The sequence below is a fragment of the Alosa pseudoharengus genome, unplaced genomic scaffold, assembly GCF_046254945.1.
Source record: "Alosa pseudoharengus isolate Yale_2024_CS ecotype anadromous, Long Island Sound unplaced genomic scaffold, YU_APseudo_1.1 YU_APseudo_1.1_scf_17, whole genome shotgun sequence".
Taxonomy (NCBI): Eukaryota; Metazoa; Chordata; class Actinopteri; order Clupeiformes; family Clupeidae; genus Alosa; species Alosa pseudoharengus.
The window spans coordinates 36,944,850-37,086,538 of NW_027468640.1; the positions used below are offsets into that span (position 1 = coordinate 36,944,850).

Genomic DNA, 141,689 nt, shown 5'->3' on the forward strand with positions numbered 1-141,689 from the left:
CTGCATGTGGACTCGTCACTTAGAGACTGCGTACCATAGTCTCCATCCTCTGCAGCCCATCTTATTCACTACCCCCCCTTCTCTCTCTCTTATAGCGTTCTCTATCTCTCTCTCCCCTTCTCTCTTTCTTGTAGCGTTCTCTATCTATCTCCCCTTCTCTCTCAGGCGTTCGCTCTCTCTCTCTCTCCTCCCTCCCTCCCGAGCATCCCATTCTGGGTCAGGCCGCGTGCTGTAATCCTCAGACTATGAGAGTGTATCACCACTGCTGCTGCTGCTGTTGTTGTTGCTACTCCTGCCCCTGCTACTCAGTGAGGTCAAACATGACGACCACCACACACACACACACACACACACACACACACACGTCAGAGCCCTGTGATTAGGCCTCAGGTCAGGCGTGTGTGATGTCGCTCCACCTGACACTCTTAAGGCCGAGGGGAGATGCCACGGACACAGAGAGTGCTAGTGGACGTCCCGCCCTCACTTTTTTACTTTCATCCTCACTTTTTACCGCATCCCTCTCTCTTTCTCTCACCCTCTGTTCATCTCCCCCTCCTTTCCTGTTTCACCATCACTCTCTTCATCTCTTCATCTCTGCAGCAATCTCCCCAGTTTGCCTCACTCTTCCTTCTCCTTTTCTCTCTCCTTTACTCTCTGTACAGACATTCCCTCTCCCCTTGTCTTTGGCCTGTCTCTCTATCCCTCTCTCTCTCTCTCTCTCTATCCCCCCCCTCTCTCTCTATCCCTCTCTCTCTCGCTCTCTCTCTTCTGGCCTATGTGTGTGTTAAAAATAGATGGCACAGCAGCAGAGACCAGGGAGAGGAGGAAGGAAGGAGGAAGGGGCGGGGCCACATCGAAAGAATGGGAGGAGGAAGAAGAGGAGTGAGAAGATACCAGTCGACCAAGGGACATGATGAATAATTCATTGTGGCACACACACACACACACACACACACACACACACACACACACACACACACGACAAACAAACACAGACACACACACAGACGACAAACAAACAAAGCTTGAACTTCAGAACCAGACCAAAAAAAATTACATTTGTAATGTAACCTTCCAGCTTTTCTGTTGTCTATTCCTTACATAGAGTTCAATATAAAAACACCCACACACACAAAACAACAAGCGCACACACACACCTTGAGAGAGTCCACCAGGTCCTCGACCAGGAAGAGCCGGCTCATCTGTTTAAGGGCGCGGTTGACGTAAGTCAGGCACTGGTCCACATGCTTACGGAAGGTCTCAGGGGGAACACTGACGTCCTTCTCCATGAAGGCTCTGTCATGTGTACACACACACAAACACACACACACACACACAATACACAACATATGTGTGTTATACCAAAGAAGCAATACACAACATATGTGTTATATACCACTGAAGCAATGATGGCCTGCATAACGCTGCTAACATGACATGCTTAGGAAACTCCCTGTGGTAAAGATGACCTCCTTCCGGTGGTCTGCTCACGAACCACACAAACTACATTACCCACACTGCCCCTGGCCACATCACATTCCAGTCTCCCACTGGGATGATGACATGACATTGAGATGGGATGGCTAGACCTCTCAATCAGGATATTGATTTCTCTTTTACATTGACACAGAAAAAGGGGTGACCCACATAGGAGTGGGGGTGTCTTCTGCACCCGTGGTCTTTCTGTTGTCTAGACTATTCTACCATTGCATAGAGCCCAAGAACTAGTAGAAAAAGGAATAATGAAATAAACACAATCACATTATTTGATATATTTTGGATAGGAATACATCAAAGGTGCAATAAGTAAAGAAATAAACAACACAGCCCGGGATGCATGAAGGACTGATATGCAGTTCAGGGGATGAACATCGCTAGCTCTCTTTCCCATAATTGCCAGTGCAAATATACACATGACACTCACTCAGTCTCATACAAAAGGTTCCCTGTTCCATTTCAGCATCTCCCTTTCCTTCTAAGGACATGAAGGTGAAAGGTGAAAGGTGAAAGGTGAGGGGGAAGTGTTCTGCCCTGCTGCTCCTTAACTAGAGACTCATGCTTATGATACAGTTACATCTTATGCTCCAACTGCATGAGGTTGCATATTACTAGGTCACAGCTGCAATATCACATTACAATTGTGTGTGTGTGTGTGTGTGTGTGTGTGTGTGTGTGTGTGTGTGTGTGTGTGTTCGTTCCTCACTTGAAGGGGTGTCCATCGCCGGACTTCTGCACAGCCTGCACGACGGACTTGTAGATGCGGAAGCTGATGGTGACGCAGAGCAGGGCGAGCAGGATGTAGGAGACCACGCTGACGATGCTGAACGCCGCCAGCGAGAGCAGCAGCAGCATGGACACGCCGAACACCACGCCCGACTTCTTGGGGTCGCGCCAGTACACCAGGTCTTTCACTGCACAGGTACAGGGCAGGACAATGGAGGTGTGTGTGTGTGTGTGTGTGTGTGTGTGTGTGTGTGTGTGTGTGTGTGTGTTTGGAGTAATGTAATGTATGTGAGGGAGAGAGATGTGTGTGTATGCGGGTTTGTGTGAAGTGTGAGAGTGAGTGTGTGTGTGTGTGTGTGTGTATGATTGTGTGGATCAGGAGCATTTTTACATGTGATTGTGTGTTTACACATCAGGAACATGGGTCACGATATGTGGAACAACGTGCGTGTTGTTTGTGTATTTGGTTGAGTGCAAATGTGTGTATATGTATGTCCCACGGAGTGGTGGAGGAGGAGGAGAGAAGAGAAGAGTGGAAATGAGAGAGGGAAGAGTGGAGTAAGAGGAGGAGGGGAGAGAAAGAGAAATACTTTTAATAACCACAGTAACACTGACAAAAACCGGCTTGCCATTTCTTCACTTGTCCATACATGGCCTCTCCAAAGGTGGGTAGTTATTTACCCTCTGGCTATTTCAGTCCCAACATTCAAGACTTTTATGGACCATGTGTGTGCGTGTAAGTGTGCATGAGTGCAAGTGTGTGTGTGTGTGTGTGTGTGTGTATGCATGCCTGCCTGCATGTGTGGCCATGGTCACACATGCAGAAATGATGGTTTCTGTGTACCGTGCTGGATATGTTGTTATATAACACCCTAAGAGCCTGCTACTAAATGGCTTCTGCTGCTGCATGAGAGGAGCCTTTGAAAGAGGGAAAGAGAACGTAGAGAGTAGAGAGAATGAGCGTGTGTGTGTGTGTGTGAGTGAGAGAGAGAGAAAGTGAGTCAGTGTGTGTGTGTGTGTGTGTGTGAGTGTGAGTGTGAGAGAGAGAGAGAAGGCTCCAGGACGAGATGTATACTGCTCTGCACAAGGTTGTGCCCTGAGGGGAGACTGGGGTCCCGTGACTACATAAGTGGGTGTGCTTGTCCACGCTGTGCTGCATTTAAGAGCCTGGCGATGGGGGTCGTGTGTGTGTGTGTGTGTGTAGGCTTACTCTAAAAGGAATGGATAGACCAAGTTATCATATAGCTTATTTAGCATTCTGGTTTGCATGTCATGTGCTGCACTGCTCAACTTTTTTTCAGAGTGCAATGCTAGAGATTTGGAGCAAACTGGGTAAAAGCCCCTGGAGGAAATGCAAACACGGCATGCTCTCTCTCTCTCTCTCTCTCACACACACACACACACACACACCTTTGAATAAAAACACACTCCGCCTGAAATCACAGAGGCATGATTATGCACACACGTGTACCCACACGACTCACACATACACACTAACAAACATACTAAGGCATAAACAGGCCAACAGCTGGCTTAACCCCCTCCAGCGTTAGGGTTTAGTTCTGCCAGGGTGGGAGGTGCCAGGCATCCATCCCAATGGATTACTCCATCCCACCATGACTCACTATACATCACAAGTACGATACATACCACAGCCCGAGCTTAGACTGCACTAGCTGACCTGAGATCAGTGTGTACGGACTGGGCACTGTGTGAGCATCCCCCCACGTGCTCCCCCCCCCCCAGTTCAGTACCGTCAAAACAAGGATGACGTCAACATACGCTGGCGCTAGTTTTGCTCTCTCATTTGTTTGTTTGTTAGAACTAGCATGAGAATAGTCATGAAGTTACATCAGGTTAGATCAGCACGTTGCTGTGGGAGATGAGGAGTGGGGGGTGGGGCGTGTATGTAAAAGGTTGAGACACGACTTCTTAAGATTGTCTTTATGGTCATATTTTGCATTTTTTTTTTAAATACTGTTGGGTTAGGGATGTTGTCATGCCATAATGTAATCTGCATTAATTAACTATAAAACAGATAATGTGCGCACGCAGTGTGTGTGTGTGTGTGTGTGTGTGTGTGTGGTGGGTGGGTGGAGGGGCACTTTATAATCTCCACATATGTCTTACAGCAGAAGGTGTTTTAGCTTTGGAGTGGGGGAAGGGGAGCATGGTAGGGGTCTGTTGTTTTGATAGAATTTTATATATATATATATATATATATATATATATATATATATATATATATATATATATATATATATATATATATATATATATATATATATATATATATATATATATATATAACTGCCTTTACTTCATCGCTGGAAAAAAGGGAACTATAGCTAAATACTTAATAGGTTCCCAAAATCCAGTTTGATGTTGAACATTGTTTGTCAAATTTAACAGTGTTGGCCTGTGTCAAGGTTTAGATAGGACTCATTCTCATGGTTTCAGTTTTGCGTTTGTTTTTCTTTGCTACCCTAAATAGGTTCTCTGAACAAGGAATGGCTATGAGCAAAAATACATATTTTACAAGGCCATTCAGAGTGCAGCCCATTGGAGTACCGTAAACAGAAAAAAAAACGGTGACTGTTCTGTGGGGAAAACACAGAAAAAAAATTGTTTACAAAGGAATGGTCGTGACATAACTCCATGGCCATTGTGGCTGAGCGAGTGCTTGAAAGCGCTCAGAAAGCACACCATTGTTTCCAGCGTCTGGATTCAGATGTGGGGTGGCGAGTGTCCCGGTGGAGCGGAGCGAAGAGTAGAGAGAGAGCATGCATGGGGCTTCCTCACCCACCACTGCAGGGGTCTGAGTCCCTCCCAGCATGCTTTGCTGGTAGCCAGAGGGAGGCAGCCTCGGCTGACAGCCCTCGTTCATTATTGCTCCCCTCCCTGCCTCCTCCCCCCTCCCTCTCTCTCTCCCTCTCTCTCTCTCTCTTGCGTCTACCAGCCCCAAATCCAACAGCGGGTCCCTGTGGCTGCCGAGCCGCAGTGGCCTCTTTTCAGCGCTGCCACTGCACAGCTCTTAAAGGTACAGGCCAGTGTGTGTGTGTGCTTTCATGCATGAGTGTGTTTGTGTGGGAGTGTATTAAAGTCTGAATGAGATTTTGTATTTCATGTATGCATATGCATTTGTGTATACAAAAACAGAGCGAGAGAGAGAGCAAGAGCGAGCGTGTGTGAGTGAGTGAATGTGTGTGTGTGACCTCATTGCATCGCAGAATAACCTGGCAGATTTACTTGCTAATAGCTAAACCCAAACCAAGTCCAAGACTGCAGCTTGGATTATGATGCCAAAAATAAACATTTGGCCATATTCGATTTAAGCATTCTCATGATCTCTCGTGCCTCACAATAAAGGTAAACACAGACTAAACACACACACACACACACACACACACAGTGGATAGACATATATCTTCTCCGACAAATGGCCCAACATGGACTAATCTTAAAAGGCAGAAGATTTCCCTTGAATACCTCTAAGCTGAGGGTGCCCAATTCTCGATGCATTCCCATCAAATCAGACTTCACTTGCAACGCTAATCACAGGGAAGGAGAGTGACGTCCTTCTGATTGGGGGCTGGCATGGCAGTGCAAACAGCTCTGGTGGAAACAAGCGCCAACTGAGCAAGCCACACCCTTGAGAGCAAACCTTTTTTTCCCCCCTTCATGAAGCACTGATTGTGTAACACTTCAGCAGATTTGGAGCATTCAGAGTCAGCATACTGGCTAACATTTCAACAAAGACATTTTAAAAGCCTTGCCAAAGATGTACACAAAATCACTTGAAGGAATCCAATAAGATTCTGGCCTTTTGTTAGTAGCAGAATGTGAGCAAGAAAACAAACAAACGAGTAACTCATCAGGACTTCTACATATTAAAAGTATACTATTGAAATCAGTGCATCACATGCACACTGATAAGACTTCTATCACGAAACATTCCTGAAATAACACATTCAGACTGGGAATCCAGTTAAACATTGTCATTCACTGCCTAACCTCAAGTCTACACTTTCCCCTAGTTTCTGGTTACCGGGGAAACAACCTTTAAATTCAGAGCATGCCCAGTACGAGAGAAGCATGTAGTGTATGCAGGCGTTTTGATGCATGTGTCAGACACAAGGCCTGTACTGTCTGCATACTGCTTCACTCGTAACAGGGTTTGGGTTTCATGTTTGCTCTGCAAGGGTTCAGGATGAGGTGTGGACTGTGGCTCACTTCAAATGCTTCACCATGAGCTGGGAGATGGGTGTGCTGTGCTGTGCCATATCCTTTGGTTGGTGTTAAAATGTGATCAGTAAAATGGAGCCAAGAATAGACTATTTAGGGCGATTTGTTACACTTAGTGCCTGTTAAAATAGAAAATGGGGTGCCATTGTTATTTTTGGAGAAAAGGCATTGTGGGCCTTTAAAACTGAGTGAACTGATGCAAGCTGGGGGAAAAAAACATACTAGTCTAACTGCCTGCAGTGTAGATCGTCACACATTATAAGGAAAAGGATATCTCTGCAATCAAACCATATCCCTCTGTTTCTCAATCAAACCATATCCCTCTTCTGCAATACACAGACAGCAAAATGTGAAATGTCATGTTTCCACTGAAAAAAAGAGAAACCTCTTTAGCCTGGCACAGATGTGTGCTTTAAATGTGAGGTGGCGGTGGAAAGTGGCACCAAGGCAGAAATCTAACACTGGGATGGACTGTGCCCACTGACTTCCAGGCTGTGCAAGAGGACACCATGGGACCATGTTTAGACCCCCTTCCCCCAATCTATGCCTGTTGGTGTCTGCAAACATTTAAGGACACAAGGTAGGATAGGGTCATACAGTGGAGATGAGCGCACAGCATTTCAGGCTCAACTTGGCTACCTATGTTTAGAGTAAAGCCTGCCTACTTCTGCATAATGCAGAGTTCTGAACTATATTTAATCAACTGAACTTTTTAATGGCATTAAGTCAATAAGTTATAAGTAACTGTTCATTAATATTATTATCTAAAAAATACAATATATGACACTGAAACAAATAAGCTAATTAATCATTCAGGTGTCAAGTGTTGGCAAGTCTCTCTCACACATGCGATTTGTGTTATTGTTAGTGTTGCCATCAAACTGGGAACACAGCCCAGGTGGGGAAAGGGTTTGGGAGGGTGAGGTGCACTGCTTGGCTTTCCTTGCGTGGGAGGTTAGCAGGCTGAGAGCCCAGAGGGAAGGAGCGTTACCTGACAGGTGGGTTAGTATTGCTGCCAACACATGCTCAGCGAGGTGGTACGCCTCTGCCACCCAGACATCGATCGCCTCTACCTCTTTGGACAATGGGGTCTCCGACGCATGCCGACTGGCTGGGGAGTCGAAAGTGGGACTCGAGATGACATCGGCATGTGGTTGTGGCTGAGGAGATTTCTTCTCCTGCTCTGAGGTCTTGGACTTGGGTGAGGTCTTGTTGTCTTCTTCGTCTTCCTGACTGCTCCCGAGCTCTTTCAGAGCACGGATGGTGTTATTCTCCTGTTCCAGGTCCATTACTGCAGCTGGAGAGGAAGTGGAGACGGCCTCTGCCTTTGTTGTGTGACTGAGGAGCAGCGGCTCTGGCTCCTCGTCCTCCCGAGACTTCAAGCACTCCCTCATGAATTCCACAAAACTGTCTGTTGCCAAGGAGACAGAGCAGTCGGGCTCGATACTCTCGGGATCACTTGTGTTCTCAGTCGGTGCGACTGGTTCAGCAGTCATGTCCTTTGAGTCTTGGTTTGGTTCAAGGTCCATGCCAGGGAATGAATCTGGCTGGTCACTGTAGTATGAAAAGTCATCTTGAGGATATTCCTGCATGGATGGCTGTTCCTCAACCGGATGGGAGGTGTAGTTATCATCAGCCATCAGAGGGAGGTCACCAGAGTTGGTCACTGTTTTGCTGTCATCATTTCCAACATTGGATATGTTTTGAGAAACCAGTGTCTCAATGTAATTGTCTGAGGAGAAATCTGAAGGTGAAGGCTCTGGAACAGTGTCAAAGTTCAGCTGTCGGTCATCAGAGGACTCATCCAAGCCAGGCAAAGAGTCATCTCCAAAGTGATCTTCATAGGATTGATCGATGAGTGAGCCAGCGTTCAGATCTGGAAGAACATTCGATTTTGAAAGGGTATCTGATGCATAATCATCCTCTGAGATCAATTCAGACTTTGGTTTTTCTTTCTGAGAGAGATCCTGAGCAACAAAGTTATTCAAATGGGAATCAATTACAGGCTCTGTATCCTCTGACAGGTTACCTCTGTGATCTGTAATGTTGACAGACTTCTCTTCTTTTCCCTCAGTAGCAGACTTGATGGCTGACTCTGACAGAGATTCGTTTGGACTGTCTGGCCTCTCAAAGACCACAGCCTTATCATGTGACTCCTCTTTGCTAAGGCCTCTTGAATTTGGAGTGGTCTGCACCACAGTGTCAACATCTCCACTATCTTTGCTGCTGGGGTGCTTGGGAGTTGACTCAACAGATTCTGTTGTGGAAACCTGAGAAGATTCATTAGGCAGTTTGTGGTCTTCAGCTGAGGGTGTGTCTGAGGGTACAGCTTTCTTCTCATCTGAGGTGGGCTCTTGTTCTTTCGTTGGTTCTCTAACTGGGTCTCGCATGACCCTGTAGCGTTCATCCTCTTCCTCTTCTGGCTCATATTCTTCCTCACTTACTACCTGCTCCTCAGTCTCAATAACATTGATAATGGGGACCTGCATGGGCTGCTTCTCCAGTTTGGCTGGCTGCGACTCTTTTTCTACAGAAGGAGCACTATCTTTGCTGCTGGGGTGCTTGGGAGTTGACTCAACAGATTCTGTTGTGGAAACTTTGATGGAAGCACAGGCATCCTCAATCACTGTGTCATCTGACTCGCCAGAACTGTCAATCTCATGGGTCTCAGATGGCTCAGCATCACCCTTCAATGTTGTTTTCGGAACCTTGGCCTGTGGGGGAGATGCAGGTGGGGACGGTGGCGGGGATAGGGGGGGAGAGGGGGACCCAAACCCTGCGGGAGGAGGGGCGGTGGCAGGGGGTGCTGAAATATCAGATTCCTTTGCTGTAGATTGACCAGGAGGACCTTTAGATGCATTATTCTCCTGCTTGTCCCACATGTATGCAGTTGGTAGAAAGTTCAAATCGAATTCAGATTCTTCCTCCATGCTCTCTTGCTTCTCTGGATTGTAATCGTCTTTAAGGTCAGGAGGCTCAATGGGAGTGTCCATAAATGCATCAGGAACTCCAGCAAAAGCCTCAGGAACTCCTGCTGCCAAAATGGCCTCCTCCTTATTCCCTTTTGAAGCACCATCAGTCTCCATAACAGGGACATCTTTTCCATCATCAAGATCTGGATCTTCAGTACCGAAGTTAGGCGCCGGGGGTAGGTGAGCCCGCATCCAGTCTGCGGTGTCCTCGTAGTCAGTTCCTTGCACAGTCTCTCCCAAAACCTCAAAAGGTGATTCTGGGGATTCCTTCTCCTGTGAAGTGGTCTTCTTTTGGAAAGCTGCTGGGGGCGGGGCTTCTGAGGGCGACTTCTCGTAGTGGCGTTCCCTGAAGTGAGGAAAGCCTCCCTCGTTCCTGCTTTCTGGTTCATTCTTCTTCGCGGCAAGAGCCTCCAGTGCCTTGATCCTCTCAGACACGGGGGACATTTTTATCGGCGAGTCCTCTTGTGGAGACGCGAGGTTGGAGTCGGAGGACTCCTTCTTCTCTGGGCCTTTGTGAGAACGGTCAGTGGTTTCATTGCCATAGGAGACCGGTGTAAAGGAGCCCGGCTGAAAGCGAAGTGATGTGGCCACGCCTTCTGAGGGTTTCTCAGAGCCTACCACCACTCTTTTGTCTGCATCCATCATGCGGGTGAAGTGAGCAGGAGAAGAAAAAGGAGGGGTGGGGGGCATATAAAAATCAAAACACTCTAGACTCATGCGGATATGCTAAAGCGAGGGGTCCCAACTAGTTTCCTTTCTTACCTTCATTGGGCTCCATCATTTCAACTAATCTGATGAAGTTTTTGTTAATAATTCATACATTAAACGCAATATTGAGCATCTAAATAGTTTTACCTTCAAGGACCCCAAACTTTAGCAATCGGTCGTCATATACTTGTGTGTTAATACTCACATTCCCAGAAAATAGCAGCGTCTTATTCTTTGCAGCTCAAGCAGTCATGCATTGCATTGCATCTCAAATGGAGTTGTGTATGTGGCATCATCTGCATGCTGCGTTCACACTCATAAGTTGTTGCCATTGATGGGTCAATAGGACAACAGACAAAATCCATTGATATGGTAGTAATGAGGTTGCGGCTAAACAAACAAACAAACTGTGCTGATTAACATACTGTGGTGGCAAAAAACATTTTGTTCTCGCGTTGGTCTAAAAAGCAGTGTGCTCCGTTGCCCTGGTCTTCCCAAGGCAATCAGGGCTACGTGGCTCCAGGGCAATCAAAATAGGAAGCAGACGTTGCTGCATTTCCTGTGATGATGTTCAATAGTTTGAGGAATGAGAGGTATGTGCTCTTATTTCCTGCTCAGAAAAAAACTACTGCTATATCTAATCAGATCTTTTAGAAATTACAAGACACAAAAGAAAGGACTTTGTCAACCTTCATCAGCACAACCAAAAGCCAACCACCAATCACAACCCAATAGTGGAGTAACAGGCCAGACTGCCTCCCTTTGCACAGGGGACAGAGGACTCATCATACAACTTCAAGTGACACAATTGGGACATTGTAATAACAAGCCTGCGGACAGTTAGGGAGAGGAGGAGTGCAAGGGTCACAAGGGATAAATGCACTGTGGTTTAACTACCAGTGACCTTTAATGAGTGGCGATATGCCCTACTATGGCAGTTTGTCTTCTAACTGCCTGTGCCAAAACTGCATTGCATAACTTCCCTGAAGGCCCATTTAACATGTGTCTTCCTATATTATTCTCCAAAACACTGATTCTGACCACAGTAGCTGAATATTTCAGCAGTGAAGTTTGAGCACATCCCTCTGGCATCAATGCATCAACAATGGTCACAAGAATGACTATGACTATTCATAAATTCTCAGACCCTTGGGCTTGTTATGTAATTGTTATAGTTGTTTTCATTTTTATTTATTTAACTAATTTCATGCTATATTCTAAGGCCCTGAATCTGGAGTAAGTCAAAATAAAAATAATATAATAAAAACCCAAAGACATAGATTTCAATAGGGGCTTCCAAAAATAAATATCAGACAGAGCAACTGGCACAGTCACCGCTAAGACAACACAGATAAGCAACCTACTTGGCGCAAACAGCACCACACCAGTGCAACGAAAGTCACAGTGGGCTATATCCCACTGTTACCCCCTCCAAGAACAACCCCCATCACACAGCTGAGGTGACCTTATGAAGAGAGACGGCAGGATCCCCTTCACATGATACACCACAGGGTACCCTGGGCTCACGCCACAAGATGTCCCAAGCAACTGTGCTGACTGACCACCTGACTGCCAACTGCCAAAAAGGTCCTCCCTGTCAGTTCCACTTGTCTGTGTTAACAGACTCTGATTGATCATTGGTAGATAGTTAGTGGCCTAACAGTCCACTTTTTTAATCATCCAGGGGATTAAAGGCTTAACAGATAAAATAGAAGTTTATTTCAGCAGTTCAATGGCAACTGAGCTTTAAGAAACATATTCAATGCCATGCCCAGAGGGGAACAGTGTGTGTCTGTGTGTGGAAATAAATATTTGCTCATGCCTGGTGCCAAGTGTTAACTGATGAGGTTAATCTGACCCTGTAACCCAAACCCCAGGGTGGCACAGGAACGCAAAGCACATCAAATGAGCTGCCCTCTCTCAACCGACTTTGCGATTCAACAAATCAGTAACCATGTCTGCCTTACGTTGGCTGCCCTGGAACTTATTCTCCATTGTTCACACTGGAAGCCACTAGTGGGAATCCACATGTGTGGTGTGGGGATTTTTTGGCTCGATGCTTGAAAACAAATTCCGAAAACAGCTTCCCAGAGCAACAGCTACCATGTCTCTTGGGAATATGAACTGGATGAGACACAGCCAAAAGGCTTTGAATTAACAAACCACTGATGGCTGAGAAATGTTTCCAGCAGTCACAAATAACACTGACACTCACAGTGATCGACAGTCTGCAATAGTAACAGAAATAATTACTCTCAAATTAATCTGAACTCTCCATTGAGTCAAAGCCCAGAGAAAAACAGGATGATAACAATTAAAAGGCTCGCATCAATTTACCCATCAGGCTTTAATAGGCCACTGTATCTAGGCCAAAGTCTCTTCCTCCCCCTAAGATTAACAGGGTGTCACAGGGTGTGTGCCTTCCAACAGGACTCAATAAATCAATAGCTAAACGAGGCTGCCAATCTTCAGTCTGCTGACACTGGAGCCTCTATTCAACATTACGGTAAAATCGAGGGGCAGGTTCCCACAATTGCTCCTGTTACAGGAACATCACATCAATAGCTCAAATGGCAATCTAGAAAGACAAAATGTGCAAGTACTGTGTATGCTAATCTTGCGGCAAGATATTATTGAAACCGGGAAGGCATATGCATTGGGTGCAGCTTTGTGACATCCAATTAAAAGTGCAAACTTGACATCCATGACCTCATAGCCTGACCTTCATACTACTTGCCCTGTATACTTCATTTCCTAAATTCCTACTTCTTCCTGTTACTGCTCACGGAGTGGATAGCACTTGAAATTAGTGGCAAGAATCTTGCCTCCGGCTTTTGGAAAATAAGTTTTCCCTAACAATCAGGATAATGATGTCTAATTCGATGTTGTGGATTTCAACAAAACAGATAAAGAAACTCATAGATAAAAATCTGTACATACATATACAACGCAAACATACATAAAGAAAACATACGGAATGAAAACATAACCAAACGAACAAATGTAAAAAACAAGATCCTATTATCCGGCTTTTAACATGCAAGATGTCTTAACAAGCCAAAAGCAGAGTGGAGAGAGTGAAGCCATAGCTATGGGATGTTTCCCAGAGCTGGTGATCTCACAGCCAATCCCTCCCCAGTGTCGCTCTACCTGTGCTACCAGAGGGGTGGGGAGTAGGCCGAAGCACAGAGTCGTGGTGAGAGAGAGGAGGAGGAGGAGGAGAGGAAGAAGAGCGAGAGAAGGAAGGAGGAGGAAGGGGGGGAGGGGCATCAAGGACAGAGCTCCGGAGGGACATCAACCGGGATCCATTTTTAGGATTGTGCTCTCGCACAAAGTGAACTTGAACTTCTCTGCTTTCTTAAAATAAGGTGGCAATCTAGGGATTATCCTGGGCCTACAAGAAACATTGACCTAAATAATGCACACAGCTGGTAAAGACTGAAATGGATCAAACTGTTGTCATCTTTGGGGACCTTCTGCCTTTTGTGCCTTTAATTGGGCAGTCGTGAGTGTGAACTGAGGGGCCACTGAGGTTCAGATAGAGGTCAACACAGCACAGGTCAGATCAGGAAATGGAAGCATCAAGAGATAAATAATAGAAAAGCTACTGCAACGTTATTACATTCTTATCCACCATTAGGAAATGAGATCCTCTACCACTTAGGCGTTCTGGTAAGCAATAAAGCTTTGTAACTGGGTGTGTGGTAAAGTCTCTGTTCAGTAAATGGCCGTGCTAGAGACAAATAAGAGCTCTGACGAGCCAGATTTTTCCATTAGAGTTCAACATTGCAGAGTTGCTGGTTCATATGGAGAAAAGACTTACCATAATGGTTTCAAGATGTTAGTCCAAAACTGGCACACATTAAAACCATAATTTTCAAGAAATGTTCACAGTGCCTTTGAATTCTTTACTAATCATGCACCATGGGTATTTTAGGGGCATGGAAATCGGGAGGGGGCGGAGAATGAATCAGCATGACGTCCAGTTGGAATCAAGATGCTCTGAATGATTTGGGGGGCGCAGGGTGTGCAGAGCAGGAGTGTGTGTGTATAGGGTGGGTGGGGGTCAAAAATGGCAACCGTCAGTTGCTGGTGAGTACAGAAGGGGCGGCTTGCTTGGTTACATGAAGCATGGCATCACAGGGTCAAAATAAGGGGGAACAGATGGGATCCCACTACAAGGCCCTAGGGGTTATGGTAGCGTGGGGGGGGGGGGGGGGGCTGGGGCTGTCGAGTCAGTGGTCGGGTAGAAAACACAAGGTTGGACACGGCGTCTGTCTTTCACAGCCTGACACGAACCCTCTTTTTTGCACTGGAGCGGAATAGGAGAGGGGCACTCAAGAGAGGGATGGAGAGCATTACAGCAGCAGCCCAGCGAGCGAGAGGAGAGAGAGACAGAGAGCGGGAGAGGAGGGAGAGAGGTGAAGGGATAAGGGAGCAAGGGAGAGAGAGAGAGATAGAGAGAGTTTGTTTTGGTTTATAAAGCAGGCGAGCAGCGTAAGAGAACCATACACTTGCCTTGAGGAGACTGAATGAGAGAAACAGGCGAAGAGGAAAGAAAGGAATCTGAAAAATTAAAAAAGGACAGGAAATGAGCATCCTGAAATTGCAGGAAGGAGGAACCCCCCTCCCCATCCACCCCACTCCAACCCAAATCCATCTTATACTTTATAATGGAGACATTAAGGCTTCCTGTATAGCCGATGTAATATTAAAGTAATTGATACAAGGAAATAAAAGTGGATTAACATAAAAAAAACACAAGCAGATCCATAAAAAGTACCATTTTATCCATGCATATACCCCTATTAGGCTTATTTAATACATCTATAATTCACCTCAATATATACACATAAATAAATAAAGTAGCTCTTAACACTGACCCTTAACATGCAGGACCTTTTCCACCCCATGTGGGTCATTCACAGGAGATATGTGAATTCTCTGACAGCATTACTCTTTCCTAAATAGGCCATTGTGAGACTTTCATTTACAGACAATTCTCAAATACTTTCTCCCTTATTTTCCAAAGTCTTACTCTGCGCATAGCGCCCACACTGCTCTCCCTTGACATGGATTATGTAACCTATTTAGAGAAGACATTTTCTGCCACACTTCAGAATCACATGTGATGTTCTGCGACACAATGTGGGCCTTTGTAGGACTAGGCCTGCCCAAGAGCCAGGAATCTTTATCAAACTGGAGCACGTACCACAAAAATTTTGATTTATCATCATACCACCGCCTTGCACTTGAGATGTGTCTGGGTTTAGCAGGCAAAAGGGCAAAGGCCCAAGTCTTAATAGCAGTGAAAAAACAGGTTTTTCGAGTGCAGCTGCCATTGGGGTTTTGAAAGAAAGTCAAACTGGGCAGGTCACGGAGTGCATGTTTGGGAGTGATTCACAGGATTCCAGACTTACCTGCAGGATTCGGGTTCCACTCGGTACACACCCTGCGGAATTCCTGTGCCACTTACACACCACTGGCCCAGCACGATTCTGTGTGATTTGGAGCCACACACACCCTGCGCCACACCCCTCTGAATAAGCTGACTCTGATCACACACACATTCCAGAGGGGGTGTGTGGATAGTGGGAGCGTGTGAATCTCTTACTCAAAGGACAGATTGATCTGATCAGGAGCATGCTGATGATCCAGAAAGGGAAAGAACAGCATCATGCAGAAATGCAAAATGCCTGACTGGGGATGACTAAGATAAAAACTGATAAAAAAAAACATAAGCCAATGAAAAAATACATTATTAAAATACCTTTGCTTCAAAGTTTTTAATTAGTTCCACTGACAGAAGAGTGGCTTGTCCTTACCCCATTACATTAGCAGCAAGGCAGCATAATGCAGTTGTAGCCTATAGATAGATGTGTCTTTCTGGGGCAGAGGTTGAACGTGGCTCTGCAGATCGTGTTACAGACACCACGGGTCAGCGGCACCATTTCAGGCCACGCGTGTGAGGCTCTACGCTGCACCTATGGGATAGCCCATGCTAGTTTGAGTCCAGGCAACACTAAACCATGGAAGAGGGGTGATGATGGGGCGGGGTGCTTTGGTATCCTTGCCACGCCAGTCACTTCAGTCTCATCCCATGGAAGAGTCGACTCATGATACCCAAAACCTCCCCGAGGGTGACACTGCTGCATCAGCCTCAAACAGTGACCTTAGCAAAAGCATGCTAGCCACCACCACAGAGGACAACGGAGAGAGCCTGAACAATTGAGGGACGTGGAGGACAAGAAGAAAGAGAGAGGGGGAGAGGGAGAGAGAGAAGCAGGGGGAAACCAGAAATGGCCATCATTCTTTGCGAACAATTTTGACAGGAGAACCGAAATCGATATCATTCTACTGCTCTTACCAGAGGGAACCAGATTGATATCAAGAGGGGAGAGAAGTTAATTTTCCATGCACTCAAATGTACTGTCCAAGGTCACTGGCTCACAGAGAACTAGGCTAGCATTTTTAGTGCGCGTGTTAACCACCACCTGTTTTTTCCCCCTCGCCTCCTACACTACAGCCTTACAGTACATCACCAGTCAGTCTTTTCCTGACCTTGAAAATTAAAAACAGGTGCATAACCAGATCAAATGTCCATGTCCTATGAAAATGGACCCAGTGGAAATGAGGGGATGTGAGGTTTTGAAAACAAGGGGGATACAGAGATATTATCAACAAATTAAACTTTTCATAATGACTGAAAAGCATAGTTTAACTGTACAGCTAGCGCTTGTGGTGAAAGGGCATGGATCTGACACAGGTACGGTGTTAAACACAAGCACCTGGACAGAATCATGATCTTTTGAAGTTGTGGTGCTCTGACATGTTTTCCAACACACCATCTTGATTGACACATGAGGGCCCTGAATGAGATAACAATTAGCATCAATTTAGCTTACTTAATCACCAAGGAATGTTCCGGAAACTGCTTGGCCTAGATAAGACTAAAGCAGCTCCTGTGTACGGGCCAAGGTTTTGCAAGGGAAAAAATAATAGAATGTGAGAAATGTATGCATAATTAAAGAGTCATTGATTTAACAAAGGGTTCAACACAAATGTAGTTGTTACTACACAACCACATGTGCGCCATCTGGTATAAAAGGGTTGCCTTGTCCACAGATGGCGCACAGGAAACAAATAGTGCATCCCTAACCTGGCTGATACACATTTTCATAAATACACAGGGATGCACTGATACCGATACTGGCGTCAGATATTGGGCCGATAGTGTGCTCATATCCTTTTACTCACAAAAATTCTCTGATCCCATGTAATTGCACCGTTTCCCCTAAAGCATAGCCTCTACCACGATGCTTTCAAGTCTTGCACTGCTGACTTCAAAACCAGCCAAATGTGTGGGTCTGTGTTAAATCTACACAGCCTAATTCCCTCACACAAATGATTGTCCATTGGATCTGTAGATCACCTTACCTATGCAAATGGCACAGGCCCACACTTTGTTGAGTGCAGCACACTGCACTGGTGTGTGTGTGTTGGTGTGGCTCAGCACTTTACTGTGCTAGTTGGGGGAAAGCAAACAAACACTGTGGACTCTGGAAATCTAAATAGTCATACTCTTTTGGAAAAAAATGCCACTGGTGCATCCTTAAATACAAACCACGCCCTCACCTGAGGACTTATAAACTCTACGGTCTTACAATGACTTAGCAAAGGACTAGAAAAGGGAGAGGTCTTGGTACCAGGACCTTGGTTTACAAATCAGTTGGCACATGCAACCACTTCGAATGTCAACCACACATGACATCAGCATTCTTGGGTGTATAATCAGCACCCATAAGCTCACTGTGGGTATACGCAGACAATGGACAAACAGACTGGGTGGGTCTTCCCAGTGGGAACGCTGCAACTGTCTAGGTGTACTAACAGACAAAGGGACCTCACCACATTATAAATTATTCATGAGGAGGGAAAAGGTTATTTAATAACAGTTGAAATCAAAACAAAATGCATTTCATTTTTCAGAGAGAAATGAGATAAAGAGTTCTTCTTAGGCCTATATTATTTCATTAGCGCCTCCACTTCAGGTGAGGCTTTGGCTCAAAGTATTTATTTGCATGGAGTATGGGACTTCCAACCGGGTTGTTGTCAAAATAGGACTATTTGTTGGGTATAAACCATAGGCTGTATAAAATAAACAGACGGTAAAAACAGACGGCCGACAAAATAAAAGAGGAAGGGTGGGATGCCTCTTGCTAAATAGGACTGATTTAATTTTCCATTTCACCTCATAACAGTACAGGGCACCACACAATATTTACAGAATACGCCCCTCCCTATCCCACGATGAATAGGCAGTTTAAAGATGGCTGCAATATGGGCAACACCGTACTCCTCTTTGTTTTCCAGGCAATAAAACCTGCAAGAGAGATCAGCGAGCACAGTAATTGCATAATCTCCCACTGTTGTTACACCATGTGCGCAGAACGGTGGGAGATTATTTTTCACTTCAGATGTAGGCCTACTCATTCGACGCAAGGAGCGATCGCCACTGTTCAATTTATGTTTCGCACATAGAAATCAGACAACGCGCCTTTAAGAGGTCCTCCCTGTTAACAGTTTCCCAGTTACCAATGTCTGCACTGCAGATTGCCCTCTCCGCAACATGTGGGCAAGCTATTTTATCAGGCCCCAATGAGGTAACAAAAAGATGTCATGGCCCAATTGCTTGTTTTTTTTTATATATAACAAAGCCAAACCGTTCTCAGACGCAACTCTAACAATGCCAGAAATAGCCTACTAGGGCGAGATCAGTATAGATCATTCGCGAAGGACTGTGCGTAATTACGAGATATTCTACCAATAATAGTCAGTTTTTAAATTTACTCCGCCAAGCTCGCATCGCTAAATGAAACGAATGTGCTGGAAGAGACGCAAATGTCGCAGTCCCAATTAGGGTGTCTTTTCTCACAATATTCAGCTGCTGTTGCCCACATTACCAGCGATTTCTAAGACATGCGTGGAGACTAGCAGGTGCGAGCATTCAAAGTGCTCAAAATATGCTGCGTTACCATCCTACATAGAACTCATTTGTATACAGACAACCCTTTGAACAAGACGCAAAACAGGCTAATCTTACTAGTACAGTTGCTAATTTTAAGTTCGACATAACCTGTTTTAGCCCAGGTTAGACACTTGCGTTTCCGTTTGATGAAAGCTATCATCTTACCGGCGAACTTCGAGTCTTTCACGGAGTTCTGTCCGTCGGCGAGTCCCTGTGACGATGATATTTGAGAGGACTGGGTCATTGGATCTGCCATTTTTTCGTATTATCTGCAAAACACTGTCTTACAGTAGTTGGTAACAACGTTGATTCTTGGTTGATGATATCGTCTTCTAAAATAGCTTGACTTTCCTCGTATTTCCCCAAGAGCGGGACGCAGCGTCACCCAGCTCGAGCACCCACACGCACGTATGACTATTGAATCGGTGGTGTGGAAGCGAAGGCGGATACACAGACAAGACACGGTGGAAAAAAAAACTCCCAACATGCAGGGGTTGCTGGGCTAACTTAAAGGGATACACCTCTCGTTTTTCTTTGTGTCGATCGCCGCACAGCCACCTCCCAGCGAAACAAAACCGCCTGCTGACCATTTTTGACATATTCATTGGTTACATTGATGCCTGTTCTAAACATCCTATGGCAACATTGTTGAGTAAGCCCAGGATTTGTTATTAAATTACACTAGGTACAGGCCTATATAATAGGCTAGTCAACCTCTTCAAGTTCAGGCCGAAAATATTACGATTTTAGGCTAGCCTACTTTAAGAATATTTAGGCCTATAGTGAAATAACATATTTAAGAAAATCAGGAAATAGACTTGAACGACAGAGGTTTGAAAGGGTATCCTGTCTTGGTTATCTTTAACAAATGATCAACTTCAAAAAATAGTGCTTAGTGCCGTTTGCCGCATTTAACGCTACACTCATGTCTAAAATTACATAATCACTTTTGTTGTTATTCTGTGTCTCTTGCGAAGACAGTAGCTTAGCTATATCGACGCCTTTTATCTGCCTACGAGAGGCATTATGCAATCATTTGTAATTCATGAGCAGCACGTTGGCACCACCTTGTGCCGCATTGTCCAGTTGCAACACATAGTGCGGATTGCATTCGGCCTGCAATGTCTTGTCAAACATCATGAGCTATTACTATTAACTAGTTCGTTAATAAAATAGTGACATCTTCTGTGTAACACTGTGGAATGGTGTCAGTGTCCTGTGCCAGTTTTGATACACTTTTGGTTTCATGCCAAAGGATCTAAATGCAGTGGTGCAAATCTGACTGACCTGCATAAATCTGGTCCACCTGTTTCAAACAAGAATAAAATAGAGTGATTGTAACTGTTTTACAGCTCCATGGGCTGTGACAGTTGTTTGAATGTAAGCTAGTTTTGTTTATGGCAGTGCTACACATTTTCCTTTAGGGATCATTGTGTTGTATTACTAAAGTGAAACATGAATGCAATGAATGTATGATTTCTGGTGAGCATTGACAATATTATGTAATATGACATAGCCTACCATATCACAATGGATGAAATCATTGCCAAAAATAGTAAATTAAAATGTTATACACCCCTTAATTCATATACCAATTAAAAAAGACAGAAGTGTCACCATAGAGACCATCGGCTCTGCTACTTTTAGTTATTTCTGTGATTGCTATTCTGCTCTGTGGATCAGCACACAGTCTAGAGTCTATGTATTTTCATACATAGTGTAGCGTTTTACCAAGAGCCAGAGTTTCATTAACTGGTTTATTGAACAAGCACACAATGCAGCATGTAACACACAGCGGCCCGTGTCAGGCCCAGAACGCAAAGAGGCAGAACTTCCTCGAACCGTAGCCTATATTCCTCGGGGGGTCCCGCCCCCCCTCTCGCCAGGCTGCCAACCATGAGCGTGCCCGGGGTTACGCAAAGCACGGTCGCTACATTAGTATAGGCCTAAACATTTCTTCAGGTAACATGAAGAAATATTAGGTTACTTGTACAAGTTTTACAATGTATGCTTAGTTAATGATTGATGGGCAGGTTTGAAAGACTGAAGGCTTTGTCATGACACTCTACACATTCCTTGTAAATAAATGATGCTGGTCTGTCCAAACCCACATCCCCAATTATTTCCCACAATATGCTGGCCCACATTCCCACAAACAAACCTTCAGAGACAAGTCTGGCTTGCTTGCTGGACAGCTTGCAGTAAATGGCTAGTAAACTAATTCTAGGTTGCCCTCTAGCCTGGAAGCCAGTCAATTTTTACCCCACCACAAATTTTGAATATTTGAGAATTTGATTCTGGCTATGCCAGGCAACCTCACATCTGGTAATTTTAGGTGTTTTCAGTGTGACATCTGTAACAGGAATTGTAAAGCATTTTTAGCACACAGGCTTATATGTTGCTGAAGCACAAAGTAGTGAAGTCAAAGATATACACTATATTAAGCCACCATAAACCGCAGATCACCAATTTGGCTTAACCAATATCTGATCATAAAACCTTTTTTTCTTTAGTTAACTTCAGCCAAATTGATTCGTTTGGTTCAAGCTACACTTGCCACCCCTTAACCTGAGGACGTCTGTATGTTGTGGGGAAATCCCAATGCTCATATCATATGATCACTCACCAGGAGCCTCCACTGTTCACATAGTAAAGTTGTTCGTGTAAGGACGGGCGCTCGCCGCTTCACGAGCAACATCATGGAATATTCTGCACTCAACACCAACTCTACCGACGCAGTTCCGAGAAAATTTGACATTAAAAGTAATTCCGTAATTTACGCATTTACTGTAGGCTATAATGTGATTTTTGTTGTTGATGTTTACTGTTCCTGTTAGCTTGTTGACGTCAGAGCTACTGTCTGCCTTATTACTCTTAAAATTAATTGCTGGTAGCCTATGTGAACTGACTTAGTAATATATGAAGAGTAGGCCTGTAGTAGCCTAGCCTTCACCTATTCCACTTTCCAAGAAAATGTTCTATTTCATGGATCACCAGTTCCGTGGGGAAAAGGCAAAGTGAAAACGAAAGTAATCCTGCAACACAGTAGCCTAGTAGTCTATGGATGTTTTGCTAATTCGTGATTTGTTACTTGACCTAGGCCTAAACCAGGAAGAATTGATCACAGACATCAGCCTTTTACGTAAGTACCCTATTTGATTTGATATTTTACATCGGTATAAGGCTAGCCTATGTCTAGCTCCCACCCGAAAAGGCAGAAGGAATCCTCTTTTGGTTTTGTTTCACAATGAAAACTATAAGGAATAATCCAACTTTGAAGGGAAGCAAATTTATTCTGAGAAGGAGAAAAATCCTCATAAAAACATTTTAAACAAAAACACACATGCCACAATTATCGGAACCCAAGTATTTCATTCTTTGTAAAGCCTCTCATTGAAGAGCTCTTAGTCTTCTATAATATCTCATAAATTTGGGCTTGGGGAGCATTCCATTTTACAGAATTTCTCTGGATTGTCCAGATATATATTTTTTTCTATAGTGCATTTTCTAGCACAATGGCCACTTTAAGTGCTTCAGACAAATCTATGAGCATTGGGCAGTGGTGATTTTCCTGGCGTGAAAAGATTCCTTGGTCCTCCCTTGTGAATCTCCTCTTAAATGCTGAATGTGATATAACTGGAACTTTTGTTTGGAACTTGCAGTTGTCTCTTTTCAATGAATGAAAGCCTCTGGGATGTTTCTCAACCCTCTTATTTCTATAATGATTTTAAGGCATTGAAATGACATTTCATGAAAGCCCATTGACGTTTACCATGACAAACGAAATAAATCTCATTGCACTGCAGCTCGGTTGCCATGTGGTCACCATATACCTCCTAATTACCTGATTGCGTGGATCCGGTCCCAGCTTGAACACGTGAGGGTGAAATTAAGTCTGATTACTTAGTGGATTAATTCCAAACTATTCATTTCAACTCACCACCGATAGATATTTAAATTGAATTCCCTTATTGTCACTGCTCACTGTAATTCCTTATATCTTACTGGTTTGTCCATCTTTTTAGAAACATACTGTATTCACCTGTCCAAGGTTTCTCCAACCAAAGCAGCGGCTCTGTGGTGCCAGCTTCTCCTATCAGACGGTGTGTGAGCTGGTTCAGCTGAAGCCAAAGACACAACAGTATTTTGAAGAGACCATTTCAGAGCTCACTGCCTTGACATTGTGTGACTGCAAAAAAGTAAGTCACATACTTTTGGTCACTGCTGGCCATGTAGCCTGCAAGTCAATGTAACATTATGAATCAAGTTTGAATAATTTCCTGACACTTTCAATACAATTTTGTGGTGTGTGTGTGTGAGTGTGTGTGTGTGTGTGTGTGTTTTCTCATTAATGTCATTTTCTCTCTGGTCTGTCTTAAAGTGTCCAGGTTGCCATTCTTACGTGGAGAGAGCCGAGCCCAATAACCTGTGTGTACAGTGTTCCATCTGCACCTCTAACAAGCTTCGCATCTACCAGTTTTGCTGGCTCTGCCAGAGGGAGTGGAGAGGACCCTATGCCAATGCCAAGCACTGTGCCAATGAGGGCTGTGGGCAGAGCAAGGTATGATGGTGACTGTAGGCATTTGTTCTCTCCTGTGTTGACGTTATTTCCCCAGGTTGCAGTTCTGTAGTCTGTAGCTGTGTCCCATTCCAGGGGCAGGATGGTTCTAGCACTAGATTTGCAGACCAGTTGCGTCACAGTTGTGGAGCTAGGCCTGTCCCATTTCCAAAACTTTTTGAAATTTGTCAGTGAAGGATCCAAATTCTGGACAGGATGCATATATTGTAATATAATTATGATATAATATAATAATGCAATACATTCTTCAATGCATTTTCAGGTTTCTCAAGGAAATTCAACTTCATCTCTTAAATGGTGCCACCATGATTTCAAGACCAGGACACTCCAGTCAGAAAAGGATGATGTAAGCATTTACATTTAATGCAATCAAAATGATTTGTTAATATGATAAGAACTGTTTTAAAAGACCACAAGCACCGCAGTTTGCACCGTTTTTTTACCGTACACCTCTCCTCCAGATTTACATGTCTATGGACAAGTCTGATAGCCGAACACGCTTGGCTCTACTCATCAACAATGTGGAGTTTGAGCAAGAAAGTGACAGAGCAGGAGCTGAGGTTGATGAGAAGAACATGAGGATCCTACTTGAAAACTTGGGATACACCGTGTTTGTACTCAGGAATCTGACTTCTCAGGTATAACAGTCTGTAGCCTCTCTGACTTATCTGTGGACACAGGAACAGGCAGTTAATCAGATTGGTTGAACCTGGCAGGGAGATGAGCCATAACATCCTCTCACTCTGGGATAAACCCATACAGCATTATTTTTTTCACATAAATAAAATTGATCAAAATGTGGCACCTATTCTCTCAGCAAAATCTTGTCTTACAGCTCAGGTTATATAGTATCTGTGAATGTTTTCTAATGATATCTGATTGGACCTTCTGATAACATGTCAAATGGTTATTATCAGACAAAATAAGATCAAAACATGTACCATGAGAGCACTTATATTGCCAAATGAAAACCTTTAGTGATGTGTTCTTATGCTTCCAGGGCATGGAGGCTGCTATGGCAGACTTCTCTCAGAGGGGGGAACACCTCCAGTCAGACAGTTGTTTTGTGGTGATCATGTCCCATGGAACTCAGGAGGGGATCTGTGGTGTTTCCTATGGTGACGATCAGGAGGACATCTTACCTGTGGACTCCATTTTCCACCATCTTAACACTCCAAGCTGCCCCGCGCTGCGCGATAAACCCAAAGTAATTCTCATCCAGGCTTGTAGAGGAGGTAATTCTACTTACATGTGTGTTTACTTACATGTGTACATTCCTGCATGTCTCAGGGACATGTCTGTCTGGATGAAAGATTGACACCCTCAGTGAACTTGAGCAGAATACTTGCTTTTGACCATAATAAAGATCTGTCTGTTTATCGATCAACCTATCTATCTATCTATATATCTATCTATCTATCTATCTATCTCTATATCTATCTATCTATCTCTATCTATCTATCTATCTATCTATCTATCTATCTATCTATCTATCTATCTCTATCTTTCTATCTATCTATCTGAAATTCTGTGCTGACTGATGCAATTGTCCAGGGGAAAAAGGAGATGTGTGGGTTGCGGACAGTGCCCCCATCTCTAGGCGCAAAAAGGAGCACCGTGAGAAAGACTTCATCTGCTTGAGATCCTGCACTCCAGGTAGTAGCCTGACATGTATCACATAATTTGCACCTTCAAGACACGTGACACATTCCTAATACATCATATAAGAAACATACTGTGTGTTTATGAAAGAGCATCAAAATTATTGCATCTAGTGTGACATATACAGTATTTGTCACTGAGCAGTTTCTTATTAATACCATGTTGAAATCCTGTTGGAATATTTTTGTTTGCATTAACATTGAGCATGATTTCGTTCTTTCTCCACAGACACTGTGTCATACAGAAATACTAAGACAGGTTCAGTATTCATCCAGACCGTCGTGCAAACACTTAATGAACATGCCCATGAGGACCACATCGAAGAGCTTTTCAGGAAGGCAAGTACTGGTAAAACAATGACCAGCCTCCAATCCCCATCCACTATAGTTATATTAAATTAACTGCTTGTGTGCCGTTTTTCTCAGGTATTGAAGACATTTAAGAACAGCTACCCTGACCAGATGCCATGCAAGGATCGGACTACTCTCTCAAGAAAGTTTTATCTCTTTCCAGGACTGTGAATGGAATTCTCAAAAGGATGCACAGCCATTTGGCATGGCACTGGACAGGTCATGATATTGTATCTATAACACAGGTATTTTTTTTATTTAAGTAGTTGTTACAGCTCACTAATACCATCATGCTGGCTGAAAGAAACAGCACATTCAACGTGGAGTCTGCTTCTGACTGTTGGAGTGTATTCTAATCTTGCACAATTACAGACATCCTGTGAACATTTTATTCCCTAAGCTGTCGTATTACAATAATGTTGTAAACTGTACTGTATTTTGCATAATCTATGCAGATCAAGTTCATTAAAATGTTCAGGTCTTATGTTACGTCCTTAGCTGTTTTTGTGTTCCTGCTGCTTTTCTGTGTATTTTTTACACTCCAGCAGGGGGCTTAATTGCTGGACCAGCCCTATATAAGGTGCTGGTTGACGTCACTCCAGAGGCCCACTCGTTTTTTGGTTTCTCGCTGAACGCTACCGCTGCTACGCCACACTTCATGTTCGGCTCTCTGCTCTCGCCCACACTCAGGGGCGGTTCTAGGGGCGGTGCCACAGGGGGCCGGGCCCCATCTGAAATCTCATTGGCCCCAGACTGCCCCTGTACCGTCAATCATCAATAAGTGTCAAACTTGTTGAGAACGACGATCAGAGATGCAAACGACTGGTGGCAGTAATGCACCTATGAAGCTTGAAAGCTAAAGCAAACAATGAACTGTAAAAGAAACAATACATTTGGCCAGAGCCCGTCTCCGTCTACCTTATTAGACATTCTCTGATTTGGCTAACCAGAAATGTCTCTGCTAATGTGAAGAAACGATACATTTGGCTCACGGAAGTATCAGCTAACGTGAAGAACCGATACATTTGGCTAACGAAAGTATCAGCTAGCATTCTAACGTGAAGAACCGATGGCAGCGTTTCATCCTCCACAGAAGTTTCTTGGTGAGTCACAAATCTCTATGTTGGTTATCATCATTATGTGAAAGGGACGTTTATTTGTTGCTGTCACAATATGTTAAGTTTGTCAATCAAATTACGAAGCAGCAGCAAGCAAGCTTGCAGTGAACTGTTAACTGACTTTGTCAGTGAACTGTTAACATTAAATTAACGTTAGTTGAGTTGAGGTTTGATTGTTTGTTAGCATGCTGATAGATTTCATGTATGGAAAGGTAATGTATGAAGTGTTTGAAATGGTGTTATATGAAATGCAGAGAAATGGACATCCTGTTTGTTTGGGGTCCGAAATGAATAATATTACATGCGCTAGTGCGCCTTACCAAATGTAAATAACGTTCGATTTTTTTTTTCCTTGAGGAAAAAGTTTGGCAGCTGCTAACATGAACATGAGAATACATGCCTAATAGCTAACGCTACGTTTTTGTAGTTAATGTGAGCTATCATTGCAAAGTTATTAACCACTATTCTGAGTTTATTTGATTCATGGGCTTCGCATGAATTCTGTCTCAAAGTGTTAGGACAAGGAGAGTTTAATTGAGATAAATTGGTTAAATGTTCTACTCACATAAGCTTTATATGATTTAAAATAATAATAACTGGTTTTACAGTTGCCAGACGACATGCTGAATACAAGCATGGATTTTGTGAAACACGAATTTTGTTTTTCACCTACAGACTGGGATGGCACAGGAGCTGGTGACTTCAACCCACAGTCTTCAGAACCACCAGTCACCAAGCATAGCTGCTCCTAATGGTATGATGCTATTTCTTATTGCCACTACAGTGAGCATATTTTGTCATTCATTTAAGAAACGCCAGGTTGACAGTGGGTTATGAAATTTAATAACAATTAAGTTATTCAAACTTGTTTCATTTTCTTCTCTCCAGACATTTCCCATTCTAGAGCAGATGGTTCTTTGCAATCTCTCCTAAACTGGTATTCCGCAAGATGCAGCACGGAAATAGGAAGAGGCCACTCAATGACTTCTGATACAAAGACTTCAAATGGTAGGAATATTCCATCTTTAGTGTTTTGCTACCCCTTCCGTAATTTTCGCTTTCAAATGACCCATCGTCAGTCTTCAAATCAGAATCAGGCTTTTCTAACTGGAAGCAAGACGGTGGCTTCAAAGACCATTCCAAATAAGACCATTTGTAAAAATAGTTGTTGAAAAAATTGTGTAAATATGATGTAGTTGTTGCTCACATGCTGTGTGTGTGTGTGTGTGTTTGTTTTAATGTACGCAAACTGGCAGTGAAAGTGGTTTCTCTTATCAACAAAAGGGGAAACAGTTAAAGTAAAACTTGTTTAATTGAACGAAAAATGTGTGTATGATGATGTATGATTTCTGTTTAAAATATATTACATTACATTTAGCAGACACTTCTTGACCAAAGTGACTTACATAGGTCAGCTATATTACAAGGGATCACATTGTCCCCGGAGAAACTTGGGGTTAAGTGCCTTGCTCAAGGGCACAACGGGGGAAGCCGGGAATTGAACCAACAACTTTCAGGCTACTGCACGCTAGCCCAGCTCCTTAACCACTACACTACCACCGCCCCAAAATAGCAATGTATTTCCACTGAAGTGTCTATTATATTTTAGTTTTATATTGTGTTTTCAATGCACATTATAAATAAATGGGAAAATTGTTAAGAATTGTATTGGCTTTTTTGTTTTTTAGCATTTAGCATTCAAGTATTTGAACAAGGTAAGACTGGTGACATGTATGCACCTTACTGCTGTGGTGTAGTCTAGTTAGCTGTAGTGGGTATACTGTGATGAACCCCAAATATTAATACCAATCCTTGTCTGTTTTAAGTGGGTATACTGAGATGGTGATGCTTTTTAAGTGGGTATACCAGAGACTTTCTAATGAGGAGACAGCACTCAAAAAATCCTCAATAGAAATGCATGGGGCTAGTTTGTAACGCCGTTGTCTACACATATCACACCCCTTCCTCGGCAAAACGTCAACATGTGAATACATTGAGCCAATCATGTGGTGTGATGTGAATACATTGAGCCAATCATATGGTGTGTTGTGAAGACATCGTGCCAATCATGTGTTGTGAACTCGCCGCTGGAGCAAGATTGGTGTCGTGAAGCCTTGCGCATGCACATTTTTGCCGAATAGGATGCCCGATGAGTGACCAAAAAGCGTTGCAATATGGCCGTCGAGTGGAGGGACGTGCCTAAAAGGACTTTGGGTATACCGCGTATAGTCCTGCATATCACGTAGACAACGTGCCTCTGCCTTACTGAACAAGGTATTTTCTGTGTATGGATGTTGACCGGTTCTTGGCCCCTCAGTGTATGATGTGGCCCCTTTATGGCCCCTGTCTCAGAAAAATCCTAGAACCGCCACTGCCCACACTACGTCCAGGTCTCCAGTCCCTCTCAGAGTGGGAGTCTGGGAGAGAGGCCTGGAAATTGAGCAGCTTCGTTTTTGGCCTTCTGGCTTCGTGTTCGCGGCCTTCTGGCCTTCACTTGCTATTTTGTTTTGAATATTAATTTTTGCCTTTATATATGTTCTAGTTTAATTATAATAAATTATTGATTATTTTCACATTTATCCACCATTGTCTGCTGTGTTTTGCCCTTGCTTTATTTAGTTTTGTTATAGTTCCCTGACCCTAGCAGGGGACATAACACTTACAAAATGTTACAAAAAGTGTATTTTATTGGGGGATTTTCTATAAAAATATATCATGGTGGGCAGCCGTGGCCTACTGTTTAGCACTTCGGACTTGTAACCGGAGGGTTGCCGAACCCCGACCAGTAGGCACGGCTGAAGTGCCCTTGAGCAAGACACCTAACCCCTCACTGCTCCCCAAGCGCCGCTGTTGTTGCAGGCAGCTCACTGCGCCGGGATTAGTGTGTGGTGTGTGCTTCTCCTCACTGTGTGTACACTGTGTGCTGAGTGTGTTTCACTAATTCATAAATGCAGAGACCAAATTTCCCTCACGGGATCAAAAGAGTATATATACTTACTTATACTTACTCATCATAAGGCAATGCACATACATGATGCACTGAAAATGATTGTCACAGAGAGTCTGTGTGCTAAAAAAAAAGTTTAATAATATCTTTATATTTCTGTGCAGAGGACACACTGCCCTTGTTCCTGAAATAGTCACTTTTGAATGGTTGGATATGTACTGATAACTCCTCTTTAGCCACATTGTTGGAAACCCTGTCTTGAGTATTTGTATTCTAAAGAGCAGATTCACTCTACGGCCTGTATGCTTTTCTGCTGTGTGATGCTCAGTGCTACTAAGTCCCATTATCCAGTGGTTCTTAAATTAGGGGTCGGGACCCCCAGGGGTTCGGCAAAAATATTGGAGGGGTCGGGAAATGATTTGCATTAAATAGATTTTTCTAAAGGTTTATAAAAGGTTTTTAGTCAAAGGCTGCCATTGACATTCACCATCTATATTAATGATATTGTCTCTTCCTTAAATGGTTGTCAAGTCCACCTTTATGCTGATGACACTATTTTGTATTGTATTGCTGACTCTGTTCAACTTGCCATTGATAATCTTCAGCTTTCATTTAATGTTCTTCAAGAAGCTCTCATTAAAGGAATTATCGGGAGTAAAATGCACTTTAGATCAATTTACGGATGATTGGGAGTACATACGTTGAGTTGACATCAAAATCATGTCATTCGGATGTGTTTTGAGAAAGTTCGATTTTACCGTTTTTAGTCAAAACTCGTTAGCCTGGAAGTGAACAGGGCAAGTCATTTCGCCGCTACAAAACGCTATTTTTATACCTCTTCTACAGTTCCAAACAACATTACACTTACGTGGTAGTGAGTAGAGGGTCCCTAAAGCCAAACCGAAGTATCCCGAGGTCTTTATGTGGTCGGATAAAAGCTGGCGTCTTTAGGGGAAAGTCCGTAGGAGTCGATTGCCGAGTGTGGAGTAACACGCTCTGGAAATTCACAATTTCGTCGCGGTTTTTTTTTTTTTAAAAACATAGTCCAGTATTTCTTTCGAAATTGAAATGAAGTTGTATGGACTGGACTATGTTTTTTTTTTTTTTTAAACGGCGACGAAATTGTGAATTTCCAGAGCGTGTTACTCCACACTCGGCAATCGACTCCTACGGACTTTCCCCTAAAGACGCCAGCTTTGGAAGTGAACTTAAATCCTGAACTTTGGGTAAACTTCCACTAAAATGTCAACTGCCACTTTTGATTCTCGCCTCTGTAGGGACGAGCCATGGATGAATGTGCTATGTCTGATGTCTATGTCTATGTCTTTGGCTTCTTATCTCTGTTTGGTGTTGTCTTGTCTGCTGTACTGTAGAGCACACTGCAGCACATTCCTAACAACTTCTGTTGTATGGCAAATAAAGTATTGAATCTTGAATCTTGAATTGCTGCTGATAATGGATATGTATCAATACTGATCCTCCTGGACCTCAGCGCTGCCTTTGACACCATAGACCATGACATACTACTTCATAGGCTTGAACATTCCATAGGCATCAAAGACTCAGCACTTGCTTGGTTTAGACCATACCTTTTTAACCGTTAATAATTTGTACAGGTCCGTAATGAACCATCTACCCAGACTATGGTGAAATATTGAGTGTCTCAAGGCTTATTGAATCCCTGTTATTTTCCCATTATATGCTTCTCCTAGGTTCTGAAATTTGGAAACATGGCATTCATTTCCATTGTTATGCAGATGATACACAATTATACCTTTCCATAAAGCCCGATGTATGTTACATGTTACATGTATAAGAGATATAAAAACATGGAGAGAATATAGATATATAAAAACTTCCTGGTTTTGAACTCCGATGGTTTTAGGTCCTAAAAAGATTAGGCATATCCTATCCTCATCACAGGCTACATATAGTGATCTTCCACTGACCTCATCCACAAGTGCTAAAAATCTAGCAGTTATAATTGACCAGGACCTATAAATAAATAATCACCAAAACTTCATTTTACCACTTAAGGAACATTTCAAAGATAAGAAAGTCCTTATCCTTACCAGACACTGAAAAATGAATCCACAGTTTTGTCACTTCAAGGATAGACTATTGCAATGCTCTATACACTGACTGCAATAATACCTGTCTAAGGAACTTACAGCTTATACAAAATGCAGCTGGTCGCACACTTACTAGGACCAAAAATATGAACACATTTCCCCCATCCTAGCATCTTTACTCTGGCTACCTGTTAAAAGTATCATTGACTTAAAAATATTACTTCTAACATACAAAGCCATAAATGGCTGGGCACCTATATTAAAGATCTTTTAGTACCATATTACCCACTTAGACTGCTACGATCACAGAATACTGGACTTCTTGTAATCCCAACAGTAGAGGCAGAGCTTTCTGCTACAGCGCACCCCTCCTCTGGAATTAACTCTCTCCATCAATTTGATTAGCAGACACCCTCCCTATTTTCGAGTCTTAAAACATACATCTTTAGTGCCTCCCATAGTTAGGTATGGTGTAGTGTGGAACTTCACCCACCTCAGGGCTTTTATTGGAATGGACCACCTCTGCTGTGTCCTCATGTGACTGGCGCCCTAGTCATGCGTGTCATGGTGGCAACTGACCATACCTGCGCTGGTGCTGACCTTCACCATGCCTTAGGTATGCTGCCATAGCAAAGCGCTGTCATGGACTTTTCATGTGTCACGCCGTACAACTCTGCTTCTTTCTCTCTCTCAACTCCCCCTCCGTTCAACTCCCTCTTCTCTCCTTCTCTCTCTCTCAACTCTCCCTCTCTTGCCTTTTGTCTCTATAGTATAACACTATATAATACCATTGATATACTTATTATGACCGCCGCCAAAGTCCTTTTAGGCAAGTCCCTCCACTCGGCGGCCATATACCAACGTTTTATGGGCACTCATCGGGCACAGTCTTTGGGTCGAACTGCGCGTGCGCAAGGCTTCACGACACCAATCTTGCTCCAGCGGCGAGATCACAACACATGATTGGCACGATGTCTTCACAACACATCATATGATTGGCTCAATGTATTCACATCACACCACATGATTGGCTCAACGTATTCACATGTCGATGTTTTGCCGAGGAAGGGGTGGGATATGTGTAGACAACGGCCATATTGGCGTGACAAACTAGCCCCATGCATTTCTATGGAGTATTTTTTGAGTGCTGTGTCTCCACATTAGAAAGTCTCTGCCGCCGCTAGCGAAGCTAGTGAAGCGGTCATATAGGGATTGTCAAAGTTTTTTTTTTTTTTCCCCGTCATCTACTTCCTGAAATTTTGGTCAACGATACCCGGGGCACCGAAACACCGGGGCACATGAAATTTGGTGGGTATGTAGCCTTACTAGACTTTTACGGAAAAGTTTCGTTTGGTCCCCGGGGGCCACTCCCCCTCCGCGCTGGGCCCCCCGAAACCCAAAAAATGCAGTTTTTCCTAAATAACTACCTGAACCGTGGCACCGAGGATGAAGAAATTTTTATGGTATGTTGGTCTCAAGGGCCCACATCAACCTAGTCCATAATCACTCATTTGTGATTTGCACCCCCCGGTAAAAAATGAAAATGCAATGTCATTCTGCTTTAATCGCCCCTCTCTTCAGTAAAGACGTTCAGAACTGCAGCAAATTTTATGTGTATGATTAACCTGACATTCTCTGGGGGTATGCCAAGTTTCGTAGAATTTCATCCATGGGGGGGTCTTAAAAATTAAGTTATGTGTACATTTAGTGACTGTACACTCATTGGCCTGTAGATGGTGGTGCACACATATACACACGCACACACACACACAGGCACGTATACCATCAGTATCGGCAATTAGAACGGCCGATACAAAATTACAAAATCAGTAGGATTAAAGGAAAACCAAATATTCATCATAATAATAACTAGATGTACCGCATAGCGGTACAAAATATGACCGCCGCTCAGTCCTGTACATCCGTTCCGCGAAAATAAATCACACTTCAATTTGTCTCCATATTTTACTCCATCACCCACTCTTGAAACTTTTGTGTATGCTTGTTTGGCATGCCTGAGTGTGTGTGTGTGCGGCTGCACAGAAAGTAGCCTACTGGTGCTGAAAAGGTGAATAGATTGTAGAATAGCCAAAGAAGATGTAGCATTGTTATAAAACCTTTAAAATCTCTAAACAATCACAAGTAGGGCAGTTCATCACAGTTCATCCATTGCAACTGGATTGATGAAAGGTCACTTACACCTGTAGGCTACATTGCATTTGGGAAAAGCAAAAGGTATCAGCATAATGTTATTTATTTATTTATGTATTTATTTATTTATTTATTTATTTGTTTGTTTGTCTATTTATGAACAAAAACATCTCTGTCAGTTCCATGCCGTTTTCAACAGCTATCAAAAACAAAGGTCATTTTTGGATGGATGGATTTTTTGTGAATGTTTCTTCTTCTACATAAGATTTTAGTCATCTTTAGTTCATGTAATACTTTATTGTCAATGCACAAATTAAGTAACAGTAGTCTGAAACGTTATTGTTAATGCACAAATTAAGTAACAGTAGTCTGAAACTAAATGCTGTTTTACATCTAACCAGTGGTGCAAATAACTGACATGTCCAAATGGGCCTTGATGAAATGCGTCGCTAGACTGTTCATACACATTTTAACGGGCCAAAGTTGAAGAGCTGTTGTCCGTTATTGTTCGTGCAAATATAGGCTGATTCATGTTCCCTTGCATTGTGTAACTGAGGTTCATGGCTAGTCTGGCTTTCACCAGACCAAGCTCAATCTTTTAAGAAATCAAAAAATAAATAGCGGGCAGATCATGCTGGGTTTACCCAGCCTAGTCCATAGACACCCGATATTGTTTAATTTTCCGGTTGAGATATCCACGGTCTGGCTATTCTAAATGCAAAAATGAATCAGGGAGTTATGACAAAACTGTAGCCTAACTAACAAACTAGATCCTAATAGAAAGCTGTTAGCTTCCCTAAGCTACAGGTAGGCTTATAAGGTAGGCCTATTTACAACATAAATTATCAATAGGCTATGCTGGCGACACAAATAAAATCTCCTTTGGAAACCAATGGCTTACGCCTTACAGTATCAAGCAGACTTAAACTGCCATATCGTGGCGAAAAGTTGTAATAAAATTCACGCAGCTCCATGAGTTAAGGAAAGAGCGAATGAAGCCACTTCAAAATGGGACCTACTACACAGTAGCTTAGGTGTGTTGCTAAAGCAGCCATAATGAAATGAAGGTGTCATTGTTTGGATACTTCACACACACGTGCTTTTTAATTTCACAGACTACAACTACCAAGCTGGAATCAACCCTGCACGCACTTAAAACAAAATAAACAGGCGTCTCAGTCTCACGCATGTATAGGCAAAACTGTATCAGACCGGTGTAACGTTGGTAAATCTTCCATTGCACAGAATGATTTTTGTAGCACGTGCAACAAATGACAGTTGAAAAATACAATTACAGTGCTGCTATCAATTTGCTTGGTATAACCGCATTTATAGTTTTCTACAAATGCAATCAATCAAATTGGCCTCCATCACTCAACCAACGCTAACGGTAACATTACCTAGGTCCTTATTGATATTATAAGATTAACGTACCTTCAGTAAAAACCAAGCATGTCCGATAAACATCCTCAGATTTATTTCGGCTTCAAGAAGAAATGGGAATTACATTTCATGTGAACATCATCCTATCCTTATTAGACGTTCTCTGCGGTAAACTACAGTCCTTTTAGGAAGCGTCCATTGTTTTTCCAACCCACTTTTAACTTCCAACAAAATTACGTCTCACTGCAACGATGCGCCATCTAGTGGACAAACGACTACTTATCGCCAATACTGGAAATGCAGCCATGATGATGATGATGAATATTTATTTTGGCTTTTTTTTAATCCTACTGAATTTGTAATTATGTATTGGCCGTTCTAATACCGATAGTATGTGGGTGCCTGTGTGTGTGTGCATGTGTATATGTGTGCACCGCCATCTACAGGCCAATGAGTGTACAGTCACTAAATGTATACATAACCTAATTTTTTTTAGACCCCCCCATGGATGAAATTTTTGGATGGATGGATTTTTTGTGAATGTTTCTTCTTCTATATAAGATTTTAGTCATTTTTAGTTCATGTAATACTTTATTGTCAATGCACAAATTAAGTAACAGTAGTCTGAAACGTTATTGTTAATGCACAAATTAAGTAACAGTAGTCTGAAACGAAATGCTGTTTTACATCTAACCAGTGGTGCAAATAACTGACATGTCCAATTGGGCCTTGATGAAATGCGTCGCTAGACTGTTCATACACATTTTAACGGGCCAAAGTTGAAGAGCTGTTGTCCGTTATTGTTCGTGCAAATATAGGCTGATTCATGTTCCCTTGCATTGTGTAACTGAGGTCCATGGCTAGTCTGGCTTTCACCAGACCAAGCTCAATCTTTTAAAGGGACACCAGGCAAGCCTGATGTTTTTTCTCTACGAAACTCCCCCTCGCTCGGACTGAAGCTCTTTTCCTTTTCTTTGCATCTTCCGTCATGCTTCTTCGCCGGCTCTGCCATTGTACACACGTTTGCAACAATCGCTAGCGTTTCGTTAGCCTCCCTCTGTGCTGTGGATGCAGGATGGAAACTGAAACTGCTTCGGTCGCCGGGTACGATACACTGAACTTGCAAGCGGGATATTCTTCCTACAGGCAGTAGGGGCGGGCGAGAGAGTCTTCATTCGCCCTGTAATGAGTCATTTAACCATATACCGACTTACGAAGATGAGTAATTAACACGAAAACGTTGCCTGGTTTCCCTTTAAGAAATCAAAAAATAAATAGCGGGCAGATCATGCTGGGTTTACCCAGCCTAGTCCATAGGCACCCGATATTGTTTAATTTTCCAATTGAGATATCCACACTCTGGCTATTCTAAATGCAAAAATGCATCAGGGAGTTATGACAAAACTGTAGCCTAACTAACAAACTAGATCCTAATAGAAAGCTGTTAGCTTCCCTAAGCTACATGTAGGCTTATAAGGTAGGCCTATTTACAACATAAATTGTCAATAGGCTATGCTGGCGACACAAATAAAATCTCCTTTGGAAACCAATGGCTTACGCCTTACAGTATCAAGCGGACTTAAACTACCATATCGTGGCGAAAAGTTGTAATAAAATTCACGCAGCTCCATGAGTTAAGGAAAGCGCGAATGAAGCTAATTCTAAATGGGACCCACTACACAGTAGCTTAGGTGTGTTGCTAAAGCAGCCATAATGAAATGAAAAGTCATTGTTTGGATACTTCACACACACATGCTTTTTAATTTCACAGACTACAACTACCAAGCTGGAATCAACCCTGCACGCACTTAAAACAAAATAAACAGGCGTCTCAGTCTCACGCATGTATAGGCAAAACTGTATCAGACCAGTGTAACGTTGGTAAATCTTCCATTGCACAGAATGATTTTTGTAGCACGTGCAACAAATGACAGTCGAAAAATACAATTACAGTGCTGCTATCAATTTGCTTGGTATAACCGCATTTATAGTTTTCTACAAATGCAATCAATCAAATTGGCCTCCATCACTTAACCAACGCTAACGGTAACATTACCTAGGTCCTTATTGATATTATAAGATTAACGTACCTGCAGTAAAAACCAAGCATGTCCGATAAACATCCTCAGATTTATTTCGGCTTCAAGAAGAAATGGGAATTACATTTCATGTGAACATCATCCTATCCTTATTAGACGTTCTCTGCGGTAAACTACAGTCCTTTTAGGAAGCGTCCATTGTTTTTCCAACCCACTTTTAACTTCCAACAAAATTACGTCTCACTGCAACGATGCGCCATCTAGTGGACAAACGACTACTTATCGCCAATACTGGAAATGCAGCCATGATGATGATGATGAATATTTATTTTGGCTTTCTTTTAATCCTACTGAATTTGTAATTATGTATCGGCCGTTCTAATACCGATAGTATGTGGGTGCCTGTGTGTGTGTGCATGTGTATATGTGTGCACTGCCATCTACAGGCCAATGAGTGTACAGTCACTAAATGTACACATAACCTATTTTTTTTTAGACCCCCCCCCATGGATGAAATACCCCCAGAGAATGCCAGGGCAATCATACACATAAAATTTGGTGCAGTTCTGAACATCTTAAGCAGAATGATATTGCATTTTCATTTTTTACCGGGGGGGGGTGCAAATCACAAATGAGTGATTATGGGCCAGGTTGATGTGGGCCCTTGAGACCAACATACCATAAAAGATTCTTCATCCTCGGTGCCATGGTTCAGGTAGTTATTTAGGAAAAACTGCATTTTTTGGGTTTCGGGGGGCCCAGTGCGGAGGGGGAGTGGCCCCCGGGGACCAAACGAAACTTTTCCGTAAAAGTCTAGTAGGGCTACATACCCACCAAATTTCATGTGCCCCGGTGTTTCGGTGCCCCGGGTATCGTTGACCAAAATTTCAGGAAGTAGATGACGGGGAAAAAAAAACAAAAAAAAAAACTTTGACAATCCCTATATGACTGCCGCTAGCGAAGCTGCATTTCCAGTATTGGCGTCACGTAGTCGTTTGTCCACTAGATGGCACATCGTTGCAGTGAGACGTAATTTTGTTGGAAGTTAATCTAAAGTGGGTTGGAAAGACACTACGCTTCCTACAAGGACAAGACTGTACAGTAGTTTGCCGCAGAGAACGTCTAAGGATAGGATGATTTCTGCATGACATGTAATTCCCATTTCCTCTTGAAGCCGAAATAAATCTGAGAATGTTTATCGGACATGCTTGTTTTTTACTGCAGGTAGGCTACGTTAATCCTATCAATAGCAGAACGTAGGTAAAATAATGTTACCGTTAGCATGGTTGAGTGATGGAGGCCAATTTAATTATTGATGTATTTGTAGAAAACCATAAATGCGTTGAGCTACTGTACAGTGGGTTGGGTTCCATAAGTGTCCACTTCATTCGCCGTTTCCGTGATTCACACAGCTACGTGAAATGTATTACTGATATGCAAAACTATTAACTTTTCGCCAAGAGATGGCAGCTTGATACTGTAAGGTGTAAGCCATTGGTTCCAAATGAGATTTTATTTGGGTCGCCAGCATATAGCCTAGTGACAAGTGTTGTGTAATAGGCCTAGCATAGGGCCTACCTTATATAGCTTATAGTTTGTTAACAGTCACGGTTTTGTCATAACTCCCTCTATGCATTTTTGCATTTAGAATAGCTCTGAAACCGGGGGGCGAACATGTCGCAGGGGGGGCGCCAGTGCGTGGATATCTCAATCGCAAAATTAAACAATATTTCTATCGGGCGCCTACCATGGACTAGGCTGGGTGAAAATCAAAAGATTGCGTCAAAAGATTGATTGCATGGACCTCATAGTTGCAAAATGCAAGGGAACATGAATCAGCATATTATTTGCACAAACAATAACGGACAGTAGCTCTTCAACTTTGCCCGTTAAAATGTGTATGAACAGTCTCGCAACGCATTTCATGAAGGCCCTTTTGGACATGTCAGTTATTTGCACCACTGGGTAAAACGGCATTTTGTTTTAGACCTACTGGTATTTAATTTGTGCATTGACAATAAAGCTGAATATCATTTGAACTAGATGACTAAACTTATGCATATGTAGAAGAAGAAACATTCACAAAAATCCATGACATGACCTCTCTTCTTGATAGCTGTTGAAAACTGCATGGAACTGACAGGGATTGTTTTGTTTAATAATAAATAAATAAATACATTATACTGCTACCTTCTGCTTTTCCCAAATACAATGTAGCCTACAGGTGTACCTTTCATCAGTCCAGTTGCAATGGATGGACTGTGATGAACTGCCCTACTTGTGATTGTTTAGAGATTTTAAAGGTTTTATAACAATGCTACAAATTTTTTGGCCCAGAAACAAATCTATTCACCTTTGCAGCGCCAGTAGGCTACTTTGTGTGCGGAATGTGTGCAAACACACATTCCAAACAAGCATACACAAAAGTTTCAAGAGTGGGGGATGGAGTAGAAGATGGAGACAAATTCATTAATATGATTTATTTTCGCGGAATGGATGACAGGACTGAGCGGCGGTCATATTTTGTACCGCTATGCGGTACATCTAGTTAATACTAACCATCATGACTTATAATAATATATATTATTTATCTCTCTTTCTTCCCTCACTTGTGAGATAAACTATTACCAGCCATCAGCCATCCTATGACTGCCCTATGTGATGACCCTGTGCCCCTTCAGGCCTTCTCCTGTCAGTGCACGGGCAGGGCTGGGCCTGGTTGGGCTAATACCCTCATTGATTACACCTATGGTTAGGGTGGGGCTTATCTTTCTGATTAGGCATTTTTCTTACTTCTTGCAGGCACTCACTTTGATTCTCTCACACTTGCACTTTGCTCTCTCCCCTCATTTCTAACTCTACCTCTTTCTCTTTCTTTGTCTTTAGGCCCACTTCACTAGCTTCTTTTCATCCATACATCCATACACTCATACACGCACGCCACCACTCCCATTCATTTCCCCCTAGACATTTTGCTATTGGCAACCTTGTGCTTTACTTTAATAAATTAATATATTTGGTTTGAACCTTGTTGTCCGTGTCCCTCTTTATGTTTCGGTCTGGAAACGAGCTGGCCGTAACACCTACCATTGCCTATTGCAGTCCCCTTGTCTGGATTTCTGGCCCGTGCAGCCTAGCTACATATGACAATTCCTATTCCCTATGGACAATGCCCTGTAACTGACCCTAGGCAGATGGGTCAGGCTCTTGAGTCTTGTATCCACTCGAGGTTTCTTCCTATATGTATCTCCAATTCTAGGGACTTTTTCCTCGTCCCTGTTACTCATGGGCACTTTCTGAATGTTTAACACTCTGTTAAGTGCCATGAGACATGAGTAATGTTTTGGCGCTCTATAAGTGACATTAAATTGAAGTTGAAACACACTTGCACACTTTGCAACTTGTTGTTGTTGTCCTGTTGTCCTGAACACTTCTGAACACACTTCTGCTGCTCTTACATAACTTGCACCACTATGCCACTTGCATACTTAGGTCAAACAAAACTACCTCAGCCATTTATTGGCCTGACTTTTGCACTATTATATTGACTGTCTACTGTATGCACAATTGCACAATTTCAACCAAATTTTGCTGCTCTTATTTCTTCATTGTATGTGCCTTCTTATTTTTACTTTTTACATTGTTTACTTGAATGTTATGTTTGTCTGTGGACCTAATTGGTAAAATACGTCTTGTCTCCACCGTGGGATAGTAGGAAACGCAATTTCGATCTCTTTGTATGTCTTGACATGTAAAGAAATTGACAATAAAGCAGACTTTGACTTTGACTTTGAAATTGAAATTGAAATTATTCACTGCACCACATTATACTGATTGCTTACACTTTTATTTTCCAAATCCAACTCCACTCCCTTTTGTTAAGTTCTATTCATTTATTAAAAATCTAATATATGTATTGCTACTCCGTGTGTGGTCTTTCCGTACTCTTACTTTGCTGAAAAAAACAGCTATAAACCAGCTTATGCTGGAAGCTGGTTTTAGATGGTCTTTGCTGGCTTAGTTGGTTGGTTGTCACAGGGATGCTGTTGGTAAAATATTACATACCAAAGTGAAACATGAAATCCATGAGAATCATACAGGGTATAAGTACAGCAAAGCATAGATAGTTATACAGTAACAGTGGCAAAGTCAGGAATCATCCAGGCTACCTTAATCAATAACACAAATGGCTGTTGACACAAAACAGACAACAACAAGTGATATCAACACTGCCGCCTTACATTATCCATGTTCAGAAGAACAGCACAGATGTTATACAGGGTCGTGACGCAGACGTAGAATCATACTCGAAGCTGGTGTCACACTCCACCTCAGTCCCATTGATGAGAATGGGGCTGTGTATGCTAACGCATACTTGGTGTGAGAGCTAGGGACTGAATCTTGAGGATGTACATACAATATTATGTTGACTTGTGACCACTATGGGGGTGCTAGTGTTATGGAAATGAGCTCATATCTCAGCAAATCTTTAACGTATCAAAACTAAACTAGGTATGAGAGGTTATGTGGTGTAAGGGAGGGGGTTTATCAGTGTGAGTGTGGGTGTGTGTGTGTGTGTGGGGGGGGGGGGGGTTGGGGTAAGTGTGATGAGAGGGGTAGCAGGTAATAGGGTGTGTGCAAGTGCAAATGCCAAAAGGAAGGAAGAGTATGAAAGTTCACCATCCTGATGGTGGAGAGATGTGTATGCGTCTAATGTAACAAAACTGAGTTGCCATGACAGCTCCTGCTCAACGGCTCGGCCCTCAAATATAGCTGCAGAGCGAAATGGACAAAATTGAAGAGCTGTGAAGCTTTTGGAAAGTTTTCACCTTGGTCTGTTGGTGGCGCTACAGTGCACATGATAAAGTCTTGTAAATTGATTACCTTTTGCCTTAATCCACTGATCAAGTTTGAGCTTGATAGATCAAAGCATTGCAGAGCTATTTGCATTGATGCTGTTAAAACATTGATGGATTTTGACCAGTTGGAGGTTTTGGGGGTTGTAACTTGGTGAAATTGGTCAGTGGCCTGAGTAGAATAAGTGTGCAAAGTTTGAGCATTTTACTATGTACATTTGTATGTGCTGCCATGGACTCCCATGGCACTACAAAGAAGCATAATAACAAATCCTACTAGCCCTATAGGGTCCCTACGCAGCTTCAATGCTTGGCCCCCAATAAGACAAGGTAGAAACACTAATGGCCCCAAAAATGACAGAAATGTGGCAAATGACTTTTAAGTGATAGGGACCAAATGTAGTGCTGAAAATGTATAATCAGAAAAGTAGGCCAAAATAAATGTCCCATGACAAATGCATTATGGGAAGTCTAGACCAAATCTATTGCTGAAAATCTTCAATTTCCCAAATACAATTTATTTTCAATTTTTCACAATAGAATTTCACATGGGGGGTGTCATTGGACAGAGGAGAGAGTGTAGTTTCAGAATGTGTTGAAACATCCGATGCAAAATGCATTATGGGATGTGTGTTGTTGTTCTAGTGCTGAAATTCTGCAATTTCACAAATACATACTATAAATTCAAAGGGGCTAAATAGGCCATTTTCCACGATAGAATTTCACAAGTGGGGTGTTATTGGAAAGAGGAGAGAGTGTAGTTTCAGAATGTGTTGAAACATCGGATGCAAAATTCTTTCTGAGATGTGTGTCGCAGTTCTAGTGCTGAAATTCTGCAATTTCACAAATACATACTATAAATTCAAAGGGCAAAAAAGGCCACATTTTCACGATATAATTTCACAAGTGGGGTATCATTGGAAAGAGGAGAGAGTGTCGTTTCAGAATGTGTTGAAAAATCCGATGCAAAATGACATATAGGCTGTAGGGAATACATTTACTGTAGAAAAAATTCAAAATCTGCCACCAACTACATAACCCCAGTAAATTTAATTACCAAATTATTTAATATAACACAAAAGACAACATTTATCAAAACATTCGGCAATGGAGTCAACAGAAAAATGATACAGGCTTTTAAACGTCTGTGAACAATGCCTGTTCATCTGCAACAGGCACATGGCTGTGTTATCGCGGATTTGCGGTCAATCCTGCCCCTTGTGGTAGAAAATTGCAATATTTAAGGTGGAATTGAAAATTAACTCCCCCGCTATCTGAATCTAGTGCTAACTTCAGCTTCGTCAAATGAAAAGGGGGGGGGGGGGGTGCCATTTGTTGCCTTGGTGTTTTATAGCAAAGCCACAATGTGTAGGCTATAGGATTCATAAAAGTATAAATATATTTCGTTTTTGATGATCCCTTACAATACAATCTTAGCCAAGCTGACGCGTAGCCTATTTTCATCTGGTAGCCTAGAGGAAACATCTTAATTTTGTTAAAATGAATCAAACTGAATGAGCCAGTGAATGGGCTTAATTCATGACTCCTGACCACAGGTGTCATGAATTAAGCCCATTCGCTGGCTCATTCAGTTTGATTTACTCTGCCTGAAGAAGGTCTGCTGACTGAAAGCTTGCAGATGGTGAAGATGGACTGCCGGAGAACAGGCAGGAACGGAGATACAATATTACAATATATTAACGATTAAAATATATTAACGATTACAATGTATTAACGATTACAATGTACAGTATATTTGCACAGACTGGAGTGTGCAGATTTGTCTTATATTTTAATCCTGGACTTTCACTTTACTACCAGTGAAATCAGACAGTTTTTTAAATCAATTTAATTGCATATCCATGACGATCAACTTGATCTACTCATTCTTTATTGATTGAATAAGATGCAAGATTTATTTCATTTTAATTTTCATGTGTTATACTAGTATATTGAATTGCAAACTGCCCCCCCAAAAAACTCACTAAAGAATTGTATGTTTGTCACACTTAAAATGTTTCAGATCAAAAAAATGTAAATATTAGTCAGACAAGTAAACACAAAATGCAGTTTTTAAATGAAGGTTGCTATTATTAAGGGAAAACAAAACCCAAACCTACATTGCCCTGTGTGAAAAAGTGATTGCCCCCTAAACCCAATAACTGTTTGGGCCACCCTTAGCAGCAAAAACTGCAATCAAGTGTTTGCAATAACTTGCAATGAGTCTTTTACAGCGCTGTGGAGGAATTTTGGCCCACTCATCTTTGCAGAATTGTTGTAATTCAGCCACATTGGTAGCCTGGAAAATCCAGACCCTGATAATCTAGAAAGATTAAGGGTCTGGCAAAGAGCAATGTAATGGCCCAACTCGAGGGGCGGCAACAAGCATGCATTTAAAAATCTCACTGCACGCAATTGGATAACACTAGACCATGCTTACTCTGAATGATTTCGGACTTCGACGCAATCGGATAACACTACGACCAATGTGTACTGTCCTCCAACGTTGCAGCGCTGTCTTCATCAGTTTAGCTGGTTCCTCGGAATGCAAGGGGGAAAACTAACGTGTGCAAATATATCAAAAGGCTAAAGTCCTACATTGGCTATGTTGTAGCCTATCCCCAGAATATCAGCAGCAAACTCAGTCTCTGTCTCGCAAAACAGTCTCCAAATAAAACGCACATCGGCCTGTTGCCTAGCCTATTCTGTGTGCCAATATAGCCTATCGTCCAAAATGCTTGATTGCATTGCATTCTCCACATTTTTAGCTAAATTTTCATGTACCACATCAGCATTTTTGTTCAGTGAATCTTTTGTAAATTGCTTTACAATTACCGTCGGGCCTATAGGCATATTGCCAGGCTTGCCTCAGCTTCGGTCACGTCCTTTTACAATTTTATCATTGTAATAAAAAACGCAATTTGGCACATAATTTCAACATGCTGCTGGCCTACTAATTAATGCCTATTGTATTGCATCATTGCTCTTTGCCAGAGTGTCTCGCAGAGACAATTCCATTGTGCTCTCGCGAGAACTCTGGATTTCCAGGGTACCACATTGGAGGGTTTGAACATGAACTGCCTTTTCCACAGCACCTCAGTAGGATTCAGGTCAGGACTTTGACTAGGCCTTTGACTTCTCCTTCATGGTTCCATTATCACAGCAAGTGTTCTAGGTCCTGAAGCAGCAAAACAGCCCCAGAGCTTCACACTACCACCACCATATTTTACTGTTTGTATGATGTTCTTTTTCTGAAATGCGGTGTTACTTTTACGTCAGATGTAATGGGACACACACCTTCCAAAAAGTTCAACTTTTGTCTCGTCAGTCCACAGTGTTTTTTCCCAAAAGTCTTGGGAATCATCAAGATGTTTTCTGGCAAAAATGAGACGAGCCCTAATGTTCTTTTTGCTCAGCAGTGGTTTTCGTCTTGGATCTCTGCCATGCAGGCCATTTTTGCCCAGACTCTTTCTTATGGAGTCATGCACACTGACCTTAAAGGAACACGCCACCCAAAATCAGTAGTAATATATGTTCTTACCTTAACTTTCACGAGTTGAGTCATACCTCTACCGCGTCGGTATGTGAACTCAAACGCTCTGGCGCGCGGCGCGAATGTGTTAGCATGTTGCTATGCTAGCGGGCTCTGCCGTAGCCGGGTATTTACCAGAATTGGGGCCTATTTCTGTCCACAGGGTGTAATTCTATTAAAAACACATTAAATCTAATGTTTAGCATCACTAATTAGTATAAATAAAAACAAGCCTAGAGTTTTTAATGGTTGCTCCTACTCATGATTTAGACACATTTTATTGGTGTTTTATGGTACAATATCAGTGTTTTGGTGTTGTCCGCAACCAGAGTTTTCACATAGCCATATCTCAAACATTATTTATCAAAAATTCATTAAAAAAATCATGCATATAAATTAAATGTTATCTGAACTAATGAACTGCATGCACACATTATGCATATATATGCATTTTCTGCTTTATTTTGCTTAATGTTTACCTGTCATTTAGCCGTCATTACCAGCACACTCTACATAAAGGCACTTTGCTACTGTTTTTTCATCAAAAAAATATTTGGTAACCATGGTCACCTATTATCACAGTGGAATACATGGGTGTCAAGCAGAAAGATTGATGCCTTGATGTCCAGAAACATAAGAAAATCTACTCTTTATCCCTCGTTTTGGGCATGTACACTTATTATGTGTCATTACCATACGCATTGTATTTCTGTATTTTTGAATATTCCTGAAATTTTAAAATGACTTTAATAGTTTAAATGATGTACATTACATGTAGAAAGCTAGCTACACTTGCATGGTGATCATTTTTGCTTCTCAGGGTAGTTTTTCGGTATAAATGTCATCACCAACACAGTCATTACCAGCACATTATAGCTTGAAATGTAGTGGTAATGACGACTGTGTTGGTGATGACATTTTTGCAGATACATTTAAAGTACTCTTTTTAAAAGAAATTTAAAAAAAATTCCACAAAGTCAGTTCAACTTGGGTTTCTAAATTATAAACATTTAATTGCAATAGATTACGATCAGTGATTTGTCATCACTGCAACAAATGTCATTACCAGAACTGCAATGTCATCAACATCACCATGCATATTTTTGCCAATAGATTATGTATAAATTACAATAAATTACATTAATTAGATATTTTTGACAATGTTGGACAGTCTAAATTGCTACTGGATGAAAACAGATATGATATATGGCATATATTTTAAATAAATGAAATTCCAAGCCAGGGTCGAGTGAAAAAATAAAAAAAATAAGATACTTAAACGACTATAATTCATGTTGTAAGTAAAATTCAACAATTCTAATAAGTTCAAGATAAAATAGACTTCATGTGAAACCATAATTGATCATTGATTGATCATTGATTGACCATTTTAACTTTAAAATGTACATATTAGGTGATGTGATGGTAATGACATTTACCTGAAAAATCACAAGGTTACGCTATTGTAAAGCAATTTACAAAAGATTCACGGAACAAAAATGCTGATGTGGTACATGAAAATTTAGCTAAAAATGTGGAGAATGCAATGCAATCAAGCATTTTGGATAAGGCTATATTGGCACACAGAATAGGCTAGGCAACAGGCCGATGTGCGTTTTGGAGACTGTTTTGCGAGACAGAGACTGAGTTTGCTGCTGATATTCTGGGGATAGGCTACAACATAGCCAATGTAGGACTTTAGCCTTTTAATATATTTGCTGCATTGGATCAGTCTTTCTAGAAAGAACAGGCAAGAGCTTTCTAGCCTCACGTCAGCAGCTCCGCATCCCATATACATTAAAACACAGCGGATGGCGGGCAGGTGCGGTTTTGAAAATTGGTCAAAAAACTTTGCTGATGGATGGATTAAGTTTTGTTATGCAGTTATGGTTGAAATAATAGCCCATCAGCGCATCTCTAGTGTGTGTGCCTCTCTCTCGCTCAGAGGGGAGGGGGAGGCTGAGGGGTCGATCAAGCATGGATTCTAAACTCTGTGGTGGATAGGATCTACAATTAGGTGTTAATTAATATTAGGCTACTACCTAGGTCGAAGTACTCCCAAGTGCTATTGCGCCAGACAGGGGCGAAGGCAGAGGGGTGGCTCCGGGTGGCACAGACCACCCTTGAGATTATATTGGCCACCCCAGGTGCCACCCCAAAATTCTAGTCTACGATTGGCCATTAACATGGTCTAAGGCTGGACCTTTTTTGATGCACTTGCAGTGCGCTAGTTTGAAGCGTCAGATGTCAGAAATGTAAGTGGCAAACATGTTGGCCTCTATAGGCTACATTATTGTTTTTAGCATATGAGTTTACAGTAGGCCTACAGGCTACTGCTTGTGCTTGTGTGATAGGTAAATAGATATCTATTTACCTATCACATCTGCCAGTGCCTATTTATCTAATCACACACCCAAGTTGCATTTGTTTAATCATGTCATGTAGGCTAATTTTTCTACCTGCCTATTTTACCTAGCCTACCCAGCCGACATTTGCTAGGTCATTAAGTGTTAACTGTAGGCTAGGCCTACTTTTGTAAAAGCGTTTAATGTCAATAATGTCCTAATGTAATGTTAAGACAACTTTTTATTCACGGGTCATTCCATGAAAAACGTACAAATCTCCCCACTCGACCGTCACAGATTTGGCTGAAAAATATTTGTTCTTAACATATCAAAAAAATGTGATGGTGTTCTGTCTCATTTTCTCAAAATTATTTTTTGAAAATGTTGTATTTTTGTACACGCCCAGCATTCAATGGCCTATGGAAGCATTACAGTTCCAGAAATCTCACATGTATGTCTTAAGGTAAAAGAAAATCCCATTTAGATAGATAGATAGATAGATACTTTATTGCTACACAACCATGTTGTGTTTTTGCTACAGAGGGATTTAACTCAATACAGGGAAGAAGAAAAGTAAGAAATACTTGTAGTTTTCAGGAGTCTTACTGCTGAAGGGCAGAAGCTATTTTTCAAAACGTGTAGTTTCAGTTCTTATGGACCTGTAGCATCTTCCAGTTTTTTCCATTTGAAAGTAGATTATTGAAAGAGAACTAGAGAGAGTCTCTCATCGTCGAATCATGGACAAAAAGGTCAATGTTGATTGCAAGAAGATGCAACATCAGGAGCACCAAAAGCGATAAAATCCAGCTGATCCAACTCTGAAATGTGTGATAAGGAGAGATGATAAGTATCATACATTTCACCCCATTATATCTTCCAACGTGTTATGTTAAAGCATGTGTCATTATAAAGCAACCACTATGTTAAAGAAGCCCTATGCAGGTCTGGTTATTCCTTCGCTGTTTCTGGGTTTTCGCCTGATTTGGGCTCGCATTTTTCACGACATAGCTCCCTCTGCAGCTTCGGTAGCAAGTGACTGCTACGCTAAACCCCCACTAGCTAGCGAGCTAGCCATCAATAAACCAAGCTAAACACATAGGGCTCACAATAAAACGGTCGAGCAAACACATTGTTCAAGAGACTATCAAATCACATTACAAAAACGAAGTTCACCCAAGGGTAGGCTACTTACAATTTCAACAGCAAAAAAGCCAAGTCGGAGTCCGTTTTGCAGTCTTCTTAGAAACTACAATCTGACTACATTTTTGAGTATTTCCGCCGAGTTACATCCGGATGTGTTCGGACCGTGACCGACCGCGACCAGAAAGTTGCATATTCGGTTTTTCCGCGGAGAAGCACTAGGGGGAGACGAAGCACCCACTAAACGACCCAAAAAGTGTTGTAGAACCATCACAACGACTCTCAACCTGCATAATTAAGGTCATTTTTGCTAAAATTGTTGCATAGGGCCTCTTTAAAATGACCATTGTTATTTTTTTTATTTGTTTATTTATTTGATAGGGGCAATGCTCATTAATCAACAGACAAGTTACTTGCTGTAAACAAGCCAGAGTTAGTTACAAGTGTTTCAAATGTGTGGTGTTTTTTACACATAACACAACTTTCAACACAGTAGGCCTATGTGGGCCTCTTTAAAGATATCTTACCATTTATTTCATCTGAAAGTATTATCAAAATGCAGGAAATTGAACATTTGTTATTTATTATGAAACTTTTGAGCAGCACAAGAAACCAAAGGAAGAAACAGCCTAAGCCTACATTGCCATGCCAACCCTATATGAAAACAATTTCTATTTTGTATGTAAACTATACCTTAATTGTATTGTTTGTTTAAAGTAATTTTCCCTTTTGTGTGATTTTCAGCTCTGGAAGATGACCCGGACCCCTTGAGGGCAGATGTCTTGTGGTCATGCAGTTACACCAGGTGCTGCAGCCTGGACCGGGTATGGCTGGAACACTGGCCCTTATTCAGTTTAATCAGCACCAGCTACTTGATTATGGAAGATTCAAACTGAGAGTTCATGACCTGGGGTTATTCCTCTGTCCAATTCTTCATAAAACTATTCCTTCCCGGGGTCAGTACAAGTTCACCGGCCCTGCCTTGAAGGACAGCACACTGGAGAAGTGTGGAGCTGACTGCCCTACAAGGAACTCTGTTGGCTCACCATCTTGACAGTAGAGGAGCAGAGCTATTTTGAGGAGACCATGGCCATAGTGGTTGCGGCTGTGAGTACAAATCAGTAAGGACAGCTTTTTGTTTCACTCATCTATCAGCTGTCTATAAATGTGGTTTAAAAGTTTTACAGACTGTGTTATGTTGGATATTTATAACAAATGCTTTTTTCTGTATGCACCATACTGTACATACATAATGTATGTGTCCTGGGTGCCATTCCTACAAGGAAAGAGTGGGCGTAACCAATCAAGCTGTGCACTGCATCACCTGCCCTGCTTGGAGCAAGGAACATTTCCACTTCTGTTGGTAGTGTCTGAGGAGGTGGAAGGGGGCAGTATCTCACATTGACCGCTATAGCAACTTGCACTGCGCTGACATGCTGCTTGTATAGAATGACACACGCTGCTTGTATAGAATGACACAACAGTGTTGTGGGAAAGAGCTTTTTGATGCTCTGACAAATGGCGTTATAGTTGGGTTGACTCTTTAATCAGATTAGTTGGATTGAGTCATTAGCCAGTTCTAGGATGTGTCCGCATGGTTTGTGACAGCTGTTTAAGTCAGTTTTTAAAGGTTCCTCATAATTTTGAATGTTACATTGACCAAACTTATTTCTAAAATGTAATTATATTAAAGTTCTGAACTTTGTATATTAGTGTACTAGTATAATTACATAATACATTAAATAACAGTAAAGTATTAAGTGTTATATCAAGACAGTGATATTTTTACATTTTATCTTTTTTTCTTTATGGTTAAATAAGCCACAGTTACTGTTATTACTTACTATGTGAGAAACGGTCATTGTTTCCCTTATCAGCAAGCAGACGGGATTGTTTCCAAAAACTCATATTTAGTTATAAAGGACATACACAACATATACATTTCTGAAACTGACCATTTTTACTATTTCATAAAAAACATTCACTCATTTTGAATGATTTGAATGCCAGCAACACGTCTCATAAACAGTTGGGATTGGGGCAACAAAAGACTGAAAAAGTTGTCTAATGGTAAAGTAAACACAAGGAGGAACCTTTCACAACTAATTACAATAACTGCCATTATGGTTGAGTGTCATACAGCGCCCAGCCAGCCATTTGCCAGCACTAACATCTGGGCTGACCTCTGATTTACTTTTATTTGCACTGTAGCCTACTTTAAGCAAAGCACAAGACATGCTCAGCGTAACAGCAGTTACAACAGTTTCAGAATAAAGATGCCTGTACAACGTATGTATAGCATGACTTTGACAGAAATGTTTTTGAACACAGTATATAGTATTTTTTAAGAAGTCTCATCACTACACTTCAGTGCCTTCATGTTTTGTGTTCTTGACTGGATGTTGCATTTCTGAGGCAGATGTGTCCAAAGAGACTGTACCAACAGTTCGGCTTACCTTCAACAGATTATGTTGGTACGGTCCAGACCTCTGGGATCTCCTCTTCCGAGGAGCCTTTCCAATAGAGGTATGCTTAGATACCTCCATCTTTGTTGGCACGACAAGATGAGGTGAATGGTGTGAAATGTCAATTTGCTGTGTCAAAACAATATCAGGTATGTAGGTGTGTTTTTCGGTAGCTGTGTTGTTCTTAATTTTCTCAGGCATCTGATGAAAGAGGAGAAAGGAATATATCTTTCAGGTTAGTCTTAGTCTAGTCCTCAGTTGATTTAACTGTTGCTTAAGTGGTGATAATATATTTGCAAAGAGGTTACACCATGGAGGAAGTGTCAGTCAAAAAGATGAAATCAGTGCTTGCTATTATCCAAACATACTTAACATGTAATGCTTATTGTTATTTTTGTTGCTTTGGATGAAAGCATCTGCTAAGTAAACATAAACAAAATGTTCCATTAATAATAAGCTAGTGTACATTTTGTCTCATCTCTTCTGCTGTTGTGATCTCAAGGGATTCCACAGTACTGCTCTCCATGTTATTTTCTTCTTGCTGAGGTGATGAAGGTGACAATTCTCCTGAAAACACAAATCTCTTTCTGTAAATAGTATAGTTTTACTGCACAGTACAGTGGCAATAAGTACAGTAGATGATTCAGCACATTTCCTTCTATTTCATCCATTGAATCGATGTTTGACCTATAAAGAGAGTGTTTGACTATACTCACTTTTCCTGTACACAATCATGTATGCAGTCCTTGACCTGCAAAAATTGAAATGGCAACTTCACAAACAATGAATAAACAGTTTACTGCCTAAAGCGTATTTCTCTGTACAATTTGAATACCTTTCTAAGAAGTCTGTGTCTGTGAACTGTTGAAAAAACAACATCAACAGTTTTTGCTTTAATGTCAAAGATGCCATTCACCGTATTATAAATCAGCATATCATCAAAAGGAGTTTGAAGCTATTAGTTGTTATTTCAAAGTAGAAGAATTACATGGTCTTATGCATGTCCCTTATGGTCACACTCCTTGACAATGACATTATATCCTGCACTCCTACAACTATCAGTAAAGTGATGCAAACCTTTGCCACGTGAGAGTCATCAAAGGAATACCAGTTATTATTCTCAGGAGACTTAATGTTGGCCCAGTAGTGTCCACTTCCATACACACCACTGTGGTTGATGACGCCATACAGGTCATACGTGCAACTCTAAGTTGAATATAATAAGCACAACAAGGTTGTGATTTCATAGATAGAATTGTAGGAAAATGTATAATACAAACTGCAACAGTTCAATTCCCATATATCCGCATGCTCTTCAAGAACAGGATAAATTGTATACTTTCAAAATAAAAAAACATAAATGTTATGCATTTAAAATCTATGGTATCGGACATGCAATCAGTCACATTATCACCTCAAAGTAGTCCAGAGTAGGGGGGATGTCCACAGGGCAGCAGTTCTTCTGATATCCCATTGTCATGTAGTCAAAGTAAAAGCGCTTGAGGTGCAGATTCAGTATGGTGGGATACTTCTGAACACTGAAACTCTGTAGGAAGAAAGGCATTCATCACTGAGCCTGAACTAACAACTAATACAAATCCTTACTGCATTAATAAGGAAAATATATAATATATAAATCATTGACTGATTTCAAAGCTATCGTTATTTGGACATTACGTAAGGGATAACGGCCGCCGAGGTGTCCTGTTATACGGAATTAATGGACGAGGGCGAGGGGCAAAAACTCCCCGACGTGCATCGGAGGGGAGTTGCCTCCGCCCAAGTTACCATTCATAAGCATTGATATGGAACGGTGTCCTGTTATTCAGAATTAAAGGCCACCCGCCAGCCAATCAGAAAAGAGTATTTCTTCTCTCCGGGTGATAAAGTGTTATAATCACTGTGAGGATGCTGGATAACCTTGGGTAGTTCATTTGTCAGTGGAGAATGTTGACCTTTTTCAGGCAATCAAATGTACACTCACAATTTCAGTGTCTGTTTTCTCATCACAGACATCACAGTACATCCAGTTGTCCTCATCAAACGTTGTGGTTTTAAAGAAGGCTTGAAGACCATCAACCTACAATAGTCATGTCTGGTCAATGATGTGCCAATGTGCTGACAACTCAAAATAAAAAACATGTTTATTTTTCCTGATATTAGGCCTAGTCATTCAATCTTTGAGAAGCGAATGAAAAGTTGAGTGAGAGTTACTCTTACCACATTGAAAACGTCATTATGTTCAGCATCAATGGAGAGTGGAAGTGAAAAGAATTTGTTATCTTCATGACATGCGTCATGATCTCTCTTCAGGCACCTCAGTGTTTTTTGCAATCTTCCCTCATAGACCTGAATGCATTCACGAGAAAAAGAAATCATTAAAAAGACATACATACAGTATAAACACAGGATAACAGTAGATATTTATATGTAAAAATAGTTGTGGGTTAGTACCTGGGAGACATCCTGTGACACCTCACTCAAGATTTTCTCAAACCACTCCACTGCATCTTGCTGTTCAAAAACTAACATTAAAACAGAGTTGTCTGAACGAACAGAGATCCCTATGTGTCAATAACAAAGTAAGGAGTGTTTGAATTTCACTCACCGTTTTCAATGGAGAGACTTCTGGTTATGTTGACAGGAGACATGCTATCACTTTTAAGATCTTTAAATAGTTGTTGTAGATGGTAAAATACATTTTCATTTGGAGTGATCTGTGAACTAATAATGATAAGACTATCATGTAAACAATAGTGACTACAATATTGTGTGCAGTGCAGCCATACAGGAATTGGATTATTCTTTTTACCTTTCTACTGCCTGTCGGAACTCTTTGGTCATAAAAAGAACCTGTAAAGCTGAGTTCAGATAGCAGGTTGCTCCTTGATTTCTCAAGCCATTGTACACAACTGTTAACCGAGATAAGAATTTTTTGTGGCAAGATGTAAAGTAAAATTGAGATGGTACAAATAATTAGAAAATTAGATTACAGCGTATAATATGCATTACTGTTGAACTGTTATCAATTTTCATCTTGTGCATGAAATTACCTTCCTGTGCATTGTCTTTGGGTTTCCCGCTGTTTTTTGAATGAAGGTAAAGGTATAAATTTTCACCCTTAGTAGTAATTTCTTCTTCTGCAGAACTGAAAGACAGTTTCAGGTTCTCAGGCAGTTGCCCTGTATGTGCACAAAGATTGGCTGATCACACTTTCTTTATACAAGAGACATGCACAATTCTAGCACACAATTCCAAAAAGAAAGAAAGGTATTACTGTAGTCCAGGAACCAGAGGCCTATTTTGGGCCGATCGGTGCCAACTCAGGGCAGCAAACTTTATTTTTATTTTATGATAGCTATTGTGTCTATAACACAAAAAGGCATGATAGACATCTGGGACTCACAATTCAAGCTTAGTAGAACACTCAATATATACTGGTAGTGTATGACATAAATATGCCTAAAATGTACGATGTAAAAATGTAAAATGTACAAAAATGTATGCACAAGGAGAGTGGGGCATGTCAAAACCCATGTTAGTTCACATCTTGAGAGTATACCTTCAGAAAATGTATGGTTTAGGTGGTTAAATCAGTTTTTATTAAATGGCACAGCGCAAAAGGTATTAGCCACACACCCGATTTAGCCTACCTACTGTATACCCAATGCATTATGTATGGACAGAAAAGTCAGAAGGAGGGTAGGAAACGTCAAAACCTCTATATGCTTTAGGTGGTTGAATCAATTTTCCCTAAATGGTACAGCCCAAAAAGGCATCAGCCATATACTCTATGTAGGTATTGGTAAATGAAAGTATAAGCTTTCAGAAAATATGTGGTTTATATGGTTGAATCAGTCCCTTCATGGTGCTGACCAAAATGCAGTGTACACTTATTTCAGCTAAATTCATAAAATCCCATTCATTTCAATGGGAAATTTACTCAAGAGACTATAGAAATCTTCAGCTGTGAGTTTGGAAAGTCCATCACACATTTTTGTCATGGGGGCATAGACAAACAAAATAAAACAGGTTTGGATTGGTGCCCTCTCTGCTGGCTCATGGATTATGCTATGTGCTCATGGTAATGTATAAGTAGTTTCCAAATGTACCAAGGATGGAAATATTCCATATAAAACTGTACAATTGTTTAGTCAGATGATGTGACTATATCTGGTAGCACAATAGGCTACACTCCTGTTCAGGCAGCATGCAGCTGCCTAATTTATCCAGTAGATGGCGATACTTCACTTTAGAATCACTAAATGACAGAACTATTTCATTACGGCCTGGGCAATGAGCATGTGTCAATTACAAAGAATATTTTGCTCATATTGCTTTTTCTTCACAAATATAATGGTAAAGACATTTAATTGTGACTTAGTTTTCGATTAAATTATTGAAACTCACAGTTCTGGACATGTAAACACTGGACATCTGAAATTCAAAGAGAGAAAAAATAGGGGAAAACACAGCAAACACTAATGAAATTCAAATAATATAGGCTTAGGCTATCCACAAAACCTTAATACCATGAAAGGAAAGTATACAGGCTATTTCCTCCAGGTCACTCACCTTCTTTGTCCTTTGACCGAGACTGCAATTCTGCCGAGGCTTTCATATCCATTTTAACATTCTTTGCTAGCGTTAAAATATGATAACCTATGCCTTTAGGCTAGCAGATAACATTTAGGCCTATGGCTTTGATCAAAAGAAAGATACTATATGCTAACCTATCTGTTTTCCCTCTGCATCGTGTGAACACAATCCTGATTTAATTGCTGTTGCATATATGAGGCTATGAAAGTAGCCTATTGCCACAAGCGAAGATACTTTAAAACGCGATATTTCGGTTCCTGCTCGCTGCAGCCAAAGGTAGCCTATGGCAAAACACAAGCAAAATACAAAGCTTTAAGTAAAACTGAAACCCACCTGCTACTTGCCAGTTAACGCCCACGGTCCTGCGAGTCCAACCCCTCCAACACACACACACACACTTCCCCACCCCCTTGTTGAAAGAGCGACAATCAACTTTCGTGTCAGCAGCTGTACGTTTTCAAACTCTCCTTTCTCATTCGACCACAGTTTCTGACCAGTAGCCTAGGCTATTTGTCAAATCTCAGGTTTGATATAACTCTTTTGATAGGCCTAAGCCTATATTGTTGATATTTGTACTCATAATTCTAATGCCTTATTGCAGTCAGATTGACTCATTACATGCATTATGTTACGAGCATCAGCAGACATTCTGTATGTTACTGCACAACACTCTGCTGAGCTCATACCTGCACTCATGCTGAGATGCATTCCAGTTTAAGTGTCAGTTTCAGGCCTAATGGCCTCAGGGCAATAGCCTATGATGACTTGTGGTCAAGTTGGCCTAGGATTATCTTTTGGCCTAAGAAAAATCTTAAACTTTCCTTAAAGGTCAATTTAATGAAGCACTAATCCCTGAAGCGGCAGATGTCTCCTCCATCTCTCCTTAAGTTACCTGTTTTGCTTGCGGGCTTCAGTGAATTGTCAGTGCCATTGACATTTTACACTTCAACTTGTGAATGTAGTGAAAGAAAACAATAACAATAACAAACAATAGAATATAAAAACAAACAAAATACAAGTTTTTGAAATCATTTATATACAAGAACATTACAATAAGTAATTGCGATAAATATACAGTTGACATCTGACTCTCTGGTGTAGTGTGCACATACAAGTTAGACATTCATCACAAAACATCCAGATGAGAAGCAGCTTCCATTTCTGGACATTTTTAAATCCACAAAGGTTAAAATAGCCCAGTCTGCCAAAGACACATACAAGAAGTATTTTACAATATTACATGACACACAGTAGCATAGGCTACTACATTTGTGACTTCATAGTAAGTCCATATGTGTCCATCCTCCATGCAAGCGTAGTACAAGCATGAGTGTGGATTTATCCTTTATTCCATGATCAGACAGTTTGTCATTGTCCTCCAACTGCTTGGACGCATACAGAACCCGAAGCTCAGAAGGATCTAGGTTGTCAAGAATCATTTGAGTGAAAAGGGTTGCATTTATCACTATGACATGCATAGTAATTAATGTAATATATATTCATTTGGTGACTAAGAAACACATACAGTAACTAAAAAACAGTGCTTAATGGCCATTACCTATGTTTCCTGGCAGCTTCTCAATAAGTTTCTTCTTGAATACAAGAATAGTTGTGTTGTTGAAGTCTTCTTCTGTAGTTGCAACATCAACAGTTTTCTTTTCCCCTTGTATTCCGACAACTGTTAACTGGTATATTTTGCCCATGTTGCTGACAAACAAGGAGAATCAACCGATAGCAAGTGTTCTGCTGAGATGTGAAGATTAATGCTTTCACTTTCTTTTACTGAAGTTCCAGGCAAAGGTTGATCAACACATGAAAAGGGGCGTGCCATTTATTGCCATGGTGTTTTCTAGCAAAACCAGGATTCATAAAAGTATAAATATATTTTGTTTTTGATCCCTTACAATACAATCTCTTAGCCAAGCTGATGAGTACCATTTTCATTTGGTAGAGAAAACATCTTAGTTTTGTTCAAATGAATCACAAAGACAGTTACTGTTTGTTTTTTATCCATTGCATGAAGATGTGGACACTTATCCATTTATTCCTTATTGATTGAATAAGATGCAAGAGATTCATTTCATTTTAATTGTCATGTTTTATAGTATATTGGTGGAACAAATAACTGGGATTTTCAGTTTCAATTATTAATGCTGCTCAGGGAGTTATGAAATGGAAAGAATGAACACCAACATTCTCTTAACAACAGCAACAAAGCTTTTACACTTTGAAATCATGTATTGCATGGATAGGGTCGTAATGCGAAGGATTAATTATGTTCACAATGCTATCCTGCAAATATACCAATACATTATTTTAGGATAAAATGGAGGACTTTCAATGGCATCCTCCACATTTTGCAATATGCTTATATCTAATAACTACCTGTAACTATAATCATGTTTATCTGAATTTGAGATATGAGAAAGTTGATAACAAAAATCCCCCTGCAATAAAGCAATTTCCCAGAAATCAATCTGTGTTTTGTCAGCAGAGAAATGAAAGTGAAAGAGGTTGTCAGAAAATACACTGAGTCATCTGTGTTCTGGTATTGCATTTGAGAGCTGAGCAGATCGACAACAGTATCACAAGATGTCAACAACACAACAACAAGAAGAGCAGGAAAAAAGATATGATCCATCAGACACCACATTAAGATTTGTGACAAGACCAGATGATATCAGTAAGTCAATGATTCAGTTCTTATGGTTACTGTTTTTTAAGTAGAACTCTAATGTAAAAAAGGAGGCAGCAAGTGTTGTGTAAGTGGTGAGTGTTGTATTCCTCGCCTGGCAGCTCTGGATGATGACCCTGACTCCTTGAGGGCTGAGATGTCCTGTGGCCATGCAGTCACACCGCAGTCTCTCACGGCCTGGTGCCGCAGCCTACTGGACCAGGTACTGCTTTTTCAGGTCACACAAGTTTATTAAGGGTTTTAATGCAAGTGTGTATGTATTATTAACCTGAAACTGTGAACATATCTGCATCTTAAAGCAACACCGTGGAAGAATAGATATCTGTACCCCTTGGCCTCAATATTCAATGCTATTTAGTGCTAAGACGATACCCAATTTGTCAAAACAAAAAACAAATACTAAAATGGTGATTGTGATTGAGTAACATACATAGTGCACTATAAAGCATTTCTGATGTGCACTGGTAATGTTAAAGACTTCATTTCCACTATTGTAAGTCGGTGTAGCAAAAAAAAGAGTTTAAAGCTGTCATTTTTAAGTGAAACAATAGTGCATTGTGCTGCTTTAACCATTGTACTTATTGAGCACAGGCTATGTAATATGAGTATAATAACAGTACATGCCGTTGGTCACTAGTCAATCGGACTAATATTGTGTAGTCCACCCTGTTACATGTATTACAGAGAAATGTGCACAAGTAGGGCCTAGTCTTTATAAGTCTTTTTAATAAGGTTTTTATCCCATGCAGGGGCAATATAAATTCACTTGTCCTGCACTGGAGGAAGGCACAGTAGAGAAGTGTGGGGAGGAATGGTCCTACACAGAGATTCGCAAGCTGGCTGTGCTGACAGCAGAAGAGCAGGCTCACTTTGAGGAGACCATGGCTATGCTGGCTGCTGCTGAGTACTGTGAATACAAAACAGTAAGTGCCACCTACATGCTGACCGTACAGAGCAGGACTTGAAAAGCTATAGCCTACATGCTTTATTACATGCCATTGCATATTAATGTTTGTTTTAGCACATGCCCACATAATCAATTACACCTAATTATAAAATTCTTAATGTGCTGTTAAGTGTGAAATTGACCTCCCGTGGCTCTGGATTAAACTTTGGAATGTTTACCTGTTTACTAGTGTCCTGGCTGTCAGTCATTTGTGGAAAGGCAAGACCTGACCAACCTGTCTGTGCACTGCAAAATCTGCACCACGAAGACTGGACAAGCCTTCCAGTTCTGCTGGCAGTGTCTGCGGAGGTGGCGGGGACGTGCGCCTACCGCTGACAAGTGTGACAACGAGGGGTGCGTCAACCCAGATGTGGAGAGGCTGGCCAAGTGTAACCTGCTGACTCTCAGAGAAGTACAAAATGTGCGAGTCCCATCCATGCGTGCCTGTCCCACATGTGGCAACATCGTGGAGCACAATGGAACAGGGTGTAAAAACATCATATGCAATCGGTGTCAGATTGAGTTTTGCTTTTCCTGCTTGAAACTCACCCCTGATTGTCTGACCACCAGCAGTTACTTCCTGCTCTGTGATGGTGGTGTGGCTGACCGCCAGACCAGTATCCCATCATGGGTCAAGTAGCTGTTAGGAGGCATGTAGTGGAAAGTGCGTGCAGCTGTTGCCAGCCAATTTGAATCTCAGTCTGAATGAAATACACTGCCTTCATCTACTTCATCCACTATTTATGTGTATACTGTTTTATCAATGTTTTATGTGTGTAAAATGTAGCCTAGGTGCTGACACACTCAAACTATCTCTCTCTCTCTCACACACACACACAATCACTCACTCACTCACTCAAACACACAGATGACGACATGACTTGTCCTAATATCTGTCTGTATAATAGCCAATAAACATGAAGTGTTAAATTAGTCTGATTCATGGTATTCAAAATAACATCATTATCACAACACTGTAATAAGCTACAGCTGATCTATCTACAACAATCCAGCCAAAGGGTCTGCAAAATTTGCATTAATTTGTGATTCATATCTACAGATGCATTACAAAAATCCAAATCCAACCAAGTATTTTTCAAGTAAAAAATCTTTTCAAGTCAAAAATATCTTATTACACTTAATAAACAAGCTATAGGCTGACTGGTTTTTAGACTGACCAGACTTTTCCCCTGGTGCACTGGCATGTTATTTCACTTATTACTAGCAGTGAATAACTTGTAATAAGCGAGAAAATCCAGGTTGGTCAGTTCAAAAACTATCCTTTATAACTTGCATGTTGAATGATAATATAGTGTAATGAGGTTTTATTTTACTTGAAAAGAAACAAAAATACTTGGTAAGATAAGGGATTTTTTACAGTGTGACAACCCTTTTCACCAATAAAACAAGCAAATTGTGTCTATTGCTCCCATTCACATAAAAAATGGAACTTGAATCACTTCACTCAGGTCATGATGAGCCATGGAGAAATGTTAGAAGCTGATGAACATGGAGAAATGTTAGAATCAGTCCACATAATGAAGTGATGCAAAATCTAAACTTGAGAAAAGACCAAGTTACACACCTTCCAGAAAACGCGGGATATGAACCTGGCAACAATTAAAGAGAATAGCCTACCAATGGCATGCTTAATTACCAAATGGTCTCCCCCACAAAAGGTCCATGGAACCGAAAAGTTCGAGAACCCCTGATCTAGCCAATAGCCAACTAATTGCCAAAATAACTGATGAATGTCATTCCCATTTGTGTCAAGTCATGTCAATGGCATGGGTAACCTATATTCCATATAGCCTACATTTAAAAACAACACAATTGACTCAAGCTGAATCCTACAAGATATTTTTAGGCTGCATTTACTAGTTGTCATTTTATGAACAGTTTTCCATAGACTATAATTTCAAAGGAGAGAGAGAGAGAGAGAGAGAATATACACTGGTCCACTCCTTTTTTATTATTGGCTGGTTGGTGACACTTCGGCGTCTTTCATTGGATCATGTCGTGACAGCTACACCGACATCCACTCACGGAAGTGTGAAGCACCGGCGATACTAAGGGGAAATGCAGCAATAGTAGTTCAATAATATAAAGCTATAACAAATTATTTTAAAATAAAAGTGAGCAATCGACATAACATTATCAGATAGGCTAATTTCTGAAATGTCTGTGAATTATTCTCTATGGGAACACCCATTACAATACAAAGGTGCAATACATGGATAGGCCTAATAGCAGCATTAGGCCTACATTCTTGTAGGCCTACAAAATCTGATTTACACAATAAATTATGTTTTAACAATCTATTAAAAATATAGGCTATATTATGTTCTGGCTTTTACTTAATCTACTAGCCTACTTCTGCCTGTCTCTTCTAGAATAGGCCTAGGCTATCTAGCACTCGTGGGTCGTCTTCGCAATTTTGGACCTTTTATTTTGAAATGTCCGGCGGTAATAATATCCTCCTCTGCTAAAATTTGCTGCCGTTTTCACAATTACCGTGCTCCCTGTACATTGCTGTTAAAAAAAATCAGATTGTAGCCTAGGTGGTCTGCAGAGCAATTGTAGTTAATGTAATCTTTAAAGAATATAGGCCACATGGACCTTTTGATATATATGGTGTTGTGCGCTCTGTCTGTAGTTTCTAATGCAGTCAAAAAAGGCGAGGATGGCGAATGGGTGAATCTCCCAAATAAATGTGAAGGTAAGCCTACTCAGTTTGGCTCTTTCAATTGCGTGTTAGTTATCAGTTATTATGCTCTTTACTAATCTATTTGCATTTGATTAAGATAACTGTGTACATAACGAACCCAGTGTATAGCCTATTATTATAGCAATAACTGTCCACGTACCGCTACTTGCTGTTCAGTGTAACAGCGCAAGCTATCAGGTCTTGCATCACGCCAAGTAAATTACTGTGCTGTCATAGATACCATAATAATAATCCAGTTCAATTTTCTTAGTATGTAAATTTGTAAGCATCGAAATGAAGTCTGCATTTGACGAAACTGGGAAGACAAAAGAAGTGATCGACACCAACTACCGCTTCATAGACGGCAAGGGGTCCGCTCCAATCAAATATGTGAAATCGTAAGTCAGTGTGATATTTATTGTACTACCAGGAGAATCAGTGTCCCATTGTCTTAGATAAAGTATCAGAGAGCAGTAACGTTAGGCCTATCCATTTATCTGTCAGTAAACATGTTTTGTTTTTTGTTTTTGTCTGAGATCTGAGATATTACTTTTGTTTATGTTTATTATAATCAGAGGAAATACCTCTGAAACCTGATCATGCATAATAATATATTAGTAATATATTAGTAGTATATTTAGTATAGCTGTCTTTTTAAGTAAAACATTGTACAGACAGTGTAGTGCACTTTCAGTTCCTTATATTGCTCACTACCTCTGTCCTTCCCCAGTGACATACGCTTCATCGAAGTGGTGGAGAATGTGTGCAAGAGGCTGCTGGAGTATAATCTGCACAAGGAGAGGACAGGAAGCAACCGCTTTGCCAAGGTACAGTCGGCTACACACCAGATGTTACCGCACACAGGTGTTGAATGTGAGACCAGGAGGCCTAAGGCCCAGTTGTGCTATGCCCACCAGAGACCTGCTGAGTAGCCTACTAAAGTGAAGTTGAACATATAGCAAGCAGTACTTTGCACATGCAACATTTTCTTATTTGATTATCTGACATGTAGTCTGCTCAATCTCAACTCATGTGTAGTGCATACTAAACACTTCTTCTTTTGACTTCCTCTTATGTTGTCCTGTATGCTTTTCAGTTCTCACATCCTCCCTTTACCGCCCCTCATATTTATCTGTAATTACACATTTGAACCATTTATTTATGTCCACATGAAGAAAATGGTACAGGAACACAAATATTAAAGATGCAGTTGAATACATACACAAACTCATGGACCAGTGGCATGCAGCAGGTCTTCACAATATCACTCAATAAGCATTATACTCAGTTCTTAAGGGTATAAGTAGCAACGTGGCAAGCCATTTAGCTCTCTTTTTGGCCATCCCAAGCTGCTGCAGCCCTCTTACTACCAACCTGGGGTGTGTTTCCCAAAAGCATAGTTGCTAACCTGTTACTGTAACTTAGTTGGTTGGCAATGGGAAATTGCGTTGCAACCAACAAAGTTGCTAACTTAGTTAATATTCCTTACGAGGTGGTTAACTTAGTTAGCAACTATGCTTTTGGGAAACGCACCCCTGTGTGTGTGTGTCCTAGGCTACCAAATATGAAAACAAGTAGTCTGCACCTATAGCCTAGCTCTGAGATGGTGTTTAGGAGTGGATGGCATTTAACTACCTTGGTGTAGAAAGCCTCCTCCATGCTAGAATCAAAGTTGCAGCCTACCTCCAAAATGAACACCTCACTGGACTCATTAATTATAACTAAATATTAAGAAGTAATTATTGTCATGATGTGCTATGTGCATTTCTTTGTAAGCATGGCAGCCATTTAAGGTGTGTGACAGTGTTTCGGTGATATGTTCTGAGATGTGATGCAAGCAATGAGGGACCTGGGTTGGGGGAAACCAGATAGAGAAGTTGAGTCTAGTAGGAAATACTTGTAATCTGGCTTTTACTGTAAATGTGAAAATGTCCTCATTGAATGCCATGTTCTTAAGGAATGAGTGAGACACAGAGTGATCAGCAAAGGGAAGACATGCAAGTTTTCCCTTCAGTTTCAGTCCAGTCCAGTGTTGCTGTTGTTGAGGTTGGTGTAAGTCCATAAGAGTTCGCCGGGCACCAGCAGATGTTAGCAGGTGGCTGTGACCACCATATAGATAGATAGATAGATACTTTATTGATCCCCAAGGGGAAATTCAGGAAATATGTGGCTGTTTCCTTGACGGTAGTGAGAGGGTCAGTTATAATGTCCTCTGAGTCAGATCGCACCCACTCCAGTGACACTCCAGTTTGGATGCAGAGCACATTCACTCACTCACTCACACACACACCCACACAAACACACACACACACACACACACACACACACACACACACACACACACACGCACACACACCTTGAAGGCAGTGTGTCTATTTGCACAGTCTCCGTGCCCCACAGCTCCGTGTTCAGTGTGTCTTGATTGACTGAAAGCCTCTAACTGAGACAACCAAAGGCCACATAACTACTTCATGAGCTCACACTGCTGTCACAGTGCAGAGAGACGTCTGACAACACAGATCGCTTGGGATCGCCGGGAGTGTGATTCAGGAACACTGCTTTGTTATTCTCTTGCATACCTGTCCGGTCTTCTGTCAGGAATGTTGTGTCCAGGTTGCTAGGAAGAGTAAACAGCTGAGCTTGCCTGACTGGTCGAGCGCTGCTGAAACAATGCGTGTTGTGTGTTCCTGGAGTATCGGGTCTGCCCCCTGCCCCAGCATGCGCTCATGTGTGCATTCTTGTATGCTTTGGCTACATGGTGCATTGTGGGTCGGTGCATTTGCTCCTGTATAGCACTGGCAGTAGCAGAGGTCAACAAATAGTGCTCCCTTGTGGTAGATAGATAGATAGATAGATAGATAGATAGATAGATAGATAGATATTTTATTGATCCCCAAGGGGAAATTCAAGGAATCAAGTGTATAAATCATAGTGTATATTTAGTGCACTGTGCTATGCCTCTATAGAGAAATGCTGTACAACTGTGCTCTACAAAGTGTTAAAGTGTGTATTCATCTGTAACCTATGTGGTGTGAAGTGTAGTCCCACACAGCCGCGCGGTGCACTTCAAAAGGCCTTTGGGAATCACACTTAGATCAGCTGGAGCTAGTGGGAAATTCTTTAGTTGGTTGAGAAATCAAGAAGTCTCATTGTGCTTCAGCATTAGTCTCTGTACTCACGTCTTGTCTCACAACTGTGGCTCTTTTATTTGTGTTTGCAGGGGATGTCTGAGACCTTCTCCACGCTGCATAACCTGGTACACAAGGGCGTGAAGGTGGTGATGGACATTCCTTACGAGCTGTGGAATGAGACCAGTGCCGAGGTCGCTGACCTCAAGAAACAGGTAGGCCCAGCTCTCTGTGTGTCTGTGTGCATTCAAATGTACTGTATATTAGTGCAAACTAATACATTCACTTTTTAGTGTTATTATCAGTGTGTTAGTTGTGAGGGTGCATGTATTTGTGTAGGTGTGTTTTTACCTTCTACAGAGTTAGTAAAAAGACCTAAAGTCTGGATGCTTCAAGCTAAACGTATTATGTAATTTTACCAAATATGGAATGCAGTGGCATGTGTATAATACAATGTGATTTTTCTGTGTGTGTGTGTGTGTGTGTGTGTGTTTGTGTGTGTATGTGTGTGTGTGTGTGTGTGTGTGTGGTAGTGTGATACAATGATAGAGAAATATGAGGAGGTCATTGAAGACTGGTATAAGGGAACTCAGGAGGAAGATCTCACCACTTACCTCTGTGAGAAACACGTTTTGAAGGGACAGGATCAAGGTACAACGGCACACACACACACACACACACACACACACACACACACACACTATTGCAATGCAATAATGCAACTATGTCCTTGCGATATGCAATTGGATTGTAGATCTGCTAATAGGTACTGTAGGCATTTAAACTAAGATATAACTATGTCATGTATATCATGACACCATGTGAGCTGAAGAAGTAATATATTGTGCTCAACCCATCAAATGTACAGTAATGTAACGCTAACAGAACCTCTAAATTTAACACTAACAATGATCCCATCCCAGCTTGTCTGAATGAACAGTGGAAGAAGAAGGGAGACTCTGCTGCCTTGCCAGAGAAGAAGAAAAAAAAGAAGAAGAAGGGCAAGAGCAAGGACGGCGAGGATGGACAGAGCAAGAAGAAGGTGAAGAAGAAAAAGAAGTCCATGACAGAGCAGGGGAAGGGCAAAGGGAAGAGCAGTGCTGGCAAAGACGGCTCTGTGGACGAGAAGATCCAGAAGAAGAAGAATCTGCACGGCGAGAAGACGGAACTCTGAAGAATGGAGCCGAGGGAGAGGGGGGAAGGTGGTAGATGTGACACCATGTCTGTAACCACATCCTGACTAGGGTACCATGCATTGCTGGTGTTGTACGTCCGCGTGCATTTGTGTGTGAATGCACATGTGTGTATGCGTACGTATGCGTGTGTGTGTGAGTGTGTGTGTATATCAGGGGGAGGGATAGCAGTGTGAAGTATAATTCAGACATGCCATGGTCCCTCCCTCGCTCACTGGCCGGACGGTCCCCGGGAGAGCCAGTCCTCTGCCCTCCATGCCACACTGACTCTTTTCTATGTTTGTATGTTTGTGTGAAAACACTGCTTCACAAAGCTTTATTCAATCCACTGAGCCTTTGTTTCAATGTATGTGTCCTTTACATTTCCTGTTCTCTCTCTCTCTTTCTCTCTTTTTCTCTCTCTCTCTCTCTCTTTTCTGTCTCATTCTACCTCCATTCCCACAATCATTCCTACCCTTCTGCATTGTTACAGGAGGGAGATGAGGTCTAAATATAACTCTGATTAAACAGCATGAGAGGCACCTCGCAGGAGCTGTCTCCTAAAGCTGGCCGGTATGTCCGGGGCTCATCGGGCTGCAGATGAAAAACGCCACGGTTATGAGAGTGGTGATTGGTCAGTGTTGTGCTGACAGAGGCCTTTCCAGTGCTTAGTGTGTGTGTTCATTTGTGTTACTCCTGAAATGTCCTTTTTCATGACAGATTATGAGAATTTTAGTCTTGGGCTGTTTGGGTAGACCACAGTTGAGGGGCATTTTATTTATCTTTAAAATGAGATTATATTGAAATTGTTTTCTTTAGTTACTTCCCAATTGCTCTGTTTCTTTTAGCATGTTCTTTTAAGTATACTGTAGCCTGTAACTAACATAATTTCAACTTGTCTCCATGACATACCCATTGAGTTGTATTAACCTTAAGCTGTTTGCCTACTTTCAGTATGTGTAGTGGGTTACTGTTCAGAACACCATTGGGAAATGTGGACTGAGCTGTTGGATTTGAAATGAAAATCTGGTTATAATCTCCAGCTCAGGGTGCTTGGCAACCTCTGTGAAGTGAAGGACTGTGCAACCTGATTGTAGTATTTTTAGTAGCATTATTATTATTAAGTAAGAAGCCATTCCAGTACATTATGAGGTCAAGTGCATTCCAATGACTATCCTCCCCATGGTGTTGTTTTTTAACCCATAGTATGCAGTTTACATGGCAGGGTGCAAATCACCAGTGTAAACTGTAGTGATACATATTGTGATATAGTGTTACAAACCTTTCCATGCTCTTGCCTGAATACCTTTCCATCATCTTCGCTTTCTTGAGGTAGTGTGCCTCAAATATGGTCCTGTTCTTATTTCCTTCTACTTGCTGTTTATTTTAGTATTTTAACTACTGATTTGGGGAACCTATAATGCTGTATGTTTAAAGAGGAAACAATGGTTAGGTGTAGGGTGTGGACCATCAATACGTGTTTTATGCATTTGCGATTTGTTTCTTATTTTTTATTGATCATGAGTGAATGAAGGTAAATGTGTGCAGTTAATTTCTTTGCTTTATTTATATGATTTGCAAATTCTTTGCATTTGCTTGTTTGTTAATTTGTTTGTTTGTTTCACGTTTGCACTGGCCTATGCAGCAGCAGAGTGAATGTGGGCCTGCTGTACGTCAACTGTGCTGCAGTGTGAAGAGGAGGCGTGTTCAGGGCTGGAAGGGCGATCTGGCAGCCGCTTGTTAGACATCTTCCAGTGGAGCTTGCAATAAAGTCCTGCTATTGTAGACTGTCTCTGTTGTCTTCATGATGTTGCACGGAGTGTCCCTTGGGCTGTACGGTGGTGTGTTTGTAATGCTGTTGTACATGACAATAGGCTAATCTGGAGAGTATTCCAGATACAATTAACTCAAAGTATGTGATTAATCATCTAACAGAAGAGTTCTATGGATTCAGTCTAATGAAGTAATATGGCGGAGGTGTTCCGTTAGATAGATAGATAGATAGATAGATACTTTATTGATCCCCAGGGGAAATTCAAGGTCTCAGCAGCATACATACAACACAAACACATTCTCTAACAGCAGAGGTTAGGAGGTTCACCACATACTTTCTCACTAAACCACTTCTTTACTAATAGGCAGTGAGTCTTTTTGACATTTCTGTGGTTATGTGAGGTCATTCTGATAGCTTCAGTAGAATTCCACATGAAACCATACTTCAAATCAATATCCTATGTGGTTGATGGGACCGAAAGCAATTGTGTTATGAGGTTTACGCCAGTTATTTGGCATGGTCTTCAAGGTGAAATTTGTGATTCTAATCTATTGCATTTTTTGTAAAAATTCATCAAATTCAAATCAATGTCAACTCAAAAGAGAAACAAAGTAGCTTGAATCAAGCTGCAATATTCCAGCCAAACAACACTTTACTTCAGGAGTGTGAGTTCTGTCATTCACCACATGGTGGCAGCATCGTTTGTAAACCAGGCTTGAAACACGCAGACTCACTTTTGAAACTTTTGGAAGAGTTTCTCTGATAAAACCTCAGTTTTAATGATGCTTTAACCAAACTTTTCGTTTTTGTTTAAAAGCACATAGACTATTTTGCTCCCATGTTTTTCCTATTTGTATCAACTTTTTTGAACCAACTTTGTGTTATTTTGGCCTTTTTTCTTTATGCACACAGACGCTAGATATCCTATGGTTTTATTTTCGTTACCTTTAGTTTTTCACAAAATATCTAGCTGGGTTGTGATTATCACTAAAGAGACGTCCAAATTGCACACGCACCCGTGGCGCGCAACTCAGTTGCGGGGGCCGCTGGAGACGTAAATGATGCTGTGATGCGCTTGACTGGAATGATGCGCGCAGGGTGCCTGCCTGTCACCGGCATATTGCAGTTCGCAGGGGGGGATTCATGCCCTGGAAGAATCAGTGGACATTAATTTATTTCCAAAAGGAGGTAAGACAAGGGAGCAATAGACCCACTTTACACTTTTGGAAAGGCTAATATTATTGAAATTCCCTGAAGAATAATTTGATGTTAACTAATGATGGTATGTTTGTATGAGCTTTCTATGTTCTTTAATGGTTTTCCATTTCAATGAATAATGACCATCAATAATATAATTGCATTCTTGCGTGGCATGTTAAAGTTGTGCACGTTAAAGTTGTACATGTTTTTTTTCTGTTGGGAAGGAGACGCACCCAAACAGAAGCTAACAATTTACGGTACAGAGTTTACAAGTGTTTACAAGTGATTTTTACATGGTTTCTTCTCTCAATGAAGAATTATGTTAGTAAACTGAGGACCGGCATACAATGGGCGACAAATTCGAGTTATTGAGGAAGACGCCAACCAAAAGCAGCAGTGCGCGAAAGCAAGAAGGCAAGCTGAGGATACGCGTCATCTTCCTGGACGGCAGCGAATGCTTTTTCGAGGTTGAGGTAAATGAAAAAGGCATTGAATTAATTAATTCATATAAACTATGGATTACTTGAGTTTAATTGACTTTTCCAAGATGTTTTGCTGTAGCTAGACTAAATTGAACCATAGGGCAATGGTTAACCTATATTTGACCTCCTGAAGTTTCAAATATGTAGGCAAAGCAGTCATTTAGCCTATATGAACCTATTTACAAAACCCTCACTATAACATACAGAATGTGTTCCTTATAGCTATAATTTACATTCGTGTATGCCATATAGCCATTTGAGGACTTATTTTAAATATTATTGGGGTCATGGAAAGGCTCACTGAACTGTATGGTGAAAGGCAACATTGCCAGAGGAGTCTATTCAAGATATAATGGGATTACAGGGTTTCTGCTCTGAGTCCACTCACAGTACTCACACCCTCAGGCTCTGTCCCTGTGAGAGTGAGTGAGATGCTTCAGAGGAGCGTATGTCAGAGTGATGTGTGTGTGTGTGTGTGTGTGTCTGAGAGAGAGAAAGAGAGAGAGAAATGGAATAGATAGAAGTGAAGATGGGAGAACAGAATGACAGAAAGAGAGAAGGAGGGATAGAGAAGGGAGACAGTAAGCAAGAGCCAGAGAGGGAAAAGGAAAGATATGGAATGAAAGAGAGAAGGAAGTAGTGACATGGAATATGGAGAGATGAAGGCTGTGTGCTGGCTAGCAGCTCAGCTGTGTTTTCTTTATAAAGTAGTAGGATTACAAGCCCCATTATCTACAAGCTCAATCTCCGACAATGGCCTACCCAGGAGATGCCCTTACGGCCCGGGGGCCTCTCCCCAGAATGGAGGGCAAGAGGGAAAGAGAGAGAGAATGAGAGGAGGGACAGAGAGGAAGGGAGAGTAGAGGGGTTAATGTATGTCTGTGTTTCTGGGCTGAAGATTACCAGAAAGATGTTATGAAAGCTGTTCGAAAAGCTGAGAGAATTAGTGTTTTTGGATTTTGGGTTGTGTCGGAGCTACGGTCTCTGTGACGTACGGGGTGGCTCTGAATGTGAACTCCATTCCGCCTTCATAGCCTTGGGCAAAAGAATCAATTAACACAGATAGGGAGGGAAAAGACGGAGAGAAGAAGGGATGAGAGGGCCAGAAAAGAGGAGTGGAGAGGCAGTCACACCGAGAAATAAAATCATGATTTAGCCAGAGAAGACTGAAATGGCAGAAACTGAAAAATTAAATAAATGAACAAATAAATAAATCAAAATAAAAAAAAAAACATGCATTTCTGGCAAGGCAAGCAGACATGCAGATAAATTAACAGGTAAATAAATAAATAGTGAATTAGTTAACCCAAAACAACCTCTTTATGGATTGCAACCTATTGCTGCTAGATGCAAGGTCTCTGTCTCTGTGTCGCTCCCTTACTCTCTTTAGTGTCATGGAAACGCATGATGATTACAGGTTGTGCATCATGTCCACACTGCTTTCTGTTCTCCCCTGTGTTCTCTGGGGCTGCTCTCGTTCCCAGCTCGTTTTCCCTCTTTAGCTCATCCTTGCCTTCTCTCCATCTCTGACAGCATAATAAGGATGTTCTCTGCCCAGCTGGTGTGGTAAACATAGTGTTCAACCTCGTACACACATAAAAACACACGAACACACACACCACACAAACACTGACATATGCACCAGGAAACACGCAGGCAAAAAAACACACACACACACACACACACGCACACACACACACATGCGCGCGCACACACACACACACACACACACACACACACACACACACACACACACACACACACACACACACACACACACACACTGTTATTAAAGGCTTAAGGGGAGTGCTTGACATGATAAGCTATTCACTTCACTGTTTTAAATATATTCTCATGAAGTGCAAGACAATATACATCATATTTGAGTCTTTAGCGGGCTTGTGCAAACATTTTCTGTGTTGTGAATTTTTGTGGAGATATTTTACAACTTCAGTATCATTGTAACTGATGTTTAGATTTAGATTGGGGCTTTCTACTGGCCTGTGTCGTCTTAATGGCACGTCTGTGATGGGCAAGATATCCACATCATAAAAAAAATTCTCACACATGGAAAATGTTCATTCTCAAATTCTTTCTCAAACAAAGATTTCAGAAATCTCAGCAAGGTTTTCTTCACCTTAATACATGCTTACAGTATATTCCTTTTCTCATAACTCATGACAACCAGAATCTTTACTGAGATTTACTATAGTCAAATACTTGCTGACTTTTGTGGACAGGACATCCAGTTAAATTACATAAAGTATGTTAAGGGAAGTCTGTTGTAATTGATGGTCAATTTTGACCACTCTTGCATCTGCACGTGTCCCACAAACTGATGATCTGTCATTTCTCTCATCTGTCTATGTCTTCAGCATAGGATATTGGGTGGGGATTTTTTCAACAAAGTGTGCGGGCACCTGAAGCTGCTGGAGAAGGAGTACTTTGGGCTGGAGTTCCGTCACCACACTGGTACCTATGTGAGTAATGCACATGTGACCCCTGACCAGGGACTTGCACAGACATTTGGAAGGGGCAGGGGCTCAAGTGAAAAAAGGGCACTTCCCATGTTTTTTAAATGAAAAATGCATTAAAACACATGGACAATATAGTCTCAAATCTCTGACTTACTGATTTAGGCAATCCGTTGCTCATCTGTTCATCATTGTATAAAGCCCGCCCAGGTGATCTGATTGATCCCGCAATGTGATTGGCTCTAAGAATCCTGCAATCTGATTGGCTGTGGGAACCCTGCATTCTGATTGGCTCCCCAAATCCTGCAATCTGATTGGCTCCCAGAATCCTGCAATCTCATTGTCTCTCAGAATCTTGCAATCTGATTGGCTGTGGGAATCCTGCATTCTGATTGGCTCCCAGAATCCTGCAATCTCATTGGCTCCCAGAATTCTGCAATCTGATTGGCTGTGACCTCCCTCACAAGGTCATGAGAGTAAAGACAGGACTTGTGTTCCCTGTACCTTATCTGTCGGTGTAGTAGTACCCTGGAGGAGTGAGAGTTTGTGTCATGATTTGTTGCAGACAGTGCTGGTGCTAGATTTGATATAAAACATTCACTGGAACTCTGAGAGTTAAGTATGAACAGTACAGTTGAGCTCTTGTTAAAGAAATACATTTCTATACTGAAGCGAGTGACCAGATGAGGCTGGTCTGAAATTTCCAAAACACCAGATCAGAAACTTGCTGATGGGTTCCTTTTTATATAGAAAAAAAAACATCAATTATGTTTGATTGGTTAAAGGTCAGAAAAACTGTACTTTAGCTTTAACTGCTACTTTAGCTTTAGCAAGTTCACTTAATAGAAAGATTTTACTGTAGTTTGATGGAGATGATGAAGCTCATATGCCTCTAAATGTGGCGTCCAATGTATGTGATTTTTTAAATACAGGTTTGGCTGGAGCTACTCAAGCCCTTATCAAAACAGATCAGAAGTAAGTTTCCCCAAATGTGTGCAATATGCTGTGTGTGTGTACTTTAATATATATAATATATAATATAATATACTTTTGTTGCATGAGAGAAACAAATAAAAAGATTTGAGGCTGTTGATCTTGCTGCTGTTCCATCACCCTTCTCTGCTCTCGCTCTAGAGGATTCCAGTGATCTGGCCTTCCGCTTCATCGTCAAGTTTTTTCCCCCAGACCCAGGACAGCTACAGAGAGGATTGACGAGGTGTGTGTGATTGTTCATGTTTATACATTATTACAGCCAGACAATCATGGCTGAAGTGTTGAGATGCAAAGTAAGGTTTGTTCTGCACAGTAATGTTTGTGTGTTTTTGTTGTCTTTAGGTATTTGTTTGCCCTCCAGGTGAAACAGGACTTGTCCAACGGCAGCCTGACATGCAATGACAACAGCGCTACCCTCATGGTCTCTCATATACTACAGTGTGAGTCTCATACTGCACTGCACTGCACTCAACATGACTGTGCTCTAGCTCTCTTTAATTTCTCCCTCTCTTCCTATCTTCATATCTTCCTTCTCTCTCTCTCTCTCTCTCTCTCTGTAGCAGAGTTAGGGGACTATGATGAAGAGCTGGATGCTCATCACCTTGAGAATAAGAAGTACATTCCAAATCAGGAGTACCTGGACCACAAGATCATGCGCCTCCACAAGAGACACAGGCACAGAATCACACGTGCACTCACCCACCCACGTTCACACCCACAGACACACACACACACACACACACACACACACACACACAAAGTTTGATTCTTACCTTGTTCCCTAGTGTTTCCTGTCCCCAGCAGAAACGTATAGCCAAACTTACACTCCACATTGATACCTTTCCTCCATATATCTCTCTCTCTCTCTCTCTCTCTCTCTCTCTCTCTCTCTCTCTCTCACTCACTAAATCTCTTTTTGTCCCCTCACACTCACTCATACCATCTCTCCCTCTGCAGAGGCCACACTCCGGCCCAGTCAGACGTGCATCTGCTGGAGGTGGCGCGTAAGCTGGACATGTACGGCATCCGGCCTCACCCTGCCCACGACGGAGAGGGCATGAGAATCAACCTCGCGGTCACACACCTGGGCGTGCTGGTCTTCCAGGTACACCAGATATCTAACATCTGACGGAGCTATTTAAGAGCCACCCATGCTGTCTTTCCATTAAGTATGGTGATGGTGGTAAATGCCTAAAATAAATAAATATCATAGTGTATGTAGGCTACAGTAAAAGCATTAAAGCTAGACAAACTGCACTGGTCCAACACCCAGAGACTCTGTTGGAACATTGTAGTTTTTGATTGATGTTTAACAGAGACTATTGTTATCTGTGGGATGTGTTCTGTTGTGGTCTCTTCCTGGCCAACCAGAATGTGGTTGGGAATAAGAATAGATGAGGCTAAAATAAGCATATGATGTGCAACGTAATGTTTGAGATTTGAGTGATCTTTGTGTTCTCATCAGGGCAACACCAAGATAAACACCTTCAGCTGGGCGAAGATTCGTAAGCTGAGCTTCAAGAGGAAACACTTCTTAATAAAGCTGCATGCTAAAGTGGTGGTAAGAAAGTTCCAACAAGGAATGGAGGGGAACAGAGAGAGAGAGATAGAGTGAAAGAAAGAAAAAGAGAGGGAAAGAAAGAGAGAGAGAAATAAGTCAGAGAGAGAGAGAGTGAGTGAGAGTGAGATATGTTGTAGTTGTTGTAGGCATATGCTGTTGTTGGACATTTGAACATTTTACTGTGTGTGTGTGTGTGTGTGTGTGTGTGTGTGTGTGTGTGTGTGTGTGTGTGTGTTTGTGTGTGTGTGTGTGTGTGTGTGTGTGTGTGTGTGTGTGTGTGTGTGTGTGTGTGTGTGTGTGTGTGTCTGTATCCAGCCCTCACGAAAAGACACGGTGGAGTTTGCAATGGCTAGCCGGGATGTGAGCAAGGCCTTTTGGAAAATGTGTGTGGAGTATCACGCTTTCTTCCGACTGACCGAGGAGCCCCAGTCACAGAAGAAGTCCCTCCTCTCCAGCAAAGGCTCCAGCTTCAGATTCAGGTTGGACCAATCAGAGAGCTCACTGGAGCATATTGCTACTTTCACTGAGAATCATATGTTAATTATTATAAGGCTGGATAAATTGAAGAATATCCTTTTGAATGTTTGTTCTGTTGATAAACTCAAATCAGCCAAATATGTTTCAGACACAATGAAGAGTGTAATACAGATGAATTACAGATAATTAATTGCAAGTAGTGTGTGTCCTGTGTATTTGCAGTGGCCGAACACAGAAACAGCTGCTTGAATGTGTTGAGGGCGGAGACACGCGGCACGCGTCCTCTGAGAGGTAGGCCTATGTAGGAGAGGACATCTGGACAACGTGTGAAAAAGTACACCATGACATTCCTCACACCCAAAATATGATTGCAAACATTTGTTTTTTTATAGATCAGCACTTCATCATCAAGAAGGGAAAATTAGAATTTGAAAACATTACACACACACACACACACACACACACACACACACACACACACACACACACACACACACACACACACACATTTGATCAAACTGATCAAAAAGGGATATGATTGGTATTGGTACAGACAAAGATGTGTTTGTTTCTAGATTTGTGTGCATTTGTGAGAGTTGTTTTGTGTTGTTTAACACACAGACCGTACTCCAGATCTGACTACAGGTCTCGACAGTGCAGATCCTCTCCAGACATCCTCACGGCGGTCTCTAAACAGGTATGCCCCGCTGGACAGGAAATCATTGGTTACTGTGCTGGGGGCTGTGCTGTAGTTCTAGTAGCATGTGCATAGCATAGCATATCAATACATAAAATTGATAAAATTGTGATAAATAGCATAACGATTTAAACTGCTCTCAATATGTATGTGTCAATCTGTGTATGTGCATTCTCTGTGTGTGTGTTATGTGTGTATGTTATGTGTGTGTCTGTGTGTGTGTGTGTGTGTGTGTGTGTGTGTGTGTGTGTGTGTGTGCATCTCTAGTTGTATGAGGAGGCCCACTCGTTCCCTCACCCTGCGCTGGGCCATCTGCACCCTGACGAGGCGGGCACCTCCAAGCGCAGTCGCTCAGCCGACCTGGTGGACCGCTCCTCGCCCTACCACTCCCTCGACCCCTCGCTGGAGCGCTACCCGTCGTCCCCGAAGTCGCGCGTCACCTCGCGCTCGGCGCCAGAGCGGCAGGAGCGGCGTGGTCGAGGGGCGCAGCAGCGTCACCGGGCGGGACATGGCGGCCAGCGCCCACGCCGACGCCACTCGCCCAGCGGCCAGCAGCACCTGGTCCTCCTCTATCCCAGCAGCCCCCACCTGCAGTTCCACCCGGTGCTGCCCACCTTCCCGCTGGCCGCTGCGACCGCCACTGCCGCTCACCCGTACCTCGCCCCGGCCCACGGCTCTTCCGCCTCGCTGGAGCGTCTCCCGATGGTCCGACCCGTCCACGCCGGCCCCATGGAGTACATGCCTCAGCCGCTCAGCTGCTACCCAGAATCCTCCCCGTCCTTCGCCGCCCAGCGGGTGCAGCAGAGGATCCAGGCGTCGAGGCTCGGGGTGGCGGCGGCGGCATCGGCGCGCTCCAGGCTGCGCTCGGAGACGGCGGGCCGTCTGGGGATGGGCGCCGGCCGGCGGCTGGAGGTGGGGCGGCTGGAGGTGGGCCATTACAGCGACGACTCCTCCTTCCACACAGGGCTGCCCCGCCGCTCTGCTAGCCAGCCCGACGTGGACCCCCGCCACCCGCTGGCGCCCGCTGCCACTGCCGCCCACGCCTCCGAGTACCGACCCCTGGGCTACTACCCTCACTTGTCCCGACAGCAGCTGCCCGCCCGGCCCACCTACCTGCCCCTCAGCTCCTCTCCGCTGCCCGAGCGGCCGAGCTCCCTGTGTGTGCTGGGCACGAGCAGCTACAGCGACTCTGACTCCGACTTCTGCCCCTACTACTACCCCGCCGTGGGTAAGATGGTACGTTCGGCTCCGCTGGCGCGCATGCGCTTCTCCTCAGGGAGCCTCCAGCTGGATGAGGAGGAGGAGGAGGAGGAGGAGGAGGAGGAGGAGGAAGAGGAGGAAGAGGAGGAGGACTCGTACAGTCACGGCGGGGCAGGGCCGTGCGGACCCATGCCTGTGAAGGAGATCAAGCTGTAGCTTCAGCAGATGCTCACGCTGGAAGGCCAAAGCTACACACACAAGGCCATTGGACAGTACACATGCCTGGTGCCTGAATACAACCTCAGCAACCTCGACCGAACTCACAGCAACCCTCTGATTTGACAGTTTGATACTGTCACACACACAAATACACACGGAATGGGATTGAGTTATGACACCAAACGTTATATCTATAGTATCTATGAAGCAGGAAAATCTCTCATAATCAATATATTGCAAATGGGTCATGGTTGTTGGATGGGCAGTTGTGTGCCAAGGTTTGGGTACCCCAGACATTTTGTTTTTGAAGTACAAATGAGTAAATGCAACCCATGTAGAAGAAGAGACTTGTTGACAGAAAATAGCAACATAAGATCAGGGGTTCCCAAACTTGTACACAGAACTGCAATGTGTAATGGTTGTTTGTGTGTTCATGGATGAGGTGAATGAGGAGAGTATGACACTGACTAAAACACTGAGGCATTATGTAGCTGTTTTCATGATACAGTCAACCTCATTTTAAGCCAGTGGACTGAGCCTTAGAAGACAGGCATTCTGTGTTCTTGGTACTTCTAGTTGCAATACCAAGAACACCTGTTAGCCAATTTAAAAATGAAATCAAAATAATTCAACATTCTTATTTTACAATTCTTGACTGAGCAACAACCGGTAAGATGTGCCAGTGGATGAAAATTGTAAATGTGTATTCTATGTTCAAATCCAGTCCAGTAGCTGCCCCTATCTTTAGCCAGATACGGCCATCTTCACTTTTTCACCATCTCGGGTTCACGCCCCCTAATCTCAGGTCAAAAGTGAATCGGACACAAGACAGCAGAAGGCTACATCAATCTTCTTTATCTACCGGTAGTGTGTATTTATGTGTGATGTTAAAACTGAGACTCCCCATGGCTTGTGTGTGTGTGTGTGTGTGTGTGTGTGTACTGTATGTAGTGATGTGTGGAGGGAGCGGTTCCAAAATGATACGATTTCTTGTGTGTTTTGTTTTGTGAGTTGTTTTGCTTTGTTCCACTGTGGTAGTAGGGTTGCCACCTGTCCAGGATTTTCCTGATTGTCCAGGATTTTCATGGTCTGTCCAGGAAAATAAAAATAAAAATCCTGGACACTGAATGCGCTGTTTAATTGAAGCGTGCCTACGTCCATAAACGTATGCACAGCCTTATTGGCTCTACATAAATGACGTAGCATAACATGGGTGGTGGTGGTGGGGGCACGCACCATGGAGGTTCATTAGAAATGGTAAGGTGAAGACGGAGAGTGTGTGGGTCAAGGAGAGACAGAGAAAGGAAAGTTTATTCCACATAAGCAAAAAAGCAGAACCTAATTATGTATTCCCCCTTTTTTCTCAATACTGCCCCCAGGTGTCCACAACTAAAAACTGTTGAAAATATAACAAAATAATAAAGGTCTGCTATTAAATAAAGCAATTAACTAAACAAATAACTAGAAATTGTCATTCTTACTAATTTTAGCTATACATATGTCGCTTAGAATGACGGTTTTTATGACAGATGTGCGAAAGGCGCCGTTGCTTACAAACAAAAAGGTCGATTGGATGGTCAAAATGTCCAGGATTTTTGTCAGACACAGGTGGCAACCCTATGTGGTAGGTGTGGTCTGCTGGGTGGGGTGTTCTACATGGTTTAGTGACTAATCTGGAGAAGTTAACTCAGAGTTAGTGTTAGTAGTAGTAAACATTCTAACAGAAGCCCTTGGGCTTCATTCTCTTAGCGAAACAAATCCATAAGGCTCCTCCAGAGTTTCTACATACTTTGAGTTAACCTTTGTAACAACACAGCTCATTATCTAATCTGGCTCAGTCAGTAAACCATATACCCCCAGTTATTTGATAGGTCTGGTTTATAGGCGATAGGTTCCGTGTGGGCAGATCAGGCCAAACAAGGCATAAGGCACTATGATCATTTAATTGATAAGATACAGTAGCACTTGGTCTTTAAACACATGTTTGCCTTTAGAGCAGACCAGCCTAGGACTAAGACTGGATATTTCTGTGTACTTTTGAGTAGACTAATTACAGTTGTACATATTCGCTTTGAATTTGGTCCATTGAATAAGTTTGTTTGTTTGTACAAATTGGCATTTAAAGCCTAAAATAAAAATAAAAAACCTTTGGCCATAGTGCTGATTCAGATGTCAATCATCAAACATTTTCTACATACCGTATTATGCTTTGAAACCAATACCTAGTTCTATAGTTACTGTAACTTCACAATAAATCACAGGATTACCCAATTACATTTTATACAAAACTATGAAACAGAACCATGAACAGACAAGGCAATTCTGTTGTTAAAATATTTATTACAGATAAATGTACAAAAAATGCAAAAATAAACATATTGACAAAAAAGGAATGAATTAGTTGTCATCAACTGTAGTACATTTCAACATTTACATTTAACAATATTAAACACCTGAAAAAAAAAAAGATTAAAAATAGACCTTAAGTTAGTTTATGAGGGAGAAAAGTAAACATTGATAGCCATTTCCCTAAAATTATGCCCCCAAATCATTGAGATTTTATATTGATTTTTGGTGTATGCGTGTGTGTGTGTGTGTGTGTGTGTGAGAGAGAGAAAGGTAGTGTTGGGGTTGTAATTTAGCCAGAGATGAATAATAAACACCTGTTAGCACTTTTTCCAGTTTGCACCTACATGTATTGAACAAGTTCATAGATCATATCTGCATGGTTTAATTACAACAGTGATGATCAAAAGGGAAAACCAGCCACAATAACTCAAAGTGTTAAATGATCAGGATATGACCATGACGGCTGAGAAGAGGAGGAAAGCTTGGTCTGTAACTGACTCCACACCTTCCTCATTTCATGATCAACAGTTTTTACTAAGTGGGCTCCTCATTGACGCCATCACAGGTGTGTTTACGAGACAACACCTGCGTTCTCATGGCTTCTGCATACTGCATGTTGTCAGTTAACTATAGAATGCAGAATGCATGCTAATGCCACAGTGCCATCCACACTGAGAGCCCTGAAAGAGTCCAGTTCAGGTGGTCTGGGCTTAGGTCAGTAAATTATGAGCGGTAAACATTTGTACATTAAAAAAACAAAACCACCCACCTCCCAGGAAATGTCACAGTAAGTGTTAATGCCATTAGGAATTATATAAGGAACTGAGGGAGGGGGACTTTAGTATTTCAATACTTCGACTTGGACATGCCTGGGGAAGCTTGGGGAGAAGCTGGGGGCACAGACAGGCTACACAGCACACAGCACAGGGAATAAAAGTTGATCGGTACGGCATGACTTACATTTTAAAACATGTACATAACAAAAAGCTTATTGCCTCCACCCGCCTCTATTCATGTTCCAAACGGCACCACACATCAGACTATTCTACCACTCCATCCATCCATCTTTCCATCATACTCCCCTTCACCCACTCCTCCCTATTCATTATCTCCCTCTCTCTTCTTCCCACTGTTCCCCCTGTCCATCCTGTCCACTCTTCTCTTTCCTCTCCCCCCCCCCCCCCACCCCGCCTCCAACATCATTGGTTTGCTCTGTGCTTCAGGCGTAGCTTTGGAGGGGCTCACTGATCTTCACACAGGTCCAGTAGATGGCCCGGGCCAGGCTCAGCAACGCCAGCACAATCAGCACGGCCCACGCTGCGTAGATCCGCTTGTTTGACTGCGTCTGGACCCAGGTGCCCGCCTGGAGGGATGGAACAAAGTACAAGGATGAGGATAAAATAGACAGAAGAATTAGACAAATAGAAAGAATTCAAAGTATTTGTACTAGTACAAATAGTATTACTCAAGTAATTTCCAGGGAAAGGGTTCGAATGGGACTGTTATATGTGCATGTATACTATATGGACAGAAACAAATTATGAATGTTTCAAATTATGAATGTTCTTAGCAGACACCACATGTCCATAATTTTCTTCTGTCAATACTTTCATTGTTAGCGTGACAGTAACACCACTAACTGACAATTGGTAGGCCCAAAATCGAAAACCCACCATTGCAAGTCTGTGTCGCTTTGGTTGTTCTGCTAAATGGGCTGTAATTGTAGAGGGAGCTCATTTTTAAACCACCCTGCATGTGATTCATGTAAACTGCATGAGTTTACTGCTGCAGGGAATTCAATCAAGGACTGGCAAGCCCACTACACAGATCAGGGTTCCCACTCTAAGTGAAATGTAAAAATTCCATGACTTTCCCTGACAAAAAAACAACATTTCCATGACCTACTTTATAATGAAGGGTACAAGATTTCAGAATGGTTGTGTAGCGTTCAAGAATTGTGTAACTTTTTTTTAGAGCAAGAGATGAATAAATGGGTAACAAAGTTGGGCTAACCACAACTACAGTACTCAAGCAAGCAGTAAAGCTAATAATCAGATATACACTAATTCAGAATTCAAAATTCCCTGATATTCCATGACTTTGTCCCCAAAATGATAAAATTCCCTGACTTTCCATGTCTGGAATAGACTTTCCAAAATTCCATGACATTCCAGAAATTCCATGACCCGTGGGAACCCTGACAGATACATTGCAATGATTTGCAGCATGCTGTGGGATGAAAATGAACCTAAACCAGTTTCCCACAGGTACAAGACTGTACACCACTTACTATTAGGCCTGCTGTGGCTATGATGAAGATCAAACACAACAGGAAACACCATAAGCTCTGCCTTCGCGGATAACGCTGACCAATAGAAGAACTGGAGAAAAAAAACAAGATTTCAGAGAGGAAGGGAAACAGAAACAAAAAGAAGTGGTGAAATGTGAAAGTGTGCGTGTGCGTGTGCATGTGTGTTTAAACCAAAGCTGTACACTTACACTTTTCTGCAGTGTGGGCATCTGGCTAGTGTCCTGTCTGTAAACTCTGTCCACTGAGGAGAAAATTCACATACCAATTAAAAACTTAACTCTAATTTTTTCATATTCCATTTTTATTCTTCTGTTTTATGTTTGGGCTTCTCTGGCCTGTATTAATAGGACAGTAAGTAGCAGACAGGAAGCAAGAGGAGGAGAGATGTGGAGCGCCTGGGTTTGGAAAATGTCCTCAGGCCACACTTGAGCCGTGGTCCCAGTGGACACTGGAGCTGCATGGGGTGGACGCCGCTGCCGATGCGCTACAGCTCCCCCAATGTCAATTAAGTCCAAACTCCATTTGCAGCCACTTGCTACTTGACCAACAGCTAGTCAAAAAGAAGGCAGCTTGACCTGCTGCACTCCTGTACCTTTTGTTCTCTAACAGGATTGGACGGTAAGTCCGAATGTGGCGACGCATGCGGTGTCTTACCAGGAACGTGTTGGCACAGTGTCCGCAGCAGACGCGCGCTCCAGTAGGCTGAGGCTCTGAGGCCACGGATCCTGAGTTCACCGGCCCCAGGTTAATGATCCTCTTACTGCAACACACAATCACCACACACACACACAGCATGCATTTAAAGTGCTTTTACAGTACATGATGACTATATTGACACGTGCAAACGAGGTGTCATCAGGTAAACTGGAAGTCGGACAGCAGGGTAAATAGATTTCTCTTTGTGATACAGGTGGTGACGACACTTGATGTGGTGATCCAACTATTTTTTGGACACTTTCTCTGACATTTGAAAAAGCTTGTAAATGTCTTTCCAAAGAAGATGTCATACAACCTTACACCTACAGTACACCCAAACTCTCTCATTCTAGTTTCTTTTCAAGAACTAACCGCAGCAACATATTGCATACAATAAGCCAGGTCATTTCATTCATTAGTTTGGCTTTGCAACTGGGCTACACCCAGTTCACACTGGTCAGCACAAAAGTCACTGAGCATGCCTCATGACCGTTCTGAAAGTGGAACTTCCTTCTCTGGCTTTGGACAAGACATCCGGAGCTGCGTCCCCCTCTCGCTCCTCTTCCCAGTCCCACTCACCAGTACGGTCGTGGGCAGGCGATCCGCTGTGACGTCACCTTGCAAATGAGGAGGCAGTTGCAGGGGCAGCGCACGTACTTCTTCCCAGTGGGAGCGTTCTTTATGGGCTGCACAGACAGGGAGAGAGGGAAGTTAACAAGAGCAGAAATGCTGCCGAACTTCTGCTCATTGATATGCATACTGTATGTTCCCAATTTTGCGAACAAAAGCATCAGATTTAGAATGATCATATTAAAACCAAAACAACCCTTCAGGGCAACAGACCCATAGACCCACTTCGCTAGCTGCCAGTTCACAGTGGAAGAGTTCTAGTTTCATTATCTATGTATGTCAATGCAGAACAAGCCATAAAGAGGATATGAGGTCCAGATTTTAGTAATGACCACATATTTCCACGCAAACAGGGCTGGATCAAGCAGCTACTTGTGATAAATTAAAACCTACAGGCTCACTGTTGTTACTGGACTCATGTGACTTGCATTAGTGCTGAAACAACACTAACAAAGACGCTTGACAACTATGGCCCAAAAGTATTAATCTATTGAGATTAATGCTCCAGGTTAAGTGTTAACTTTGTACAGTGATTGAAGTGGTAAGGAATCAAAATCAAAGCGAGATAGTCCTCCAACCATTCACACCCACACTTAATCCAAATACCCTTTTATTTGTCACAGTTGTAATGTGAATGGTTATTTCTGAGACTACATTGAGCGGGAGATTTCCATTCCTCTTTCCTCTTGGTTGTGTGTAACCAACTGCAACCACAATTTCTAGTTTTGTGTAACGTCACTATAATCTGCTTAGCCGAACATATTGAACATTTTTATGATATTTATGTGTATATGTGTTAGCACAACTAACAATTACTTTCATAGTTGATTAATCTGTTAATTATATCCTCAATAAATCAATTACTTTGTTCGACAACATTTTCGAAAACAGTGAAAAAATGTTGATCAGTGTTTCCAAAAGCCGAGGATTATGTCCTCAGATGCCTTGTTTTGTCCACATGCCAAAAATATGTAGTTTACTGTCATAAAGTAAGGGGGGGGGGGGTGGTAGTCTATGTGCATGTACTTACTGTAGCCTCATTGCAGACTCCACATTTGACCACATGCTGATGGGTCTTCCCCTCTACACTGATGAGGCTCTGGCACACCCTGCAGCTGATGACCGGGGCACTGCTGCTGTCCGGAGAACCCAGAGGGGAGTAGGGAGGAGGCGCCTCCTGGGAAGCACTGGAAAACGAAGGAAGACCTGAGAGAGAGGGAGAGAGAGGGAGAGAGAGAGAGATAAATCCCAGAAATTCAGTGAGCACTTATCACACAGCAACTGCCCTTCTCCCTGTGGCGACATCAGGCAACTTTTTGAGCAATATTACAGGGCAACCACATAACTGGCTGCATGTGTTCTGCATGACTGGATGACTTTGCTAATTTGCCGTCTGGTGATTAAAGTAGCCTACTTCAGAATAAAATCTGATGCACAATATCAATTGGAATGCACCCAAACAACAACAATGGGGATGTATGCTTGTGTATCATCAGCTGAACACTGGTAAGTGTAGGCTATAAAAAAAACAGACCTGTCAGAGGACTTGGTCTTTACTATTTCCTAAGATTACCTTTTTCGAGTAGTTATATTGTAGTGTATACTCAACACTGAAAACAAATGTAGGTTACCAAGCGCATGTATGGCGTAACCTGGAAGCACTTAGGATAGGCTAGCTGTAGATGTTTTCAACCAGAAGGATAATTAGGTTACAGCTAATGTAAAATCACGCATTTTTCGAGTGACGGTGGGGTATCATAAGAAGCTACTGAATTAAAAACTCTACATGCTAAGCAAGAATTAATATATATATAGTTTGGGTAGAGGCCGTGGCTTGTCATAGTTGCCCTAATTTTACAGCATTCACTCACTTTGAGGTTTAGTCAGAACTCCATACTGGCCATCTCCTGCAGACAACCCGTTTGCTTCATCTCGAGTATCTGCCAGCAGCGGAGATCGTTCGCTGTCCGCCATTCCATTGAACACAGCCAGGAACGGAGGTAACAGCGAAAAGGTATTAAATGGTGTATAATGACACAGTAATGACCAAGATGCTCTGCGTTGAACGGCAGCGAAACATAAGGAAGCATCACATGATCACATGTCCGCGCATTCCAGGAAGTGCAGGGAAATAATAACAACACCACGTGACAGGTTGCATCCCCTTGCTTGAACACGGGGTGGCGTCGTGCACACATCTGCCAGCAGCTTAGTGTGAGTGTTCAGTAGGCTGTTCACAATGGATTAGGACAGTGTTTTTCAACCTTTTTTGTGCCACGGCACACTTTTGACACTTAAAATGTCCCACGGCACACTAACATCCTGTGTGAAGAAAAAATAAACATACCATAGCCTAAAATTTCAAATAATACACAGATATGGCCTTTATTATGGCTTCTATACAAGACCTGCTCACTAAAACAAGCGCCCTCTGTTTCATTTGTAGGTGACTATATCTAATTTAATTGTTGTTATGAACTGGATATGTGATGATTCTGTCAATACTGGATATGGGGCCCCCGTTGTACAATGCCTGCATACCACAAATAGTGCAATCGTACAATCAATGAGAGCATGTGGTTATACATTCTTTGATGCAACAGTTGCTTTTCTGGACCGAGAGTGACATTTGGGTAATTTTCTGCGGCACACCTGATGATCTCTCACGGCACACTAGTGTGCCCCGGCACAGTGGTTGAAAAACACTGGAATAGGACATGGCATTACAGATAAGACCGATCAATAGCTATTAGGGCCCGAGCACCGATGGTGCAGTGCCTTGCGCACCAAGATGCGAAGCCCTATTGTTTTTGTAAGGATTCTTCTTCTTCACTTTTTTTAGGATGTGACTTGGCCGTTTTTGAAGTGGTTCCCATGGTCAAATATGCAGGAAATTTGGTACACAAGTCAGTCATAGCGCTCGCTACTCAGGCTTTGGCCCCGGGTGTGGCCCACGGACTCCATAGCGCCCCCTTATGTAATTGAGCTTCGTGGTCGACATATAGTTTCAGCTAAACACACCAAATGTGGTAGGTGTGTGGGGCTCCCAAAGACAAACAACTTTTGTACATTGCATTAGCCACGCCCAACAGGAAGTGAGGTAATTGGGATTTTGTGCATTTGGACACATGGTCAATTTTAACCTACGTACTCCTCCTAGAGTGTCAGATTCATGTGAAATTTGGCAAACATGATGGCAAGATGTTGCTGTTAAATTGTGAAGGGATTTTTGATATGTCGTAATATGTTAAAATAGTGAAATAATGAATTGTTATGATTTTAATATCCCGCCACATGAACAGGAAATATAAAGTCACAGTGCATTTAATGAATGGTCTGAAACTTCTCAGGTTAATAGATAATATGATTACGATGATATCCAGATACCCAATGGGCCTGCCTGGCATAGTGCCACCACCTGGCCAAGCAGGAAATGTGCCAGAAATTGACAATGCCTGAAACTTTACAAAATATATCATTATTATGATCATATAAATACGTCATGATATTCACATGTGTAATTCACATGCCTAGCATAGCGCCACCATCTGGCCAAGCAGGAAATGTGCCAAAAATGTTCAATGCTTTGATGGATTGATCTGAAACTTTACAAAATATTGGATATCATGATTGTGATGATATTCACATGTGTAATTCACATGCATAGCATAGCACCACCATCTGGCCAAGCAGGAAATGTGACAGACATTTTCTATGCTTTGAATGAATGGTCTGAAGCTTTACAAAATATTGGATATCATTATTGTGATATTGACATGTTATTCACATGCCTAGCATAGCGCCACCATCTGGCCAAGTAGGAAATGTTCCAGAAATTGGCAATGCCATAACACAGCGGTTCCCAAACTTTTATTCCCGCATACCACAACAATCCTCGGCTTGCGTACCCCCACCATCCGACACATAAAAACGTTAACACATTCTATTGATGCTTTCCAAGCATCATGTTTAATTAACCGCCCTTACATGATAACTAAATCAAAATGTGCAACTGGTCTATGAGCCCTCACACTAAAAAAACAGTGTGGAGAACAATGTTATGAAACACAGAGAACAAAGAAAACATAGGCTTAAGATAAAAATTAAAAAAAACAAATCATTTTCCACACCTTTCCGACATTGCCCTTTTAATCTCGCGTATCCCCTAGTGGAAGCTGCATCACTATCCCTGCTAGCTAGATAGATAGACTTTATTCATCCCAAATGAATTGTTTTGGAACACACACATGTAATAAAAAAGGATAGTATGAGAAATTTCATGAAAATCGTTTTTTTTATTTTCACATTATCAAGAGCAGCATAGAGAGACACACAGTTCGACCAATAAAATACAATATACATAAATGTAAACATGATCATCATGAAACATGATTCATTTCGGCCATGTATGTACAAGGCTGCAAACATTCCTTCAGCTGTCCACAAACAGCAAACAGTAACAACAATATCTGTTTTTTTTTTCCTTCTTAAATTAAGAATAAAAAAGTTTAAAATTAAGTTAGCAACCAGACACTGCTGGGGCATGTATCCTCAAAATGAACACATAATGTAAGGGATCCTCATGTCCAGTTAAGACAAAAGAACAAGCATAACACAAGGTAAAATTCCTTTTTTCAGAAACAAAGACTTGTAGAAATACTTCACTTCCAGTTCAGTGTTTTTATCTGTGTGTGTGTGTGTGAGTGTGAGTGAGAGAGAGTGAGAGAGAGAGAGAGAGAGAGAGAGAGAGAGAGAGAGAGAAAGAAAGAAAGAAAGATGTGATTGTTTGTGTGCAGAAATACTTCACTTCCAGCTCCAGTTATTTGTGTGTGTGTGTGTCACACATCGTAGTCAGGAAGAGCCGAATAACTGATTCCTCCGACGGAAGGAGGGGCAGAGTGGAGTGGTAACAGCCAACAAAGCACAGACCCTGCAACAAACAATCAGCTATTAGATTCTCCATCATCTTCAAAACACACACACACACACACACACACACACACACACACACACACACACACACACACACACACACACACACACACACACACACACACACACACACACACACACACACACACACACACACACACACACACACACACACACACACAAAGAAGGAGACCTAAACGGTTCACAACACAAAGAGTGCAACAGGACACCGAGACCAATTCCATTCCGTCTCGCTCTTTGCTTTCATTGTAAAGGTCAAACACAGAACTGTGACAAAGTATTCCAGACAACATTGTCAAGAGGAAGACTCTGCCCAGCCTATGGTCAGTACACTGAACACACAGGCCCCATTTACCTCAGGACATTTTGTCTGCCTTGGGACAAACTGGAACAGCTGATCGACAGTATAAAAACCAAGAGCAAATGCCATCAAACGACAAGAGGAAACTGTCTGACTGGCTTCTGAAGTCACATCTAGTGATTTGATATGGAGCTTTACTGCATGTTAAACAATTCTAGATCTGAAATGGCAACTGTAACTTGGACTGTGTATAAATCTTTTGTATGTGCTGTAATGATCTATGTAAGACACACACACACACACACACACACACACACACACACACACACACACACACACACACATCTGTAACAAATGAGACATCTTGCCCCACATTCTCCCTCCCTCACCTCTTCCAAAGACCTCTCGGAGCAGCGCTAGTTTGGGCTTCCGCGTGTGTGTGTTGTGTGTCGGAGGGGCGCCGTTGGCTCTGTCCTTCATGAGCTTGTTCTTCATCTGCTCAATGGGCGTCTCGTCTGTTATTATGGACACTAGCTGCACAGGCAAAGAAAAGTGGAGGGAGAGACAGAGGGAGAGAGAGAGAGGGGGTTGGCACGAGACAAAAAGGAGAAAAGGGAGATGGATGAAGTGATGCAACCAATCTAATTCAATCAACTTAATGGAGGACAACGTAAATCACTAGCATGGCAGCAGCATTAGTGTGGCGTTAGTGACTGTGCTTGGCTATGAGCTCTGACTGCACAGTATGAAAATTAACTGATCACAGAGCAGCAATGCAGCACTTCACTCACCTGATCGTAAAATATGACCATTACAAACACACCAAAGAGAATGGACTCCACCAGAAGAATAATATAGTGAGCCCTGCATGGGTGAGAGAGAGAAAGGGGGGGGGGGGGTATAAATGCATGAAGAATTATAGAAAGGAGTAGACTTTTACTGTGGCTGTAAAACCATGAAACCAGAAGTGATGAGATATTATATGGTCCAGGTGACATGGTGACATAGTAACACCTGTAAATATCCTTACATATCTACCACAGACCATAAAACCCAAGATAAACCATGATACTGTCACTCAAACCTTCAAGATACACCGTCAATGTGATTTAAAAAATACAAAGCTCTAATGAATGTGTATTTTGCTTGATAGAGTATTACTTTCTTTTTTTAAGAAGGCCTGTATTTCCTATGGGTCAGCTCTGTCATGTCTGTCTCTCTGTCACTCACACTATGAGGTGTTTGCTATGGATCAGCTCTGTCATGTCTGTCTCTCTGTTACTCACACTATGAGGTGTTTGCTGGGCGACTCTTCCCCTTCTTTGTCCTTCTCTCCGTCTTCCTCCCGCTCACTGCGGATCCTCCACACCCACGCTGACACCACCAGTACCAAGGAGTACAGGCTGGCCATGCCTAGCACAGGTCAGCACAAGAGGCATGCAGGGGGAGAGAGAGAGAGAGAGAGAGAGGGAGAGAGAGAAAGAAAGAGAGAGGGAGAGAATGAAAGACAGAAAGAGAGAGGGGAGAGGGAGAGAGAAGGAAGCAGACCTTCAAAAAACAAGAAAATCAGCCTGGAGATACCCCACCCACCCCGCCGCTTAAGCACGTCTTTCAAGTCGTTGAGAGGGAGGTTTACTTAATGTATATCCTGTATGTACTGTATATAATAATGTATATAGTTATTATACACATAGCAATGGAATGTCTAGCAACAAGAACAATAGTGCCACACCTACCCGTGTAGAAGAGAAACTGGATGAAATATTTCTGGTTGAGCTCTCCAACACAATTGTTTATCCTAAAAACAAACAAACAAAAGAACTCAGACAGAGCACAATACAGAAATCTACTGTGCGGCTAAGAGTGTGTATTGACCACACACGCTATTGGTATTGGACAGGGATGTGTGTGTGTGTTTGTGTGTGTGTGTGTGTATGTGTGTGTGTGTGTGTAATACTTGACTTACCAGGGACAGTGGTGGTCCATGCGTCTGATACAACGTTGACAGACCTTGCAGTGGTGTGCCCGAGGTGGCCGATATGTTTCACATCTGCTGCACACTGTCCATCCCTCACAACCCTATGACACACACACCAAAACGTTAATATTAATATTACATGTTACATTACACACCGTTATAAACCATACAAATAATTAATACACCTAAAACAGAGAGAGAGAGAGAGAGAGAGAGAGAGAGAGAGAGAGAGAGAGAGAGAGAGAGAGAGAGAAAGAGAGAGACAGAGAGAAAAACATACCCTCTCATTCATGCGACTGGATTGTGATCTCAGGTCAGAGAAGTCAATGGCCGTCTCAGGCAGAGGCACCATACCTGCTCATACAGCATAAAGGGAATGAAATACAGACGTGGAGAAAAACACAAACATGTTAATGTACTTTGTATGTACTCATGTATGCTCATATACTTTGGATATGTTCTCTGACTGTGACAATGTAGTGCCAACATGTTGACATGCTGTTGTTCTTTTTGATATCCCTCAAGATGTCGTTTAACCCAAGACAGTGTTTTTCTTTTGCAGATGTCCTTTAAACGTAATCATCACAACGATAATTCTCCCAGACATAGTGTTGTGCATTACTCTTTGTCACCATTTTTGTTTTGCTATAGTGTTACAGTGTAGTAACCTTCTCTATAGAGCTTGACCACTTTCTCTCATCCTGTGGAGTAACAATGTCCCCATACGTACAAGCTACACAACATCCTAGTTATTATCAGAGTAGGTTGAAAGTTCTGAAAGGTCTAAGCTCCAGGATGGTAATAAAACTAAAATGGATAGACTTGGACTGATGTTTAGGTGATGATGTTAAAGTATTTAAGTAAATGTAATGTACAATGTTTCATAGCTATACACTGTTGGATACAAACTTACCTGGATCTGAGAACACAGCCTTGGAGTGACATGCAAGTAGCAGCAGTAATATTACATTAAACACTGCACCGTGCAGCGTGCACCACACACTGGGGAAGACAGAGAGGGGGAGAGATGTAGTCTGATATATGTCTGTCATGTACACGAGCTACCAAGCAGCTCACCATCTCTCTTACACACATCAGCATCAAAACAGAGCTACAATGATCTCATTTTATCTTATCGTGTTATAGTTCGTTTTATCACCTCAGAATAAAGCTGCACTTAGGCTTTAAGTCGACTAGGCTACATAGCATAATATACTATTCGTGGCACATTGGTTGGTAGTCGTCACAGACAGACGCCACTATCAACAATATGTTATCAGAACATCGCTCAGAGATAGTGGTAGCTAGCAGATCCTCACCACAAAACCCTGATGCCTTACGGTGTCTTCATACGATTCAATAACACCTACCTTCCGGAGTAAGCAGGGATGAGCACATATTGAATAACCACATAATCGGCATAGAAGACGCTAAAATATGTCAATAATAAACAAATGAATCCACACGGGTCTCGCCGACAGCGAATAGAAGCCATTTTTGGATCCCGTCTTCCGGGTGACGTCACGTCGGAGGATAGTCGTGACGTTTGTCAAGCTATTTTGGAAACCTACTACACCAGTCTTTCTAATCTTACCAGTTGTTACATAAGAAACTCTCATCCGTCTGTTTTGTAATCGCTTTTGGTAAAATTTCTATTTTTGAGCAAGCAACTGTTGAGATTCTAGTCTACACAGATGCATTTTTCAGTTTTGGTGTATCAGAAATACTCACTGGACCGTAGCAATGCAATTTTTGGCCAGTAAACAGCTCATGGTTAGGCAAGAAAATACACAATATATTGCTAAAAATAAAAGGAAACGCGTCACTAAGATCTTCAGAATCACACTATTATTGTAGGTCTGGTGTGCAAACGTTATAATGCTGTAATTCCAAACACTTACTTTTGCAATGTGTCCTCTACAGGGCACCGCTAATTAAAAAGGAATTAAAACAATACAAAGGAATTCATTCAAATTTCCACAATGCTGAGTAAGCATTATGTCTTAATTTTACAAAAAAGTTTTTCTTGCACACATACAAACACACGCACACAAAGCTCAAAACAGTCCATCAATCAATTTATTTATTCAATCAACATGATCAAAAAAATTAAAAAGCTCCGAGCAAACAGTTCAACTCTGACATCCTACTGACTGTAACAGAAGACATAAATCAGAACGGTGTAACTTAAGAGACAAAAAAAATAACTGAACAAAATCCGTATAAGTTATAGTTACTACTACTAATGAAGACAGAACTGTGGGCAAACTGGGTTAAATGAAAAAATGCAAAACATTTGGATAGTTGAGATGCCATAGTAAAGACACTGTTTTTCTTTGTAGCAGAAATATCTGCCCCTTACCTTATCACATACATACAATACATCTGGAAATGACAAAATTCATGACACTGAAACATTGCAGGAGACCTATTACAAATAACAAAGCCAACACAAATTAGATAAACAAAATAAAAAACGTATTTGTCTGATTTGAAAAACTGGACATTCCAATGGTATCTAATTATATCAATACTGTATCAATTTTGAAATGTGAACTGCACTGATAAAAGTATATTATTATAGTTAAATATATGAAGTATTCACCAATATTTTTCTATTACCACATTGCTAATTTTGGAAATATTGACGTGATTTTTACTTATGTTGTTTAGATGTTTCACTGATGTGCACAAATTGTGCACTTCAATAAATAAATACTTTTAATTACTAAAAATATATTTTAAGGACCTCACAATGGGTAGACATTAATACATATCTGTTAAATAACATTGCAAAGGTTCTATCAAATTTAAATAGGCACATTTTCTAGGTTAAACCATAATATATTGACATAAAAAAAAACAAAAAATACAAAATCTGCTAAATAAAATACTGTGGGTTTGAAATAAATTTTCAAAATAACCAAATATTATAATAATATAGAAAATATTTTATATTTTCATTATTGCCAAGGGCAACAAGCATAGGTCCAAGATTCACAGTGGTGCTGTGTTACTGAGGCCCTTACAATAAAACGCAATGAAAGTTAATTGTATAAAAATAAATAAAATATTGCAATGTTATCATAATAACCTGTATTTACACAATGTAAAACTAATGAAAGTATATATAATAGGCCTCTCTCTCTCTCTCTCTCTATATATATATATATATATATATATATATATATATGTATCACAACAACAGTGTCTTTCACTGCGAAAGTTAAAATACAAGTAGCAAAGATAAGAACAACGAAATTCAATCATAACATTTACATACTAACTATCCCTGGTAACAAAAAATGGCAGTTGATCACCAAATTGATCCATGCCAAACCCCCCTTCCCTCACCCACACACACCCCAGAAAAGACAGAACCTGTAGAACTCCCCAATCAAATGCAGTAAATACAACACCATCACTCCTCTCACCAAACTCCCCTGTCTACAAAACTCACTGTCCTGACAGAGATGCATGACATTACACAGGACAGGTGAGTGGCCAGTGATGCATGACATCTTAAACAGGACAGGCGAGTGGCTGATAGCCGGCTGCGGGGGGTCAGTAGAAGGGCCCCTGGCTGGGCAGGTAGATCCTCTGGCCTGGTGCGCCGTTGAGGGGCAGGGGAGGGGACAGGGGCGCCAGAGGGTAACTGGGGTACGGCACAGGCCGGCAGCCGAAGGAGAGCAGACCGGGGGAGGAGGAAGGAGCTGGTGGGGACAGGCTGCCAGGAGAGCCCTGTCCCAGGAAGGGGCAATCTGTTACACACACACACACACAGGTTCCATGAGATGTATATAAATATAACACACAAGCATTAGCAAAAACTCTCACACACATACAGGTTTTCTGAACTGTACGAATGAGTGTGTTAGAATCAATGTGCATGCATGTGTGTGGCTGTGTGTTTGTTACCAGTGATTACCTGTGAATTCATCATGCATCATACATCAGCTGGGTTCTGTGAGCATGGTGTATCTTAATGTGTATATATATGAAAAGTGGAAAAGTGTGTGTGTGTGTGTGTGTGTGTGTGTGTGTGTGTGTGTGTGTGTGCGCGTGTGTGTGTGTGCGCATGTCTCACCCAGGCTCCAGAGTGCGTGCTGCGCGGCTAGCTCCTTGGCGTCCTCCAGTACGGTGCACACCTTGTCGGGCATGAAGCTGCTGCGCGTGCTCCCAATCACCACCTTGTACACAAGCAGCATCTTGCCCTCCTGGGCCACCGTGGAGTAGAGGTAGTACTCGGGGGGCGCCCAGCCGTTCTTCAGGCAGTGGTACTCCAGCAGGCTGACGGCTGAGCTCAGCTGCCCGGGCTTCAGCGCCTGCAGGCCCACGGGCACCAGGCTGGCTCCCGGGTGAAACGGGAACACGCAGCGTTCCACGTCCAGCAGGCACGGGCTGCCCAGGCGCGACGGCAGGCCAAGGGGACGCCCCGAGTTGGTCCCGCCGCCGTTGGTGATCAGCTTCAGGCCCCCCATACTCGCCGTGACAGCTGCCATGCTGGCGAGGTCCTCCGGCTTGCCCTGGAAGACGTAGGCATTGGTGTCGCCGTAAGGGCCGGGCACTGGCATGCTGGTGAGCGCACCACCGCCACAGCCGCCGCGGGCGTTCAAGCGCCGTCCGCCGTCCTTGCTGACGGGCTTGGCGAGTGTGACCTCGATTGGGGATCCATCGACGATGGCACCATTGGACGTGTGCATGGCGGCGACGGCGTCCTCGCGAGAATGGAAGTGCACGAAGGCGTAGTCCGTGAGCTTCTTGATGCGCTCGACGGCGCCGGGCTTCAGGCGCGAGAACTCGGCGCGCAGCGTCTCCTCGGTGGTGTGCAGCATCAGGTTGCGCACGTAGAGCACGCGCACCCGCTGCATGGTCTCCTCGTCCACATCGCGCTCTGGCTCTGCCCAGTCCACCTGAATGGTGTGACCCCACAGCTGAAATGTTCCTGAGGACACACACACACAGCACACAACACACATAATAGTTTATACACGTACTGGTTTACAGTTCCTGTCAATGTGACCTTTAATGTACCACAGACTTATTTTATGAACATTTATGAATAATGATCCTTAAAAAACCCCATAAAAGATACATTTAAAAGCACTGTTTTCAGCTGTATATGTGTATTTAAGCAATACAAAACGTGCAATTGCATCTTCTGGAAGCAAAGACCTAACTGACAAAGTAAACACACCATCCATGTCTTTATTTTAATGAAGCTGTTCAGAGATATTCTATATTTTACTTTACTGCCATTAAGCCAGTCTGTACTAATGAGCTGTGTGGAGCAGAGGCCCACACTGGTCTGGGATCACTCTCGCTCACCTCCTTTCCCGGAGCTCAACTGAGCGCACAAAGGAGCTTTTCTTAATGACCACTTTTCACAGCATTCACGTCACAGCGACTCAAGAGTAAAAAGGAAACACACACACACACACATAGCTTACACACAAGACAGACAGACAGACAGACACACACACACACACACACACACACACACACACACACACACACAGTAAGCCTGTAACAAGCCAGGTCTGGTCTAAAGATGGGGTCACATGACTGGCAAAGAGTGCCTATTCATTGCTGAACGGGAAAAACTTACATCATCCCACCAGAGACCACATCACCACCACCACCACTCCATCTCAGCAAACCCTAGACGCCGTTTGAAACCTTCCATACTTTTAAAAGTATGCCATTATCGTCCAATATCAATTTCAAATATAAATTATCAAATTCAACAGCAACAACAAACTCAAATATGCATTTAACCTTTTTTTCTTGTGCTCACAAAGACACGGGTGTGTATGTTTTCAGTGAAGGCTGTGTGGGCTTAGCAAAGGTGGAAAAATCCTGTGCAGAGAGCAGGAAGCCCCAACCAGTACTTGGTGTCAGGCATCTGGATGTGCCAGCAACCACAACTCTTAAAAACTGGACCACAGGAGCGCAGTCAACTGTCTCAGTGGAAGGCTTTAGCAAACTCATCACAGAATTAATACAAAAGTGATTTTTGTCTTTGTTTGAAGAGTACTTCTGAAATGTCCCAAGTTAACTGGGCTGAATAAAAAGCAATATCTACCCTCCAACTTGAGTCTTAGATTCATACATTTATTTATTGTTTGATTAAGACACGTGGGTTAACTAAATAAATGTGAGGTATTTTGTGGCATACCATTCATAGCATTAACTCTGCTCAAAGCATACTTTCATTCCAGAACTGGCTATTCTAACCCCAAGGGAAGACATTTTAGTTTATATGTACTATGTACGTATACCTGGTATGAGTTTCCTGCGGGCCATGGCTGCAGCCTTGTGGGACTCGTACTCCACGAAGGCGAAGCCACGATTCTTCGTCTTGTCAGTGGCACTGGGGTAAACGATCACATCCACAACTCCGTCAGTCACCTGCCGTCAAACACAGAAATACACATTATTAAATTAAAGCAGCCACTAAAAAACAAACGGTATGCCATTGTTACGTCCCTGTACGTTTTATCAGGGCTTGTTTGCTTTGGTCTGTCTTGTGTATATGTTTTGTTGTTTCAGACAGTCCAGCAGGGGGCTTAATTGCTGGGCCGGCCTATAAAAGGTGCCGGCTGACGTCATCCAGGGGCTCGGGATTTTGGTTGGGGTTGCTGCTGCTATGCCCCGCTACGCTGCTTAGCGCAAGCCACGTGTTCCAGCAGTTCTGTCTCTGTCGCTCCTGCCTGCTCTCGGAGTGTCTGGGAAAAGGCTGGGGATTGCCTGGGCCTGTGTTCGAGGCCTTTCGTTTTGGACTTTTGTTGCAGCCTTAGTTTTTGTTCTATAATACCTTTTCTTATATTTTTGTAAATAAATATTTTTGCATTGATGCTCCGCAGTAGTTTTTGGCCGTCTCCTATCATTTGCTCATGTCCCATAGAACCCCTAGACTGGGACGTGACAGCCATGCCATTAAATGATGTCTCTGATTGGGTAGATGAAAACTAACATTTACATTTACACCTGAGGAGGCCAAGGAGGCCTGACTGGAGATTTACTGTTAGTATCAAACACCAACTGTTGCACATCTCAAAAACGCAAAAAAGGCAGACTTCTTAAGGAATGGTATAACTTTGAACTACACTATTACTATGCTCAACAACAGTTACTGCAGCATTAGGACACAATTATGCTAGAACAGTTGTACTAGAAAACGATTATACACATGAGGCTAATGGTGTTGATGCAGATGGTGCTAACCTTCATCATCTCCTCCTGGATCTCCTCTCTGCGTTTGTCCTTAGGGATGGAGCCAATGAACAGGCGGCAGTTGTCCAGGCTCACGCACACACCGATGAACTTGCCAGGTCGTATCTCGTGGTTGTCGAGCAGCTGGATGGCGCGCAGGGCCGCCTCGCGGGTCGTGTACATGACGAAGGCGTAGCCGCGGTTCTCGCCACTGAACTCCATCATCAGGCGGAACTCATAGATGCGTCCAGCACGCTCAAACACTGGCACCAGCTCATCCTCGTACATGTCCCGCGGGATCTTGCCCACAAACACCTCGCAGCCCCGAGGAGGAGGCGGCCCATCCCAACCTGCAAGCACACACAGTAATTAGTCATTAAATAATTAGTTCCAAAATTGGGTCCCAACTCAGCTAACTAAGAAAGTACCCTTAAATTACATGTAGGGCCTCTATAAAGAATATTGGCTGAGGGTGTTTCCTCTTTGTTAATTCAAATGTGTTTGGGATAAGTTGCATCTACCGATATGGTGCCCCCTGTACCTGGAGGTGGACCACCAAACTTCCTTTGGCCATTCTCCTGAACCATACTGTAGCCAGTCTTCTCCAGCAGGGCTAAAAGGGCTGCTTCATTTGGGCTCTCCAGTCGGCTTTCTTCTCCGCCCATGTCTCCATTAGTGTCATCCATGGCTTCTTATTAATTGACTGTTAATGTAGTAACAAATCCCAAGTGTATCATTATGTTTCTGGAGCCTGGGAACACCTATGGGTACTTCATATACATACCGGTAGTTTACTTCAAGGGAAATGTGTTTCCCTAACCTGCAACACTGACAAGCTGGAGACTACAGAAGAATCAGCACTGGGAAATAATACTTTTAAACATAAAATATAAACCCAGAGTCTAACCTTTGGACCTAGTGCCATAACAATGTTCCAACACATGTTGATAAACCAGTAACATTCTATTCTGCAGGTAGATAATTATTATCTTTTCTAGCTATTGTTAACTGTTCCTATCAGAAACAGCATTGGATAATGTTAGGTAAGTTTTTTTTTTAACCTAATGTCACCATTAACGTTAGGCTAGCAACAGTTTGAGATGTCATGTTAGCTAACCTTAATCCAAAACAGGAGACAGATTTTTTTATTAAAAATAGAGCTTTAATATATCTTGGTTCACGCACGAAAATCTGTCTCTTTCATCGACTCTTGAGGTTTACAGGGCCTAGGAAATAATATACCAATCATGAACACTGTGGAAACAGTGTTTTACTTCAAGGCAGCTGGACTTTTTTGGTTGGCCAGATTTCATGAAGCTTTGGCGGGAACTTCAGAGAATATCAGTCAATGTTAACGTTATCTAGGTCACTTTGTTAAGTGTAATGTTTAACTGTTAGCTTGATAGGAAATATAAATGTGGCTCGTTTAAAGATCGATTAGTCAACATAGAACTTACCAATGTTTACTGGACAATCATGGTAACTTATTTGATCTCTCACAATGTAAAACGAATGTAAGTTAAATTGTGATGCATCAACTTTTCTCCTCCTTTATGTTACATTAGTTAACATTAACATGGTGTGGTAGCTAGCGCAATGACAACTGACGGTTTAACACTGGCCTTGTCTGTGCATTGGTTCTAACTAATAGTTAGCAGCTATATCAGCTAGTGAACATTTTGCGGTTTCAATTACAATCCAAAGCCACAACTACCTTGAAAGCCAGAGCTGTCTCTGATCTCTCATTTATGTAAATTGGACTAGTTGCACGCGCTGTCCAGCTCTAACATTAGCTAACAAGCTAACTACGTAAATTCAGCTACATAGCTTTTAGCTAAATAAGCTAACTTTAGTTGATGACCAGCTTGTTTCCATAGATAAGTTGAATGTAGTACTCAAGTGGCTGAAATATCTTAAATTTACTGAACATTTAGTTGAGAGTTGTTTTTGAAAGTACCTGTTAACTCCTCAGTAGTTTTCAGTATGAAGTCTGGCTGCTGACAAGATTCTCTCAGACTTGCATAGAATGCGCTGGAGTTCAAGGATGAACCACAATCAAAGCCACAACCCCTCCCCCTCACCTCAAGCCGGTTACAGTGGTTTGTTTACTTTCAGGCCATAATGATAAATTGCCAACATTCTTAGATACTACACCGATCCACAACACCAAACGTTTTAATGCACATTAAACAGACATAATACAGAAGAAAATTAACTTAGTACTTATATTTACATTCAACTTTCATGCAGAGCCTCTCCAGTGAGGAGCATGCTCTGAACAAAAAAGAAACATTTTGATATTTTACATTTTTGTGTTTTTAAGGTTTATCTGTCAATTACACTGGGAAACAACCACCATATAGCCAAGGCCACTAGTTTGCAGTAGGCTATATGCAGTAGATGCAGATTGCAATTGACAGTTATCATTAAAGGCAATGATAGTAATGTACACCTGAAACCATGGCTTGACTCCAAGATATTTATCTGACTTTGAGTTTTTTTTTTTTCTGGTCTTTTCCATCGCCGGGTTGTGATGTGGATTCAGGAGGCCATCCAGATGTGGAAGGAGATGAAGAAGGTGGGGAGCAGAGTGTAAAATGGATCCGTTTGGAGGTAAAACATGATGGCCACACCGATTAATGCACTCACGAGAGAGAACCTCTTACTGCAGAAGATCTTCCGTACAGCTTTACAGAACTGACAAGGAAAGAGAGAGGAATAGTTGAGTGCAAGGAGAGAAGTAAGGTGGGGATTTATTTATGATACGCCATTAGGTGGAGACAAAGAGCTGAGGCAGATTGCATGACCACTACAGAACAATTTTCTAACATCTGATGGAAAGATGAACTATTGTAGATATTGTTGGCCTGATATTTGATTTTAGTCTTGGAAATTATAAAATAGAGAATCCTTTTTGTGTGAAAAATAATTGGAAAATATTCTACATTTTCACTCAAATCCATTGACACCAACTCACTGATAGCTCACAGAGTTCATTCCCTCACATTTTTGTTGCTTGTCTATAATTGCAGAGCAAATTGAATGTGCATGTTACATAATACATGACATATGTTCATGTATAATGTTATATTAGGCTTTACAGTGGAATAAATTCTGCTTTGATCACTGTGATTATTTCACAGTTTAGCCTACTCTAATTGCACATAAGAGCCAGGGGGATTTTTTTCTTTTAGTGCAGTTGCAGCAATAGAGGCTGAGTCTGGTTGGCTGACGCATATCCTACAGCATTACAAAACCCATGTAAAGCTAAACTTAATTCACTTCAGGCAAACCTTGAAGCTTTTCCAGGAAAAGATATTTCACCACACATGCGAGGGTGTGACTTGGATTTTTTCTTTGTAAATGTAGTTCATGGGAACTTAAACCTTTCCAAGACTATGACAATACTTGGAAAGAAAACAGAAATGTGCTAAGCCACATTTCTTTATTCAGGACAACAAGGAATTAGTTAAGATAAGGACCGCCTGTGTTAAATCCATACTTAGTTTCATTGTGTATAGTTTTACAGACTCAGAGAGAGACTTGAGAATTTCAGTGGCACTCAAAACATCAGTGTGACCCGTGCGTCAGGCTTGTGCAAAATTCCAGAATTGAATTGAAACTGGCTATTAAATTCCAATTAAATTGTTGAATTTCACTTGCATTTCAATTGAGGTAGCAAACAGGAAGCAGAATTGCAATTCGAATTGTGCACAACCCTGCAGTGCGTGCTCCCCTCCTCCTCTTACCTGGAAAGTCTGGAAGCTCATGTTAGTCCCGTAGCGGCAGTACATGACGTAATGCTCGCAGTTGTACCACAGGAGGCTGTAGCTCACTGGCCCTATCAGCTTCTCCGCCCGGCGGGCCACTTCCTCCCCGTCGTAGGGCTGCCGGCTGCACACTCCGTCCATGGGGTTGATGAGGATGTCGCCCCCATAGGCGAAGTCCTCCACCGAGTCCACGCGGACACTGGCCACCTTGGTTATGGCGCCCAGGATGAGCCGCAGGTTGGTCACCATGGTGTCAATGCTGCTCCGGTCGGACGTGAAGAGGGGTAGGATGTCAGGGATCAGGTGGCCGACACGGTCATTTCCCAGGTAGATTCCGAAATGTGTGAACATGGTGCGGGGTACCTCCAGTAGGTCACCCCTCTTGTAGAGCGAGATGTCATACTTGCGCTTCTTGTCCTTGACAATGACCTCCTCCTGCTCCTGGACTTGCTTCTGCTTGGTGGTGGTAGTCATGGTGAGGAAGAACACGCTCAGAGCCTGCAGCAGAGCCATCCTCCAGCTGGGGGGTAACAATCAAGACTGTGGCCTCCAGCACCTTGGAAGCGCGGGTATTTATTTGTGAGGAAAGTTGGCTAAGCGAGGGGAGGGCAGGATTAGACGAACGGCGACGACAACATTTTCTGGCAGGACAAACAGTGAAACCATGCTTTGGTCAATCACATGGGCTCTTTTAGAACAATGCAGGAGTTTCACAATGCCATTTTACTCCATTCACACCATTTGCTCACAGCTTTTTTTCTGCTCTAGCACCAAATCTGTCTGAGAGTTGTTCTCATTTCACAAAGCGAAAAGGGCAAGATAATTATAGACTATAATCCATGTGTTACTTCACATTGGGTTTTGTGGTGCAATACTTCAGGGTGAAAGCATTTTCCTAAAACCTTTAAATTTAGCATTTTTTGGACCTGCCTCACAAATTGTATAATTGTGGACTTTGCTCTTGTTCATAAATTCTTGTTCAGAATGCCACTAATGTTTGAACACTGATGGGAAGTGAGCAGCCCTGGTTGTGTTTGTTTCAGCCTCTTCCTGTGGTTTTGCATAGTTATGTGGAGGGAGGAGAGGGGTGAATAGTACTGACTCAGAGCACACCAACCAAACTAATTAGTCTGTGGTGAGGCTTTGACAGTGCAGTGGACACAAACCTACATGCACATAATAAGGTCCATGCACACACATAAACACACCAGCTCTAACGTGGCAATTGCTTACTCATTGTAATAGTGTTATCAAACCATCAAGGATCCGGTGTCACTATGCATGTGACTCATATACTTATTGTCCCATCAGCCCCAGATATACAGTACATGGGACAAGAACTTTAGAAATCAGGTTCTTTGAAGGAGACAAAACAAGTTATATTATTCGTCTTCATCCTCAAGTCTTTGAATGTTTTGTGACTCAGTTTATTGAGTGAAGTAGTATTAAATTATGAATCTTTTTTCTCAATCTCAAGTAGGCTTTTATGCCTTCTCCAAGAAGTAACAGTGAAGAGAGTGACAAGAAGTGAGTGGGAGACTTCTTGTGGGATTGGAAAATGACATGGGTTGGCCTCAGCCCCTTGGGCACTTAGACCCAAATGTGGTATGGACACTGTAGCTAGTTGCGCACCCTTTTTTGAGAAAAAAAATATGGAATTCATTAAAGGGATAGTTCATCATATTGAAGTATCATTCCTATAGAATATCACATTTGCTCTTCCTGTGTCACAGAGACTGTGCGTCTTGACAATGTCTTTCTCTGGTGTGCAATTCTATCGCCTAAGTGAAGCTGATGGCAAATTGGTAACTGGTGAATGATCACTGAATTGATCAGGTGATTTAATAACACAAGATAACCTATTTATACAGTAGCCTATGTGTGTTTATCCCCACCATAATATATACATAGTCACTGTTTTGACATTTCAGTTGAGGTGTATAGTCACAGTGAGGGAATTTTCTTCCATATGAAAAGTCGTACAAAGCAGAGTGAAAAGTGGATTCAAAATTGAGGCTTTTTGCAAAATTCTTGTTGTGTGGTATTCCCAACAGGCATTTGCTTAACACATTCCATTACAACAAACTGTATAAACTGTATTTTAATTAAAAAAAGACAAAATATAACCAGTGGAGAAAATACATAAAAAAATAACAGACTGTATACATCAGGTTACAAGTTTAGTTCAGTCTAAACAATTGTAATAAACATTTTTACTCTGTAGCCTACCATTCATAACTACAAGTCATGCTCATGTAGTGCGTCAAACATAACTTCATTCATTGTTCACCTATGTACACATTCCCTTCATGGAAGCATTTACATTATGACTTGAAACAAGTCTATTAACTCGCCATCCATAATGTGAATGGGATAAGGAGAGCTGGGAGAGTTGTGGCAGGCGCAATTCCCACGCAACCAATGGACACAAGTCCCAAGAAAGCTGTGAGAAGGACACTCCTCTGGTCCCGAATAATGGACTTCAGGAACTCTAGGAACTAAGAGAGAACACATAAAAGAGGAAGACAGGCGGTAAACAACAACTTTTTAAGAGACAGGACCTGGGTTGCATAATTCCGTTCACTTGTGCTATAGGCTACTGCCAAACGCTGAAAAGGGCGCCCTGTTGTGGGTGACCCAGATTTTCCATCAGCATGGCTGTGTGTAAAAGCCTCAAACGCCTTGCCTTGCTCAAGTGTCGTCCATCACTGAACAAAACGCTCTAATAAGGCCAATTAGGTTACTCATGCATTTGAATGAACTACACTGAATGCGCTTTGACGCAGGCAAAGTTGGATGCGCATGCTAAATATTTATTACGAGTGAAATGCCCTACTGGCACACACTTTGAGATAGACCCACTGATATGTGAATAGGTTGGCGCCCCTTTGTAAAGGTTGACACACCAAAGATAAAATAGGCTATACAGGCTGGACTGTACACTGAGCAGTGTTTGGGCTGTTCCAGCCACAACAGAGGGATTCAAAAGCAACAATTATATGTGACTGAATAGAGACTTTACTTACCTTTTCCGTTTGTAAACTTACGGCTGATCCGTACCTGCAATAGGTAACAAAATGCTCGCAATTGTTCCACATCAAGCTGTATGGAACTTTATCAATAAGCATCTCTGCTCTGCCGGCAACTTCTTCGTTAGCTAACGGCCTTTCTTTCATGCTGTGGTCCATGCTGTTAATTAGGATAGGTGAACCATATGCAAAGTCCTCGACAAAATCGACCCGAACAGTCGCCTTCTTACAAAGCACTCCCAACAGCAATCTCTTGTTCGTTACCATTTTCTGTATTTGACGCGCATCGCTCGTCAGCACGGGCATAATATCCGGTATTAAATGTGCGACTTTGTTGTCCCCCAAATAGATTCCGAAATGGGTAAATAAAGTGCGAGGGACCTCCAGAAGATCCCCTCTCTGCAGCACCCGGGTAGAGGCTTCACAACAATTTTCGAGCTTCTCTTTTTCTGAAGGGATCAGACTAAAAATGTTAAAATGCGCGAGCATAAAAACTCTCTCCAGGAGATAAGTCAGCGAGTCTAGCATCATGAGTCTTTCGCAGCCACGCAGCCGGCAGTGTTCTCACTCAAGTTTCAGAAGTGCATCTTGTTGCCGTGGGGGTAGGAGATGACATCACGTCATCAGTGGAGAGGCCATTGGATGGACTCCGTGAAACGAGAAGTGTTACTTGTAGCGGTTTTATAGCGCACATGCGAATGCCAAAGCGCAACAGTTGTGCGTGTCATGACCTCGCTTGCCGCCTTCAGCCGCAGTTCATCTGACGCCACCGAAGATATTGCGGGGAGAATGTTTGTTGGAGGTGCATGTTACCTAAAGGATTTCACCGGCAAACATCTGGTTTCTAACACAAATAGGTAAAAGGCAAATATTCCAAAATAGCCACAAATCGATGGCGCGTAATTGAGATGGGGAGTTTAAAGGTGACCTGCCTCTTCAAGAATCTTAAAGTTGCCCTGACTCAGTTTCTTGGTTGGCGAAGGACTGGGAACAACCAGAGGACAGACTCTAGGAATGGAAAAAAAAACTGCCGTCGCAGGATTTTTTGGCGGACTATTTGTTTGCCTGTGGTCGGATGGTTTCGCTGCGGCCATGTGGCATCAATTACATCCCAACTGGCACGAGTACAACTGACCCTTTTACAACTAGCAAGAAGTGGGCGTTGCTCCCAATAAGCCCATTGGCCACACCTGCACTCAATTAAACACAGACAATAACACAGAATATTCAGGTATTGAATGAATAAAACGGTGATATGCAGGGAAGTGTTAAAATTGGGGAAAAATACAGAACAATACAAACAAATTCTAAGTAAACTGTAAACTACACTAAAGTATAGAGATAAATTAAACAGTAATGATGGCAACCAATCACATCCTTTTTACAACACACCACTGTGCACTGTAACTGGCACTCCGGTTTGCTCTTTCCAGCCTGTAGATGATCAGAAAGCTATACCTGCATCTAGCAACATCAGATTTTCTGCACTCATCCATCTGGGTTGCAACTGGGTAAAGTCAAATAAAATAAATAATGTGTTCAGAAAATCCACTCATTCGCTACATAGTGCACGATATTTAGTGGATAACTAGGCTACAAAACAGGATAAAACAGTGGATAGAGCCTTAGCCTACTCTCTAAAGTTAAAACTCCTGGACAAAGTACTGACCAAAACCATTACTACACACTTGCACTGAAGTTGACATCGCCAAAAAAGTGTCAGCTGAATCACCCTCAGTTTGCACCATTCAATGACCAGCAAGCCATTAAGGCAAACTCAGATTCCTCTCAGAGGCAAAAGACAGATAATGGGTTGACTTGATTTAAGAGGATTTAGCCACAGGGATCCCAGCCCCTCCATCCCATTGATTGACATTTGGAGTGATCAGGGCTGCGCCAAGTATCAATGGGCGCCCTGCGTGTGGTTAAGGCTCCGCTGGGAGCCAGATTACCCCACTGACCCCCCAGAAGCCCAGGGGCTTTCAGGAAAGAGCCGATGATGGATGTGGAGACATTTATCTTCTCAGTTTGTTTCTCAGTGTGACTGCGATGGCCTGTGTGTGTGTGTGTGTGTGTGTGTGTGTGTGTGTGTGTGTGTGTGTGTGTGTGTGTGTGTGTGTGTGTGTGGCAGAAAGAGTTGGAAGAGCAGAGTGAGAGAGTTGGTGTGAATACATCTGATTTATCATGCATGGCACATCTCGCAGACAGTGAGAAAGAGAGAGAGAGAGCGTGTGTGTTTGTTTGTGAGCGAGAGAGTGAGAGTGTGAGGGCAGAGAGGGAGAGTACTTAGTCACTGTCACTGCTGAATGCATAGAGGGAATGGCAAAACGTTGTGTTCCACAATTACCTGTTGCCTCAGCTATCACTGGCTGTTTGATAAATGCATTTTCTCCTTGTCCCATCGTACAATGTTCTCACAATAGATTCAAAATTGACTGTAAAGAGTCACAAAAAGTTTGTTGTGTGAGTACTAACGTCAGCTAAAGACTAGGAGACAAAACTGATCTAAACTGCATGTTGACATGTATGCCATTTTTTCACCACTGCACAGTTCCAAAAGCATCACATAAAATAAAGTTTTAAATGTGAATTTAGCACATAGTTAAGTTGGCTGAAAATGTAGAACACTATGATGAACCACAGTGGCAGTGGTTATAATTTAAGAGGGCCTGTGGTTTTCAGATGTCTGACAAGGTCATGTGTGGTCATGTACAGGGAGAGAAAAAAGTATGTTTTATACAAGAGCACAGTCAGCATTTATAAACCCCCAAAACGTTAGACGATTATGATAGTTGGGTCACTTTTAGGTCAAGAAACACTCAGGAAGTGTGTGTGTGTGTGGGGAGGGGGATGTTTACTAGCCAAGTGAATTGTGTGCCTTGAGAAAGTTTTATAAAATTCCTGGTTTTACTGGATTTTACACAGTTCTAAAGCCTGTGCAACTGTGTGTTTTTTCCCTTTTATTGCTATGCTGTTGAGTAACTATGGGTAACCCATAAGCAGAATAAAACAGAATGGCTGTGAGGGAGCCATAACAATACATGGCTGCAGATTAATCCAATGTTAATCCAACACATCACAAAAAGATAGTGTTGTCTTTTAGTGATAGAAAATGTTCCAGTCGGTAACAGACACTGACTAGATTGGCCTTCTATACATGTATCAGATGCTGTAATCTTGTAATGATTTAGAATTCCTTCAGAACACAGACACATCGACTCCCTGGTCCTGATTAAGATGAAAGTAATCACTCCACTGCAGACTTGGGTTTACTGCCATCTTGAAGTGTGAGAGGCCCCATTTAAAGCACCACCATAAAAAAGACCAGGATCTAACACATAGGGTCCATGCAGTTTGGCCCGATAGAAACATCTGCATACTTTAGACACCAGAAACACATGCCGCACAATTGCCAGATAACGTGTAAGCCAATTCTGAACGGGTAATAGTATGTGTCTATTTGAATCATTTGGTTTTCAACTTGTTTACTCCGTAATTGGTGGAGGTAGTATTCTCATTTGAGGAGTTTGGCAGCCCCCTTGCTCCAAATCGTCCTCAGTAGCACTGCCGCAGCGCAGCGCCTTGTTTGTTTAACTGAAAGTAGTAAGCTAAGCAAGACCAGATCTGGCACACCGAAACTGCCATTCAGATCCTGTAATCTTTTAACAGCAGTTGTGTGTAATCCAATGCAGGTGTGAATGGAATTTTCTGTTATCAATGATCAGTTGTTTCTGATGTTAACTATTCCAAGTTAGTACCAACTATTCAATTAACTCTTGATTAACATAACTAGCTGTTTGTGATAAGCTATAGATATGTTCACTTCTGTTCAGTAGTTACAAAAGAACTGAAACTGCTCCCAACATCATACCAAAATTATTCTTTCCTTCGCCAGCACTGTAACATGATCCCAAAATGCCATATAGCCCATTGCCATTCAATGGTTACCACAAGTGGAAGAGGAACATCTACTTACAAGAAATAACAGGGGTGGTCATGGGCATGGGGATTTGGTAGATATTAGCAGCACATGTGTAATTGCTACAGTGCGTCACGAGTAACAGATGTTTTCCCACTGAAATGTGCTCACAAATGTTCATATCTTTTGATATAAGTAGCAGTTATGTTTGTCACAAAATAGTCAGATATTATTATTTATCATCACAGTATATTGCTCTTAGTATTGTGACATAAGCTGTTATTGCCTTTAAAAATCTGAAGGTTCATTTACTAATTAATGACACTATCATATTACTAGGCATTAACTGCCATGGTAATAAATGACTAATGACAAGACATGATATTTGTCATAAGATGTTTATGAGAGGATCTAGGAGCTTAAATACAAATCTATGCATCTGAGTGTTTGCACTGATTGCACATGTGTATCTGCCTAGGGAGCTCTGGAGGAGAAAGTTAAGGCCATGGATGCCTGACAACTCACACCTGAGAAACACACACGCACACACACACACACACACACACATTTTTATTATATTATATTACTATCCGTAATCTCTAGGAATAATGTAGACCTACAGTAGGTATCTTCCTCGGCAGGTTTAATCGGGCAGTTCCTTAAAAGCACAACTAATGATCCTAGTCTGAAAGCTGGACAGAGGCTACAGTTTTGTCTCGGACTGCTATACTCATCAGTGTGCTAAACAGTCTATCAAACCCTGAGCTAGAGGGTTCAGGCTGAGCTCGGGTTTGGCTGTCTTGATTTAGATCATCGCTTCCGAACTTTCCATTGCTACATTGCCCTTTAGCCTACAGTAGACAGTTATGCTTTAGCTTACTACTCCCAGTTGATTAGCTTCTACGGCGGGGATAACTTATCCTAATCCGTTCATTGTGGTACACCGTTACCTAAGATAGGCTACAAATTTGTCAAATAACGCAGAAAGGCTATGCGGGTCAGAGCTTAACAATTTATTTGTCAGGTACAAGTTCCTCATTCAACACATTATAGAAGTCCATCTTAATGAATAATGTGAAAGTTACGAAAACAGGTTAAAGGAATACTTAATATATCATATGAAACAATCAGAGAATGAACATACCCAGCTCAGAGGATGTTGGCTACACACCTGGGGTGTGGGAGTTCTGACTACAGAATGACTCCTAGAACATTGTGTCAACTTCCCTTAAATAGGCTACCCAGTTTGTGATTGGTTACATTGATAGGGATCACATGGTGAGTTGATGAGACTGAGGCCATTGTTGTAGTGAGACCATTAGAGTGAATCAAATGGACGTGACAATATATACAGTACATACGGAAAGTATTCACAGCACAATGAATCCACTTAGCCACAACAAAGCATTGAGCAAAGGCTGTGAATACTTATGTACAAATTATATTTTCGTTCTTTATTTCTAATACATTTTCAAACATTAAAAAAAAAACTTTTTTCATGTTGTCATTATGGGGTATTATGTGTAGAGGGGATAAAATAATTTAATCCATTTTGTAATAAGGCTGTAACATAAAATGTGGAAGAAACGCTGTGAATACTCTCCGTATGCACTGTACATTGCATTTCCTGTTCCTAGTTAACTTCACCTGTGGACATGTGACAAGCATGTGACAGTAAGCACACAATAGGCCCACACTTAGTAGCTGATCAGAAGTCCACATATGATTGAAAGGATTATCATCAGCCTGGGAATTAGGATCCTTACACACACTCTTAAATGATTGTGTTGAAAACAACACAACTTGCGTTGTTTTTAACACATCTCTGTGTCCATATAGGGACAACACAGTTTGTGTTGTATTTGTTACACAATATGTGTTGAAAATAACAAAACTTGGATTGAAAACAACACAATTTGCATTGTTTTTTTAAACACATCTCTGTGTGTTTAAAAAAGAGTGCGCGCGCACACACACACACACACACACACACACACACACACACACACACACACACACACTGTGGAGTAAGACCTTCAGTGTAATTGGTGCCTCTTCATTGTAGTTGATGCCTCTGAATACACAGTTGAACTCTCTCCGGGCCTCTCCTCTGCTTCCTCATGACTACAGGCTCTCATCTGTGGTGTGTTCAGATTCAGCAACGGTGGCAAACGCTCTCGGCGAATGTTTTCTCTGAACAGTTAAATTTGAACGATTTGGTGTTTAACATTCTATTTTAACAGTAACCCTTCGCCCAGCTCACTGTATGTTCATAGAGAACTACCTCCTCAAACTGTTTGCGAGTGTTCAGAAACATTCGCGGAGACCTCAAGGCAAACAGAACACTGTTTGCAAACGGTAGTGAACATTGGCCTATATTTGCACATTTAAACGCAGCTCTGGTACTCCTCCACCACTGAGGCACTCAGGTGCTTCTTCAGGTACGGGTAGAAGAGGGGATGCCGCGCAATGACTCCTTAGAAAAACATCAAACACTGTATATAGACATATTCATTAAACATATCTCATTTCTATTCACATCTTACTTAATTAGGTCCATTTGAATTGTGATACATCCAAACAAAACATTTACAAAGGAAAAAACACTAAACAATAGACTACATAACAATTAAACATGTTTTGTGTAGTTCCTGACTACTCATTTTAGACACACTACTTTAGCAGGACCAATCAAAGGCTGTGAAGAACAAGATAAGCCAAAAAAGCCTGATAGCCATCTCCTAGTTATTCAGATACACAATTTCTGAATACGTTTCATCAAAATAAGGCAAACTTGCTCATGGTTTGCCAGTGATAGCTGTGACAGTATATAGGGCAATCATTTTTGTTGTTGCTGAGATATCATGGTACTTCTGGTGCAAGCCCATCTAATGAAAAAAGAAAAAACAAATCAGCCTTGTGTGCTGTTTTGAGTTGTTTTTAAGTGCTCTAATGTTGACATATAACAGACAGTCTGTGTCTCAGTTGTACACCCGTTAGTTGTGATTTGTTTTGGTTGTGGACTTTGTGTGACCTTACTAAAATCTTAACATCCTGTTTGTCCATTATGATTGAAGAACACTCCGGAAACACACTGTTTAAAAGACACACAAATAATGATATTTAGATGTGTTAAGTATGTTTATTTTGGCTCAGGGAGACAAGTCTGAATGCCAAGGATAATCAAAAAGGGGAGACACTTTCAGCTCTTCATTGGTCTGACTGTTCTAATGTCATACACATGCACAACCCCCCCCCCATCCACACACACACTCGTCTACTCTTCAATAGTTTATTTTTGCTTAAGTGCTTAAAATGCCTTCCATTTAGGCTATTTATATGGTATGCCTATTTTTGCAGGTTGTTCTGTGCTGCCTGAATTCTCCTGAAGTGTGATGATTTTTCACAGAAATACAGCCATCTGCCAAGTGTACTAAGCTATGATTATATATTTCTTACAAAAAGTAAAACTGGCGGGTTGTGCAGTGGAACAGGAAGACGCCTCACCGATGTTAGCAGAGTCACTTTTGTCCCCGCTCCTGGTGTAGGCCAAGACTTCCAGACGATAGTTGTGAGGGCCGCTGGGCAGATCTAGAACAGATGAACTCACTGTTAGAACATTTCTGTGGTTGTGTCTCCAAATAGCGGTCCACGTTTGTGCAAGCACGCTTTTCCCTTTCTTTCCTTCCTTTTTCCTGCCCCCTCCCCCTGCTCAGAGAACTCTGCACAGACTTCAGACTGACAGAGCAGAGAGAGGTTGGTTTTTGGAACATCTTTAAGAAGGAGTCAACTAGCCATCTGTACCGGGTATCAGGGCTTCGAGCAAGGACAATTTCTCTGTGTGATATTATCAGCACATTTCAAGCCATTATATATAACCATCTATTATATTAATAGATCTATTATAACCAGATAATGTTAAGCCCTGTCTGGCATTCCTCTCTTTTTGTGTTTATGTCTGTCATATTTGTGCATATGTACATTCAAAGCAACTTCACAGAGGAAACCTTCCCCTGTGCATCGTTCTGTATTTGTTTGCCACAGTTTACACCATGCTTAAGGATTAGAGACACAGTATGAATAAAAAAAAATGCTAATGATGAGCCTAAGGATAAAGCTTAACTAAGGTCTTTCTGAACTTCTTTATTTTAGGTCGGCATGAAAAAGAGGATCATGAACAGTGATGCAGTGGTATTATAAGCAAGCAACAAGAAATGAACAAGCTTGTCCCATATTGCCCTCTATCAGCTGTCCAAGACCACTGAAGGACGGTAAGTCGTTCTACATACTCGACGCACCCGACCGGTAGCGCGACACCGTGACGTCAAAATGACGTAGATCTTGCTGGCGCGCCAGGATTTTAGCGAGGTAGTGCACCACTCAATAGGCGAGTTCGACTTCGGCTGAGTCTGACTTGGTCTGGCTTTCTACGTAAACGTGATCTTCAGAGGCTAGCCGGGAGGAGCTACAACAGAGGGCAGCTCATCCCGGACAGGCAGGCTACAGTCTGCCTGACGTGACTCGCGGGAGACATCGCGGGAGATATCGCGGAATTTTGTTTGCAATAAACACAGCAGAACTTTCATTCCTACTCATTAAAATGAGCGTGATGACTGACGAAATAAATTCTTATGATGTAGTTTAAATAAACCACTGTTGTCATACAGTTAACAGGCCTGCTTTGTAGCACATAAATTCAATATCAAGTGTTTTCCCTATATGTGTGTCTATCTATTTAACCAACAGCAGAAAATAACAGAATATCCAAACGTTTTCAGTAGGCTAGCCTACCAGTGTTGCAGAAATCACGTATAAGAAGGTATCCCTTCGATTTCTGTTTATTTTCGCATATTCCAACATAAGGAAATAGCATGAGACTCCCGTCATAATCGTCATGAGGACATTCCTCCCAAATGGCCCTATCACGTCTTTGAACTGACGTCATGAGGGTGTGTTTTAGCTCGTGCAGCTCGTGGAAGGCAACTGCAAGATCTGTCTGCAGGCTAAGACTCCCGCGATATTTTAAGGTCATGTGACATGGTGTCACGGTGGTAAGTCCCTCCCCGGCTGACAGAAGTCGGACAGAATTTCTAACCAGCAAGCATTGCATCCATCCCAGTATGCATTGTGTTCAACCCAGCATGCATCACATCAAGTCAGATCTGCACAGATCTGCCGCAAGTCGAACTCGCCTATTCTCTGCTACTAGTGTTTCTTAATGCAGCTTCTTCTGCTGTTTAACGTAGTTAGCGTTAATCTTTTCACAACAGCGACACCTCTGTTCAGGAGAATATTGCAACTAGTGTCGTGACCACGACGCGCGAGTATAAATGGTTACGGCGCTTCTGTGACGTCACATTGTCGCGCTACAGGTCGGGTGCGTCGAGTATGTGGCGCACTTAACCCAAGACTGAACATTAAGAGAGTAAACCTACCACACACAGAGGGATTGTATGCACCATAATCTCAGGTAAAGTTACCTTGTGTACGGAACTCCTTAGATAAGGTACACACTGCAATTTAGAAAATTCATTAATTTTTTAGTTATGTTAAAAATTAACAGTGGAAGGTTTCTATTGGATATTAAGTTCACACAAAAACAGAGGTTCAGTTCCCCTGTCTCAAAGGTCAAGTGACCTGCAAATGTGTCAAATGAGTATGGGAGGGTGGGAGTGATGAAATTCCTAAAATGCGGAGAGGGTCACTTCTGTGGGTGTGTCCACCAGCTCCCCGTTGAGATGGATGTCAACGCGAAAAAACAGACAGTAAAGAAAAGACAGATGGAGGAATGGTATGGCGGATAATTGGATGGACTGGTTGGGCAAACAGATGGGAAAATAGACATAGGCAGTAGAATAAATAGAGAGACCTTGACTTCTGCTTTGGGATGGAGGAGGAAAAATGGCATCAGAATGGGAGACCTGGAGGAGGACAGTGTAGTGTAAAAAATAATCAACTACATAACAAAGTGGAGACAGTCCAAACCGAGCAGTGGCAAAGACAAAAAAAAAAACTTGAGGTTTATTAACGAATCCGGGAGTTGATACAGAATGTAGGCCATCCCAGCGTTACAACCGTACCAACTCAAAGACAAAATACAAATTGTCTTGCTTATACATTTCTAGTGATCCCCCTTCCGTCGCCTCACGTGAGGTCTCTCTCCAGTCGTACCTTGTCTCGTTTCAGTCACTAGAATTCAATACTATTTGGGGCTGGGCTAGTTTCCTGCCTGTTCCAGCAGGTGCTATCTCCCTGGCGAACATCTCCAGCGACTTTTTCTGTTTATGGTGGACGGCCATCCATAGAACAGTCTCTCTGGTACTCTACGGGGGCATCACAAGCACCTCATTATTCTGTTCATCAGAGCAAATACCAAAAAGAGAAGCAGGTGTTGCGCCTGTGTCCATATTCAAAATGATAAACTTGTGAAGAGAAACTCTTGTGAGCTGGCTTGAAAACTACAAACAGGACATGAATGACCATGAGAGAAAAAGACATGAGAACAAAAACATCTGAGTATTTAACCACCAGCTGTAACCTATTAGAGAACAAGAGAGGGTTTACAGTGTGAAGTGTCAACCAATATGTCTACATCTGAAACTGCAAATGTGACTCACATGCTAGTCATCTTGGATAACACATCTACTAAATGACTCCACTAGTTTCACTTCAGGAGTTAGTGTAGCAGAGGCAAACATTTATCACAGCATTCATCTGGGGTACAGTCATGGGGAATTTGGTTGGAGGGGATTATTATGACCGCTGCGCAGCGAAGCGGCGGTCATATAGGTTTAGTCAGATTTTTTTCTTTTTTTTCTTTTTCGCATGTCCAAATTTCCGTCAAGGGACACTGTAAGACCGGGGTACACGAAACTTGGTGGGCATGTAACCCCACATGGATAGCATGGAATCATCGTATTTCTTTTTCATCTGTAGCCCCCCCCCGCTGGACTGGACCCCTGAAAGGAGGGAAGGGCAGACACACCTTTCTGTGAATATCTCGAGAACCGTAGGGTTTAGGAGGACCATTTTTTTTTGTATGTTGATCTCAAGGGGCCATTCCATAACCACTCATTTCATGTATAGCGCCACCTAGTTAAACACAAAAAAGTAAAAATGAGGTGTTGTAATCGCAGGTATCTGTGACCTAACATAGTCAAAACTGCACAAAATTGGAAGTGTAGGATCATTATGACACCCTCTGAATGCATGCCAAGTTTCGTGGAATTCCGCTCATGAGGGGCCACACAATAAATTAATTTTTGTTACTATACACTAACTGGCCTGTAGGTGGCCGGAGACAGTTTTCTGTGAATATCTCGAGAACCGTATGGCCTAGGAGGTCCACCTTTTTTTTGTATGTTGGTCTTAAGGGGGCATGTCAACCCATCCCATTACCACTTATTTCATGTATAGCGCCACCTAGTTAAAAATTAAAAAGCAAAAAATTAGGTGTTTTCATCACAATATCTCTGGCTGACATGGTCAAAACTGCACGAAATTGAAAGTGTAGGATCATTATGACACCCTCCGAATGCATGCCAAGTTTTGTGAACTGGACTGGACCCCCCGAAAGGAGGGTAGGGCAGACACAGTTTTCTGTGAATATCTTGAGAACCGTAGGGCCTAGGATGACCAATTTTTTCCGTATGTTTGCCTCCAGGGGTCATCTTAACCCATCCCATGTGCACACATGTGCATAAACAGATACACATGCACACACATACATTCACAGTAATCATACGTATGACACATACTCACACAGTAGACATATGCACGCATGCACATGCACAAACACAGGCACATACGCAGGCACACACACAAGCACACACACACACACACACACACACACACGCACACACACACACACACACACACACAAGAATTTCTCAGAATTATGAACAGGCAAGATGAGGGTGGGGTTGTATAAAATGAATTTTACATGTGAAATCTATGAACTAATCATGTTTTGGTACTTGTTGTCTAGCAGATACCAGTGAGAATTTAGTGTGGATAATGCAATTTAGTGAGACAGTTAGAATCATATAGGCCTTTCAGCGGAATTTATTTTTCTGGAAAAAATGTGCTGGACTGGGAGGCGGTCATATTTTGTACCGCTCTGCGGTACATCTAGTTATTTTTTAGTATTAGTATTTTTTATGGTTAGGATGCCCAAATGACTTGATTGGCCCAAACACATCTTAAAGTAACACCAAAGAGTTTTTTGTACCTTAAAATAATGTTTCCAAAATCGTTTCAGTGGTTAATCAACTCGTAACAGGGTGAACGGCAATTCTGCATTCGCTTTCGCGGCCCTCTATCGGCTATAACCGCACTATGTAAGTTTGCCAGATCGGGTAGCGGATCTGTAGTTCAATGGAATGAGACATAAGAAACTACAAATTTGACTTCCATCTGATGTCGCAAAACATCGTACTTTTATAAGTCATGCAAAATATTCTACCTTGTCTGTGGACATCGTTATTTGCAAAGCCGGTGCTGGATAAACAAATAGCTTGCGTGCGACAGAGGGAAAGTTCTTTGGTGTTGCTTTAACTGCCATATCTGGTTGTTAAAACGTCAAAAAACTTTTACTAGCGCAACCGTTTTTTTTTCCGCAACTTGTAAACCTTGTCACCATCACCTCCGTTTTAGTAAGAGTAAAACAAAATCGCTTAACTTTAAAGGAGAATTCCGGTGTGATATTGACCTAAAGTGTGTTGAAACATGATACCGAGTGTGAACGTATGTCTCATAGCCCATCTTGGCTTGTCCCCTGCACTCCAAAATCTGGCGCTAGTTAGCCGATGCTACCAACAGCTTTTTCAATGGTGGTGCTTCGGCATCGGGCTAGCCATGCAAATAAATCACTGTTTTACACCATTTACGAGGCTCAATGTATCTCCACACTTTATTGGTAGACTTCCGAGGGCCCTGACATTTAAAACGAGACATTGAGAACTTTAAAAAAGCACTGGTAGTTTACTTACAAGACGATTTATACAGACAGTATCTTCACGAAGTTTAGCGTTTGCAGCCATCTTGAATTTAGTCACGATAAGTCGAGTGACGAGTAAGAATGAACAGGTATTATAAGGGATCAGATTCCAAAAATAATTCTGTGGAAATGCATGGATTCCAGTTTCTTCCAGTAGCAGCAACTTTGTTGGCATTGCATCGGTTGTGAAGACACAGCTCTGTGCGCAGTTTTCACGGATCATCATTGCCCTTTGACATTTTCAGCTGGTTTGGAAATTGGGCAAATTTTAACATCACTTTTTTTATTTGTTTTGTTGTCTGTCTTGTATGTCTTGGTGTCACGGGTACGCTGGCGACTACGCCGCTCCGTCCGGCATTTTTTGTATTTGTTATTTTTTAAATGTATTTGTCATGTCTTGATGTCATGGGTACGCTGGCGACTACGCCGCTCCATCCGGCATCTTTTGTCTTGTTGTTATGTGTCTTGTTTGTGGAGCGCTTTGGATTGCACTATGTGCATGTTAAATGCGCTTTAAAAATAAATCTGACTTGACTTGACCAGCCAGGCACCTAATAATGGCCATAATGGGGCAGTCGAAGCCTACTGGTTAGGGCTTCAGACTTGTAACCGGAGGGTTGCCGGTTTGATCCCCGACCAGTAGGAACGGCTGAAGTGCCCTTGAGCAAGGCACCTAACCCCTCACTGCTCCCCGAGCGCCGCTGTAGCAAGGCAGCTCACTGATCCAGGTTAGTGTGTGCTTCACCTATAAAATTATCACTATGGTTTGTAGACGTCATGATGAGAGAACGAGTATGAAACTGTAAAGCATGTATTTATATAACCTCAACCGTATTCAAGTAATACATTGAAGTTATTCCTAACGAACATACTTTTATAACATTTTAAATAACTAATTTAACTAATACTATTAACATACTGAAGCTATTCTACCAGAATTCACCCTATTTGCACTCTGTATCCCTATGTCTCTCTTTGTCGCTTTGTGTCTCACTGTGGATGGGCGAAGCCTGTTTGAAAAAAAGCATGCTTGGCCTTGCAGCTGCAGAGATAAAGACGTCATCGGAGGCGGGCTCTACTCAAAACAGCTAGTATGAGAGAAAATGAGTGAACGACATGTAACCCATGAACGATGTGTGACCTGTGTTGACTGTATAAACCCCTGAACTTTGTTTAAACCTCTGAGCTTGTGCTACGGTGAAAAGTTCGTACCCTTGGCAGCAATATTGCTGACTTGCGAAGATAAGACCGAACAACGATCCTTTCATAACGCCACCTGTGTGTTTGAAGTTGCCAAATGTTGTGTCAGCATCTAAGAAGGGGTATAAATGTTGGTGTTCAACAATTGTTCGGGAGTGCGATTGTGCGATCCACTCAGGCTATGCGCTATATAGTCATTAAAGGAATTTTGCACGGAACTCTGCCGGACTTTTGCCCGAGTCTGAATATCTGATACGACATTCACTAATTCACGGATGGGATAAATGCAGAGACCAAATTCCTTGTATAGGTAAGTATACTTGGCCGAGAAACCTGATTTACATTTTACAATAATCTTTTTTTGAATGAGCTGCTTGGCCACTGTTCCACAGCACTGTCTGTCCAAGGATGTGTGTACAGGAGTACAGATGGTCTCAGCTGTATTTGAAAGTTCAGTTAAGATAAAATGGAGTGATTAGATTTCAATACTGGGGAGGGGTGTTAGTCCTCAGATTTCAAGTCTGTATTATGACAAATTACACCACAATATCCGTCCCCTGCCCTGGTCCAGGCAGTTGTGTGCATAGCACTGTGGGCAACACAAACAACATGTTTTCAATCTCTTACTAACCCAAGTCACAGTTCACTGGCAGGCCCCTTTGTTTCTTTAATAATCCCCTAAATCCATGTGTTGCAGTGTGCATTTACGTAAGGTGCATGATGCCAGGAGAACTACAGGGATCCTCTTACCCAAGGTGTTCATACTGTGGAGCGTTTTAGGAAAAGACTTCTGTCTGTCTGTGTCCACCATTCTGACCTTTCTCAGGGAGTCTTTCTAAGTGAAAGACAGAAAAAATCTGACTTCAGAAGTACAGAGTACAGAAAACATTGTATCATTAGTGCCTCAATTAAGGACAAAACATAGCATTTCCCTGAAATTGCAATGAAGTGTAGTTTTGAATCGCCTTTTCTGCTTCAGAGTGGCTGCCTACAGGCATGCACAAACATTTCCTTAAAACAACCCATTTCATTTCAAAAACTGAAATTTCATTTCAAAAACCCGTTCATTATCAAAACTGTGCAACTCACCGAGTGGTTAGTGATGTTCGTTGATTATTAAAAACAAATATATCGGCGCAATGTATGATTTCCAGCCGTCTTATTTGCTATTGTGGAACTATTTTTTTCAGATACCTCACAACCGCGTATAAACCCTCGCTCAATATTTGAGCTTGAAGCATAGACAGTAAAAGAAGGTCTCGCGTTAAGACTACAACCAAATGTAAACAGCCGTAATATCATGTGCAATGAGTCTTCCAACAGAAATCAATGGGATTTTACAAAATGGCAAATAAAACACGACAGAAACTGTATTTCGCTACGCTACTTGTTTTGGAACATCAACCAACACCCCTAACCACTTGTTGAGTTGCATAGTTTTAAAAACGAACGTTAAGGGTTGTTTTAAGGACATGTTTGTGCATGCCCTTAGGCAGCCACTCTGAAGTAGTCAAAGGCGACAAGTAAGAAAAGTCGAGACAGGACCAATCGTCAAAATTTCGGTGTCCACCACTCTAGTTTATCCAAAACAAACCAGAAAAGGGACTCAAAGTGCTAAATACCGGAATTATCCTTTAAGTTACACTTTACACAAAAAATGAATGAATTGAATTCATTGAGGATAGAAACTCCTCAGTCTGCTTTTAGCGATGTGGGAACAGAGAAGTCTGCTTGACCTCACTGGTTTAAACAGTCCATGGTCAGGGTGTGAAATGTCCTTTAAAATATTTTGGGCCCTTGTCCATACTCTTGTGGTATAGAGAGGGTAGGGAGAGGTGATCTGATGGTACCTTCAGCAGTAAAAGTCAAGTGTCTATAAAAGAGAAAGCATATATTGGCCCTGCCCATGAGTATAATGAATGCAAACTACTCCGCTTTTGTGACATATAAAAGCAAACCCACACGGAGCCTAGAAGTCAGGTGCAATAGTTAGAAGTAATGCAGATGTGTGATATTGGGCAACAAGATGGAATTCTACTGACTTGATACATACGGTCATTTCCAGTCACCACAACAATCTTCATGTTGAGGTCGGCCTTCTGGGCCACTTCCTGAAGTGCGACAGCATACATAAGAAGTTTCGACGAAGGTTGCTCACCACACCACCAGAGGACCACGTTAGAAATGAAGGTTGGATGATGTGTGTGTGTGTGTGTTTGTTTGTGTGTTCCTCTATGTTGGTGTTTATGTGTATGTTTATACACACATATCTGTGTATATGTGTAAGATCAAGGGACCATATCGTGCATACCATCTTGACAAACCAAACTACTATGTGAACATGAATGTTGATAATATGATGTTGATGTGAACAACAATTGTAGAATTGAAAAGTTATAGAGTTAATAATAATACAGCCTATAGAATTATAATCATAAAGTTGTGCAGTTTTCTCATTTCCCTCATCCTGTGAATTACTCCTTTGGACTCCATCCCCCTGTCAGTCACCCAAAGCCCCTCCCCCTGTCAGTCACTCCAAGGCTTTTTTGTTATAGTCAACAGGGTCACATGACTGAATCATGTCTGAGCAATTATTGCAGCTGTCAAATTTGTGTCCTTATGTAATATATTTATTCTGAATTGTGGACACAGAGATGTAAAATATGTATGTGTGTGTGTGTGTAGATGTCATCCTCTTTTACTTTAAGGATCCTTGGCTTTGGCAGTTATGAGCAGAAACAATGATTTAGAGAGGTATAGTCAAACACACGGATGTCCACATTTCCTCAACATGAGCTGGGATAGAGAGGGCTGACATCTTCTATGAACCCTACACACACCGACACACCCCCCCACCTCCTTTACAGTGTGACTATAGTGCCATCTGCTGACTAAAACAGGCACAGCAGTTTTAGGCCAAGACAGATTTGATCTGATTTCCTGGCCTATATTTCATTATTTGTGCATGTACTGTAGGCCTACACTAATTTGGACCCTCACAGATAACATTTACAAGCAGTGAGATGAAAGTTTGACAGAAGCCATGTAAAGTAGTGATGTGTTAGAACATTATCTATTTTAAATGTTAGTTCCTCCACAGGCATGCAGTTCCACTCTCTGCCAGAGTAGAAGACATTTTATATTGTCGGATATTTTAGGTAGCCTACTTGGCCACGAACTCAAAACGGGTCTCTCTGAAGCTCTGTTCTAGAATCGTTGCTCTGAAGTCTGTCCCCATTGCTAAGCAACATCAAATAAACGAAATGACAGTCTTCCAGTATTAAATGTGTACGTGCGATTACAAATGGATGTGTGTGGTTTGCAATTAGAATAAACAAGAAATAACATTTCCAATAATTTCCCATGATAAATTACATAATATTTGCACCTTCCTTCCTTGTGAAGCTCACACTAATTCCACCGCATTTAGTGAAATGTAATACAACATAGCACAACATAACACAATAGCGTTATGTAGGCTATTTAAGATTAACGTGGCATTTCCTGCTTATTCTTTTGTCAACACCATGCTTTTAGGAAAACAATCTTTTTATCATAGTTCCCTCTTCAATGAGCGATTACCAGCTCGTTTTTGTAACAGAGATAGCTGTTTATTGTCCCTAGGTTTACAGAAACACCTATTCATATTGATACGTAGCCTATGGAGTGCTGCCAACCACTGTTCATTACGGCCCAGAATGCCTTGCATGTCTTTACAACAAAACAACCCAGTAAAACCTAATTTCTCGTAAACATATGAATTCGCATACTTAACATTTTTAATAATACTCTCCCATCATGATATTTAACAATAATGAAAAATTTAATTTGAATACCGTCAATGTGAAAACAACTGTATTATGTAAGCTATATATAGCTACTGTTCTCCTTGTTATTTCAGTTCGTAAGTCCATACTATCCCATGGCAGAGCAAGGATTTCATCAGTGGGCAAGGTTGCCCGGAGACATTGTAGCTGCCCAGAGGCATTGAGCATACTTGGAAGCAGGGCCTGAACTTTTTTGGCCACCAAAACAAGGTTTCCCTCCCCCCCATTTACGTTTATGAATATGAAATTTTCCCAATAGCAAGAGCAAATTTATCGTAAAGACAACATTTATATTAATGTCTGCATTTTCATAAAAGAAAATAACATTTTTTTTCTGAAGAGTAACATTGCACAACCACACAGCACTACACATATTTTCTAATTCTATCCAAAAAAACCTTGAGTATATACATTCGTAAAATAAATGACAAACCGTTTCAAGCGCACAACCACAGAAAACACACATGTCAGATATATCATCTCTGTATCTTTTAAGCAGAGAGTTGGTGGGGTAAAATAAGTGGATTATTTTAAAATAAATTTCTTTGATTTTGTTGTTTAGAACATATTTATTGTAATAAGACCAAACCCTATCCCATTGAATATTGTCAAAGATGCCATCCCAATAACTTTTACAACGAGGTGTGACAGGGTGAAGTATTATATGTCTTAACCATTTATTGTTACATTTTCTATTTTTTATGTTAATACCATTCAGTAAAATATCTGTCTGTAGAGTTGAATGCTCATGAGTTCTAGAACCCAGCAATCTCAAAAAACCATCAGGCAATGCAGCAAAGACTATACTGTATTCTCTGGGATGTATTGGGAAAGCAAATTTGTTTAAAAACTCATTGTAAGTCAGATATTGGCCATTTACATTGATTAATTGAGAAATAAAAATAATGTTGTTGTTTACCCACTTTTCATTAAATATTGATTTATTTTTATATTTGACAAGTTTGTTGTTCCATATTAAGTGTTTATGTGGTGAGAAGTTGTGTTTATGTGGTGAGAAGTTATGCTTGTAGGTGAGAAGCCAACATAAAAGTGCCTGCCTGTGAAAATTGGACAGTTTAATAGGAAGTTTGTTAATATCAAAATTACACTGGAGCAAAAATTCTATTCCACCAACTTTCTGGAAAATAAGATTTGGAATTAAATACCACAACTTGTTTTTAACGTAATCCTTAATCCAGCTCACTTTGAAAATGATATTTGAAGAGTGAAAGTCTAGAACATTTAGACCTCCCTGATCATAGGAGTTGCCCATGACCCGTTTATTTAGGTAGTGAGGTTTGTTCCTCCATATAAATTTTAATAAGGTAGAGTCTATCTCTTTAGACACAGAATTAGGTACATCCAACACTCTAGCGGGATAAACTAAGCAAGACAAGCCTTCAGTTTTGGAGAGGAGTATGCGACCTTTGATAGATAAGTCTCGCATTAGCCATAAATTAAACCTACTTTTAATTTTTGGGATGAGGGGGTGGAAGTTACACTGCATTCTTTCTAACTGATTTTTGCAAATGACTATACCTAAATATGTAACTTTGTCTGTAACTGGAATACCTTCAAATTCAGTTATAAATACATCATCTTTTAGAGGGAAAAGAGCACATTTCTTAAGATTTAGATGTAAGCCAGATATATTTGAAAACTCCTTAAGACACTCAATCACCTTCTTGACCTGCATTTCATCTTTGAGAAAGATAGCCGTGTCATCAGCTAGCTGACAACATTTTATTTCTCTTCCCAGTATGTTAATACCCTGGAAAGAGTCATTATATAAATGTAGAGTCAATATTTGCATGACTAAGATAAACAAAAATGGAGCCGCAGGGTCTCCTTGCTTTATACCTCTAGATATGTTGAATCTATGTGTAGTGCCCCCTGGAAGTTTCACTGAACTATTACAATCATTATATAAAGTTTTTATTGCGTTCTTGAAGAACTGACCAAAACCAAAAAAGTCCAAAACATCAAATAATGTGTTATGCTTAACAGTATCAAAGGCTTTATATGTCTATGAATAAGATCCAATTATTATCTGATAGGTACTCCCGATAATCAATTAAGTCTAAAATTAATCTAAGGTTGTCACTTATAAGCCTTCCTTGCATAAATCCAGACTGACATTCATCAATAATTGAGGGTAAACACAATTTAAGGCGCTGAGCAAATATATGAGCAAATAGTTTTGCATCATTATTAATTAAAGTTATAGGCCTCCAGTTTTCAATTAGTAAGCAATCTTTATTGGCTTTAGGTATCAAGGTAATTAACCCTTGACACATAGGAGGGAGTTTACCAACATCTAAAGCTTCCTTGAACACACTTAATAGAAATCCAGCAATATGATCTTGAAAGACCTTAAAAAACTCACCAGTAAGGCCATCATTGCCAGGAGATTTGTTATTTTTTAACTTACTAATATTCTTTTTCAATTCATCTAAGGATATATTTTGATCACATAGGTCCTTTTGGGTTCGGTCAATTCGTCTTGCCCCATTCTTTATAGAAGAAAGGAAAGGGAGTGTGTCATAACTGTTATCTGGTTCAGTATATAAGTTTCTATAAAAATCTTCCACAAAGTTGGAGATTTTCTGGGGGTCTTCAGTAGATTGATGATTTATCTTAAGTTTATAGATATTATTAATTCTGCCATTTCTTCTTTCTAGATTATGGAAGTATTTAGTGTTTTTCTCACCCTGTTCCAACCATTTACGCCTGGAGCGAACAAAGGCACCCTGTGCCATATTTTCATAAATACTATCCAGCTCTAACTGTAGACCAGATAGCTTGTTAGTATCAACTTGAGAAAGAGAGTCTTCTTCATATATAGCTATTATATCCTTAAGAATTCTATCTTGTAAACATCTCTTTTCTTTGGCTAATTCCTTTCCCCTTATAATTGCTAAGTTACGAATTTGGAATTTAGTATATTCCCAATGTTTACAGAATATTTTTTCTTCTTGAGCTTTATTCCAGTTTTCAATAATGATTTTTATGGCTTTTTCCTTAAAGACAATATATTTTAAAAGTGTGTTGTTTAATTTCCAAAGGTTGAATTTACGTTTATCCGATGCGTATTTGTGACGGGGGCGCATAGCTAGTAGCGGGTACTGCAGTGCAGGAGAATCTCCATTTTCCATCTCTAGAGGGCAGTGAAGACATTGCAGCCAATTTTGGCAACCTGCAGCAGGAAGACGACACCATTAGCTCTTGTTTTTCTAATATTAAGTCTCCAGATGAGGCAGAGGAAGCCATAAAGGAGGGAGAGGTATGTTTTGTCCTCCGTAATGGGAAGCTCTATAGGGTGAGTGCAGAAAGAGAGCAGTTGGTGGTTCCAGAAGCCCTCCGAGCAAAAGTCTTGCATCTCGGGCATAGTATTCCTTGGTCAGGTCACTAAGGAAAGGAGAAGACCGAGAGCAGAATTGTGAGAAGGTTTTATTGGCCAGGGTTTCATAGCGATATTGCAGAATATTGTAAATCCTGTCCAGAATGTCAACTGTCCGCTCGCTCAAGTAGGGGCTTGAAGGCTCCTCTCATCAGCCTCCCCATTATTGACATTCCATTCAGTCGCATCGCCATGGATGTAGTTGGGCCCCTAGAAAGGAGTAGGGCTGGTCACCGCTATATTCTGGTCATTGGCGACTACGCAACAAGATACCCCGAGGCTTTCCCCCTCAGAGATATTAAGGCTAGACAAATTGCTAACTGTTTGATTCAGTTATTTTCACGGGTGGGCATCCCCAAGGAGGTCCTGACAGATCAGGGAACTAATTTCACGAGCAAGACGCTCAAACAAGTCTACTCCCTGTTAGGGATCAGGGGCATTAAGACCACACCCTACCACCCACAGACGGACGGCATGGTGGAAAGGTTTAATCAAACCTTGAAGACCATGCTACGGAAATTTGTGTCTGACTCCGGAGCCGACTGGGACCAGTGGCTCCCCTTTCTGCTCTTTGCCTACAGAGAGGTTCCGCAGGCATCCACTGGGTTCTCCCCCTTCGAGCTCTTGTACGGGCGGGAGGTGAGAGGCCCGCTGGACGTCCTCCGTGAGAGCTGGGAGGGGGACTCTCCTCGACAGCAAGTGAACATTGCAAGTTATGTTCTCAGGATGCGGGAGAAGCTGGACCAGCTGAGCTCCATGGCCCACGACCATCTGGCCAGCGCACAGACAAGACAGAAGGCATGGTACGACAAGTCTGCATGCAGCCGCTCCTTCACCCCAGGGCAGAAGGTGTTGCTGCTGCTACCATCGTCGGAAAGTAGTCTGTTGGCAAAATGGCAAGGACCATACGAGGTGCTTCGCAAGGCCAGCGAGGTGACCTACGAAATTGCCATGCCAGACAGACGACGCATGAAACAACTCTTTCACGTCAACCTGCTGAAGCAGTGGACGGACCGTCCACCTTCCGCCCAGAACCAGTTGTGGGCACGGACTGTGGAGCAGGAGGAGGAGCTGGTTGAGCAGTACTTTCCAACTGCTGGCGGCGAGTCCCTCTACCCATCCGTCTCCCACTTGACATCGCAACAGCAGGAGGACCTGTTAAGCATCATCCTCAGAGGCCTGTTCAGAGACCAGCCAGGGCGGACAAACATACTCACCCATGACATCCAGCTCACGTCTCCGGGTCCCATCCGGCATACCAGTACCAGAGTTCCAGCGCGCCTGATCAACGCACTGAAGCAAGAGGTGCAGGCCATGTTGGAGATGGGGGTGATAGAACCCTCACACAGTGAGTGGTGCAGTCCCGTCGTTCTTGTTCCGAAGAAGGAGGGAGGACTCCGCTTTTGTGTTGACTTTTCCAGACTGAACAGCATCTCGGCATTCGACCCATATCCCATGCCCCGCTTGGACGAGATGGTGGAGCGCCTAGGGAAGGCAAAATTCCTCAGCACCTTGGACTTGTGCAAGGGGTATTGGCAGGTGCCACTTACTCCCCGTGCACAGGAACTGACCGCCTTCCGAGCTCCATCAGGCCTCTACCAGTTTCGGGTCATGCCATTTGGCCTCCATGGCGCTGCAGCCACCTTTCAGCGTCTCATGGACGAGGTGTTGAGGGGTGCTGAGGACTACGCCGCGGCCTATATTGACGACGTGATTATTCATAGCTCCACTTGGGCGGAGCATCTCCACCATCTATGGGACATCTTCCAAAGGATCCACAGAGCTGGCCTGGTGGTGAACAGCAGCAAATGGCAACTCGCTAGCTCAGAGGTGTGCTACCTGGGCTATATCCTGGGTGGTGGCACCATCCGACCCCAGATTAGCAAGGTGGAGTCCATCCGCAACGCCCAGTCTCCCTCGACCAAGAAGGGGGTGAGATCGTTCCTGGGGTTGGTCGGTTGGTACAGACGGTTTATCCCCAATTTCTCCAGCCGAGCTGCTCCCCTCACAGACCTCACTCGTAAGAACAGCCCAAACAAGGTGGTCTGGACTGTTGAGGGTGGGGCCGCATTCCAGGACTTGAAGGAGTGTATGTGTTTTGAACCAGTGCTCCAGAGCCCTGATTTCTCCCTGCCCTTTACCGTGCAGACAGACGCCTCAGGCCTAGGCTTGGGGGCAGTGTTGTTGCAGGGTGAGGGAGAGGAGGAAAGACCTGTCCAATATGTGAGTCGTAAGTTGTTCCCTCGTGAGACACGCTACTCGACCATCGAGAAAGAGTGTCTCGCTATTAAGTGGGCTCTGGACACAATGAAGTACTATCTTGTAGAGTTGGATGTCTCGAGACCGGTCTTGGTCTCGAGACCGGTCTCGAGACCACTTTTACGTGGTCTCGGTCTTGTCACAGTCTCGACCGTCTTTGGTCTTGGTCTTGTCTTGGTCTCGGATCCCTCGGTCTTGTCTTGGTCTCATTGTCTTGGTCTTGCGGTCTCGGGTCGACATAGTGGTCGGGAGATTTGCAACAAATATGTCCATGATACAAAACATAACATTCGAAAACATTAAATTATTTCGCCTTTCACGCCCTTCAAATGCAACCTTTCAAATGCAACCAATCAATGACATACATGTATTTTGTTGTGATTAAGAAACTGGCGCTCATCCAATCAAAAGACGCAAGTGTAGCCAGCGCGAAACGTTAGGTTTACGTCGTAGCTGTCAGTCTCAGTCAGACCTAGTAGGCTAATAATGTCAGCGAATTCCGCCATCATTAAATTTGCATTCACGGAACATAAAGAAATTTGCAGTCCAGGGGCAAGAAAGAAGCATTCTGCAAAATGCAAGTTTTGCAAAGTCTCTCTCTCTCATCATTGTCATGCAATTGCTATAGCCTACATAGTTTATCTCACCCAGTCTACGAAAACATTTACAGTGAGTGAGCTCACAGTCACACACATTCATGACATGCTCTGTCTCTGCATTGTTCTGTCTGTAGTTGAAATAATACCTTCTTAAATTTAATTTAAACTGGGACTGATCACAAGATCACACGCTCACACACCACACCTTGCATTTCTCACGCAGAAATATTACTAGGGATGTCAAGGTATCTGCATAATTATTAGAGGAGGCGCAGGGATACGAGAGGATTTCTCACAGGGTTCAGAACTAGCGCACCACTCACCAGCAAAATCAAAAAAATAAATAGCCACCGACATCCAATCAAAAAATAGTAGGCTATTCGTTGTATCCGGGTAAAATTCCAAAATAGCACATCCCCTCCCTACAACCACGTTATGCTTTTGTGGGGTTACACGTTTAAGATTTCAAAACTGCACCAACATTCTTTTTATTCAGAAATTCAACTGTGTCATTTGGTAAACCAGCCTACTTATGGTACTTTACAGGGTGTGTAAATTAAGCCTTTTCACGAACATTTGGCCTAGCCTACTTTATGGCAAAATTATTTCTTATCTATAAACTAAACTAAACTGTCGGTCATTAAGAAAACCTAATGATTGTGTCGTTATAGCTTTGTGTAAGCCAGACATCAGCAACGTTCATTTTACACGACCAATCACTCTCGTGGCTGCCTGCACTTTCCCTGTCGTCACGGCTGCAACTTTCGCACTCGTTTGTGCTTTTTAGCGCAGTGTTCATCAGGTCCCGGGACACCCATCTGATCCTCCATGGACCATGTCAACAATGAATGAAAATTAGCTTATTATTAACGAGTGTTATCAATTTGAGCGAGTATGCTACACATAGGCCTACATTTTTTTCTAAACATACAGGACTGCTGCAGACAATGACCTGCCAACCACCATAATGTATAATGAACTTGCTGTCCTCGGTTTCGGCATGCACTTGCTTAGTCTAATGATTCAGTGACAATATAGGCTACTCAAGTGAATAAAGTAATTAGCCTAATAAATAAAATATTTGTCTCACTCAGTACATATAGGCCTACATCTCGTAAATTGGTGAGCCATAGAATATCCCAGCGTCACGATTATTATATTTCAAGATTCCAATCTATCCCACCTAAATATGAAAAGTTATTTCTACTGACATGCTTCCTGGTGACATAAAAAAACAAATGGTTTCCCTTAATAAGGCTGACATAAGAGACATAGGCTATGCATTATACTTTCCCAGACAAAAACAAGATATAGGATGTATAGATTACAATGACAAATTCAAGGTCTCAAAGGGTTAATGCTTCTTTCCAATTTTTTTTTATAATTAGTGAGTGAGTGCACCCCCCCCCCCCAATCTCACTCCAAGCTGAGATCAAAACTTGAGAACCCTGCCCCAGTATGCTGCTCTTATTCAATTGATGCAAGTTATGGTGTAACACCAGAGACTTTCTAATGTGGAGACACAGCACTCAAAAAATCCTCCATAGAAATGCATGGGGCTAGTTTGCAACGCCAATATGGCCGTTGTCTACACATATCCCACCCCTTCTTCGCCAAAATGTCGACATGTGTATACATTGAGCGAATCATGTGGTGTGAGTTGACTACTTTGAGCCAATTATGTGCTGTGTTGTGCAGACATTGTGCCAATCATGTGTTGTGAACTCGACACTGGAGCACGGTTGGTGTGGTAAAGCCTTGCGCACGTGCATTTCTGCTGAATAGGATGCCCGATGAGTACCCAAAAAGCGTTGCAATATGGCCGCCGAGTGGAGGGACATGCCTAAAAGGACTTTGGTAACACTAGCTCGCTAGCTGTTTTTTTTTTTTTTTTTTTGGTCTCGGTCTTGGTCTCGGTCTCGTCTCGACTTTGTCTTGGTCTTGACTCAGTCTGTCTTGGCCTTGGTCTCGTCTTGGTCTCGGTCTTGATACCCTCTGGTCTTGGTAGTGTCTTGGTCTCGGTTTAGGCGGTCTTGACTACAAGTCTACTATCTTGTGGGCAAAGACTTTGTCCTTGAGACTGACCACAGGGCCCTGCAGTGGCTACATCGTATGAGAGACTTTAATTCACGGATTACCCGTTGGCACCTATCGCTGCAGCCTTACAGGTTCACTGTGAGATACAAGGCCGGCAAGGACAATGTTATTGCGGACTTTCTCTCGCGTCATGATATGGACGCTCCCTCTTAAGGGGGTGGGGGGTGTGTGTGACGGGGCGCATAGCTACCGCCACCGCAGCGACACGCTGCTTACGTTAACAGAGACTGAGCGCTAACGTCAGCTTACGTGTTTTATGTCTGTCTTCCATGCCATTCATCTGCTTATGTGTTTCATATCTGTTAACCATGTCATTCATCATACAATTTCAGTAATTCCCGTTGCTGTTAATTAGACGTCTTATAACATTCAACACAACGGTGAATTTGCCTGGGCTACTTTTATCCATTACAACTCTTTACAGTTTAAAATCATACATTTCCATTCATTGTCATTTACGTTAAAATAAGCACTCGTCAAACTTGTCTTGTCACACCAATGTTGTGTTTATTTTAAGTTAAAACCATACAGCAGAAAAGTCATATTGCAAAATGTTTGTCTCACCAGCGTTCAGCGTCTCGTCTTCTGTTTGTTTTGGTAAGAGTTTCCTTGGGTCTAGTTCCGGGTTTTATTAACACGGTGACTTCCGGGTTCACCGGAAGTGAACCCGTGTTTTAGTAATTAAAATTGTATAGACTGTTAAAACAATGTTGGCTATGCCGACTGGAAGTGAGATGTTTAAAATATGTCACATATATTCCAGTCCAGATATTTGGAGTGTTTTCTGGCTGTTTTAGCTCATTTGTTGTTAGCTCACCAGTGATACCCCCTGTACTTTTGACCAAGTTGGTTTGATCCAATTTAGAGGGGCACTTGGGCCTAATTTAAGCCTCCCCAGTGAGTTGGTAGGGAGAGCAGGTCATTGACAGACGTGAGTCTTGTAGCTCTCCTATCTAAGGTATTGTTGACTGGTGCAAAGTCTGTGTTGATTATTGTCTAGACATTTTTTGACTATCATGTCAGTTTATTTTCTTTATTGAAAAAGTTTTTGTTTTCCATATTTTTATTTTTTGCTTTGTTATTATTTAATGATGAATTAATTGCCTACGGGCCTTATTTTGGGAAAAATAAAATTCCCATCTTCCACAAAATCCACCTTGAGTCCTTCCTGAGAGTGTTCCACCTTTTGCTCAACCCGCCTCGACACACATACCCTTAACAGTATTCCATAAGTAAGGACAAAGAGATAACTTTATGATCAGAGAGGATTGAAGGAACAATTTTAGTATCCTTCACCTTATCTACTAATTCGTTTGAAACAAGCCAGAAATCAATCCTAGACCTTCTGGATAAGTCTTTATTATTCCATGTGAACTGGTTTTGTAGAGTATTTTTCAATCTCCAGATATCACAACAGTTTAAGTGCAAACATATTTCTAAATTCTCCATAAGACCCTCCTAAAGGTCTTGGAGGGAAACCGTCTTTAAGAGGATCACTGATGGAGTTACAGTCACCTCCAAGAATAAGTTTAGCGTTCACAAAAGTATTTGTTAGTGCGGTGTTGCCCAAACTTTTTTTCTGGCGACCCACTTTTTAAAAATGACAGACCATCGCGACCCATTTCACTTCAAATCTACCCTGCAACCACCAATATTGTTTTAGGCCACAGGTTCTCCAACTTTTATATGCCTCCCCCAACCATACATTGCTATAGGATCTCTGCTTTGAACACGGTTGTGTTGCATTTTGAGCACCATCAGCGTGAAAAGTTGGAAATGACTACTGAAAAGATACGTTTTAATGCGCATCCGAGAGTAGGGGAAATTCTCGCATGTTGCGCAGTCGCAGACAAATGGGTCCATAACACTGTGGACGTCAATTCCAATGTAAACAGCAAATAACTCAAGTCGTTATATTGTATTGTTGTATTATATTATATATTGTATAGTCGTTATATCAGAACAAGAGGCGTTTGCGCAATAGCCGGAAGAATGCACCTTTACTTTGGAGTTAGCGAGGTAGAAAACGAGAGGAATCGTGTTTAAAATGCCCATTTAAATTGTAAACTAATATAATGCACTGTTGTGCATTTTAAATCAGAAATAAGAATGTGAGGAGGTTGCTATTAACTTTAAAGATTGCATCTGCAATCGAAACTATGCAAATTGAATGGCCTTATGTCCGGTCTATGGATGTCTGCTTTAGTTGACAGCACCGTCACTAGATTTTAATCGGTAAAGTTGAGGAACTGGTATCTATTAATGTTGCAAATAGGCGGATTCATGTCCCTTGCAGTTTGCAACTGCGAGGTACATGGCAGGCGCCCCACAGAACCGTTTCATTTTGAGAGGTAGATATCCATGCTCAGGCATCCCCTCTGCAATGCGTTCGTCCCCCAGTTTCATGCGCCAGTTTCATGAGATTTTATGACAAAACCGTGACTGTGGTAGTTAACAATCTACATCCTAATAGAAAACTGTTAGCTTTCCTGGTATCAAATGACAAATGGTATCAGTTAGGCCTATAACACAACATAAATTGTGCTGGCGACCCAAATAAAATCTCCTGTGACCCACCCGTGGGTCGCGACCCAGACTTTGGGAAACACTGTGTTAGTGTACCGTAAAACTTCAAATAATCGCCGAGTCCCTAAGAGACGCCGGTCTCTTTTAAACGCCTGGCGTGGCTACAGGTTTGGGTTAAAGGCCGGTCTCCAGTAGAGGCCTGGTCTGTTTTTTAGTTTCGGGTTGTATTTAATCTTCTAAATATTCTTCCCGTCAGATCGTCTGTTTAAAGATTCGCAATGACATGAAAGTGTTACAGAAAGGAGGTTACAGCAGTGTGAATTAGATGTTGCACGTCGTTGCAAAGCATTCACATGTCTGGTCACAGTTGCAAGGTTTTAGAATGTTGCATGAAGTTGCTGCTCATCTCGTTGCGAATATTGGGTGTGATTTGGGCTTAAGTATGGCGCAGACTGCGCACGTTATGATTAGATGGCATTAAAAGACTGCGGTGGGGAAAAGCTAGAGTTCCAAATTGTATAACTTTTTTTTCTAATATGAACTATGCCTATATGTCCGACTTAGTCATCGTTCAATTCATCCCTTGTGTTTAAAATTTGCGGATAGGCCGATGGTAAGCTTGTTTTTATGCTGGCAACAAAACCAGAACGGTTCGCGAACGTTATTCTTTATTCTAAATGCCATGGCGATAAAGAGAAAGAAGTCAGAAAAGGAATTTACCTTAGACTAGGCTATATCAGAGCCCGTCTACGGACATTCTCTGGTTATAACCTACTGAAATAGGTTAATGATGTAAAGTCAAGTGCGCTTCTATGGGACTGCTGTGTGCGCGCAGTTTTTATTGATGAGTCGGAGTGGCAAGTGCTGCGCATAGTTGCAGTGGAATGTGGCTGCCCAGGGCATTATAAAACTTCACTCTTAGACCTACTCATACACGGTGGTGAAATGGCGTATTTAGCTGTCTAAATTCAAATGCTGGGGGAGAAATCGTCGGACATCCATGATTATTTTGTTATTCAGCACCCCTGGTCAAAAATATGTTCCTGCGAGCCTGGAAGTAGGCTATGATTTGAATGTAGACTGTTGTCAAATTTGGCAAATACAAAACGGGAGAAACAATATGGTTCATGCCCTCTCATGCTGTTTCATTCGTGCCGAAAAGGAGGGAGAATGAAACATTAAGCACGTTCCACTTTTTCATAAATAATTCCTGAACAGTTTTGGTCAGCTGATAATGCAACTGTATTTGACAAAGGACCGATATAGGCTATTTGCTAGTGACAAAATATGAGCTTTCAGTGTGATACGATCTCTCTTTGTAGATTACGTTTAATTAAAACGTGTTTCAGCTGTTCTGGCTACCCGCTATATTTGGATCTTACTGTATCACAATGAACAAAATCTCAACACTAAATGAATGATGATCCGTAATTGTCATCAGATAGCCTAGTCATATAGGTAGACATAAGATGAAATAATGAATTCGATAATATTTTCCATCTTTGCAGAGGAAAAGTTTTGTGTAGCCTAAAGGGAATTAAAGGCCTGTCTCATATAGACGCCTGTCTCTAGCCTGTGCAGTTTGGCGATTTGGGAAAATAAAAGCCCGGGCTATTATTTGGAGTTTTACGGTATGTATTTGTTCCTCAAACTCTTCAAAAAGGATTTTGTTTCTAACACCAGTGTTGTAACCATAAATGTTTCCTAAAATAAAGAGATCATTCATAAACTCAACAACTAAAATTAGCCATCTTCCAGAGTTGTGAGAGATGCTCTTGCATATTTTCCCCTGAAAAGAGCCTTTTAAGATTGCCACCCCAGCAGAGTTGTTATTTCCATAAGACATCCACATGTCATCCCCCCCATTGGTTTTTCCAAAAATTGAAGTCTGAGATTAATGCATGGGTTTCCTGAAGAAAATAAGTCAGCCTTGCAATTTTTACAAAATAAAAAGATAGCTTTCCTCTTGATTTGTTCACGAATACCCCTAACATTGAATGAACATAGATAAAGTGCCATAATGAGCACTAACACAAACTCGCTGAAAAACTTGAGCTTGTAGAACCAGCATAGATGAACCTCACTTTTGAATAGTCAATAAGAACCACACAGATATATTGTGTATAAACTTTCTTAAGCAGATTATCACTAATCTCACTATGACATATAGCCTACAATAAAGCAGCCATGGGTTGCCAACAACCTCGTTTTTATCATAGAAAAACATAAGGAGAACAAAATAGAATAAAGTAGACCGTTAGACAGGCCTAACGTCCTAAACAATAGCATAGGCTGCCAACAATTTGTTTTTTTACAAATTGTATACCATATTGTTATTTAAGAAATCTGAAAACATAAAAATTAAGACTTGGGCCTACTGGTATAAAACCTTAATGAAATGTATATCAATTGTAAAGCATACATTGATAAAAAAAACAATCAGGCTGATCAGGCCTTAACCTCTTTACCATCAATGATTGCTTTAGCTCCCACATAGAAGGCCTTCTTCCCTTGCTTGCGGGCCTCAGCGATCTGTGGCCACAACCTGTTGCGAGCCTCTTTATCCCTCGAAGTTAGATCTTCTCCAAATTTCAGCCTGTTATCTTTGAGGTAGTCGGAGTCCTTCGCGTTTTTCCACACCAGATCCCGTGTCGATCTCGACGTAAATCGCGTGATGACTGGACGTATTTTCCCTTTGTCCTTTTGGCCAATTCTGTGTGACACATCAACCTGGATTCGGAGATCATCGCCGTTGCTGTTTGGGATGATTGCTTTGCAGATGTCGATAAAGCGTTCTCTCACTACTTCCCCCTCCTTTTCTGCAAGCCCATACAATCTCAGGTTCCATCTTCGATGATAGCGTTCCATTTCATTCATTTTATCTTCCATTTCTGAAAGTTTCCCCTGATGCTTCTCACTAACTTGCTTTATGGTCGTCATGTCAGCTTTAACGACCTGAACCTCCCTTGCAAGAAATTCCGTTGAATCCTTCAAAGACTCTATAGTGTCAGCATTTTTCTTAATCAAGCAAGCCAGGGATTCAGCATTTTCTTTAATCTTTTCCGCTATCAACTTCACTATGTTATCTTGCAACTCAGAGAGAGAAGGTTCCATCTTTCCCTTTTTTGTGGCTGGAGTATTTGGAGTTGAGTCGGGGAGAAGGACAACTTCAGCTAGAGCATATGCGTGATCATTCATATTGGATGTGTCCATCTTGCCCTCAGAATCTTTTATTAAGGACGTAAAGGTAAGAGCTTTATTCGACTTGCCTTGTTCTCTTGTACGTTTGTCTGCCATGACTAGCGTGCACAACGCGCCGAAATCGAAGTTCGATGACAAAATGTATGACAAAAACTATCAAGTTCGTTTGAGAAACGTATTAGACCACAGCTCAAAAACATCAAGTTGAACAGTTGTAACAGTGGGTTCAAATTAAGTAAATAACACGTCTAAGGTGAAAAGTTAATCTACAACCGGCTAAGCATGTGTTCCTGCGACTGCCACCATCTTCGTCAATCACCGGAATCATCAGCTAGCTTCTAATCTTATCGTTTCATTACGTTGGTGACGTACATCGTTCGAGACGAGAGATGTAGTCCACTGAGCGGATTCGTACAAAACCAACATAACTTTTGAAGTCTATCGAACAACAGTACTTTCTTGACGTGAAAAATTATCTTTTAAATTCACACACATCATATGTGAAATTCGTGGCACAATCCAAATGGGACCAAAAAATAATTGTTCTCTCCATTACCTCCCGTTCATATCTTTTTGAAAGACAGGTCCCTTGTAGCGGAAGTAAAACGGAAGTCTCTGGGACACTATATAGAACATCTACTTCTGTGTAGTAGGCTACATAGGCCAGCCATCACTTTTATAATCGCGGGGAAACGTAGCAATGCTTTCTGAAGCCCTGTTTCTTTTCTCCCATGCCGTTGTGTACCGGGGGAGAGGTGCTCTTTTCTCCCTTGAGATAGCCTACTTTCTCCAATAATAAACTTGTTCTCGTAACGAAAGGCAATTGAAAATGTAGCGTAGAGTAAAGAGTACATTTCCTACAGCAATCCCGACAGTGCATCTCCTTGCTCAGTGTTGTGTTGTCTTATTGGCTACCCGCCAACGTGGCAGGTAGATTGACAGTTTCACCCGCCAATCACAAAAGTTACCCGCATTTGGCGTGTGGGCGGGTGCCAATTTCATGCCCTGCTTGGAAGGCATTGTGATAGAAGGTGAATGGTGCGAGTTACCAAATACCTGTGGGTGGTTTGCAAAATGATGGAAACTTTTGGAATATTTCTTTTTTTTTTTTTTTAGCTTATGCACCCTCACATTGGAGTCCCCAGTTCATATACAAAATTTGGTATCGATATGAGACAGTGTTCCTGAGATATGGACGACTTCCTGTTTCGGAGCTTCGCCGCCGATTTCGTTTGGCTGTGACGGGCAAACGCTTTCGAAAATCAAAAATCCTTCCGGTAACTTTTGTGAGGCTTGGTCCAAGGATAATGTACGTCAAGTTTCGTGGCGTTCGGACCAAATTTGTGACCTGTGAATTTAGTTTTGCTTTCTGTTCAATCCAATACGGCAGACGAACGACACGCCCACCTGACGTCATCTTCGCGACCAACTTACACCAGTACTGACCGGACGTTTTAAAGTTGGAACGGTGTCTCTGTCTCAAAGGGCCTAGGCGCTAGAGCTGACAAAAAATTAGGGAGACGGGAAAAATAAAACTTAAGAACAATAAGTGTGCTGCTTTGCAAGCACACTTAATGAACATGGATGATCCTGATTTGGGACCAAACCGAGTCATAAAACAAAATGTAATCCCACTAACTGCAGCTGTAAACAAGACCTGAATTGGCTTACCAGTTCCTACAGTGTGGTCTGAAGTGGTCTGGTTTTGGGCATTCTGTGTCGTGGTGGCAACGTCAGCATCTTCACTTGGTCCTTCCCGTGACTCTACACAGAATTAGGGTGGGTGAGGGGACCCTGAACACCAAACTTACAACTTGTAGATTTGAATTAGAGTAGACCACCAGCATATGAAGGCGAGTTCACCAACATTTTCTGATCGGGGAGACCTTAGCAGTTTCTCCATTGAACAAGGAACAGATAACTACTGTAGCTTTAGCTTGCATGCATGGCACCAATTAAATCAATTCCCTTCAGATGGCCTTAGCACAATACAATTCAGAAAAACGGTCAATTGTCTTTGTTTTAGAGCCTCACAGTTACCTGTGGAAAATGTGGTAGCATAATTTAAAGGAACCAGAGTGGCTTCACATAATAGAAAAGAAATCGCTCATATCCAGACATTTCCCCTGGATGCCAGAAAACAAATTTGGAGATAACACAAGCAGGAGATTAGCACTAAATACATGTAGGTGTTTTCACTAATCAGCTCACCTGGCTGAAGTTGTGCCAATTAGAATCAGCTGATTCAGAGAACGATTGGAACCATGTAGCAGAGACTTGCGTTAAGGAGTGCGGCTTCGGCAGTCAATGGACCTTCTAACATTTGAGAGCAGAGTATATGGGCCATTTTTTATGATTTTGAAACCCAATTTAATATACTTCCCAATTTTTTTTTATTCATTCAGATTTGTCTAGGGGGGTTAATAAGGGCACCATTTTCTGAGGCCTGACAAAAGCACATTTCTTTGTAGCGTACAGGGGCCTTCAACGTTACCAAAATCAAAAACGCACCGATTCCCTTACCAGTTACTCCACCTGCAGCAGATGTCTGGTTTTGGGGACTCAGGGTTCCAGTTACCACATCATCGTCACTTAGCTCATCTTTGTGAGTGTCAAATAAATTAGTTTAGAGTGTGTGTGTGTGTGTGTGTGTGGGGGGGGGTGATATGGTTAGATACATAATATTTTACAATTATGAAGCCATAAAACAACCCAATGTCCTTACCAGCATTTCCAGTTTCGGCAGCTGTTGTCTGGTTTTGGGGACTCAGGGTTGCAGTTACATCATCTTCACTTAGCTCATCTTTGCAAGTGTCAAATAAGTTTGTTTAGTGTGTGTGTGTGTGTGTGTGTGTGTGTGTGTGTGTGTGTGGGGGGGGGGGGGGGGGGGGGATGATATGGTTAGATACATAACCACAATATTTTACAATTATGAAGCCATAAAACAACGTGTCCTTACCAGCATTTCCAGTTTCGGCAGCTGTTGTCTGATTTTGAGGACTTGGCGGGAGAATCATCTTCACTTGCACCACCTTGGGATACCATTCAAGTTTATACATTTAAATTCAACATAACCCATCCTCTGTTTTTAAACAGGATTATTGCAGAGATACTCACCATCATCTCCAGTTTGGGTCTGGTTGTTGGGATTTGGTGTTACAAAATCCACCACATCACTTCTCTTGACATCCCTCTTTGGAAAACAGAAGACTTCTCAAAAGAAAAACAGAAGAAATTATTATTTATGCCAGGATTTAAAATACAACTGCCAACAGATACTTAAAACACTCACCATTACTGACACTAGCAACGATGAGCAACCACACAACAACCTTTGCCAGTACTGCCATGTTGAATCACAAAAAGATAACAACAGAAGGGTGATTTCAAGTAGGCATATTGGAGGCTTATAAAGGCACAACACCCTCATTCTCTATTGAATGATCATTGGAATCACCTGAGTTCCAGCTGTGCATCGTTTAGTGATGAGTGATGTCTCTGTGGTCTGATCAAACAATAATGAAAAAGGTGTAGTGTCACAGGTGCTTAACATCTTGGACTAACTAACAAGTTGGCTTTATTTTCAGCCAGGGAGCTTTTTTTAAGCATGGTATAATTGCATTGTTTTTGACTGTCATTGAATCTGAGCTAGTCAGTATTTCTTGCAGACTAGGTATGACTTAATATATGTTAATGTTGAAATGAGATTCATTAATTTACTCAATGTGTTTGGGGCTAATAGAGAGCAAGACTCATTGTAACATAAGGACTGACTTTGACTGACTTAAAACCGCTAAGATTGGCACCTTACAGTTAACGATCTACGTTGACGGGAGCGCGCCGCGATTCCAGTACAACTCCCATGATATCTGTCCGACTTTGGAAATTTAGTCGCCGACTGTGAAAACAGACAAAAATCGTAGCCTACAATGTAAGGCCGCCATTACGTGCATGCTCGTTGTAGTCACTCACTCTCTCTCTAGAGCAGGGGTGTCAATACTGGCCCGCCAGCAGGTTTCATATGGCCCCCCCAGATGCACATTTTTTATATATAAATTCAATCCCATGTTAATAACAAATGTCTTGGATAATACATTTATTGATGCATTTGCTTTTATCATGTCCCCAGTAGAAAGTACCGTAATCTACTTTTATAAGAACTGAACCCCAATATAATATAATGTAATATGTCATTTCATATTGTGTATTTGTTTGGTAGATTTAACACATCTGGCATTAACAGGCTAAGATATCATTAAGTTTGTAAAAGAAAAATGGCAAAATGGATGGAT

The 141,689-nt window shown here is 42.0% G+C and overlaps 12 protein-coding genes across 16 annotated transcripts in view; 4 read left to right on the top strand and 8 right to left on the bottom strand.

Annotated features, from left to right (window-relative positions):
• The window catches only part of rtn3 (reticulon 3), a 24,536-nt gene extending 4,867 nt beyond the window's left edge, over window positions 1–19,669 (bottom strand). The window contains exons 1-5 of one of the 3 annotated variants that reach the window (XM_076289473.1): window positions 19,342–19,669; window positions 14,667–14,714; window positions 7,460–10,072; window positions 2,204–2,411; window positions 1,158–1,296 (exon numbers count right to left, since the gene is read on the bottom strand). In XM_076289473.1, the coding sequence (XP_076145588.1) occupies window positions 1,158–1,296; window positions 2,204–2,411; window positions 7,460–10,072; window positions 14,667–14,714; window positions 19,342–19,432 (3,099 nt within the window). In that variant the 5' untranslated portion in view covers window positions 19,433–19,669. Of the gene's footprint in view, window positions 1–1,157; window positions 1,297–2,203; window positions 2,412–7,459; window positions 10,073–14,666; window positions 14,824–19,341 lie in introns of those variants that run through there. The other 2 variants (XM_076289472.1, XM_076289471.1) reach the window with 2 other exon arrangements.
• Window positions 19,670–21,808: 2,139 nt separating this feature from the next.
• Window positions 21,809–50,876, top strand: casp23 (caspase 23, apoptosis-related cysteine peptidase). Of its 3 annotated transcripts, XM_076289469.1 has the most exons (13): window positions 21,809–21,939; window positions 22,277–22,318; window positions 22,983–23,053; window positions 23,202–23,375; window positions 23,558–23,737; window positions 24,018–24,101; window positions 24,217–24,393; window positions 24,756–24,990; window positions 25,310–25,411; window positions 25,646–25,755; window positions 25,843–26,870; window positions 27,561–27,639; window positions 27,774–30,856. In XM_076289469.1, the coding sequence occupies exons 1-11, from the start codon at window positions 21,876–21,878 to the stop codon at window positions 25,936–25,938; spliced, it is 1,335 nt and encodes a 444-aa protein (XP_076145584.1). In that variant the 5' UTR covers window positions 21,809–21,875; the 3' UTR covers window positions 25,939–26,870; window positions 27,561–27,639; window positions 27,774–30,856. The 3 variants fall into 3 exon arrangements, with proteins under 3 accessions (XP_076145584.1, XP_076145585.1, XP_076145583.1); XM_076289470.1 differs by lacking the exons at window positions 27,561–27,639; window positions 27,774–30,856 and adding an exon at window positions 50,095–50,876 and having other exon boundaries at window positions 25,843–26,012; XM_076289468.1 differs by having other exon boundaries at window positions 25,843–27,639.
• LOC143127772 (ubiquitin carboxyl-terminal hydrolase 50) lies at window positions 48,696–56,724 on the bottom strand. Its single transcript, XM_076289466.1, has 15 exons — window positions 56,391–56,724; window positions 56,226–56,252; window positions 54,869–54,997; window positions 54,628–54,727; window positions 54,424–54,539; window positions 54,270–54,340; window positions 54,036–54,164; window positions 53,800–53,895; window positions 53,230–53,361; window positions 52,893–53,021; window positions 52,651–52,676; window positions 52,532–52,566; window positions 52,282–52,382; window positions 51,807–52,016; window positions 48,696–49,028 (listed from the first exon to the last, which is right to left on the bottom strand). The coding sequence occupies exons 1-15, from the start codon at window positions 56,440–56,442 to the stop codon at window positions 48,921–48,923; spliced, it is 1,461 nt and encodes a 486-aa protein (XP_076145581.1). The 5' UTR covers window positions 56,443–56,724; the 3' UTR covers window positions 48,696–48,920.
• A 705-nt stretch (window positions 56,725–57,429) lies between these two features.
• LOC143127776 (uncharacterized) lies at window positions 57,430–58,190 on the bottom strand. Its single transcript, XM_076289475.1, has 2 exons — window positions 57,973–58,190; window positions 57,430–57,834 (listed from the first exon to the last, which is right to left on the bottom strand). The coding sequence occupies exons 1-2, from the start codon at window positions 58,115–58,117 to the stop codon at window positions 57,692–57,694; spliced, it is 288 nt and encodes a 95-aa protein (XP_076145590.1). The 5' UTR covers window positions 58,118–58,190; the 3' UTR covers window positions 57,430–57,691.
• A 750-nt stretch (window positions 58,191–58,940) lies between these two features.
• On the top strand, window positions 58,941–60,988 carry LOC143127775 (uncharacterized). Its single transcript, XM_076289474.1, has 4 exons — window positions 58,941–59,097; window positions 59,211–59,311; window positions 59,859–60,032; window positions 60,246–60,988. Exons 1-4 carry the CDS (start codon window positions 59,007–59,009, stop codon window positions 60,693–60,695), a joined length of 816 nt encoding a protein of 271 aa, XP_076145589.1. The 5' UTR covers window positions 58,941–59,006; the 3' UTR covers window positions 60,696–60,988.
• A 1,570-nt stretch (window positions 60,989–62,558) lies between these two features.
• cnpy3 (canopy FGF signaling regulator 3) lies at window positions 62,559–68,847 on the top strand. Its single transcript, XM_076289477.1, has 6 exons — window positions 62,559–62,774; window positions 63,034–63,160; window positions 63,493–63,589; window positions 65,983–66,105; window positions 66,424–66,541; window positions 66,814–68,847. Exons 1-6 carry the CDS (start codon window positions 62,669–62,671, stop codon window positions 67,062–67,064), a joined length of 822 nt encoding a protein of 273 aa, XP_076145592.1. The 5' UTR covers window positions 62,559–62,668; the 3' UTR covers window positions 67,065–68,847.
• A 1,536-nt stretch (window positions 68,848–70,383) lies between these two features.
• Window positions 70,384–78,136, top strand: LOC143127107 (FERM, ARHGEF and pleckstrin domain-containing protein 1). The gene is made up of 12 exons (XM_076288412.1): window positions 70,384–70,509; window positions 72,894–72,998; window positions 73,925–73,967; window positions 74,127–74,208; window positions 74,328–74,425; window positions 74,546–74,660; window positions 74,943–75,090; window positions 75,451–75,546; window positions 75,862–76,025; window positions 76,246–76,314; window positions 76,645–76,720; window positions 76,988–78,136. Exons 1-12 carry the CDS (start codon window positions 70,384–70,386, stop codon window positions 78,134–78,136), a joined length of 2,271 nt encoding a protein of 756 aa, XP_076144527.1.
• A 2,323-nt stretch (window positions 78,137–80,459) lies between these two features.
• On the bottom strand, window positions 80,460–86,207 carry pip4p1b (phosphatidylinositol-4,5-bisphosphate 4-phosphatase 1b). The gene is made up of 7 exons (XM_076289478.1): window positions 85,997–86,207; window positions 85,156–85,331; window positions 84,075–84,181; window positions 83,454–83,559; window positions 82,988–83,040; window positions 82,779–82,869; window positions 80,460–81,851 (listed from the first exon to the last, which is right to left on the bottom strand). The coding sequence occupies exons 1-7, from the start codon at window positions 86,097–86,099 to the stop codon at window positions 81,708–81,710; spliced, it is 780 nt and encodes a 259-aa protein (XP_076145593.1). The 5' UTR covers window positions 86,100–86,207; the 3' UTR covers window positions 80,460–81,707.
• Window positions 86,208–88,406: 2,199 nt separating this feature from the next.
• Window positions 88,407–92,859, bottom strand: LOC143128137 (palmitoyltransferase ZDHHC3). Its single transcript, XM_076289805.1, has 9 exons — window positions 92,728–92,859; window positions 92,271–92,359; window positions 91,638–91,711; window positions 91,346–91,458; window positions 91,116–91,177; window positions 90,666–90,792; window positions 90,171–90,243; window positions 89,769–89,913; window positions 88,407–89,055 (listed from the first exon to the last, which is right to left on the bottom strand). Exons 1-9 carry the CDS (start codon window positions 92,850–92,852, stop codon window positions 88,964–88,966), a joined length of 900 nt encoding a protein of 299 aa, XP_076145920.1. The 5' UTR covers window positions 92,853–92,859; the 3' UTR covers window positions 88,407–88,963.
• A 2,062-nt stretch (window positions 92,860–94,921) lies between these two features.
• rbm46 (RNA binding motif protein 46) lies at window positions 94,922–99,258 on the bottom strand. Its single transcript, XM_076288413.1, has 5 exons — window positions 99,114–99,258; window positions 98,585–98,922; window positions 97,639–97,768; window positions 95,445–96,302; window positions 94,922–95,118 (listed from the first exon to the last, which is right to left on the bottom strand). The coding sequence occupies exons 1-5, from the start codon at window positions 99,256–99,258 to the stop codon at window positions 94,922–94,924; spliced, it is 1,668 nt and encodes a 555-aa protein (XP_076144528.1).
• Window positions 99,259–100,939: 1,681 nt separating this feature from the next.
• On the bottom strand, window positions 100,940–102,816 carry lratb.2 (lecithin retinol acyltransferase b, tandem duplicate 2). Its single transcript, XM_076289806.1, has 2 exons — window positions 102,322–102,816; window positions 100,940–101,269 (listed from the first exon to the last, which is right to left on the bottom strand). The coding sequence occupies exons 1-2, from the start codon at window positions 102,814–102,816 to the stop codon at window positions 101,114–101,116; spliced, it is 651 nt and encodes a 216-aa protein (XP_076145921.1). The 3' UTR covers window positions 100,940–101,113.
• Window positions 102,817–104,481: 1,665 nt separating this feature from the next.
• On the bottom strand, window positions 104,482–106,184 carry LOC143128139 (lecithin retinol acyltransferase-like). The gene is made up of 2 exons (XM_076289807.1): window positions 105,369–106,184; window positions 104,482–104,840 (listed from the first exon to the last, which is right to left on the bottom strand). Exons 1-2 carry the CDS (start codon window positions 105,900–105,902, stop codon window positions 104,688–104,690), a joined length of 687 nt encoding a protein of 228 aa, XP_076145922.1. The 5' UTR covers window positions 105,903–106,184; the 3' UTR covers window positions 104,482–104,687.
• Between the last annotated feature and the right edge of the window lie 35,505 nt (window positions 106,185–141,689).

Excerpts from the sequence above, each read along its gene's own strand:
- casp23 (XM_076289470.1), top strand. The coding sequence starts at position 21,876 with ATGGAATATTCTGCACTCAACACCAACTCTACCGACGCAGTTCCGAGA. Across the intron at positions 23,376-23,557 it reads CATTGTGTGACTGCAAAAAA|TGTCCAGGTTGCCATTCTTA; the intron begins GTAAGTCACATA and ends TCTGTCTTAAAG. Across the intron at positions 25,756-25,842 it reads TCGAAGAGCTTTTCAGGAAG|GTATTGAAGACATTTAAGAA; the intron begins GCAAGTACTGGT and ends CGTTTTTCTCAG.
- LOC143127772 (XM_076289466.1), bottom strand. The coding sequence starts at position 56,442 with ATGGATATGAAAGCCTCGGCAGAATTGCAGTCTCGGTCAAAGGACAAA. Across the intron at positions 56,253-56,390 it reads TCGGTCAAAGGACAAAGAAG|ATGTCCAGTGTTTACATGTC; the intron begins GTGAGTGACCTG and ends TTTGAATTTCAG. Across the intron at positions 49,029-51,806 it reads ACCAACATAATCTGTTGAAG|AGTTGGATCAGCTGGATTTT; the intron begins GTAAGCCGAACT and ends CACACATTTCAG.
- LOC143127776 (XM_076289475.1), bottom strand. The coding sequence starts at position 58,117 with ATGGGCAAAATATACCAGTTAACAGTTGTCGGAATACAAGGGGAAAAG. Across the intron at positions 57,835-57,972 it reads GAAGCTGCCAGGAAACATAG|ATCCTTCTGAGCTTCGGGTT; the intron begins GTAATGGCCATT and ends TTGACAACCTAG.
- LOC143127775 (XM_076289474.1), top strand. The coding sequence starts at position 59,007 with ATGTCAACAACACAACAACAAGAAGAGCAGGAAAAAAGATATGATCCA. Across the intron at positions 59,098-59,210 it reads GACAAGACCAGATGATATCA|CTCTGGATGATGACCCTGAC; the intron begins GTAAGTCAATGA and ends CTCGCCTGGCAG. Across the intron at positions 59,312-59,858 it reads GCCGCAGCCTACTGGACCAG|GGGCAATATAAATTCACTTG; the intron begins GTACTGCTTTTT and ends TATCCCATGCAG.
- cnpy3 (XM_076289477.1), top strand. The coding sequence starts at position 62,669 with ATGGACCTTTTGATATATATGGTGTTGTGCGCTCTGTCTGTAGTTTCT. Across the intron at positions 63,161-63,492 it reads CCAATCAAATATGTGAAATC|TGACATACGCTTCATCGAAG; the intron begins GTAAGTCAGTGT and ends GTCCTTCCCCAG. Across the intron at positions 66,106-66,423 it reads TCGCTGACCTCAAGAAACAG|TGTGATACAATGATAGAGAA; the intron begins GTAGGCCCAGCT and ends TGTGTGTGGTAG.
- LOC143127107 (XM_076288412.1), top strand. The coding sequence starts at position 70,384 with ATGGGCGACAAATTCGAGTTATTGAGGAAGACGCCAACCAAAAGCAGC. Across the intron at positions 74,209-74,327 it reads CTACAGAGAGGATTGACGAG|GTATTTGTTTGCCCTCCAGG; the intron begins GTGTGTGTGATT and ends TGTTGTCTTTAG. Across the intron at positions 74,426-74,545 it reads GGTCTCTCATATACTACAGT|CAGAGTTAGGGGACTATGAT; the intron begins GTGAGTCTCATA and ends CTCTCTCTGTAG.
- pip4p1b (XM_076289478.1), bottom strand. The coding sequence starts at position 86,099 with ATGGCGGACAGCGAACGATCTCCGCTGCTGGCAGATACTCGAGATGAA. Across the intron at positions 84,182-85,155 it reads GAGTCTGCAATGAGGCTACA|CCCATAAAGAACGCTCCCAC; the intron begins GTAAGTACATGC and ends CTGTCTGTGCAG. Across the intron at positions 82,870-82,987 it reads TGCCCACACTGCAGAAAAGT|TTCTTCTATTGGTCAGCGTT; the intron begins GTAAGTGTACAG and ends TTTTTTCTCCAG.
- LOC143128137 (XM_076289805.1), bottom strand. The coding sequence starts at position 92,852 with ATGGCTTCTATTCGCTGTCGGCGAGACCCGTGTGGATTCATTTGTTTA. Across the intron at positions 92,360-92,727 it reads ATCCCTGCTTACTCCGGAAG|TGTGTGGTGCACGCTGCACG; the intron begins GTAGGTGTTATT and ends TGTCTTCCCCAG. Across the intron at positions 90,244-90,665 it reads CCCAGCAAACACCTCATAGT|GGCTCACTATATTATTCTTC; the intron begins GTGAGTAACAGA and ends TCACCCATGCAG.
- rbm46 (XM_076288413.1), bottom strand. The coding sequence starts at position 99,258 with ATGGATGACACTAATGGAGACATGGGCGGAGAAGAAAGCCGACTGGAG. Across the intron at positions 98,923-99,113 it reads GTTTGGTGGTCCACCTCCAG|GTTGGGATGGGCCGCCTCCT; the intron begins GTACAGGGGGCA and ends GTGTGCTTGCAG. Across the intron at positions 97,769-98,584 it reads TCCAGGAGGAGATGATGAAG|GTGACTGACGGAGTTGTGGA; the intron begins GTTAGCACCATC and ends GTTTGACGGCAG.
- lratb.2 (XM_076289806.1), bottom strand. The coding sequence starts at position 102,816 with ATGACTACCACCACCAAGCAGAAGCAAGTCCAGGAGCAGGAGGAGGTC. Across the intron at positions 101,270-102,321 it reads TGAGCTTCCAGACTTTCCAG|TTCTGTAAAGCTGTACGGAA; the intron begins GTAAGAGGAGGA and ends TTTCCTTGTCAG.
- LOC143128139 (XM_076289807.1), bottom strand. The coding sequence starts at position 105,902 with ATGATGCTAGACTCGCTGACTTATCTCCTGGAGAGAGTTTTTATGCTC. Across the intron at positions 104,841-105,368 it reads TAAGTTTACAAACGGAAAAG|TTCCTAGAGTTCCTGAAGTC; the intron begins GTAAGTAAAGTC and ends GTTCTCTCTTAG.